This window comes from Eriocheir sinensis, chromosome 38 (assembly GCF_024679095.1).
Source record: "Eriocheir sinensis breed Jianghai 21 chromosome 38, ASM2467909v1, whole genome shotgun sequence".
Lineage (NCBI taxonomy): Eukaryota > Metazoa > Arthropoda > Malacostraca > Decapoda > Varunidae > Eriocheir > Eriocheir sinensis.
In genome coordinates, this window is record NC_066546.1 from 1,827,481 (window position 1) to 1,962,480 (window position 135,000).

General features: G+C 44.3%; 1 protein-coding gene across 3 annotated transcripts; it reads left to right on the forward strand.

Moving 5' to 3' along the window:
• The first annotated feature begins 10,023 nt into the window (after positions 1-10,023).
• On the forward strand, positions 10,024-91,575 carry LOC127008529 (aminopeptidase NAALADL1-like). 3 transcript variants are annotated; one of them, XM_050880695.1, is made up of 15 exons: positions 10,024-10,282; positions 20,321-20,580; positions 25,771-25,943; positions 29,967-30,083; positions 30,447-30,551; positions 35,387-35,528; positions 56,309-56,496; positions 58,947-59,207; positions 59,953-60,145; positions 60,869-61,082; positions 61,524-61,624; positions 63,768-63,864; positions 65,204-65,365; positions 80,855-80,978; positions 91,134-91,575. In XM_050880695.1, the coding sequence occupies exons 2-15, from the start codon at positions 20,398-20,400 to the stop codon at positions 91,423-91,425; spliced, it is 2,352 nt and encodes a 783-aa protein (XP_050736652.1). In that variant the 5' UTR covers positions 10,024-10,282; positions 20,321-20,397; the 3' UTR covers positions 91,426-91,575. The 3 variants fall into 3 exon arrangements, with proteins under 3 accessions (XP_050736652.1, XP_050736653.1, XP_050736654.1); XM_050880696.1 differs by having other exon boundaries at positions 10,027-10,282; positions 30,450-30,551; positions 91,134-91,571; XM_050880697.1 differs by having other exon boundaries at positions 10,027-10,282; positions 80,855-80,993; positions 91,134-91,258.
• Positions 91,576-135,000: the final 43,425 nt, after the last annotated feature.

Below are 135,000 nucleotides of genomic sequence, written 5' to 3' on the forward strand. Positions count from 1 at the left end.
CCCCGAACACTAGTCTCCAATAACAACTTAAGCCGGATCAGGGATACGAGACTGTGAGATCATTTATGGAGTAATTAATGAGTGATAAAAGAGTTGTTTTAATACAAGTTGATGCAGATAAAATAAAATATAAGGGTTAAATACAAGAAAAGCAGGGTCCAAAAATAGCACATTCAATATCATTCACTAATACTAACACAACATTCTTCCTTTTCACTTCCCTCTCCTTCAATAGCACATTCAATATCATATACTAATACTAACACAAAATTTATCCTTTTTACTTCTCTCTCCTTCCATAATCCATACACTTTCGCTCACTAATACTAAAACAGCATCCCTTCTCTTTACTCCTCTCTCCTTCCCCACTCCTTTCAATATCACTTACGCCCTGATCCTGCATAACTTCCCTATCCAAGAGTCTATCCGTATTTTTCCTTCTTTCGTCCCTTTCACTGCCACCGCTTTCTCTATGCCTTCTTCCTATGACTTGCACACTTTGCGGAGGCGAACACCAAAGTCAGTATTCTTAGACACATCCGGCTCTCACATCAGTTAACTCGAAAGGCCAAAAAAAGGGGTTTAACGCGTTCCTATGAGCGTCTTTTCACGTTCATGGTCTGGAGGCTTTGTCGAACTACCACCAAGGTCATAAAACTACCCATGGAAATTTAGAAAACATCATAAGAACATAAGAACATAAGAACACAGGAGTCTACAAGAGGCCGGTAGGCCTGTACTAGGCAGCTCCTTTGACCCTAAGCTCCCGTGTATCTAACCCCACCTAATATCGCTGTCCATGAATTTATCTAGTCTATTTTTGAATGTGACAATTGTATTGGCACTCACCACATGACTGCTAAGCCCATTCCACTCATCCACCACCCTGCCTTGTTAGATGTATGTGCTTGGGGCCCGAAATGCTTAAAATATTATGGGCGCAAGACGCTTCGCTGACCAGAATTCCTTATCATTTCGGCGTCATCCGTGTTCCCTTTATAGGACCAGCGCGTTGAGTACTATTTAATTTATTCTTATTCTTTGGCTAGGCCTGCCTGCTCCTTTTACCGTAACATGAAAACAAGCAACATTCTGCCCCAGCAAGCTAAAGCCAGATTATTTTTTACAGTAAAGGAAGCAGATCAAGGGCAAAAATCAACAAAAACAAAAAAAGGCACAACAACGAAAAAATTCCGCTAGCACACGTCGTATAAGTATTTATGAAGTCATGTGGCTAGTTTGGATTTCTCGTTCCATTTTCGGGGCGAAGTCAATTAGAAGTGTTGGATTTTCAGAGTGAAGTCGAAATATTACAAAAAAAAAAAAACTTCATCGTAATAAGTTATATAAATCAATCAACAGCGTTATATTAGTATTTATTAGGTCATGTGGCTTGTTTGAGTTTCTATTTAAATTTTGGGATGGAGTCTGTAAGAAGAGTTGAATTTTCAGTCAAGTCGACACATTACAAATTCAGTCGTAAAAGTTATATATAAAAAAATCAACAAAACCAACTAACCACGCCTTGAAAAACGGGTCAACAAATCAGCCACAGTACTGCTGATGAAGACTTATACGACGTAAAAAAGAAAAGGCGTCGTCACAAAGGATGATGAAGATTTGGGCTGTAACATGCAAGTACATATAGAAAGAAAAAGTCATTGCAGTCTAACGCTTGTAAAGAACGGTCATGTCGTATCCAAAAGTATCGGCGCCTCAGTTCGCCTGTTTGAAAAGCCTCTCGTAGAAGTTCCTGGGATTTTCATGAACGGTTTTGTGATCCCGAGTTCTGCGCCTTGAACGGGAAAACCACCCATGAGTACTCGGTTAACCTTCCCTGTGGCCTTGGGGAGAGTGGTAATGGGAGACCGAGACGTGTAAGAATATGGACCCAAGAGTCTTTAGTCGGCACTCTCAGATACTTCCACCTCTCACGTCAACTGTTTCCGAGAGCCCAAAAGGAGATCAATCGGGTTGAGGCGAGTGTTTTTTTTCAGGTTCATGGTACAGAAGAATGGTCAAAGTACCACCAGGGTCATAGAACTACCCACCATGGAAATGCCCCCTCCCAAGAAAGAAATGAAGAAAGAAAGGATTAATGAAAGAAAGAGAAAGAAAGAGAAATAAATAAGAAAGGAGGAAAAGGAGAGAGGCCGAAAAGAAGATCAATCAGGTCATGGCGATTTTTTTCAAGCTTCATGGCACAGAAGTCAGAATACCACCAGGGTCATAAAACTACCCACCATGGAACTACCTCCCGCCCTCCACAACTCCTACGAAAACCTTGCCAAATGTGTGTGTGCTGTCTCCGTGCACTCCCATCAAGTTTGTATAGGTCTTCATGTACCTCCACAGGCTGTCACGCCCTCACTAATATATTACACACACACACACACACACACACACACACACACACACACACACACACACACACACACACACAAGGACGATGTTCGTGTTTCAGACTCGCCGCAGACCCGATTAGAACGACAGGTTGCAGAAAAACAAAAATCTCCTTTCTTGTGGCAGAGTTTTATGCTGCAGAGAGAATGTTTGTGTTGTTTTGTTCTGGAGTGTTGAAGATGTGATTTTTTAGAGCGGGAAAATGACTGAGTAAGATTCGTTGAGATGAAGAGTAAGTGGGAATAAAGAAATAATAAAAGAAAGAAAAAATAAAAGAATAAGAAAAAAAGTATTATTACTATTATTATTATTATTATTATTATTATTATTATTATTATTATTATTATTACTATTATTATTATTATTATTATTATTATTATTATTATTATTATTATTATACTTATTATTATTATTATTACTATTATTATAGGCCAAGAATGTCAACCTCTCTGGAGAGTTTGTGGAACTATATACCCAGTAAGGGTCCCAGAGGGGGGAACATTGGCCTTAGGAAAGAGCAAGTTACCTTAGTAATAAACTGTAAACTCTGTTCTTAAATAATTGCAGGTTTTCAGCTTTAACAACATCATTTGGAAGCTGGTTCCTCAATTTAGTTATGCAGGGAAGTATTAAAACGTACAGCTGAAAATGCTAAATCATTGAGATTTGAAGCAAACCTTGTGAATCGAACCTGGAGAAAAGATGGAGGAAGTTCAGAAAGCAAAGAATGGTTATGATTGTTAAATATCTTATACAACAGAGTAAGAGAGCCAACAATGCGGCGATGTTCAAGATTAATATCTAGATTAGGCAGCAAAAACTCGATCTGGTTAAACGACCGGTCCAAGAGCTTCATATGGGAGTCTGCAGCATAGAGGTAAAAAGGGGAGCAGTACTCAAAATGTGGCAGTAAAAATGAATAAAAGGAATTTAATATAACGCTGTCGTCAGAATATATCTTTTTGCATTTGCGAAGAAGACCAATTTTCTGAGAGATTGACGAAGCAACAGACCGCGAGTGAGACTCAAATGTTAGTTTAGAGTTTAGAGAGAGAAGAAAGAAATGAAAAAAGAAAAAGAAAGAAAGAAATGAAGAAAGAGAAAGAAAGATATGAAGAGAAAATAAGAAAGAAGGAAAGAACCCCCCCCCCCGAATGTAATAGCTAAGAAAATAATGATGAATGGTTAAATGAATGAAAGAGAGCGAGAAAGAAAGAGATTGAACGAGTGAAGGAAGGAAAGAAAAAAGAAAGGAAGAAGAGAGGACATAAGGAAATAAATGAATAAATAAATAAATAAATAAATAAACAGGTGAATGAAAACCTTCCAAAAAAAGAAAAGAGGAAGGAAGGAAGGAAGGAAAGGGAGGGAGAAATGTAAGGAAGGAAGGAAGGAAGGAAGGAAGGAAGGAAAGAAAGAGGGAAAGAACTAAAAAGGAAAGTATGAAAGAAAGAAAAGAAAAGAAAAAAGGAAAGCAAAAAAAAAAGAATTGAATGAACGGAAAATTAATTAATGAAGGACAGCGATAAAGAGAGAATGAATGAATGAGGGAAGGAAAGAAAAAAGAAAAGAAAAAGAAAAGATTTGAATGAACGGAAAATTAATTAATGAAGGACAGCGATAAAAAGAGAATGAATGAATGAGGGAAGGAAAGAAAAAAGAAAAGAAAAAGAAAAGATTTGAATGAACGGAAAATTAATTAATGAAGGACAGCGATAAAGGAGAATGAATGAATGAGGGAAGGAAAGAAAAAAGGAAAGAAAAAGAAAAGAATTGAAAGAACGGAAAATCAATTAATGAAGGACAGCGATAAAGAGAGAATGAATGAATGAGGGAAGGAAAGAAAGAAGGAAAGAAAAAAAAAAGAATTGAATGAACGGAAAATTAATTAATGAAGGACAGCGATAAAGAGAGAATGAATGAATGAGGGAAGGAAAGAAAGAAGGAAAGAAAAAAAAAGAATTGAATGAACGGAAAATTAATTAATGAAGGACAGCGATAAAGAGAGAATGAATGAATGAGGGAAGGAAAGAAAAAAGGAAAGAAAGGCCACAAAAAATAAATAAGAAAATAAATAAATGATTAATGGAGGAATGAATGAAAACTTGCAAAAAAAGAAAAAGAAGAAGAAAGGAAGGAAGGAAGGAAGGAAGGAAGGGAAAGGAACAAGTAAAGAAAGGAAAATAAGAAGAAAGATATACCACTGATTTCTATATCAATTATCAACATTAACACATTTACTATTTTTCTTTACTCCTTCCCTGATCCATTTAACAAGCCTTACTAACACTAACACAACATTCTTTCGCTTTACTTCCTACTTCTTCCATAACTTCAATATCACTAACAGTACTAACACAACACATTCTCTTACTTTCACTGGGCTGGAGGCTGCAGAACGCTTAGCCTCAGCCCTTACTATTATTTCCGATTGGGGCAAGAAGAACCTGGTGTCCTTCAACGCCTCAAAACACAGTTTCTCCACCTATCCACTCGACACAATCTTCCAAACAACTATCCCTATTCTTTGACAACACCCAGCTATCACCTTCCTCAACACTAAACATCCTCGGTCTATCCTTAACTCAAAATCTCAACTGGAAACTTCATATCTCATCTCTTACTAAATCAGCTTCCTCGAGGCTGGGCGTTCTGTACCGTCTCCGCCAGTTCTTTTCCCCTGCACAGTTGCTGTCCATATACAGGGGCCTTGTCCGCCTCGTATGGAGTATGCATCTCATGTGGGGGCTCACACAGCTCCTTTCTGACAGAAGTGAGGGCTAGGCTCTTCGGTCTCACACAGCTCTTCTGGACAGAGTGAGGAGGCTAAGGCTCTTCGTCTCATCAGCTCTCCTCCTCATACTGATAGTCTTCACCTCTTAAATTCCGCCGCAATGTTGCCTCTTTCTATCTTCTATCGATATTTCCACGCTGACTGCTCTTCTGAACTTGCTAACAGCATGCCTCCTCCTGCGGCCCGCTGCACACGACTTTCTACTCAAGCTCATCTTTATACTGTCCAAACCCTTTATGCAAGAGTTAACCAGCATCTTCACTCTTTCATCCCTCACGCTGGCAAACTCTGGAACAATTTTCCTTCATCTTTATTTCCTCCTGCTTACGACTTGAACTCTTTCAAGAGGAGGGTATCAGGACACCTCTCCTCCCGTATTTGATCTTGCTTTCGGCCACCTCTTTTGTTTCTTTTTTAGGAGCAGCGAGTAGCGGGCTTTTTTTTTATTATTGTTTTCTTTTTTTGTGTGCCCTTGAGCTGTCTCCTTTGTTGTAAAAAAAAAAAAAAAAAAAAAAAACTCCTTCACCAGTCCTTTCAATATCACTAACAGTACTAACACAACATTCCTCTTTACTTTCACTCCTTCACCAGTCCCTTCAATATCACTAACAGTACTAACACAACATTCCTCTTTACTTTCACTCCTTCACCAGTCCCTTCAATATCACTAACAGTACTAACACAACATTGCTCTTTACTTTCACTCCTTCACCAGTCCCTTCAATATCACTAACAGTACTAACACAACATTCTTCTTTACTTTCACTCCTTCACCAGTCCCTTCAATATCACTAACAGTACTAACACAACATTCCTCTTTACTTTCACTCCTTCACCAGTCCCTTCAATATCACTAACAGTACTAACACAACATTCTTCTTTACTTTCACTCCTTCACCAGTCCCTTCAATATCACTAACAGTACTAACACAACATTCCTCTTTACTTTCCACTCCTTCACCAGTCCTTTCAATATCACTAACAGTACTAACACAACATTCCTTCACCAGTCCCTTCAATATCACTAACAGCACTAACACAACATTCCTCTTTACTTTCCACTCCTTCACCAGTCCTTTCAATATCACTAACAGCACTAACACAACATTCCTTCACCAGTCCCTTCAATATCACTAACAGTACTAACACAACATTCCTCTTTACTTTCCACTCCTTCACCAGTCCCTTCAATATCACTAACAGTACTAACACAACATTCTTCTTTACTTTCCACTCCTTCACCAGTCCCTTCAATATCACTAACAGTACTAACACAACATTCTTCTTTACTTTCACTCCTTCACCAGTCCCTTCAATATCACTAACAGTACTAACACAACATTCTTCTTTACTTTCCACTCCTTCACCAGTCCCTTCAATATCACTAACAGTACTAACACAACATTCCTCTTTACTTTCACTCCTTCACCAGTCCCTTCAATATCACTAACAGTACTAACACAACATTCTTCTTTACTTTCACTCCTTCACCAGTCCTTTCAATATCACTAACAGTACTAACACAACATTCCTCTTTACTTTCCACTCCTTCACCAGTCCTTTCAATATCACTAACAGTACTAACACAACATTCCTCTTTACTTTCCACTCCTTCATCAGTCCCTTCAATATCACTAACAGTACTAACACAACATTCCTTCACCAGTCCCTTCAATATCACTAACAGTACTAACACAACATTCCTTCACCAGTCCCTTCAATATCACTAACAGTACTAACACAACATTCCTTCACCAGTCCCTTCAATATCACTAACAGTACTAACACAGCATTCCTTCACCAGTCCCTTCAATATCACTAACAGTACTAACACAACATTCCTTCACCAGTCCCTTCAATATCACTAACAGTACTAACACAACATTCCTCTTTACTTTCACTCCTTCACCAGTCCCTTCAATATCACTAACAGTATTAACACAACATTCCTCTTTACTTTCACTCCTTCACCAGTCCCTTCAATATCACTAACAGTGCTAACACAACATTCCTCTTTACTTTCACTCCTTCACCAGTCCCTTCAATATCACTAACAGTACTAACACAACATTCCTCTTTACTGTCCACTCCTTCACCAGTCCCTTCAATATCACTAACAGTACTAACACAACATTCTTCTTTACTGTCCACTCCTTCACCAGTCCCTTCAATATCACTAACAGTACTAACACAACATTCTTCTTTACTTTCCACTCCTTCACCAGTCCCTTCAATATCACTAACAGGGTAACAGCACTAACAACATTCCTCTTTACTTTCACTCCTTCACCAGTCCCTTCAATATCACTAACAGTACTAACACAACATTCTTCTTTACTTTCACTCCTTCACCAGTCCCTTCAATATCACTAACAGTACTAACACAACATTCTTCTTTACTTTCACTCCTTCACCAGTCCCTTCAATATCACTAACAGTACTAACACAACATTCTTCTTTACTTTCACTCCTTCACCAGTCCCTTCAATATCACTAACAGTACTAACACATCATTCTTCTTTACTTTCACTCCTTCACCAGTCCCTTCAATATCACTAACAGTACTAACACAACATTCCTCTTTACTGTCCACTCCTTCACCAGTCCTTTCAATATCACTAACAGTACTAACACAACATTCCTCTTTACTGTCCACTCCTTCACCAGTCCTTTCAATATCACTAACAGTACTAACACAACATTCCTCTGTAGTGACCCATTAAACATACCATATTCTTTCTCGTTTCCTCCACCTTTATTTCTTCAGTCTGCCCTGAAATCACCTTGTCCTCTTTCACTTTTTCCACTCTCATCACACTGTAATATCTTGTCTTTATATTCATCAGACTGCAAGTCACTACATGTAAATATATGTATACAATCACTCCTATTATTACAAACATTAACATACTGAAACTGCATCACTATAAAGCCATTACTGCAAATATTAGCGCATACGAACTTCTGTAAATTACCAATCGCCGTTCGTAAAAACATGTATATTCTAGGAAATAAATTCGCTTGTCGATGGAGTCACCACTCGTTAATAGTTGTGTCTTTTAACCTACAAGGCGGCCTTAGCGGATCCAAACGGTGTTGTACGAGCTACAACGTATGCTGCCTCGAAAACATACAAACAGAAATGTTTGGTTTTCGCTGTAGCGGCCTAGGCTACACCTCTTTACTTTCCACTCCTTCACCAGTCCTTTCAGTATCACTAACAGTACTAATACAACATTCTTCTTTACTTTCACTCCTTCACCAGTCCCTTCAATATCACTAACAGCACTAACACAACATTCCTCTTTACTTTCCACTCCTTCACCAGTCCTTTCAATATCACTAACAGCACTAACACAACATTCCTCTTTACTTTCCACTCCTTCCTAAATCCCATCAATATCACTAATACAACATTCAGTCTCTTCATATAACCTACCCAACACATTTGCAAACAAGTACAAGTCATCAGCCCACAGTCTTTCCTCCCCAGTGCCTTGATCTTGGTGACTCATAACTCGTTTGGCCGCAAACAGACTCTCGCTGCTTTGAAACGCTCCCTCACGACCTGCTGACGGGGCCGACGAGAGGAGCGCCACATATGGCTGAAACGACTCGTGCTTGGCCTCAGGAAGTTGTTGTGAAGCTGTTTGTTTATTTGTGTGAGTGTGAGTGTGTGTGTGTGTGTTAGTAGTCTGAGTGGAATGAGAGTGACCTGAGTGGAAGTCTAGTTGAATATGTGTGTGTGTGTGTGTGTGTGTGTGTGTGTGTCATAATCACCCTTCTCTAGTACACTCCATCACGTTCCAAGTGTTCGACAAGGCTATTGACTCGATGAAGAAGTTGTGCGTCATTCCCCAAAGTCTGATCACGCGCTGGACTCGCGGTCGCCAGGCAGCAGCCTCACAGAATGGGCTTTGGAGCTCAGGTGACGGATCTTTGGGTAAGGCAGGAACCTCACACCCACACACACCACAACTGACACTCGGCACACGTTCACGCCACCTGGAAATCGAGCCCCGGGACCTCTTGGTTGTGAGGCGAGCGTGCTAACGTGTGTGGGTGAATGGAGGTGGGAGGAGGGGGGTCTATGCGCCCATTAAAACAATTATATAACATTAATAACGAATACGTGACTTGCGGAGCGTGCGTGAGGTCTGAGAACCACAAGGATAATCTACTGGGGGGAGGGGGGGGGGGCAGGGAGCGGCTAGGTGTGTGTGTGTGTGTGTGTGTGTGTGTGTGTGTGTGTGTGTGTGTGTGTGTGTGTGTGTGTGTGTGGGGGGGTACCTAACAAAATTCCTTTAGATGTCTCGCGTGTCCTACCCATTGATCTGTGTTTGGGTCTCGTGCCGTCGCCTCGTTCCCTCTCCTCATTATCACGTTGGCGAGGCGATGACGTCCCGAGGCGCTGCGAGAGGCCGGGCAAGACGCCACACTCACCGGGGAGGTAACGAAGGCTCAGGTGTCTTGGCGGTTTTGCGGCAGGCAGGTAAGATGTGCTGAGTGTTACCTTTGGGACGTTCCTCTGTTACCTGTTCATGTTCCTTTCATTTCGTTGTCAGGATGGATGCTACGGGGGGCGGCGGGTAGGATGGGGCGGGACGTGAGGCGTGTCAAGGCTGGTTATTCACTACATGTAGATAATCTTACGTTGTTCATCCTCGGCATGCAAGTTTGGGGGATGATCGTGAATCTAAACACTGCCACCACGACGACTATCGCCGCCGCCGCCATAGTCAGTCCATTCTCGGGCCGGCGTTTCAGTCACACACACACACACACACGACGCTCGCCACATTTCTTCGCTCACCGTGAGGAGGGGAAGGAAGAGTCCACAGGCCTTGGAGGATTGTGGAAAACTCTCGCAACAATCTGCATAGCTGGAGGGAGGTGGGCGGGGCCCGGGCGGGGAGGCCAGAGTGCGTGCCGCCAGCGCCAGGTGACTTGTGTTAGTAAAGCCCGCCACGGCGTTGGGCAGGGCGTGTGAGTCCCGCCGCTGTTTTGAACCTGAGCCTTGCCCGCACACACTGAGGCACGCATACAGCACGCAGGCAGACAGGCACGGCCCACTAGTGTCTTGAGGTAAGTTGAGTGGCCCGGGAGAGTGAAAACGAGATGTCAACGCCAGGAAATGAGCAGGACGTGTGGAAAACTGGAGATACCTAAAAGAATTTACATGAAAAAAAGGGAGAAATTAGCAGGTACGGCTCCTTGAAGTAAGCTTGAGTGGCCTGGGAGAGTGAGAACGACATGTCAACGCCAGGAAATGAGCAAGACGAGTGGAACTTTGGAGATACCTAAAAGAATATAAATGAAAAAAAGGGAGAAATCAGCAGGCACGGCTCACTAGTGTCTTGAGGTAAGCTTGAGTGGCCCGGGAGAGTGAAAACCAGTTGTCAGCACAAGGAAATGAGCAAGACGAGTGGAAAACTGAAGGTACCTAAAAGAATGTATATGAAAAAAAGGGAGAGATCAAACTAGGAAAACCTCGGTATAAGAAAATAAGATAGAAACAAATGCAAGACGGGAAAAAAAGTCCAGGACGTAGAAGACAAGGATAAAGGAAAATCGGAAGTGCCTGAAGGAATAAATCTGAGAAAAGAGGAAAAAATGTGACACTGAGGAAAGGTTGGAATAAAAAAATGAAAACAAATGCAACACGAAGAAAAAGATAGTACAGAACGTTGAAGACAAGCAATAAGAAAATAGGAAGTGTCTCAGGGAATGAATATGAGGGAAGGGAAAAAAAAAAAAAAAAAAATAAGGAAAGAAAATAAATCGATAATAATGAGAATGAAAATGAAAACAAATAAAACACGAAAAGAAAATGCACAGAACGTTGAAGACAAGCAATAAGGAAAATCAAACGTGCCTTACGGAGTGAATCTTAGAAAAGGGAAAAAAGAAAAAAAATAAGGAAAAAAATAAATCGATAAAAACAAATATATGAAAACGAAAATGAAAACAAATAAAACACGAAAAGAAAATGCACAGAACGTTGAAGACAAGCAATAAGGAAAATCAAAAGTGCCTTACGGAGTGAATCTTAGAAAAGGGAAAAAAGAAAAAAATAAGGAAAAAAATAAATCGATAAGAACAAATATATGAAAACGAAAATGAAAACAAATAAAACACGAAAAGAAAATGCACAGAACGTTGAAGACAAGCAACAAGGAAAATCGGAAGTGCCTCAATGAATAAATCTGAGAAAAGGGAAAAAAATAACGTAACTAGGAAAAAAAATAAAGAAATAAATAAAGAAAATAAATGAATAAAATAAATACAGGACAATAAAAAAAGAAAACAAAATAACATGAAAAAAGGAGCAGAAAGTTGAAGGGAAGTGAAAAATCGTTAATGACAAAGGAAAAAAAATAAAATCAATAAAAATAAAGGAAAATCAAAGAGGAAAATAAAAATAAGGAAGTAAACGTAACACAAAAAAGTGCAGAACGTTGAAGGCAAGTAAATAAAAAATCCTTAATGAGAGAAGAAGAAGTAAAATAAACCCAATCAAGAAAATAAAGGAAAATAAAATAAATATGTAGCACGAAAAGAAATACAGAACGTTGAGGGCAAGTAAATAAAAAATCCTTAACGAGAGAAGAAGAAATAAAATAAACCCAATCAAGAAAATAAAGGAAAATAAAATAAATATGTAGCACGTAAAGAAATACAGAACGTTGAAGGGAAGTGAAAAATCGTGAATGCCAAACTAGTGACTGAGAAAAATGAAGAATAAATAAAAATGGCGAATAAAGACGAATAAATAAAGATAGAGATGAATATAAATAAATAAATATCTAGATAAATAAAGATGAATAAATGAAACAGGAGAATAGAGATGAATAACTTAAAATAAAGATGAATAAAAATAAATAAATAAACAAAGATAAAAAATAAGAAATATAAATAAATAAAAATAAAGATAAACGAATACAATAAAAAATAAATAAATAAAAATAAAGATAAATGAATAAAGCATAAATAAATAAAAAATAAAGATAAGTGAATAAAAAAGATAAATAAATAAAAATAAAATAAATGAATAAAAAAGATAAATAAATAAAAATAAAGATAAATGAAGATGAATAAATAAAAATGGTGAACAAAGAAAAATGGAGATAAATATGAATAAATAAAAAGAAAAATGAATAAATATGAATAAATAAAAATAAAGATGACTAAATATGAATAAATAAAAATAAAGATGAATAAATATGAATAAATAAAAATAAAGATAAATAAATATGAATAAATAAAAAGAAAAATGAATAAATATGAATAAATATAAATAAAGATAAATAAATATGAATAAATAAAAAGAAAAATGAATAAATATGAATAAATAAAAATAAAGATGAATAAATATGAATAAATAAAAAGAAAGATGAATAAATATGAATAAATAAAAAGAAAAATGAATAAATATGAATAAATAAAAATAAAGATGAATAAATATGAATAAATAAAAATAAAGATGAATAAATATGAATAAATAAAAATAAAGATAAATAAATATGAATAAATAAAAATAAAGATAAATAAAAAAGAAAGAAAAATGGTGAAGAATAAAGAAGAATAAATAAAAATAAAGATGAATAAATAAAAATAAATAAGCAAAGATAAATAAAGATGATTAAACATAAATAAATAAAATAAAGATGAGTAGAGATGAATAAATAAAAATAAAGATGAAAAAAATGAGTATAGATGAATAAATTACAATGAAGAATAAAGAAAAATGGAGGATAAAGATGAATAAATAAAAATAAAGATGAATAAATAAAAATAAAGATGAATAAATAAAAATAAAGATGAATAAATAAAAATAAAGATAAATAAAAAATAAAGATGAATAAATAAAAAATAAAGATGGATAAAGATGAATAAATTAAAATAAAGATGAATAAATAAAAATAAAGATAAATGGAAAAAATAAAGATGAATAAATAAAAAATAAAGATGAATAAATAAATAAAAATAAAGAGGAATAAATAAAAATAAAGATGAATAAATAAAAATAAAGATGAATAAGTAAAAATAAAGATGAATAAATAAGTAAAAATAGAGATGAATAAATAATAATAAAGATGAATAAATAGAAATAAAGATGAACAAATAAAAATAAAGATGAATAAATATAAATAAAGATAAACAAATAAAAATAAAGATGAATAAATAGAAATAAAGATAAACAAATAAAAATAAAGATGAATAAATATAAATAAAGATGAACAAATAAAAATAAAGATGAATAAATATAAATAAAGATAAACAAATAAAAATAAAGGTGAATAAATATAAATAAAGATAAACAAATAAAAATAAAGATGAATAAATATAAATAAAGATAAACAAATAAAAATAAAGATGAATAAATATAAATAAAGATGAACAAATAAAAATAAAGATGAATAAATATAAATAAAGATAAACAAATAAAAATAAAGATGAATAAATATAAATAAAGATAAACAAATAAAAATAAAGATGAATAAATAGAAATAAAGATAAACAAATAAAAATAAAGATGAATAAATAGAAATAAAGATAAACAAATAAAAATAAAGATGAATAAATAGAAATAAAGATAAACAAATAAAAATAAAGATGAATAAATATAAATAAAGATAAACAAATAAAAATAAAGATGAATAAATATAAATAAAGATGAACAAATAAAAATAAAGGTGAATAAATATAAATGAATATGAATAAATAAAAATGGAGAATAAAGAAAAATGGAAAATAAAGATGAATAAATAAAAATAAAGATGAATGAATAAAAATAAAGATGAATAAACATTAATAAATAAACAAAGATAAATAGAAAAGAATAAAGAAAAATGTAGAATAAAGAAGGTGATGAAAACTGAAGGAAAAAAAAAGGAAAACAGGTGAAAAGTCAAAACAAGCTACAAGTCGGAAACCACGCAAGGAAGGAATTAGTGATGAGTAAAGGAAATGAAATAATATGAATGATAATAAAAAAAAGACGAGGGATTATGGGCCGTCTTACTAAACATTTCGTCGCCAAAGTTCACATATTTGACAAGGCTTTCGTAGGAGTTGTGTGCATTTCCAGGAGTAGTTTTATGACCCAGGTGGCAGTTTGACCCTTCTTCTGTACCGTGAACCTAAAGAAACACTCATTAGAACCCGATTGATCCTCTCTGTGACCTTTAGAAATAGCTGATGTAAGAAGTGGAAGTGTCTTACAGTACCGACCTATGACCTAAAAACAAATGAAAAACACAAGGAAGGAAATGAGCGAGAGGGACGTGAAGAATAATTGAAGTTTAAGGAATTTGTCTGAGAAAAGTGAAAAAAAAGAAACTACGGGCTAAGGATGATTTTTATTTAGAAAATCATTAATATATACAGAAATTTGTCTCAGAAAGTGAGCATATATGAGACTAGGATAATCTTCAAATAGAAACTCATTAATATCTCAAGAACTGAGAGAAGTAACGTAAATAAAACCAGGAAAACTTCTAAGTAAAAAATCATCGACGTCAAAAGGAATTAACTTCAGAAAGTAAAATAAATGAAACAAGGAGAATCTTTACTTAGAAACGCATTAATAGTAAAAAAAACCTCATCTCAGAAATAATAGAAAATAAAATGAAACTACTAAAATATTAAAGAAGAAACTCATTAATATCTAAAGGAATTAATTTTAGCAAGTAAAAAAATAAAACTACCAAAATCTTTATAAGTAGAAACTCATTAATATCTAAAGGAATTGATTAAAAATAAATGAAACTACCAAATTCTTTAAGAAGAAATTCATTAATGTTTAAAAGAATTAATTCATCTTAGAAAAAAATGAAGCTATTTAAATCTTAACATAGAAACTCATTAATATCTATAGGAACTAATCTCAGAAAGTAAAAAAATAAATAAACCACGAAAATCTGTAATTAAAAAATACTAAAGAGAGAAAATCGTCTAAGAAAAAGAGAGAAAAAATAGGAAAGTCATTAAGTAAAAACAAATGTCAATATCTAAACGAATTAATCTCAAAAAGTGGAAAAAAAAAACGAGAAAAAACATGAAGTGAAAAAAAGTCCATTAACGAACTAACCTCAGAAAAGTGTAAAAAAAGAAACTAGGAAAATGATGGTCAGAAAAATGTCAATATCTAAACAAATTAATCTCAGAGAAAGTGAAATAAAAGATACTAAGAAAATCTGTAAATAAAAAAAAAAATCTCAATATGTAAACGAATTAACCTCAGTGAAAAAAAAAGATACAAGGAAAATCTGTAAGTAAAAAAAAAAAAAGTTAATATCTAAACGAATTAATCTCAGAAAGTGAAATAAAATGAAACGAGGAAAAATCACGAAGTAAAAAAATATGTCATTGTCTAAACTCTAAACGAATTAATCTCAGGATGTGAAAAAAACAAGAAAATCTGTGAGTAGAAAAAAATAAATATGAATTGTGAAGTGCCGCCGGAAACGCCTCCAGCAACAACTGACTGCGGGAAGCAACGATTTATCCGCACGAGAACTGTCTGGGTGCACGAGAGGAGGAGCGAAGCCTGAGAACAAGGGAGGCGGCCGGCGGGGAAGGGGCGTGAGGGACGGAGCCTTTATTTTCTACAAGGGCCACATCCTCAACCCTTCGGCGCCCCAGCACACCTCTTTGGCACAGTTTTCGTAGGAGTTTTGGGCTTTTCCAGGGATGGTTTGATGGTGTGAATGTACAAATATAAGCTCAACAGGTAGAGAGAGAGAAAAAAAAACCCGGTCAAAAAACATAAAACTCCCACGATTGGCTGAATGACGCGAGTTCTTGAGCGAGAGACTTCCTTTGTTGTGTGTGTGCGTGTGTGTGTGTGTGTGTGTGTGTGTGTGTGTGTGTGTGTGTATGTGTGTGTGTGTGTGTGTGTGTGTGTGTGTGTGTGTGTTGGTCATGGATCATTGGGTACAGCTTGGGGATTATCTCTCTCTCTCTCTCGTGACCCAAGATAACCTAGTCAGTAATGTCACGGTAGGAGAACACCTCGGTTCCTGCGATCATAAATTAGTGCGCGTTGACATTAGAGCTCAAACATCGGTGACTGAAAATAAAGTAAAGGTGCTCAATTTCAAAAGAGCCAACTTCGTAGAAATCCGACGAAAACTAATAGATATGCAACTATCAGATGACGGCAATGTAGAGGACGCCTGGCTAAACTTTAAAAATCACTTACTCACTCAGCAGGACACATTTGTCCCCTTGTGCGAGAAGCGAATTAACACTAATAAAAGTCCACCTTGGTTTAATAGCGAAATTAAACACTCAGTCAAGGAGAGAAAATTGTCTTACAGGTTAAAGAAAGAGCAAAGCACGCCCGAAAACATTAGACTTTACAATGATGCCAGGCGACGAGTAAACAGATTAGTGTGTTAGGCAAAGCGTAGATATGAAGAAAATATTGCAGCCAACTGTAAAAATAATCTGAAATCCTTCTTCAGTTACATAAACAACAGAAAGGCGATCAGAAGTGGAACTGGACCTTTAACAAACAGCGACGGTGCACTAGTGACTGACAGCCAACACGTTGCAAACCTATTAAATAATTACTTTTCCTCGGTGTTTAATAATAACAGTCCTCCCACCACCACCACCAACACCAGTACTAATGTAAATCCCGAGCATGCATTGTCTTACTTTGAAATAAAACCCGATGAAGTCCTTAAAGCCCTCAAATCACTTAAAACAAATAAAAGTCCTGGACCTGATAAAGTATATCCAACTCTGCTGAAAGAAACAAAGAGCGAAATACTCTCCTCCCTCACAACCGTATTCAATATGTCCTTGCGACAAGGCATCGTCCCTTCAGATTGGAAAAATGCTAACGTAACACCGATTTTTAAGAAAGGAGACAAAAAAGTACCAGATAATTACAGGCCCATTAGTCTAACTTCGGTTGTAGGTAAGCTACTTGAGGGCATAATTAGAGACAAAATTGTGAGTTACCTTGAAAGCCACTCATTAATTGGGGACTCACAACATGGCTTCCGAAACAAAAGATCCTGCCTATCAAATCTATTAACCTTTTATAACGACCTCTTCACTGTTTATGACGTAACCAAATCACTGGACGTAGTCTATCTTGATTTCCAGAAAGCGTTTGATAAAGTCCCGCATCATAAATTACTTTACAAATTAAAGCAAATAGGTATTGACGGTCAAGTAAACCAATGGATCGCGAATTGGTTGAGCAACAGACAACAAAGAGTAGTGATTGACGGATTTAATTCAGAGTGGGCGCCGGTCACTAGTGGCGTCCCTCAGAGTTCGGTTCTTGGCCCAGTGCTCTTCATTATTTACATCAACGACGTGGATGTTGGACTCAATAACCGCATTAGTAAATTTGCAGACGACACAATCATTGGTAACTCGGTTCTGACTGACGAAGACAGGCAAAGCCTCCAAGAGGATTTGCACAAAATTTCAGCTTGGTCGGATAGATGGGAGATGCCCTTTAACGTAGACAAGTGCCAGGTCCTTCAAGTTGGAACGAGGAATAAGAAGTTCGATTATGAAATGCGCGGCGTTAAACTCAAAAGCGTTCAATGCGTCAAGGACTTGGGGGTCAAAATCGCGTCAAACCTCAAATTTTCACAGCAATGTATCGATGCAGCAAATAAAGCGAACAGAATGTTGGGGTTCATTAAAAGAAACTTTTTATTTAAAAATAAAGATGTAATACTCCCGCTCTACAACAGTTTAGTCAGACCCCACTTGGAATATGCGGTACAGTTTTGGTCTCCCCACTATGCAAAGGATATTGCTAAATTAGAAGGTGTTCAGCGTCGGGCAACCAAAATTATCCCTTCCTTGCGCAACAAATCCTACGAAGAAAGGCTTTCTACCCTTAACATGTTCTCTCTTGAGAAACGTCGCCTCCGAGGAAAACTGATCGAATGTTTTAAAATACTTAATGGTTTCACGAATGTAGACAGATCAACATTGTTTATGATCGATGACACTTTGCGCACGAGGAACAATGGCGTAAAACTCAGATGTAGACAAGTAAATTCAGACTGCACCAAATTTTTCTTCACCAACGTTGTAGTGCGAGAATGGAATAAGCTCCCATCATCAGTGGTCCAGTGTAACACGATTGACTCCTTCAAAAATAAGCTCGACCGTCACTTCCTTCAACTTAATATCAACTAGAGTAGAAATGCAACGTTTTGGAGTCTTCTGATTAATGTAAAATCACTTAGGTTTAAGGACAGACCACCAAGTCTGGACCATGGGGTCTGTGTGGTCTGATTTTCTATGTAAATCTATGTAAATCTCTCTCTCTCTCTCTCTCTCTCTCTCTCTCTCTCTCTCTCTCTCTCTCTCTCTCTCACACACACACACACACACACACACACACACACACACACACCTAAAGGCTGGATGAATGTAGATATGAAGACGTGACTATTATAATGATCTTAGCTCGGGCCCAGTAGACTACAAATAGGTAAATACAAATAGGTAAATACAAATAGGTAAATACACACTGACTGACAGGACAAGGTGACGGATGAAAGGGACTGCCCAGCTTGAGTGTGGGAGACGAAGAAGGAGGGAGGGGGGAGGTAAGGCCAACACGCCGGGGTATACAAATAAGGTGCCCGATAAACAACAAGTCCATCATAACAATTAGCGAACCCACTCCCTACAACTCAACACCCATCGGTCGGTGTTGGCAGACGCTTCCAAGCCTCACATCAACTATTTCCAAAGTCCGAAAAGAAGATTTATCGGGTTGAGTGTTTTTCTAGATTCACGGTACAGAAGAAGGGTTAACTGAAAGGGTCATAAAACTACCGCTGGAAATGCCCGAAACCTCCTACGAAAGCCTGGTCAACTATGTGTGCTTGGTATTGGCAGACGCTTCCACCCCTCACGTCAACAAGAAGATGAATTAGGTTTTCTTGAGTATGCTCCTAGGTTCACGGTACAGAAGAAGGGTTAAACTACCAAAAGGGTTATAAAACTACCGCTGGAAATGCCCAAAACCTCATACGAAAGCCTGGTCAACTATGTGTGCTTGGTATTGGCAGACGCTTCCACCCCTCACGTCAACAAGAAGATTAATTGGGTTTTCTTGAGTATGTTTCCAGGTTCATGGTACAGAAGAAGAGTTAAACTACCGAAAGGGTCATAAAACTATAGCTGGAAATGCCCAAAGCCTCCTACGAAAGCCCGGTCAACTATGTGTGCTTGGTATTCTTATATAAACGCTTCCACCCCTCACATCAGCTATTTCCAAAGGTCGAAAAGAAAATTCATCGGGTTTTCTTGAGTGTTCTTCCAGGTTCACGGTACAGAAGAAGGGTTAAACTACCAAAAGGGTCATAAAACTACAGCTGGAAATGCCCAAAACCTCCTACGAAAGCCTGGTCAACTGTGTGCCACTGCTTTGTAATTTTAGACGCATCCGCCTCCCACATCAACTATTTCCAAAGGTCGAAAGTGAGTGTTTTTCTAGGTTCATGGTACAGAAGAAGGGTTAAACTACCAAAAGGGTCATAAAACTACCCCAGGAAATGCCCCAAACTCTTACGAAACCCTTGTCAACTATGTGTGTGCTTGTACGCCGAAATGTTTGAGAATATGCCCCCACTGTCTTTCCTCTTCCCCCAACTGTACCTTCTCCCCTAACCCTTTTCCTCTTCTTGCTCTACACTTGATCAATAAAATGGCGTTAGAAGCAACACTCCTCTCAACAGCTAATTGTCCATATTCTTAAGCGTCTCGGCGCCTCAGTTCGTCTGTTTGAAAAGCCTCTCGTAGAAGTTGCTGGGATTTTCATGGACTGTTTTGTGATCCCAGTGATAGCTGTACACGACCTCTGCACCATCCACGGGAAAACACCTCTGTGGCCTTCGGAATAGTCGTAACATGGGCTCAGGTCATTCAGGTGGACGTGTATTTTCTGTCTTCGCTAACCTCCACTGGGCCAGCGACCAAGCGAGGGAGGGCCGACTGACGAAGCATGATAGCTTTTCCTGCCAGTGTAGAAAATAGTCATTAATTAAGTTTTACCCTTTTCTTTTACTCATATTTTATTTTCGTACAGTGCTGAGACACGTTTTTCCTCCTTCTTCCTCTCCTCAGCCTTTCCCTGGCACGGGGACGCGGGAGTAAGCGACATGGCGAGGTGGTGAGCGCCGGCCAGAGGCGGACGAGCGGGTATGTCCGGCGAGAGCTACACGCGGTGGCGATGCGCGGCCAGCGACGAGGAGGAAGACGAGGGCGGCGGGGCGGCGCGGGCTGACCTGGCTGGGCGCGGCGCCGTGACCATCGTGACCAAGCCGCGGTCCCCACAGCTCCTCGCCCTGGCCCCCGCGGCCCAGGCCAGGGTGGCGCTGGCCATGGTGAGTGCATGGGCTATGGAGGACCTACAAAACAGGTGCTTGACACTTACTTAGCAGTTACAAAGAGCTACTTGGATACTTAAGAGCTACTTACGTGATAAAAAGTCGCCTAGGTGTTAAATGTAATTCGTTAGGTGCTTAATTAAGAATCACTGAGAAGCTGATAAAGTTATTCAATTGCTAAAAGTTATGCAGCGGTGTCCACGTGCTGGGCGATAAACAGCAGTGGAGGCACCTGTGGACCGAAGAAAAGGTTGTGAGGGGCAAGAATAATAGTTTAGTGAATTGTGAATGAGTAGTGGTGTTTTTTTGATGTTGGGTGATGATAAAAGGTAAATGTGGTTATCTAGGATCTGAAAAGTCAAGTGGATGCTGTAAAGCGCTTGGATTACAAAAGAGGTTAAATAATAATAAATTTTGCTGTTGTAGTAAATTGTGTATGAGTGTAAGGTGACTTTCTTATGCTGGGTGATGACAAAAGGTAAATGTAGGTATATGTAGGCGCTGAGAAAGAGTTAACTGGCGGCTGTAAAGGGACTGAGTTATATAAGAGGCAACTGGGTCCTAAGCTAATGGTGAAATGTGAATGCATAATGGCAGTTTTTAGAGGCTAGGTAATTGAAGGTATCTACTAAGGATTTCAGAGGCTGTGCGGCCTCGTTTTTTGGGAATAATATCGTAACGAACAATCGTATCGGTACGAGATTTTGCGACAGTGTATTTCACACACTGCCTTAATTTTGAAGGGTATCGCCAACCGCCACAAGTAGAGAATAAAGGCACTTGTCCCTATACCAAGAGGGTAAAGTCATCAGTGTCAGGCAAAGATACGAACACAACTACCAGAGGCTCCGCCCACCTTGTTCCTCTTCCCTCCATCTCCCGCCTCCTCCCTTCTCCCTCAATCTCTCTCTCTCTCTCTCTCTCTCTCTCTCTCTCTCTCTCTCTCTCTCTCATGTAGCTTCGTAACTATAATGAATGAAAGGCATGCATTAATTGTAGTGGCGTTATATACTCTTTCTAATACTGATAGGCATCCTTTAAATAAAGTTGAGAGTAGGGTAACGTGTTACTTACATAGCCTAATTACCTCCGTAACTATTGGTAGCGTAGTGGTTTGGTGGTTTATGGTGTACGTTTTCGTAGGGCTATTGTATAGCATGTACCTACTGATAAAAGTAATGGTGCTCTTATCGCCAAATTATAGTGGTGCTATTAATTTTATTGTCAGGGAAGAGCTGAAAGTATGGTAACGGGAAGAATTGCGAAGGTATAAAATGTTTGAGGTAGTACTAAAAGTGAATCACTGAGTGTGGATGAGGGACACTGGGTTATGAGGCTTATATTAAGGAACTTTATACAATATAGTGATGGCAAGGACACTCTTGGTTTACTAAGGATACAAACAAGAATATTCAAGACTTTAATCTTCTTCACAACTTAACACTAAATCCCCATCATCACTGTCACAGTCAAGGTTAATAACGAGAGGATCGACACTTTCATGGATATTATCCGTTGTCCAGTAGTCGTCCTCAAAGCGTCGTGATCGCCGAACCGCACCTTCCCACACCTCGGCTGTGACAGAAAGTCTGGCAAATACAAGCGAGCAATCGTTCTACCATCAATCATGGTAGTCATCATTTACCACCTCACCCTACTCTCACATGTCATTACGTCCACGGCCCAGATGTGTATCACTATGCTCAAAATTAAAGTCCCAGTATCACATCAAGCATGCCTTAATTGAAAAAAAAAAAATCATTCTCGAGTATGTATGTATCTTCCAGAGAGAGAGAGAGAGAGAGAGAGAGAGATTGAGGGAGAAGGGAGGAGGCGGGAGATGGAGGGAAGAGGAACAAGGTGGGCGGAGCCTCTGGTAGTTGTGTTCGTATCTTTGCCTGACACTGATGACTTTACCCTCTTGGTATAGGGACAAGTGCCTTTATTCTCTACTTGTGGCGGTTGGCGATACCCTTCAAAATTAAGGCAGTGTGTGAAATACACTGTCGCAAAATCTCGTACCGATACGATTGTTCGTTACGATATTATTCCCAAAAAACGAGGCCGCACAGCCTCTGAAATCCTTAGTAGGCTCTATAAAAGGAGTTAACTGGCTGCTGAAAAAGGACTGAGTTATATAAAGGGAAACTTTGTGCTAAACTAATAGTGTTATGGCGAATTTTTAGATGCTTGATGATGAAAAGTAAATGTAGGTATCTTGGCGCTGAGAAAGAGTTAACTGGCTGCTGTAAATGGATGGAGTTATATAAGAGGTTAAATGCTAATCAATTTTGGTGTTGTAGTGATTATTGTGAATGCACGAATGGTGACTTTCTGCTGACAAAAGGTAAATGTAGGTATCTAGGCGCTGAGAAAGAGTTAAAAGGATGTTGTAAAGGGACTGACTTATATAAGAAGTAACTCGATAAAAGATAGCAAGGGAAGCAACATTGAAGCGAACGTATCCAGTTAATGAGGCGAGGAGCTGTTAAGACAAATAGCCTTGACTCTGCACTGTCTTTATTCCTCTTCGCAAATGTTGGTGTTTGCGAACAGTCAGAAGGAAAGCGTAGATGAAAGATAGCATGGGAATGAGAGAATGAAGATAACGGTACGTCGAACTATCTAGATTAGTTAAGAAAAACACCAGGATAGCAAAAAGGAACTATGAGATCAAAGTAGCAAATGAGGCGAAAAGTAATCCTAAGGGCTTCTTTCAGATGTATAGAACAAAAACACGGGAGAAAATTGGACCGCTGAAAACAAACACAGGGAACTAGCAGAAAATTACGAAAATATGAGCACATTGTTGAACGACTACTTCCTTTCAGTATTCACACAAGAGGATCGAACGACTATACCGGAAAGGGTTCAGGAGTACGAGGGCGGGGATGGCGATAAATTGAGGGATATAATCATTACCAGGCAAGTAGTTCAGGATGAGATAGATAAGCTTAAGAAGAACAAGTCGCCAGGTCCTGACGGGATATTTCCGAGGGTATTAAAGGAATTAGGTAATGTACTCAGTGACCCACTAACCGACATCTTTAAGATGTCGGTAAATACTGGCTATGTGCCGAGCCTATGGAAAGTAGCTAATGTGACGCCGATTTTTAAAAAGGGAGACAGGTCAGTTGCTTCAAACTATCGCCCAATTAGCTTAACATCGGTTATAGGCAAGATGCTGGAGTCCATAATAGCCAGGAACATTCGGGAGCATTTAGAGAAACATAGCTTAATTCACGACTCGCAGCATGGGTTCACAAAAGGTAGGTCATGCCTCACCAATCTCTTGTCCTTCTACAATAAAATATTTGAGGCGGTTGACAGAGATGAAAATTATGATGTAATCTATACTGATTTTAGTAAAGCGTTTGACCAAGTTCCTCACCAACGACTGTTGCTTAAATTACAGGCTCACGGAGTAGAGGGTAAAGTTTTGAACTGGGTCAAGGCGTGGCTTAGCAATAGGAAGCAAAGAGTGCAAATCAATGGTAAAAGATCTGACTGGGGATGTGTTACGAGTGGGGTCCCACAAGGTTCGGTATTAGGTCCACTTTTGTTTATTATTTATATCAATGACTTAGATACAGGAATTAGTAGTGATGTTAGTAAATTTGCAGATGATACCAAGATCGGTAGAGTAATTGAGTCGGATCAGGACGCTAGTATTCTCCAGGGTGAACTCAACAGATTGTATGACTGGGCGGATAAATGACAGATGGAGTTCAATGTAGGGAAGTGCAGTATTCTGAGTGTAGGTAGGAACAACCCCTCACATAACTATTGCTTAAATGACACTCTCATAAGCAGGTCTGGGTGCGAGAGGGATTTAGGGGTCTTAGTGAGCTCTGATCTCCGTCCAAGGGCACAATGCATTCAAGCTAGAATTCGAGCAAATAGGGTACTGGGATTTATTTCAAGGAGCGTAAGCAACAGAAGCCCCGAAGTCTTCCTCAAACTATATTTAGCATTAGTTAGACCTCATCTTGACTATGCGGTTCAGTTCTGGTCACCTTACTATAGAATGGATATCAAAATGTTAGAATCGGTGCAGAAGAGGATGACTAAGATGATTCAGAGGTTGAGAAACTTGCCATACGAGGAAAGACTCAAACAGTTAAACTTGCATTCTCTAGAAAGGCGAAGGGTGCGTGGAGACATGATCGAGGTTTATAAATGGATGAAGGGCTTTAATAAGGGAGACATTCATAAGGTTTTGTTGGTAAGAGAACCGGGTAGGACACGAAGTAATGGGTTTAAACTGGATAAATTCAGATTCGACAGGGACACAGGCAAAAATTGGTTTACAAACAGGGTGGTGGATGAGTGGAATAGGCTTAGCAGTCACGTGGTGAGTGCCAATACAGTGTCACATTCAAAATAGACTAGATAAATTCATGGACAGCGATATTAGGTGGGGTTAGATACACGGGAGCTTAGGGTCAAAGGAGCTGCCTCGTACAGGCCTACCGGCCTCTTGCAGACTCCTGCGTTCTTATGTTCTTATGTTAACTCTTGCATTAGGACGTTGGACAGCATAAAGATGAGCTTGAGTAGAAAGTTTAGTGTAGTGAAGCTACGAGAGGGGTGGAGGCATGCTGTTAGTGGATTTAAAAGAACAGTTACCAGGTAAACATGAATTAAAGACAGGAAAGGGATGAAACAGTTAAGATACCGGTTAACTCTTGCATTAGGACGTTGGACAGTATAGGGATGAGCTTGAGTCAAACGTCTTATGCAGTGAGGCCATGAGAGGATTTATAAGAGTAGTCAGCAGGAAAACATCGATAAAAGATATCAAAGGGATGAAAGAGTGAAGATGCCAGTTAACTCTTGCATTTGGATGTTGGATAGTTTACGGATGAGCTAGAGTGGAAAGTCTTGTGTAGTGAGGCCATGAGAGAGGTGGAGGCATGAAGTTAGCGGGTATAAAAGAGCAGTCACCAGGAAAACCGATAAAATATAGCAAGGGAAGCAACAACGAGGCGAACGTAGAGTTAATGATGCGAAGTACTGATAAGAGAAACAACCTTGACTCTGCCCTGCTCGTTGGAGTTAGCGGGTTTAAAAGTGAAGTTAAGAGGATAACACTGATAAAAGATAACAGAGAGAAGTAACATTGAAGCGAACGAGTTGATATTACACACAGCCTTGACTCTGCACTGTTTATATTCCTCTCCGCAGGTGTTGGTGTGCGCGGTGTGTGCTGCCGCGGGCGTGTGGGCGGGGTGGGCGTGGGGCGCGGCATCATCGCAGCGCCCCATCAACCTGATCGTGCCGGCGCCCAGGGGTAACTACAACCACTCCCGACGCCTGCTGAGACATCTGAAGCCGGACGTGATCAAGGCGTACATGAGGTGGGTTGACATGGTGAGGCAGGGACGTGGCGGGAGGGGTGGTCGAGGAGATGCAGGTAGAGGACGGCAGGCTATCACGGGGGCATATTTCTGAATTGTATCTGGGTTCAGCACGCGGCCCAGTTTAGGTTAGGTTAGCTTGGGTTAGGTTGGGTTAGGTTAGGTTAGGTTGGGTAAGCTAGGATAGGTTTTTGGCCGGGAAATACACTGATAATAATTGTAGGATGATTACGTGGATAGTTGGCTAGTTAGTTATGTTACATTAGGTTACATTAAGTTGGACACAAAAAGTATTCTTTTGTGTCAAACTTAATAACCTAATGTAAGCTAACCCAGCCTAACCGTAACCTATTCTATACTGGGTTCAGCACACCGCCTGTTTTAGGTTACTTACGGTTAGGTTAGCTACATAAAAGGGGCGGCTCATGATCTACTTAATGAGAAAAGGAATATAAGACAGAAAATACAGAGATGAAGGTGACGTAATGGAAAATCATGTGCTTTGCTACATAACGGCGTGTCTCATGATCTCCTGCAAGGGAAAGCAATATATCAAATAAGAAATACACATAGATTAAAATATAATAATGGAAGATCATGTGATGGTGAAGGAACAGAACACCTAAGCGGCCCCGCTGCACGCGACTTTTTACTCTTGTTCATCCCTATACTGTCCAAATACCTTATGCAAGAGTTAACCAGCATCTTCATTTTTTCATCCTTTTCGGTGGTTAACTCCAGAACAGCCTTCCTTCACCTGTATTTCCTCCTGCCTAGGACTTGACCCTTTTCAAGATAGGAGTATCAAGACAACCCTCCATCCGAAATTGACCTCTCTTTTGACCACTCTTCTCTACGTTCTTTTATAGGAGCAGTGCTAGCGGACTTTGTTTTTAATTAGTTTTTTCTTCGAGTTGCTTCCTTTACTGTAAAATAAAATAGATATCGAATAGCGAAAATCAACACATAAATACAAGCAATCTCAATGGCTGACACACGAAAAAAAAAAAAAAAAAAAAAAAAACAAGAAGGAACAAAACGTGGGTATATTGACAAGAACCTTTCCTTAACACGATAAACAGGTCACTCGCTTGATGCTCCTTCACCCTTCATTACATAACGCTGCTTTGTGAGGCTAGTGAGGTGTAGCAAGCCACTCTGGTATGCACGGACGGGGCTTGGAGGGAAGGGGAATGGAGTCTTTCTGTCTGCCCGGCATGAATGACAACACGAAGCAACAATAGGTAGTGCTGAGGGTGGTAGCAGTAGTAACAGAAGATGTAGTAGTAGTAGTAGTAGTAGTAGTAGTAGTAGTAGTAGTAGTAGTAGTTGAAGTAGTAGTAGTAGTAGTAGTAGTAGTAGTAGTAGTAGTAGAAGTAGTAGTAGTAGTAATAGTAGTAGTAGTAATAGTAGATAATAGTAGATAATAGTAGTAGTAGTAGTAGTAGTAGTAGTAGTAGTAGTAGTAGTATAAATATAAACAGCAAGAGCATTCCCTGTAGTAATAAAAGCAGCAAAATGTCATAAATTAAGTTAGTGATTAATGACCTGTTCCCATGTTCTCAAGCGTTTCGACACCTTAGTACATCTAGTTACAAGGGCTCTCTTAGAAGTTATAGGAATTTTCATGGGTGGTTTCAATTCCCTGGCGGTAAATTTCCAAGGCTTTTGTGCCATGAACGGGGAAACTCTTATGAGAACCTGTTTTTTTATCTTCACTAGGGCATTTAAAAATAGCAGTAACAAGAGCCCAAAGCGTTTGAGAATACGAGTCCTGTTCCCTCCCAGCTGGTTACCTGTACACGGGTGGTCAGGTGAGGTGATGAGAGGCAAACGCAGAGTGGGACAAAGAGTAGGAATGAGGGAAATACTGTATTGCCGTTATAAATTCGACGGCTTTCTTCTGGTGCATAAACAGCGAACAGGAGATGAAGAGTGGGATTGAACCTTTTACTGGCAGCACGGGAAGCTTGATAAACCCTGCCTGGTCAAACTCTTTCGTCTCTGCCTATCAACATTTATCTTTCCTTCCTGCTGGAAGTATGCCTTTGTACAGCCTGTGCCTAAGAAGGGTGACCGTTCCAATCCCTCAAACTACTGCCCTATAGCTTTACTTTCCTGTCTATCTAAAGCATTTGAATCAATCCTTAACCGGAAGATTCAAAAGCACCTTTCCACTTCTAACCTTCTATCTGATCGCCAATATGGATTCCGCAAGGGGCGTTCTACGGGCTATCTTCTTGCTCTCTTGACTGACTCGCGTCAAACCTCAAATTCTTACAGCAATGCATCGATGCAGCAAATAAAGCGAAGAGAATGTTGGGCTTCATTAAAAAGAAACTTTTTATTTAAGAATTAAGACGTAATACTTCCACTCTACAAGTGTTTAGTCAGACCCCACTTGGAATATGCGGTACAGTTTTGGTCTCCCCACCATGCAAAGGACATTGCTAAATTAGAAGGTGTTCAGCGTCGGGCAACAAAAATGATCCCTTCCTGGCGCAACAAATCCTACGAAGAAAGGCTTTCCACCCTGAACATGTTCTATCTTGAGAAACGTCGCCTCCGAGGAAAACTGATCGAATGTTTTAAAATACTTAATGATTTCACGAATGGAAATAGATCAACATTGTTTATGATCGATGACACTTTGCGTACGAGGAACAATGGCGTAAAACTCAAATGTAGACAAGTAAATTCAGACTGCACCAAATTTTTCTTCACCAACGTTGTAGTGCGAGAATGGAATAAGCTACCATCTTCAGTGGTCCAGTGTAACACGATTGACTCCTTTAAAAACAAGCTTGACCGTCACTTCCTTCAACTTAATATTAACTAGAGTTGAAATGCAACGTTTTGGAGCCTTCTGATTACTGTAGAATCACTTAGGTTTAAGGACAGACCACCTAGTCTGGACCATGGGGTCTGTGTGGTCTGATTTTCTATGTAAATCTCTCTCTCTCTCTCTCTCTCTCTCTCTCTCTCTCTCTCTCTCTCTCTCTCTCTCTCTCTCTCTCTCTCTCTCTCTCTCCGGAATTCTTCCAAACTAACATAATCACAATATAAGCATTTGGATTTTTTTTCTTCTTATTCTTGTTGTTGTTCTGCTTCTTTGTTCTTCTTCTTTCTCTTCTTGTTGTATTCGTATTCTTCTTGTGGTTCTTGTTCTTATCCCTGATCTTCTTTTTTCCTACTCTTCTGTTTCTTGCTCTTGCTCTTGTTGTTGTTCTCCATCCTTTTCTCTATCTTGTTCTTTCTCTTGTTCTTGTTCCCTTTTGTTCTCTTTCTTATTCTTTCTTTTCTTCCTCTTATCAAGACTCTCATTATCATCTTACTAATCGTCATTCAGCCCGCTCTTTCTTTAAGTTCTATTTTCTTCTTCTTCTTCTTCTCCTTCTTGTTCTGTTTTGTTGTTTTGTTGATTTTCTTCCTGCTCTTCTTCTTGTTATTATCATCATTATCATCATTGCTATTCGCCCTTCAACCCGTCTTTCCTTTCGTTCTTTTTTATTGTTCTTCTTCTCCTTCTTCTTCTTCTTCTTCTTCATATTCTTCCTTCTCTTATTATTATTATCATTATCATCATTACTATTCGCCCTTCAGCCCGTCTTTCCTTTCGTTCTTTTTTATTGTTCTTCTTCTCCTTCTTCTTCTTCTTCTTCTTCATATTCTTCCTTCTCTTATTATTATTATCATTATCATCATTACTACTCGCCCTTCAGCCCGTCTTTCCTTTCGTTCTTTTTTATTGTTCTTCTTCTCCTTCTTCTTCGTCTTCTTCTTCTTCTTCTTTTTCTTCATATTCTTCCTTCTCTTATTATTATTATCATCATTATCATCATTACTACTCGCCCTTCAGTCCGTCTTTCCGTTCGTTCTTTTATTTATTATTCTTCTTCTTCATATTCTTCCTTCTCTTATTATTATTATCATCATTATCATCATTACTATTCGCCCTCCAGGCCTTCTTTCCTCTCGTTCTTCTTTATTGTTCTCACCCTCCACACGGCGTCCCCCCCGCAGGAAGGTGTCGGAGGAGGCGGCGCCGCTCCTCGGGACCCTGGTGGAGGGCGTGTGGCGGGAGCAGGGCTACGAGACCACCACCTCCACCTTCACCGCCGACATCTCCAAGCCCGACCCGTCAGTAGCCGTGGCGGTAACAGTAGTAGTAGTAGTGGTAGTAGTAGTAGTAGTAGTGGTGATAGTAGTAGTAGTAGTAGTGGTAGTAGTAGTAGTAGTAGTAGTAGTGGTGGTGGTGGTGGTGGTGGTGGTAGTGACAGTTGTAGTAGTAGCTGATTGTGTTTATTCTTCCTGCTGTTGTAGCTATTGTTGTTATCATCGTAGAAGTGAAAGCAGCAACAAAACCATTACACAATACAATGCAATAAAATAAAATAATACTATAAAACAATACCACAACAATAAAAACACTAATCAAAACAGTAGCCTAAGATAACCTAACCTATGTAACTTCACCTCCCCTCCCCTCCCCTCACCACCCAGCAGCCAGCGCCCCAACACCGTGGAGGTCGTCTACGTGAACGGCAGCAGACAGCTCCTGAACCCCTCCCCGCCAGGCATCACGACGCTGCCCTTCAGTGCCTACAGGTGTGTGTGTGTGTTTTTACGTCTATGCCTATAGCGCCGGTAGGCTTGCTTGAGGGGCCTGGATAGTAGTCGGCCCCAGCCCGTCATGGCGCAGGCAAGTGTTTATGGTGGCGCCATCTTCTCTTGGCTCATGCTGCCCCCCGGAACTCGTTCTTGATTCACTTGGACGGTTTCCTCTAGAGTCCGGGTTGATGGGTGGTCTTCAGGACAGCATATGGGTAGTTTTAAGCCACTCGGCGGTGACTGAAAAATCCGAGGTGGTAGCGTGGGGATTCGAACCCGCGTCGTCCATCACGCGGTGAATGTGGGCCCAGTACGTTGCCACTCACACGTGTGTGTGTGTGTGTGTGTGTGTGAGAGAGAGAGAGAGAGAGAGAGAGAGAGATGCACTAATGCATGAACATAGGAAGGAGTGTTAGGGAGTGTTGGGCAGTGTTGAGGATTGTTAAGGAGCGTTCAGGAGTGTCAGGGAGTGTTGTGGATTGACAGGGAGTGTCAGGAAGTACTGGGGAGTGTCAGGGAGTGTTAGGGAGTATTGTGGATTGCCAGGGAGTGTCAGGAAGTGCTGGGAAGTGTCAGGGAGTGTTGTGGATTGCCAGGGAGTGTCAGGAAGTGCTGGGGAGTGTCAGGGAGTGTTGTGGATTGCCGGGGAGTGTCAGGAAGTGCTGGGGAGTGTCAGGGAGTGTTGTGGATTGCCAGGGAGTGTCAGGAAGTGCTGGGGAGTGTCAGGGAGTGTTGTGGATTGCCAGGGAGTGTCAGGAAGTGCTGGGGAGTGTCAGGGAGTGTACTGGATTGCCAGGGGTGTCAGGAAGTGCTGGGGAGTGTCAGGGAGTTTTGTGGATTGCCAGGGAGTGTCAGGAAGTGCTGGGGAGTGTCAGGGAGTGTCAGGGGTGTTGTGGATTGCCAGGAGTGTCAGGAAGTGCTGGGGAGTGTCAGGAGTGTTGTGGATTGCCAGGGAGTGTCAGGAAGTGCTGGGGAGTGTCAGGGAGTGTTGTGGATTGCCAGGGAGTGTCAGGAAGTGCTGGGGAGTGTCAGGGAGTGTTGTGGATTGCCAGGGAGTGTCAGGAAGTGCTGGGGAGTGTCAGGGGTGTTGTGGATTGCCAGGGAGTGTCAGGAAGTGCTGGGAGTGTCAGGGAGTGTTGTGGATTGCCAGGGAGTGTCAGGAAGTGCTGGGGAGTGTCAGGGGTGTTGTGGATTGCCAGGGAGTGTCAGGAAGTGCTGGGGAGTGTCAGGGGTGTCAGGAGTGTTGTGGATTGCCAGGAGTGTCAGGAAGTGCTGGGGAGTGCCAGGGAGTGTTGTGGATTGCCAGGGAGTGTCAGGAAGTGCTGGGGAGTGTCAGGGAGTGTTGTGGATTGCCAGGGAGTGTCAGGAAGTGCTGGGGAGTGTCAGGGAGTGTCAGGGAGTGTTGTGGATTGCCAGGGAGTGTCAGGAAGTGCTGGGGAGTGTCAGGGAGTGTTGTGGATTGCCAGGGAGTGTCAGGAAGTGCTTGGGAGTGTCAGGGAGTGTTGTGGATTGCCAGGGAGTGCCAGGAACTGCTGGGGAGTGTCAGGAGTGTTGTGGATTGCCAGGGAGTGTCAGGAAGTTCGGGTGAGTGTCAGGGAGTGTTGTGGATTGCCAGGGGTGTCAGGAAGTGCTGGGGAGTGTCAGGGAGTGTTGTGGATTGCCAGGGAGTGTCAGGAAGTGCTGGGGAGTGTCAGGGAGTGTTGTGGATTGCCAGGGAGTGTCAGGAAGTGCTGGGGAGTGTCAGGGAGTGTTGTGGATTGCCAGGGAGTGTCAGGGAGTGCTGGGGAGTGTCAGGGAGTGTCAGGGAGTGTTGTGGATTGTCAGGGAGTGTCAGGAAGTGCTGGGGAGTGTCAGGGAGTGTCAGGGAGTGTTGTGGATTGTCAGGGAGTGTCAGGAAGTGTTGGGGAGTGTCAGGGAGTGTCAGGGAGTGTCAGGAAGTATTGGGGAGTGTCAGGGAGTGTCAGGGAGTGTCCGGGTTCAGCTAATGGTCATTAACAGGTAATAAGTGTAATGGATATCGATTGCGAGGGTCATTACGTGCATTACTCTACATCATTCCATTCCTTCATACTCCCTCCTTTATTATCCTCCCTTCCCTCCCTCCTTCCTCGCTTCTTTTCCTCCTTCCTTCCTTCCTTCACTCATTTTTTTCAGTTTTCTGCTTTCCTTTTCTCTCTCTCCTTCTTGCATTCCTTTCCTTCTCCTTTCCTCTCTCGTTCCTTCATGTTCTTCCTCCCTTTGCCTTTCCTTTACCTCCTTAATTCCTTTCCTCCTCCTTTCCTCCCTCCTTCCTTCATTTTTCTCCTCCTCCTTTCCTTCCCTTCTCCCTTCCTTCCTATCCTCCTCCCTTCATTTTTCTCCTCCTTCTTTCCCTCCCTTATTCCTTCCTTCTTATCCTCCTTCCTTCATTTTTCTCCTCCTCCTTTCCTTCCCTTCTCCCTTCCTTCCTATCCTCCTCCCTTCATTTTTCTCCTCCTTCTTTCCCTCCCTTATTCCTTCCTTCTTATCCTCCTCCCTTCATTTTTCTCCTCCTCCTTTCCTTCCCTTCTCCCTTCCTTCCTATCCTCCTCCCTTCATTTTTCTCCTCCTTCTTTCCCTCCCTTATTCCTTCCTTCTTATCCTCCTCCCTTCATTTTTCTTCTCCTTCTTTCCCTCCCTTATTCCTTCCTTCTTATCCTCCTCCCTTCATTTTTCTCCTCCTCCTTTCCCTCCCTTCTCCCTTCCTTCTTATCCTCCTCCCTTCATTTTTCTCCTCCTTCTTTCCCTCCCTTCTCCCTTCCTTCCTATCCTCCTCCCTTCATTTTTCTCCTCCTCCTTTCCTTCCCTTCTCCCTTCCTTCCTATCCTCCTCCCTTCATTTTTCTCCTCCTTCTTTCTCTTCCTTCTCCCTTCATTTTTCTCCTCCTTCTTTCCCTCCCTTATTCCTTCCTTCTTATCCTCCTCCCTTCATTTTTCTCCTCCTTCTTTCCCTCCCTTCTCCCTTCCTTCTTATCCTCCTCCCTTCATTTTTCTCCTCCTTCTTTCCCTCCCTTCTCCCTTCCTTCCTATCCTCCTCCCTTCATTTTTCTCCTCCTCCTTTCCTTCCCTTCTCCCTTCCTTCCTATCCTCCTCCCTTCATTTTTCTCCTCCTCCTTTCCTTCCCTTCTCCCTTCCTTCCTATCCTCCTCCCTTCATTTTTCTCCTCCTTCTTTCTCTTCCTTCTCCCTTCCTTCTTATCCTCCTCCCTTCATTTTTCTCCTCCTCCTTTCCCTCCCTTCTTCCTTCCTTCTTATCCTCCTCCCTTCATTTTTCTCCTCCTTCTTTCCCTTCCTTATTCCTTCCTTCTTATCCTCCTCCCTTCATTTTTCTCCTCCTTTCCCTCCCTTCTCCCTTCCTTCTTATCCTCCTCCCTTCATTTTTCTCCTCCTTCTTTCTCTTCCTTCTTCCTTCCTTCTTATCCTCCTCCCTTCATTTTTCTCCTCCTTTCCCTCCCTTCTCCCTTCCTTCTTGTCCTCCTCCCTTCATTTTTCTCCTCCTCCTTTCCCTCCCTTCTGCCTTCCTTCTTTTCCTCCTCCCTTCATTTTTCTCCTCCTTTCCCTCCCTTCTCCCTTCCTTCTTGTCCTCCTCCCTTCATTTTTCTCCTCCTCCTTTCCCTCCCTTCTCCCTTCCTTCTTGTCCTCCTCCCTTCATTTTTCTCCTCCTTCTTTCCCTCCCTTCTTCCTTCCTTCCTATCCTCCTCCCTTAATTTTTCTCCTCCTTTCCCTCCCTTCTTCCTTCCTTCTTATCCTCCTCCTTCATTTTCTCCTCCTTTCCTCCCTTCTTCCTTCCTTCTTATCCTCCTCCCTTCATTTTTCTCCTCCTTTCCCTCCCTTCTTCCTTCCTTCTTATCCTCCTCCCTTCATTTTTCTCCTCCTCCTTTCCCTCCCTTCTTCCTTCCTTCTTATCCTCCTCCCTTCATTTTTCTCCTCCTTTCCTCCTTCTTCCTTACTTCATAGCCTCCTCCCTTCATTTTTCTCCTCCTCCTTTCCCTCCCTTCTTCCTTCCTTCTTATCCTCCTCCCTTCATTTTTCTCCTCCTCCTTTCCCTCCCTTCTTCCTTCCTTCTTATCCTCCTCCCTTCATTTTTCTCCTCCTTTCCCTCCCTTCTTCCTTCCTTCTTGTCCTCCTCCCTTCATTTTTCTCCTCCTCCTTTCCCTCCCTTCTCCCTTCCTTCTCTCCCTCCTTCCTATATTCTTTTCTTTCTCCCTTTCCTTCTTCTTTCTCCCTTCCTTCTCTCCTTCATTTACTCTTTTCCTCCTTCATTATTTTCCTCCTCCCTTCCTTCATTCGTCAGTTTTTCCCTTCCCTCGTTCCTTTATTCTCTTCCTTCCCTTCCTTCCTTCCTTTTTTTTTCCCCTTCTCTCCCTAATTTATTTTCTTCCTTCCTTCTCTCCTTCCCTCCTTCCTTCTTTTCCTCCTTCATACATTAATTTTCCCCTCTCTTCCCTTCCCTCCTTCCTTCGATCCTTCCTTCTTCTCCCCCTTCACTTCCCTCCTCCATTTATTTTTTCTTCCTCCCTTCCTTTCCTTCCTTCACTCATTCTGTCTTTATCTCCTCCCCTCTCTCCTTCCTTACTTATCTTTTCCTTCCCTCCTTCCTTCATTCCTTTCTTCATCATCATCATCGTCTTCTTTATATTACACTCCTCTCTTCTTCTTCTTCTTCTTCTTCTTCTTCTTCTATTCCTTTTTTTTCCCTTTATTTCATCATCACCATCTTCCTCCATATCTTTTTTTTCACCATCATATCACCATCCTCTTCTTATCAATACTAACACCACCATCACCATCAACCTTACTTACTCCCTCCCTTCAGCCCGGCAGGAGAGGCTTCGGGGTGTGTCGTGTACGGGTTCTTCGGGCGGCGGGAAGACCTCAGCATCCTACAGTCACGCAAGGTCACGCTGGGAGGATGCATCTTGCTCCTGAGACACGGCGAGATAACCACAGGCGCCAAGGTGTGTGTGTGTGTGTGTGTGTGTGTGTGTGTGTGTGTGTGTGTGTGTGTGTGTGTGTGTGTGTGTGTGTTTGTCTGTCTGTCTGTTTATATTTCTGGTAGTTGTCATGGATTCCTTCAATATCCGTCCCGACTCTTCTTCCAGTCTGACTGCTATCCTTTCTCTATCTTTTTTTCATTTTTTTTTAACAGAATTTCCTCCATTTTGACATTCATCTCTTGTATCACCTTCACTTTTGTCTTTACCCTTGACGTTAGTCCTCTCCTCTTTCCTTTTCTATCATTTCTCCACACACTGTCTTCACCACTACCTTCTTGCTTCATATCCTTGTCTCCACTCGATTAACTTTCAGTTTTAAACACAAACGTCTGTCTCCTCTCTACTGAAATGGTCCTTTAGTTCTAATTCGCAAGATATTGGCCAACCTGTGTTAGTGTGTGCTCTCTTTTCTCCTCCCTTCCCTCCCTTCCTTCTTTATTATTTTCCTCCTCTCTTCCCTTCCTTTCTTCCTTCACTCGTCAGTTTTTCCCTTCCCTCGTTCTTTTAATCTCCTCTTTCTCCTTCCCTTCCTTCCTTGTTGATTTTATTGCATCATTCCTTCTGTTCATGCGTGTCGTGAGATTATTGAGATCTTGGAAAATTTCACATATTTTGGTAGCATAGTTCACGACAACGGTGAGTCTCGCCAGGAAGTCCTTCGGCGGATTGGCTTGGCTTACGGAGTTTTGGACTCGCTCAGTACAAGTATATAGCGTTGCCGATACCTTTATAGAAGGACAAAGATCCGGAAATTCAAATCCCTTGTGCTCCCTGTCTTACTCAATGGTTGTGAGACATGGACATTAAATAGAGACATGGATAGGCGGATTGATGCCTTTGGTAATAAGTGTCTACGCAGAATCATGGGATATCGCTGGAATGACTTTGTGTCAAACTGGCGACTACTCCGTGAGACTGATTCGACATATATTACCTGCATAGTCCGTCAACGCCAGCTCCCGCTATACGGGCACGTGGCACGTTACCCAGAAACCGACGCTGCTCATCAGGTTGTTTCCTGAGTATTGGACGCGAAGGGGGCGCCCACAGAGTTCGTGGCTTTAGCAAGTCGATAGATCCTACCAGGACCTGCATCTAGACTTGCCAGGAGGGACCCCCGGACTTGGCGTCGTAGGGTGGACGAGGCGACGTGCCCCCGGAGTGTGCCCCCACTGATTGATTGATTGATTCTTTCCTGATCTCTCGTATGTCTTTTTATATTTCTTGCTCCTCCTCGTTCCTATTCCTCACGTACCATTTCCTCAGACTGATCTTTTTACTGATCCTGCTTCCCCGACCCTATTTTCCCCCTTGCTAGTTGATGCTCTCTTGTCGCGCCTTGTCCTCTTGGTTCCTGTCTCCTCGTATCCATGTGTCTATATTCATCCAGCCTGGCTGCCTCCCTGGTCTGGGGCCGTATTCTCAGACGCTTTGGACTGTCACAACAAATATTTTCAAAGGCCACAAAGGATGAGTCTGCTAATCATGGGCGTATTTCACGTTCATGTTGTAGACCCATTGTCAGACTGTCACTAGGCTCGGAAAACTATACCCATGGAAATACCCATTACCACTACAAAATAACTTATCAGATGTGAGTGTGTAAGCCCCTCTCATCCATCCTGCGTCCCCCTACACAGCCCCCCCAGCCTCCTAAAGACTTCCTCCACCCTCTTTCCATTCATCTTGTGTAAACTTATCAGATGTGAGTGTGTAAGATCCTTCTCATCCAGCCTGCTTCCCCCTGCACAGCCTCCCCAGCCTCCTAAAGACTTCCTCCATCCCCTCTCCATTCATCTTGTGTAAACGTATCAGATGTGAGTGTGTAATCCCCTCTCATCCAGCCTGCGTTACCCTGCACAGCCTCCTCAGCCTCCTAAAGACTCCCTCCATCCCCTCTCCATTCAACTTGTTTTCCTCCTCGTAGTTTAATGCGGCAATCATCTCCTTCGCCCTCTTCAATACTTCCTTTTCCCTTATGCCGCTTACAGGGAGTTCTTTTTTTTTCAAACGACACTATTAATACACCCTTCTTGTGTGTGTGTGTGTGTGTGTGTGTGTGTGTGTGTGTGTGTGTGTGTGTGTGTGTGTGTGTGTGTGTGTGTGTGTGTGTGTGTGTGTGGTCTGGCCAAGTTTGAGTCTAAAAGTGACAGGATAAGGAAAAGAGCACGAGGGACGCCTGCCAAAAATGTGTCTGTCTGTCTGTCTGTCTGGTTCCACTTGTATGTTTGTCTATATTTGTCTAGTAATCTTTGTATGTGGCTGTCTATTTGTCTGTCTGTCTGTCTGTCTGTCTGTCTGTCTGTCTGTCTGGTTGAATTTGTCTATCTTTTTATCTCCAAGTCTGCCTTCGTTTCTCTGTGGATGTCTTTCTGTCTGTCTGTTTATCTGTCTGTGCTTGTATACTTAACTGTGTCTGTCTGTCTATCTGTCTGTGCTTGTATACTTAACTGTGTCTGTCTGTCTATCTGTCTGTGCTTGTATACTTAACTGTGTCTGTCTGTCTATCTGTCTGTGCTTGTATACTTAACTGTGTCTGTCTGTCTATCTGTCTGTGCTTGTATACTTAACTGTGTCTGTCTGTTTATCTGTCTGTGCTTGTATACTTAAATGTGTCTATCTGTCTATCTGTCTGTGCTTGTATACTTAACTGTGTCTGTCTGTCTTTCTGTCTGTGCTTGTATACTTAACTGTGTGTGTCTGTCTATCTGTCTGTGCTTGTATACTTAACTGTGCCTGTCTGTCTATCTGTCTGTGCTTGTATACTTAACTGTGTCTGTCTGTCTGTCTGTCTGTGCTTGTATACTTAAATGTGTCTGTCTATCTACCTGTCTGTGCTTGTATACTTAACAGTGTCTGTCTGTCTATCTGTCTGTGCTTGTATACTTAACTGTGTCTGTCTGTCTATCTGTCTGTGCTTGTATACTTAACAGTGTCTATCTGTCTATCTGTCTGTGCTTATATACTTAACTGTGTCTGTCTATCTACCTGTCTGTGCTTGTATACTTAACAGTGTCTATCTGTCTATCTGTCTGTGCTTGTATACTTAACTGTGTCTTTCTGTCTATCTGTCTGTGCTTGTATACTTAACAGTGTCTGTCTGTCTATCTGTCTGTGCTTGTATACTTAAATGTGTCTGTCTATCTACCTGTCTGTGCTTGTATAATTAACTGTGTGTGTCTGTCTTTCTGTGCTTGTATACTTAACTGTGTCTGTCTGTCTATCTGTCTGTGCTTGTATACTTAACTGTGTGTGTCTGTCTGTCTGTGCTTGTATACTTAACTGTGTCTGTCTGTCTATCTGTCTGTGCTTGTATACTTAACTGTGTCTGTCTGTCTATCTGTCTGTGCTTGTTTACTTAACTGTGTCTGTAGGTCTATCTGTCTGTGCTTGTATACTTAACTGTGTGTGTCTGTGCTTGTATACTTAACTGTGTCTGTCTGTCTATCTGTCTGTGCTTGTATACTTAACTGTGTCTGTCTGTCTGTCTGTCTGTGCTTGTATGTATGTGCTTGTATACTTAACTGTGTCCGTCTGTCTATCTGTCTGTGCTTGTATACTTAACTGTGTCCGTCTGTCTATCTGTCTGTGGTTGTATACTTAACTGTGTTTGTCTGTCTATCTGTCTGTGGTTGTATACTTAACTGTGTGTGTCTGTCTGTCTATGCTTGTATGTATGTGCTTGTATATTTACCTGTGTCCGTCTGTCTATCTGTCTGTGCTTGTATACTTAACTGTGTCTGTCTGTCTATCTGTCTGTGCTTGTATACTTAACTGTGTCCGTCTGTCTATCCGTCTGTGCTTGTATACTTAACTGTGTCTGTCTGTCTATCTGTCTGTGCTTGTATACTTAACTGTGTCTGTCTGTCTATCTGTCTGTGCTTGTATACTTAACTGTGTCTGTCTGTCTATCTGTCTCTGCTTGTATACTTAACTGTGTCTGTCTGTCTATCTGTCTGTGCTTGTATATTTAACTGTGTCTGTCTATCTGTCTGTGCTTGTATACTTAACTGTGTCTGTCTGTCTGTCTATCTGTCTATGCTTATAAATTTAACTGTGTCTGTCTGGCTATCTGTCTGTGCTTGTATACTTAACTGTGTATGTCTGTCTATCTGTCTGTGCTTGTATACTTAACTGTGTCTGTCTATCTGTCTGTGCTTGTATACTTAACTGTGTATGTCTGTCTACCTGTCTGTACTTGTATACTTAACAGTGTCTGTCTATCTGTCTGTGCTTGTATACTTAGCTGTGTCTGTCTGTCTGTCTGTGCTTGTATACTTAACTGTGTCTGTCTGTCTGTCTGTGCTTGTATACTTAACTGTGTGTGTCTGTCTATCTGTCTGTGCTTGTATACTTAACTGTGTCTGTCTGTCTACCTGTCTGTGCTTGTATACTTAACTGTGTCTGTCTGTCTGACTATGCTTGTATACTTAACAGTGTCTGTCTCTCTGTCTGTGCTTGTATACTTAACTGTGTCTGTCTGTCTGTCTGTGCTTGTATACTTAACTGTGTCTGTCTGTCTGTCTGTCCTTGTATACTTAACTGTGTCTGTCTGTCTGTGCTTGTATGCTTAACTGTGTCTGTCTGTCTATCTGTCTGTGCTTGTATACTTAACTGTGTCTGTCTGTCTGTCTGTGCTTGTATACTTAACTGTGTCTGTCTGTCTGTGCTTGTATGCTTAACTGTGTTTGTCTGTCTATCTGTCTGTGCTTGTATACTCAATTGTGTCTGTCTGTGTACCTGTCTGTGCTTGTATGCTTAACTGTGTCTGTCTGTCTGTCTCTCTGTGCTTGTATACAAAACTGTGTCTGTCTGTCTGTCTGTGCTTGTATACTTCACTGTGTCTGTCTGTCTGTCTGTCTGTGCTTGTATGTATGTGCTTGTATACTTAACTGTGTCCGTCTGTCTATCTGTCTGTGCTTGTATACTTAACTGTGTCCGTCTGTCTATCTGTCTGTGGTTGTATACTTAACTGTGTTTGTCTGTCTATCTGTCTGTGGTTGTATACTTAACTGTGTGTGTCTGTCTGTCTATGCTTGTATGTATGTGCTTGTATATTTACCTGTGTCCGTCTGTCTATCTGTCTGTGCTTGTATACTTAACTGTGTCTGTCTGTCTATCTGTCTGTGCTTGTATACTTAACTGTGTCCGTCTGTCTATCCGTCTGTGCTTGTATACTTAACTGTGTCTGTCTGTCTATCTGTCTGTGCTTGTATACTTAACTGTGTCTGTCTGTCTATCTGTCTGTGCTTGTATACTTAACTGTGTCTGTCTGTCTATCTGTCTCTGCTTGTATACTTAACTGTGTCTGTCTGTCTATCTGTCTGTGCTTGTATACTTAACTGTGTCTGTCTATCTGTCTGTGCGTGTAACTGTGTCTGTCTGTATGTCTATCTGTATTTTCTTTTATATTTAACTGTGTCTGTCTGGCTATCTGTCTGTGCTTGTATACTTAACTGTGTATGTCTGTCTATCTGTCTGTGCTTGTATACTTAACTGTGTCTGTCTATCTGTCTGTGTATACTTAACTGTATGTCTGTCTACCTGTCTGTACTTGTATACTTAACAGTGTCTGTCTATCTGTCTGTGCTTGTATACTTAACTGTGTCTGTCTGTCTGTCTGTGCTTGTATACTTAACTGTGTCTGTCTGTCTGTCTGTGCTTGTATACTTAACTGTGTGTGTCTGTCTATCTGTCTGTGCTTGTATACTTAACTGTGTCTGTCTGTCTACCTGTCTGTGCTTGTATACTTAACTGTGTCTGTCTGTCTGACTATGCTTGTATACTTAACAGTGTCTGTCTCTCTGTCTGTGCTTGTATACTTAACTGTGTCTGTCTGTCTGTCTGTGCTTGTATACTTAACTGTGTCTGTCTGTCTGTCTGTCCTTGTATACTTAACTGTGTCTGTCTGTCTGTGCTTGTATGCTTAACTGTGTCTGTCTGTCTATCTGTCTGTGCTTGTATACTTAACTGTGTCTGTCTGTCTGTCTGTGCTTGTATACTTAACTGTGTCTGTCTGTCTGTGCTTGTATGCTTAACTGTGTTTGTCTGTCTATCTGTCTGTGCTTGTATACTCAATTGTGTCTGTCTGTGTACCTGTCTGTGCTTGTATGCTTAACTGTGTCTGTCTGTCTGTCTCTCTGTGCTTGTATACAAAACTGTGTCTGTCTGTCTGTCTGTGCTTGTATACTTCACTGTGTCTGTCTGTCTATCTGTCTGTGCTTGTATATCTAAAAGTGTCTGTCTGTCTGTCTGTCTGTGCTTGTATACTAAACTGTGTCTGTCTGTCTATCTGTGCTTCTATACTTAACTGTGTCTGTCTGTCTATCTGTCTGTGCTTGTATACTTGACTGTGTCTGTTTGTCTGTCTGTCTGTGCTTGTATATTTAACTGTGTCTGTCTGTCTATCTGTCTGTGGTTGTATATTTAACTGTGTCTTTATGTCTATCTGTCTGTGCTTGTATACCTAACTGTGTCTGTCTGTCTGTCTGTCTGTGCTTGTATACTTAACTGTGTCTGTCTGTCTATCTGTGCTTGTATACTTAACTGTGTCTGTCTATCTGTCTGTGCTTGTATACTTAACTGTGTCTGTTTGTCTGTCTGTCTGTGCTTGTATACTTGCCTGTGTCTGTCTGTCTATCTGTCTGTGCTTGTATACTTAACTGTGTTTGTCTGTCTATCTGTCTCTGCTTGTATACTTAACTGTGTTTGTCTGTCTATCTGTCTGTGCTTGTATACTTAACTGTGTCTGTCTGTCTATCTGTCTGTGCTTGTATACTTAACTGTGTGTGTCTGTCTATCTGTCTGTGCTTGTATACTTAACTGTGTCCGTCTGTCTATCTGTCTCTGCTTGAATACTTAACTGCGTCTGTCTGTCTATCTGTCTGTGCTTGTATACTTAACTGTGTCTGTCTGTCTATCTGTCTGTGCTTGTATACTTAACTGTGTCTGTCTGTCTATCTGTCTGTGCTTGTTTACTTAACTGTGTCTGTCTGTCTATCTGTCTGTGCTTGTATACTTAACTGTGTGTGTCTGTCTGTCTGTGCTTGTAAACTTAACTGTGTCTGTCTGTCTATCTGTCTCTGCTTGTATACTTAACTGTGTCTGTCTGTCTATCTGTCTGTGCTTGTAAACTTAACTGTGTCTGTCTGTCTACCTGTCTGTTCTTGTATGCTTAACTGTGTCTGTCTGTCTGTCTGTCTGTGCTTGTATACAAAACTGTGTCTGTCTGTCTGTCTGTGCTTGTATACTTAACTGTGTGTGTCTGTCTGTCTGTGCTTGTATGTATGTGCTTGTATACTTAACTGTGTCCGTCTGTCTATCTGTCTGTGCTTGTATACTTAAATGTGTCCGTCTGTCTATCTGTCTCTGCTTGAATACTTAACTGCGTCTGTCCGTCTATCTGTCTATGCTTGTATACTTAACTGTGTGTGTCTGTCTGTCTGTGCTTGTATACTTAACTGTGTCTGTCTGTCTATCTGTCTGTGCTTGTATACTTAACTGTGTCTGTCTGTCTATCTGTCTGTGCTTGTTTACTTAACTGTGTCTGTCTGTCTATCTGTCTGTGCTTGTATACTTAACTGTGTGTGTCTGTCTGTCTGTGCTTGTATACTTAACTGTGTCTGTCTGTCTATCTGTCTATGTTTGTATACTTAACTGTGTGTGTCTGTCTGTCTGTGCTTGTATGTATGTGCTTGTATACTTAACTGTGTCCGTCTGTCTATCTGTCTGTGCTTGTATACTTAACTGTGTCTGTCTGTCTATCTGTCTGTGCTTGTATACTTGACTGTGTCTGTTTGTCTGTCTGTCTGTGCTTGTATATTTAACTGTGTCTGTCTGTCTATCTGTCTGTGGTTGTATACTTAACTGTGTCTGTATGTCTATCTGTCTGTGCTTGTATACCTAACTGTGTCTGTCTGTCTGTCTGTCTGTGCTTGTATACTTAACTGTGTCTGTCTATCTGTCTGTGTTTGTATACTTAACAGTGTCTGTCTGTCTATCTGTCTGTGCTTGTATACTTAAATGTGTCTGTCTGTCTGTCTGTGCTTGTATACTTAACTGTGTCCGTCTGTCTATCTGTCTGTGCTTCTATACTTAACTGTGTCCGTCTGTCTATCTATCTGTGCTTGTATACTTAACTGTGTCTGTCTGTCTATCTGTCTGTGCTTGTATACTTAACTGTGTCCGTCTGTCTATCTGTCTGTGCTTGTATACTTAACTGTGTCTGTCTATCTATCTGTCTCTGCTTGTATACTTAACTGTGTCTGTCTGTCTATCTGTCTGTGCTTGTATACTTAACTGTGTCTGTCTATCTGTCTGTGCTTGTATACTTAACTGTGTCTGTCTGTCTGTCTATCTGTCTGTGCTTATATACTTAAATGTGTCTGTCTGTCTATCTGTCTGTGCTTGTATACTTAACTGTGTATGTCTGTCTATCTGTCTGTGCTTGTATACTTAACTGTGTCTGTCTATCTGTCTGTGCTTGTATACTTAACTGTGTATGTCTGTCTACCTGTCTGTGCTTGTATACTTAACTGTGTCTGTCTATCTGTCTGTGCTTGTATACTTAACTGAGTCTGTCTGTCTGTCTGTGCTTGTATACTTAACTGTGTCTGTCTGTCTGTCTGTGCTTGTATACTTAACTGTGTCTGTCTGTCTATCTGTCTGTGCTTGTATACTTAACTGTGTCTGTCTGTCTATATGTCTGTGCTTGTATACTTAACTGTGTCTGTCTGTCTGTCTGTGCTTGTATACTTAACTGTGTCTGTCTGTCTGTCTGTGCTTGTATAGTTAACCGTGTCTGTCTGTCTGTGCTTGTATGCTTAACTGTGTCTGTCTGTCTATCTGTCTTTGCTTGTATACTTAACTGTGTCTGTCTGTATACCTGTCTGTGCTTGTATGCTTAACTGTGTCTGTCTGTCTGTCTGTCAGTGCTTGTATACAAAACTGTGTCTGTGTGTCTGTCTGTGCTTGTATACTTAACTGTGTCTGTCTGTCTATTTGTCAGTGCTTGTATATCTAACTGTGTCTGTCTGTCTGTCTGTCTGTGCTTGTATACTAAACTGTGTCTGTCTGTCTATCTGTGCTTGTATACTCAACTGTGTCTGTCTGTCTATCTGTCTGTGCTTGTATACTTGACTGTGTCTGTTTGTCTGTCTGTCTGTGCTTGTATATTTAACTGTGTCTGTCTGTCTATCTGTCTGTGCTTGTATACTTAACTGTGTCTGTATGTCTATCTGTCTGTGCTTGTATACCTAACTGTGTCTGTCTGTCTGTCTGTCTGTCTGTGCTTGTATACTTAACTGTGTCTGTCTGTCTGTCTGTCTGTCTATGCTTGTATACCTAACTGTGTCTGTCTGTCTGTCTGTGCTTGTATACTTAACTGTGTCTGTCTGTCTGTCTATCTGTCTGTGCTTATATATTTAACTGTGTCTGTCTGTCTATCTGTCTGTGCTTGTATACTAAACTGTGTCTGTCTATCTTAACTGTGTGTGTCTGTCTGTCTGTGCTTGTATGTATGTGCTTGTATACTTAACTGTGTCCATCTGTCTATCTGTCTGTGCTTGTATACTTAACTGTGCCTATCTGTCTATCTGTCTGTGCTTGTATACTTGACTATGTCTGTTTGTCTGTCTGTCTGTGCTTGTATACTTAACTGTGTCTGTCTGTCTGTCTGTGCTTGTATACTTAACCGTGTCTGTCTGTCTGTCTGTGCTTGTATGCTTAACTGTGTCTGTCTGTCTATCTGTCTGTGCTTGTATACTTAACTGTGTCTGTCTATCTGTCTGTGCTTGTATACTAAACTGTGTCTGTCTGTCTATCTGTGCTTCTATACTTAACTGTGTCTGTCTGTCTATCTGTCTGTGCTTGTATACTTGACTGTGTCTGTTTGTCTGTCTGTCTGTGCTTGTATATTTAACTGTGTCTGTCTGTCTATCTGTCTGTGGTTGTATACTTAACTGTGTCTTTATGTCTATCTGTCTGTGCTTGTATACTTAACTGTGTCTGTCTGTCTGTCTGTCTGTGCTTGTATACTTAACTGTGTCTGTCTGTCTATCTGTGCTTGTATACTTAACTGTGTCTGTCTATCTGTCTGTGCTTGTATACTTAACTGTGTCTGTTTGTCTGTCTGTCTGTGCTTGTATACTTGCCTGTGTCTGTCTGTCTATCTGTCTGTGCTTGTATACTTAACTGTGTTTGTCTGTCTATCTGTCTCTGCTTGTATACTTAACTGTGTCTGTCTGTCTATCTGTCTGTGCTTGTATACTTAACTGTGTCTGTCTGTCTATCTGTCTGTGCTTGTATACTTAACTGTGTGTGTCTGTCTATCTGTCTGTGCTTGTATACTTAACTGTGTCCGTCTGTCTATCTGTCTCTGCTTGAATACTTAACTGCGTCTGTCTGTCTATCTGTCTGTGCTTGTATACTTAACTGTGTCTGTCTGTCTATCTGTCTGTGCTTGTATACTTAACTGTGTCTGTCTGTCTATCTGTCTGTGCTTGTTTACTTAACTGTGTCTGTCTGTCTATCTGTCTGTGCTTGTATACTTAACTGTGTGTGTCTGTCTGTCTGTGCTTGTAAACTTAACTGTGTCTGTCTGTCTATCTGTCTCTGCTTGTATACTTAACTGTGTCTGTCTGTCTATCTGTCTGTGTGTACTTAACTGTGTCTGTCTGTCTACCTGTCTGTTCTTGTATGCTTAACTGTGTCTGTCTGTCTGTCTGTCTGTCTGTGCTTGTATACTTAACTGTGTCTGTCTGTCTATCTGTCTGTGCTTGTATACTTAACTGTGTGTGTCTGTCTGTCTGTGCTTGTATGTATGTGCTTGTATACTTAACTGTGTCCGTCTGTCTATCTGTCTGTGCTTGTATACTTAAATGTGTCCGTCTGTCTATCTGTCTCTGCTTGAATACTTAACTGCGTCTGTCCGTCTATCTGTCTCTGCTTGTATACTTAACTGTGTGTGTCTGTCTGTCTGTGCTTGTATACTTAACTGTGTCTGTCTGTCTATCTGTCTGTGCTTGTATACTTAACTGTGTCTGTCTGTCTATCTGTCTGTGCTTGTTTACTTAACTGTGTCTGTCTGTCTATCTGTCTGTGCTTGTATACTTAACTGTGTGTGTCTGTCTGTCTGTGCTTGTATACTTAACTGTGTCTGTCTGTCTATCTGTCTATGTTTGTATACTTAACTGTGTGTGTCTGTCTGTCTGTGCTTGTATGTATGTGCTTGTATACTTAACTGTGTCCGTCTGTCTATCTGTCTGTGCTTGTATACTTAACTGTGTCTGTCTGTCTATCTGTCTGTGCTTGTATACTTGGCTGTGTCTGTTTGTCTGTCTGTCTGTGCTTGTATACTTAACTGTTGTCTGTCTATCTGTCTGTGGTTGTATACTTAACTGTGTCTGTCTGTCTATCTGTCTGTGTATACTTAACTGTGTCTGTCTGTTCATCTGTCTGTGCTTGTATACTTAACTGTGTCTGTCTGTCTGTCTGTGCTTGTATACTTAACTGTGTCTGTCTGTCTATCTGTCTGTGCTTGTACTGTGTCTGTCTGTCTATCTGTCTGTGCTTGTATACTTAACTGTGTCTGACTGTCTATCTGTCTGTGCTTGTATACTTAACTGTGTCCGTCTGTCTATCTGTCTGTGCTTGTATACTTAACTATGTCAGTCTGTCTATCTGTCTCTGCTTGTATACTTAACTGTGTCTGTCTCTCTGTCTGTGTTTGTATACTTAACTGTGTCTGTCTGTCTATCTGTCTGTGCTTGTATACTTAAATGTGTCTGTCTGTCTGTCTGTGCTTGTATACTTAACTGTGTCTGTCCGTCTATCTGTCTGTGCTTGTATACTTAACTGTGTCTGTCTGTTCATCTGTCTGTGTATACTTAACTGTGTCTGTATGTCTATCTGTCTGTGATTGTATACTTAAATGTGTCTGTCTGTCTATCTGTCTGTGCTTGTATACTTAACTGTGTCTGTCTATCTATCTGTCTCTGCTTGTATACTTAACTGTGTCTGTCCGTCTATCTGTCTGTGCTTGTATACTTAACTGTGTCTGTCTATCTGTCTGTGCTTGTATACTTAACTGTGTCTGTCTGTCTATCTGTCTTTGCTTGTATACTTAACTGTGTCTGTCTGTCTGTCTGTGCTTGTATACTTAACTGTGTCTGTCTGTCTATCTGTCTGTGCTTGTATACTTAACTGTGTCTGTCTGTCTATATGTCTGTGGTTGTATACTTAACTGTGTCTGTCTCTCTGTCTGTGCTTGTATACTTAACTGTGTCTGTCTGTCTGTCTGTGCTTGTATACTTAACTGTGTCTGTCTGTCTGTCTGTGCTTGTATAGTTAACCGTGTCTGTCTGTCTGTGCTTGTATGCTTAACTGTGTCTGTCTGTCTATCTGTCTTTGCTTGTATACTTAACTGTGTCTGTCTGTCTACCTGTCTGTGCTTGTATGATTAACTGTGTCTGTCTGTCTGTCTGTCAGTGCTTGTATACAAAACTGTGTCTGTGTGTCTGTCTGTGCTTGTATACTTAACTGTGTCTGTCTGTCTATTTGTCAGTGCTTGTATATCTAACTGTGTCTGTCTGTCTGTCTGTCTGTGCTTGTATACTAAACTGTGTCTGTCTGTCTATCTGTGCTTGTATACTCAACTGTGTCTGTCTGTCTATCTGTCTGTGCTTGTATACTTGACTGCTTGTATACTCGTACAGGCCTACCGGCCTCTTGCAGACTCCTGCGTTCTTATGTTCTTATGTTCTTATGTCTGTCTATCTGTCTGTGCTTGTATACTTAACTGTGTCTGTATGTCTATCTGTCTGTGCTTGTATACCTAACTGTGTCTGTCTGTCTGTCTGTCTGTCTGTGCTTGTATACTTAACTGTGTCTGTCTGTCTGTGCTTGTATACTTAACTGTGTCTGTCTGTCTGTCTGTCTGTCTATGCTTGTATACCTAACTGTGTCTGTCTGTCTGTCTGTCTGTGCTTGTATACTTAACTGTGTCTGTCTGTCTGTCTTTCTGTCTGTGCTTATATATTTAACTGTGTCTGTCTGTCTATCTGTCTGTGCTTGTATACTAAACTGTGTCTGTCTATCTTAACTGTGTGTGTCTGTCTGTCTGTGCTTGTATGTATGTGCTTGTATACTTAACTGTGTCCATCTGTCTATCTGTCTGTGCTTGTATACTTAACTGTGCCTATCTGTCTATCTGTCTGTGCTTGTATACTTGACTATATCTGTTTGTCTGTCTGTCTGTGCTTGTATACTTAACTGTGTCTGTCTGTCTGTCTGTGCTTGTATACTTAACCGTGTCTGTCTGTCTGTCTGTGCTTGTATGCTTAACTGTGTCTGTCTGTCTATCTGTCTGTGCTTGTATACTTAACTGTGTCTGTCTATCTGTCTGTGCTTGTATACTAAACTGTGTCTGTCTGTCTATCTGTGCTTGTATACTTAACTGTGTCTGTCTGTCTATCTGTCTGTGCTTGTATACTTGACTGTGTCTGTTTGTCTGTCTGTCTGTGCTTGTATACTTAACTGTGTCTGTCTGTCTGTCTGTGCTTGTATACTTAACCGTGTCTGTCTGTCTGTGCTTGTATGCTTAACTGTGTCTGTCTGTCTATCTGTCTGTGCTTGTATACTTAACTGTGTATGTCTGTCTACCTGTCTGTGCTTGTATACTTAACTGTGTCTGTCTATCTGTCTGTGCTTGTATACTTAACTGTGTCTGTCTGTCTGTCTGTGCTTGTATACTTTACTGTGTCTGTCTGTCTGTCTGTGCTTGTATACTTAACTGTGTCTGTCTGTCTATCTGTCTGTGCTTGTATACTTAACTGTGTCTTTCTGTCTATCTGTCTATCTGTCTGTGCTTGTATACTTAACTGTGTCTGTCTGTCTGTCTGTGCTTGTATACTTAACTGTGTCTGTCTGTCTGTCTGTGCTTGTATACTTAACTGTGTCTGTCTGTCTGTCTGTGCTTGTATACTTAACCGTGTCTGTCTGTCTGTGCTTGTATGCTTAACTGTGTCTGTCTGTCTATCTGTCTGTGTTTGTATACTTAACTGTGTCTGTCTGTCTAACTGTCTGTGCTTGTATGATTAACTGTGTCTGTCTGTCTGTCTGTCAGTGCTTGTATACAAAACTGTGTCTGTCTATCTGTCTGTGCTTGTATACTTAACTGTGTCTGCCTGTTTATTTGTCAGTGCTTGTTTATCTAACTGTGTCTGTCTGTCTATCTGTCTGTGCTTCTATACTAAACTGTGTCTGTCTGTCTATCTGTACTTGTATACTTAACTGTGTCTGTCTGTCTATCTGTCTGTGCTTGTATACTTGACTGTGTCTGTTTGTCTGTCTGTCTGTCTGTGCTTGTATATTTAACTGTGTCTGTCTGTCTATCTGTCTGTGCTTGTATACTTAACTGTGTCTGTATGTATATCTGTCTGTGCTTGTATACCTAGCTGTGTCTGTCTGTCTGTCTGTCTGTGCTTGTATACTTAACTGTGTCTGTCTGTCTATCTGTGCTTGTATACCTAACTGTGTCTGTCTGTCTGTCTGTCTGTGCTTGTATACTTAACTGTGTCTGTCTGTCTGTCTATCTGTCTGTGCTTATATACTTAACTGTGTCTGTCTGTCTATCTGTCTGTGCTTGTATACTTAACTGTGTATGTCTGTCTATCTGTCTGTGCTTGTATACTAAACTGTGTCTGTCTATCTGTCTGTGCTTGTATACTTAACTGTGTATGTGTGCCTACCTGTCTGTGCTCGTATACTTAACTGTGTCTGTCTATCTGTCTGTGCTTGTATACTTAACTGTGTCTGTCTGTCTGTCTGTGCTTGTATACTTAACTGTGTCTGTCTGTCTGTCTGTGCTTGTATACTTAACTGTGTCTGTCTGTCTGTCTGTGCTTGTATACTTAACTATGTATGTCTGTCTATCTGTCTGTGCTTGTATACTTAACTGTGTCCGTCTGTCTATCTGTCTGTGCTTGTATACTTAACTGTGTCTGTCTGTCTGTCTGTATGTGCTTGTATACTTAACTGTGTCTGTCTGTCTGTCTGTGCTTGTATACTTAACTGTGTCTGTCTGTCTGTCTGTGCTTGTATACTTAACCGTGTCTGTTTGTCTGTGCTTGTATGCTTAACTGTGTCTGTCTGTCTATCTGTCTGTGCTTGTATACTTAACTGTGTCTGTCTGTCTACCTGTCTGTGCTTGTATGCTTAACTGTGCCTGTCTGTCTGTCTGTCAGTGCTTGTATACAAAACTGTGTCTGTCTGTCGGTCTGTGCTTGTATACTTAACTGTGTCTGTCTGTCTATTTGTCAGTGCTTGTATATCTAACTGTGTCTGTCTGTCTCTCTCTCTCTGTGCTTGTATACTAAACTGTGTCTGCCTGTCTATCTGTGCTTGTAAACTTAACTGTGTCTGTCTGTCTATCTGTCTGTGCTTGTATACTTGACTGTGTCTGTTTGTCTGTCTGTCTGTGCTTGTATATTTAACTGTGTCTGTCTGTCTATCTGACTGTGCTTGTATACTTAACTGTGTCTGTATGTCTATCTGTCTGTGCTTGTATATCTAACTGTGTCTGTCTGTCTGTCTGTCTGTGCTTGTATACTTAACTGTGTCTGTCTGTCTATCTGTGCTTGCATACTTAACTGTGTCTGTCTGTCTTATCTGTCTGTGCTTGTATACTTAACTGTGTGTGTCTGTCTATCTGTCTGTGCTTGTATACTTAGCTGTGTCTGTCTGTCTATCTGTCTGTGCTTGTATACTTAACTGTGTGTGTCTGTCTATCTGTCTCTGCTTGTATACTTAACTGTGTCTGTCTGTCTATCTGTCTGTGCTTGTATACTTAACTGTGTCTGTCTGTCTATCTGTCTGTGTTTGTATACCTAACTGTGTGTGTCTGTCTATCTGTCTCTGCTTGTATACTTAACTGTGTGTGTCTGTCTATCTGTCTGTGCTTGTATACTTAACTGTGTCTGTCTGTCTATCTGTCTCTGCTTGTATACTTAACTGTGTGTGTCTGTCTATCTGTCTGTGCTTGTAGACTTAACTGTGTCTGTCTGTCTATCTGTCTCTGCTTGAATACTTAACTGCGTCTGTCTGTCTATCTGTCTGTGCTTGTATGCTTAACTGTGTGTGTCTGTCTATCTGTCTATGCTTGTATGCTTAACTGCGTCTGTCTATATGTCTGTGCTTGTATACTTAACTGTGCCTGTCTGTCTATCTGTCTGTGCTTGTATACTTAACTGTGTCTGTCTGTCTATCTGTCTGTGCTTGTATACTTAACTGTGTCTGTCTGTCTATCTGTCTTTGCTTGTATACTTAACTGTGTCTGTCTGTCTATCTGTCTGTGCTTGTATACTTAACTGTGTGTGTCTGTCTGTCTGTGCTTGTATACTTAACTGTGTCTGTCTGTCTATCTGTCTGTGCTTGTATACTTAACTGTGTCTGTCTGTCTATCTGTCTGTGCTTGTATACTTAACTGTGTGTGTCTGTCTGTCTGTGTTTGTATACTTAACTGTGTCTGTCTGTCTATCTGTCTGTGCTTGTATACTTAACTGTGTCTGTCTGTCTATCTGTCTGTGCTTGTATACTAAAATGTGTCTGTCTGTCTATCTGTCTGTGCTTGTATAATTAACTGTGTGTGTCTGTCTGTCTGTGCTTGTATACTTAACTGTGTCTGTCTGTCTATCTGTCTGTGCTTGTATACTTAACTGTGCCTGTCTGTCTGTCTGTGCTTGTATACTTAACTGTGTCTGTCTATCTGTCTGTGCTTGTATACTTAAATGTGTCTGTCTGTCTATCTGTCTGTGCTTGTATACTTAACTGTGTGTGTCTGTCTCTCTCTGCTTGTATACTTAACTGTGTCTGTCTGTCTATCTCTCTGTGCTTGTATACTTAACTGTGTGTGTCTGTCTGTCTGTGCTTGTATGTATGTGCTTGTATACTTAACTGTGTCCGTCTGTCTATCTGTCTGTGCTTGTATACTTAACTGTGTCTGTCTGTTTATCTGTCTATGGTTGTATACTTAACTGTGTGTGTCTGTCTGTCTGTGCTTGTATGTATGTGCTTGTATACTTAACTGTGTCCGTCTGTCTATCTGTCTGTGCTTGTATACTTAACTGTGTCTGTCTGTCTATCTGTCTGTGCTTGTATACTTAACTGTGTCTGTCTGTCTATCTGTCTGTGCTTGTATACTTAACTGTGTCCGTCTGTCTATCTGTCTGTGCTTGTATACTTAACTGTGTCTGTCTGTCTATCTGTCTCTTCTTGTATACTTAACTGTGTCTGTCTGTCTATCTGTCTGTGCTTGTATACTTAACTGTGTCTGTCTATCTGTCTGTGCTTGTATACTTAAATGTGTCTGGCTATCTGTCTATCTGTCTGTGCTTATATATTTAACTGTGTCTGTCTGTCTATCTGTCTGTGCTTGTATACTTAACTGTGTATGTCTGTCTATCTGTCTGTACTTGTATACTTAACTGTGTCTGTCTATTTGTCTGTGCTTGTATACTTAACTGTGTATGTCTGTCTACCTGTCTGTGATTGTATACTTAACTGTGTCTGTCTATCTGTCTGTGCTTGTATACTTAACTGTGTCTGTCTGTCTGTCTGTGCTTGTATACTTAACTGTGTCTGTCTGTCTGTCTGTGCTTGTATACTTAACTGTGTCTGTCTGTCTATCTGTCTGTGCTTGTATACTTAACTGTGTCTGTCTGTCTATCTGTCTGTGCTTGTATACTTAACTGTGTCTGTCTGTCTGTCTGTGCTTGTATACTTAACTGAGTCTGTCTGTCTGTCTGTGCTTGTATACTTAACTGTGTCTGTCTGTCTGTCTGTGCTTGTATACTTAACTGTGTCTGTCTGTCTGTGCTTGTATGCTTAACTGTGTCTGTCTGTCTATCTGTCTGTGCTTATATACTTAACTGTGTTTGTCTGTCTACCTGTCTGTGCTTGTATGCTTAACTGTGTCTGTCTGTCTGTCTGTGTTTATATACAAAACTGTGTCTGTCTGTCTGTCTGTGCTTGTATACTTAACTGTGTCTGTCTTTCTGTCTGCCTGTGCTTGTATATCTAACTGTGTCTGTTTGTTTATCTGTCTGTGCTTGTATACTAAACTGCGTCTGTCAGTCAATCTGTGCTTGTATACTTAACTGTGTCTGTCTGTCTATCTGTCTGTGCTTGTATACTTGAGTGTGTCTGTTTGTCTGTCTGTCTGTGCTTGTATATTTAACTGTGTCTGTCTGTCTATCTGTCTGTGCTTGTATACTTAACTGTGTCTGTCTGTCTATCTGTCTGTGCTTGTATACTTAACTGTGTCTGTTTGTCTGTCTGTCTGTGCTTGTATACTTAACTGTGTGTGTCTGTCTATCTGTCTGTGCTTGTATACTTAACTGTGTGTGTCTGTCTATCTGTCTGTGTTTGTATACTTAACTGTGTGTGTCTGTCTATCTGTCTGTGCTTGTATACTTAACTGTGTGTGTCTGTCTATCTGTCTCTGCTTGTATACTTAACTGTGTCTGTCTGTCTATCTGTCTGTGCATGTATACTTAACTGTGTCTGTCTGTTTATCTGTCTGTGCTTGTATACTTAACTGTGTGTGTCTGTCTATCTGTCTGTGCTTGTATACTTAACTGTGTGTGTCTGTCTATCTGTCTGTGCTTGTATACATAACTGTGTGTGTCTGTCTATCTGTCTGTGCTTGTAGACTTAACTGTGTGCGTCTGACTATCTGTCTGTGCTTGTAGACTTAACTGTGTCTGTCTGTCTATCTGTCTCTGCTTGAATACTTAACTGCGTCTGTCTGTCTATCTGTCTGTGGTTGTATGCTTAACTGTGTGTGTTTGTCTATCTGTCTGTGCTTGTATGCTTAACTGCGTCTGTCTATATGTGTGTGCTTGTATACTTAACTGCGTCTGTCTGTCTATCTGTCTGTGCTTGTATGCTTAACTGCGTCTGTCTATATGTCTGTGCTTGTATACTTAACTGTGTCTGTCTGCCTATCTGTCTGTGCTTGTATACTTAACTGTGTCTGCGTGTCTGTCTGTCTGCCTGCTTGTTTGTCCTTCTATGCTTGCCTCTGTTTGTCTATTTGTCTGTCTGTCTTTGCGTTTGCCTGTCTGTCTGTCTGTCTGTCTCTGTGTTTCTGTCTATTTATCTGTGTTTGTATTTTATTTATTTAACTGACTGTCTTTCTGTCTGTTACTGTATTTTCGATTGTATCTGTCTGTTTGTCTCAGCTTCTCTTTGTATGTCTGCGTGTAAATCTATGTCTGTTTATGTTGGTATGTATTTTTGTGTGTATGTAAGCATGTATGTATGTATATATGTATGTATGTATGTATGTATGTATGTATGTATGTATGTAAGTGTTGGTATGATCTTGAAAACGGTATAACCAGGTGATGATACAACACAGGAAGAATGATCAACTCGGACAACGATGCTGAGACTCTCCAGGAGGTAAGGGTCGTATTATAAGACATTTCGGCGCCCAAGAACACATATTTGACAAGGCTTTCGTAGGAGTTGTGGGCATTTCCAGGAGTAGTTTTATGACCCTGGTGTTAGTTTGACCCTTCTTCTGTACCATGAACCTAAGGAAACATTCATTAGAACCCGACTGACCCTCTCTTTAACCTTTAGAATTGTTAATGTGAGAAGCGATAGTGTCTTATAATACCAACCTAAATGTCCTGTATGCGTGAGCCGACAAATGGATGATGCAGTGCAATATCAACAAATGCAACGCCCCTAGTGTGGGAAGAAATAACCCCCGAAGTAATTACACACTAAATAACACACCCCTTGAACACACCAGCTGCAGGAGGGATCGGGGTGTGCGCGAGAGATATGACCTTCGACCCAAAAATCAATGTATTATCGCAAGAAACTGCGCAAAAAGTCTCGGGTTCTATTTCGAGAAGTGTAAGCAACAGGGGCTCATAAGTTAGCCTCTGTATTTGGCACTAGTTATGCCTCACCTAGACTACGCTGTTCAGTTTGGCGTCCCTATTACAGGAAGGATATAGATTCCCTTGAAGCGACACAGAGAGAAACGACTAAAATGATCCAGGCACTAAGGAACTTACCGTAACGGGGATAGACTATTAGGCAACTTTTAAAATGCATCCCTTTGAAATTTGTGCGTGGGGATTTAATCGAGGTTTAAATGGATCAAAGGGATTAAGAAGGGCGATTTAACTTAAGTGTGTATATTAAAGACTGCATATATTAAAGACTGATGTGTGATGTTGGAAAAATTTAAGTCCAGAAAAAAAAATCGGTAGAAAGTCACTAAAAACTGGTTCACGAACAGAGTGGCGAACGAGTGGAACAAACTGAGTAGGTATATAGTTGAGGCAAACACAACTGAAACATTTAAATGGAGATTAGATGCATTTATGGACGGGAAGGGAATTTGGTGAGCAAACTATCTCCAGGAGCTGCCCTGTGTAGGCCGTCTGTCTGGCCCCTTGTATAGTCTCTCTCTCTCTCTCTCTCTCTCTCTCTCTCTCTCTCTCTTTTTACATCGCGGCCTATTGCGCCGTTAGGCCTTTCCCTGGTGGTGCCTGATGATCGGCCAAGCCCGTTCTGGCGCAGGCGAGTGTTTATAGTGGCGCCATCTTGTTGTGTCCCTGTGTATTCTTGTATAATGTATGTATGTTCTGTCTGCCTCTGTATGTTCGTTTATGTCTGCCTGTCTGACCTGACCTGAGCTGACTTGGCCTGCCCCTACACAGGTCCGTAACGCCGCCCAGGCTGGAGCGTCGGCTGTGCTGGTGTACCCCGACCCAGCTGACGGGCTGGACGCGGAGGCCTACCCCGAGGGGCCGGGCCTGCCTGGGGACGGGGTATTGTGGGAGAGCCTCGCCACCACCCCGGGGGACCCCACCACGCCCTTCACCCCCAGCCTGCCACACGTCTACAGGTTAGGCTCAGGTCACGTTCAGGGCTATGGAGTCGGAGGCGGAGTCGCCGGAGTCTCCTACTTTTGGTCAGAGTCGGAGTCGGTAATAATATCTCCGACTCTGATACCTTTACGATGAGTGTGATGTTTCGAGGCTGGGTGTGGTGTGGTGTGGCGTGGCGGGGTTTGATTTGCCTACCACTATACTGCAGAAGAGGGAAGGGGGTTGGGGGATGGAGTCGGAGTCGGAGTCGGAGTCGGAGTCGGAGTCGCAACCTTATATTTATCTGGAGTCGGAGTAGAAAATTTTTATATCCGCCTCCACACCCCTGGTCACGTTTCCAAGCCGTCCAGACTCAAGTGGGCGTACCGTTCTTCCATCAATATTCTGAAACGTATGGAGCTCCCATTACAATTACTTCCCAAGGCCGCAGAGATTGATTGAGTCTTTAGGGATATTTTTCCCGTTCAAGATGCAGAAACCGCGTAAAACTAATGCTACTTTTTTTTTTTTACAGCAAAGGAGTCTGTTTAAGGGCATAAAAAAGGAAACAAATATGAAAAAAAAGGGTCCGCTACTCACTGCTCCTAAAAAGAGTTAAGGTCAATTTCGGGAGGAGAGGTGTCCTGATACCCTCCTCTTGAAAGAGTTCAAGTCATAGGCAGGAGGAAATACATATGAAGGAAGATTGTTCCAGAGTTTACCAGCGTGAGGGATGAAAGAGTGAAGATGCTGGTTAACTCTTGCGTAAGGGATTTGGACAGTAAATGGATGAACTTGAGTAGAAAGTCGTGTGCAGCGGGACTACGGGAGTGGGGGAGGCATGCAGTTAGCAAGTTCAGAAGAGCAGTAAGCATGAAAATATCGGTAGAAGATAGAAAGAGAGGCAACATAGCGGCGGAATTTAAGAGGTAGAAGACTATCAGTAACAGGAGGAGAGCTGATGAGACGAATAGCCTCAGACTCCACTCTGTCCAAGAGAGCTGTGTCAGTGGAGTCCCCCCACACGTGAGATGCATACTCCATAAGAGGGCGGACAAGGCCCCTGTAAATGGATAGCAGCTGTGCAGAGAAGAACTGGCGGAGACGGTACAGAACGCCCAGCCTCGAGGAAGCTGATTTAGTAAGAGATGAGATATGAAGTTTCCAGTTGAGATTTTGAGTTAAGGATAGACCGAGGATGTTTAGTGTTGAAGACGGTGATAGCTGAGTGTTGTCAAAGAATAGGGGATAGTTGTTTGGAAGATTGTATCGAGTGGATAGGTGAAGAAACTGTGTTTTTGAGGCGTTTAAGAACACCAGGTTCTTCTTGCCCCAATCGGAAATAATAGTAAGGTCTGAGGCTAAGCGTTCTGCTGCCTCCAGCCTGGAATCGTTTAGTTCCTGTTGGGTGGGTCTTCTATTAAAAGAAGTTGAGTAATGCAAAGTAGAGTCATCGGCGTAAGAATGGATAGGACAGCTCGCTTTGGAAAGAAGATCATCAGTGAACAACAGAAAGAGAGTGGGAGATAGGACAGAACCCTGCGGAACACCACTAATAATAGGTTTAAGGGAAGAACAGTGACCGTCTACCACAGCAGAAATAGAACGGTCAGAGAGGAAACTTGAGATAAAGGTACAGAGAGAAGGATAGAAACCGTAGGAAGGTAGTTTGGAAAGCAAAGATTTGTGCCAGACCCTATCAAAGGCTTTTGATATGTCCAGCGCAATAGCAAAGGTTTCACCGAAACGGCTAAGAGAGGATGACGAAGAGTCAGTTAGGAAGGCAATGAGATCACCAGTAGAATGCCCCTTGCAGAACCCATACTGGCGATCAGATAGAAGATCAGAAGTGGAAAGGTGCTTTTGAATCTTCCGGTTAATGATTGATTCAAAAGCTTTACATAGATAAAAAAAAAAAAAGTAAAGCTATAGGACGGTAGTTTGAGGGATTGGAACGGTCACCCTTCTTAGGCACAGGCTGTATGAAGGCATACTTCTAGCAGGAAGGAAAGGTAGATGCTGACAGGCAGAGGAGAAAGAGTTTGACCAAGCAGGGTGTCAGCACGGAAGCACAGTTTTTAAGGACAATAGGAGACACTCCATCAGGTCCATATGCCCAGAATCGTCCAGAGTGGATTTTAGAGAAAGTTTGAGAGAAGAGTTCAGCCTTAAAGAGTATCACAAAACAGTGCATGGTAAGCCCAACAACTTCACCAGAGGCTTTTTAAACAGGCAAACTGAGTCGCCGATACGTTTTAGAACACGGTTTTTGGCCTTTCAATTACACGACAAATGTTGTGAGTACTCTAATTGTATTCTTGTTAACATTGGCATTCATTACCATTACTACTACTACTACTACTACTACTACTACTACTACTACTACTACTACTACTACTATTACTACTACTACTACTACTATTATTACTGCTACCACCACTATTACCACTACCGCTGCTACCACCACCGCTTAAAACTCATTCCTCAGGCGGGACCGGGCGCACCAGCCGCTGCCTCGCATACCCGCTCAAGCCATCAGCGCAGAGGTGGCGCAAACGATCTTCAAGCTCTTGGCGGGCCCCGAGGTGCCTGCCGGCTGGGCGGGGGGAGTGGCGGCGCCCTACACGCTGGGCGGCTCATGGGGCACCGACGCTGGCATCAGGGCCGTTACCATGACCGTCAACAACGTGGTGGAGCGGCAGGAGATCAAGAACATCCACGCGACCATGCCGGCCTCGGACGAATCCAGGTGGGTGCTTGTTATTTTATATCTATTTATTTATTATTTATTTATTTATCTTTTATATATTATTTTTTTATCTTATTTAATTTAATTTTATGTGTCTCTTTTCACTAGGATACTAAGACAGTCTAAGGTCCGTATTCTTAGACGCTTTTGGCTCTCACAATAACTATCTCCAGAGGCCATGAAGGATATTAATCTGCTCCTCATGAGTGTTTTTCACGTCCATGGTGCAGAGGGCTTGTCCGATTGTCATTAACCTCAGAACACTGTCGATGGAAATACCCACAACCTCTACAAAAGACTTACCAAATATGGATGTGTGGGCCCCGCAAAGTTTGAGAATACGGAGCCACCTTCCTAATGCACGAGTTAGCCATTACTTCCCCTCTTTCATCCTTTTCACCGGTAAGCTACAAGACAGCCTTCGTTTTCACGAGGAGGGTGTGAAGACGGCTCAGGAAACTTGGTCTTTTTTTTTTTAACTTTCGCCTTTCATTTTGTAGCAATTCCTGTGGTCAGTGGACAGCCTGTGTGTATGTGTGTGTCAGGGTGGTGATTGTGGGCTGTGTGTGTGTGTGTGTGTGTGTGTGTGTGTGTGTGTGTGTGTGTGTGTGTGTGTGTGTCAGGGTGGTAATGGTGTGCTGTGTGTGTGTGTGTGTGTGTGTGTGTGTGTGTGTGTGTGTGTGTGTGTGTGTGTGTGTCTGTGTGTGTCAGGGTGGTAATAGTGGGCTATGTCTGTGTGTGTCAGGGTGGTGATGGTGGGCTGCCACTACGGGTCGCTCCAAGGCCGCGGCCACACCGCGGCGGGTCTGGGCGCCCTGCTGGCCCTCAGCGACGCCTTGGCCAAGAGCCACCTGCCGCGGGGGACGCAGAGGAAGGTGATCTTCAGTGCCTGGGCCAAAGGGGAGGACGGCAGCCTCGGCTCAACGGAATTCACGCAGGTATGATCACTACTCCAGTTTGTGCACTCAGGCGGATCCGGACGCATATTCCCAGTCTCTCTACGGTATGTGGTCCCCAAGTGAAGACGCTCAGCTGTAGCTCCGAAACTAACTATAAGACATTTTGGAAAATATTCTCACTGTGATTCCCACACAAATTTACTTGTTGAGTGCCAATGTAGCCTTACTTAATCGAACTTAACCTTACGCAACCTGACCTATTCAAGAGTGGGCGTCACATAGCCGCACAGAGAAGGAAATAGTAGTACGCATCCCGGACACTGGCACTGCTGACGGGCTGGCGGCGGGCGGGTGTCCAGCGTCTCCGCCGCCCTCACCAAGACTTGAACAGTACTAAACATCTCGACTAAGCTGCCCCGTTACACAAGACATGCGTACTTTGTTCAAACCGTTGGATTAAACAGTGATCGTAAAACTCTTACACGATTTTCAAAACTGGACAGCGTGCCGAGAAATACTTAAGAGTATGACTCTAATATTGTCAAACGCTTCGTGTTCTTGTTACGACTATTTTTTACGGCCGCAGAGAAGAAACGTCGGTCTGTTCATAGCCTTACAGAGCTATCGCCAGGGTCATGAAACCACCAATGGAAAGCCCGGCAACTTTTGCGAGTCTTTTTAAATAGATGTACTAAGGCTTCGAAAAGTTTAATAATACGACCCTAAGCCTCCATTACATCACCCCCTTTCTTGTGTTGGCAGCTGCACGCGTGGTGGGTGGAGTCCTCGGTGCTGGCCTACCTCGACCTGGACTCCCTGGTGCGGGGGACGGGCGCCTTGCGGGTGGGCGCATCCCCGGCGCTGCGCGAGACCATCCGGGAGGCGGCCAGGCAGGTACCGTGGCCCGGGGCAGAAGGGCGCCGCGGAATGACGGTGCGTGACGGATGGCGGAGGGCGGACCCGGAACACAGGGACGGTGAGGCGGGGCGGGCTGTTGTTATTGTTATTATTGTTACCATTGTTGCTATTCCTATTTTTGTTATTATCATTGTTTTCTTCTTGCTGTTGTTGTTGCTATTGTTGTTGTTGTTGTTGTTGATGATGTTGTTGTTGTTGTAGTTAGTGGTGGTGGTGGTAGTGAACGTTGCTGTCCTTTTCGCTTTGTACCTCTTTTACTCTTCCTTTTTTACCTCTTTCTCTTTGTTTTCTTCTTCTTTTACTTCTTCTTCATCTTTTTTCTTTTTTTTTCTTCTTCTTCTTCTTCTTCTCCTCCAACTCCTCTTCTTCCTCTTCCTCCTACTCCTCCTCCTCCTTCACCATCACCACTTGTTCCTAATCCTCTCTCTCCTTTCCCTCTCATCCATCACGTCGATCAGTAACACCTCCTCCTTCTCCTCCTCCTCCTCCCCCCCCTCAGACGTGCACTTCCATAACCTTGGCTCCGGCAGCGACACCGTCAGCTTCACGGCGCAGCACGGGGTGCCCTCTGCTCGCTTCGCCGTCGTGGGCTCTGAGACGGTGAGTATAGCGGAGTGTGTGTGTGTGTGTGTGTGTGTGTGTGTGTCCTTCACCATGGTCTGATCGCGTGCTGGCCTCGTGATCTCCAGCCAGTAGCATGTAGAACCTCTCCCTCACTCCCTCTCCGAATGTGCGTGTGTGTGTGTGTGTAGCGCTGCTTCTATACTGCATTACTACTACTACTACTACTACTACTACGAATGAATAGAACGAGGAAGAAATGAAGAGAGAGAGAGAGAGAGAGAGAGAGAGAGAGAGAGAGAGAGAGAGAGAGAGAGAGAGAGAGAGAGAGAGAGAGAGAGAGAGAGAGAGAGAGAGAGAGAGAGAGAGAGAGAGAGGAGGGGGGAGGGGGGGAGGGGAGCGAACAAGCTTATCGACAGTCTGACAGCCAAGTCAATACGGGGATAAATATAGCAGCTTCCTCTGACCTTCCAGCCTCTGACCTTGCTTGACCTCGCCTGACCCCTCGCTTTGTTTCCCCTCATGCAGCCTCAGCCATGCGCCTCCGTGATGCAATGGTTAGCGTGCCTAGCTACGAATTCACGGGCCCGGCTTCGAAACCCAGCCCGGGCAGTCGGCGTGCAGCCCACCCAGCTGTTCATCCTTCTTCTCGGGCTGGTCGATAAATAGGTACCTGGGGAAACCTGGGGAAGGTAAACTGTAGTAACCCAGATGCCACGCTGGCCCTGTGTCCCGGGCATCCTACCTCCGTGGTCCCAGATGATGGGTTCTTACCCACCACACGCTCAAAGGCCATCTGTCCGTAACGCGCATCGTGCATGGCGTTAATTAAGCGTCCCACCGCCAAGTAAGGTCACTGTCCTGCCTGAGAGTCCGCTGGCCATGCACTCCGAAGCACTGTAATAGTGCGTGCATGACCCGGCGACTTCCTCAGCACTCACGGCAATGGAAAAAATAGTGTTTGATGCGGTAAATCATACAAGATCAGTTATGCCGCCATAATAGTGTTAATAGTAATCGTTATTTTATTTCGCTTTGAGGCATAAAAAAATACAGAAGAAAAAGTGCAGAAATATAATGCCGCACTCAACAGACGTATTGTGATACTAAATCTACAGGGTTATTAGCAGCCTTAGTTGTAGTGCTCTGTGCCCAGCCGATACCAACAGAAGGCCGGCCCCTCACGCCGCGCAGGGCCACACACGCGGGCAGAACTCTGTCTGGCGGCGGTGGTGCTGTATCGCAACACAGCCCGGCGGTCCATCCCGTGCCCGGTGAAGGTCAGAGAACAGCTGGGCCACCTGGGCAGCCCCTGAAACCGCTTATATTAAGGAATTCGTTATTACAAACCCTAAGACGGCTGAGGGAGGCAGCCCTGACTCCGCCACAGCGAGGAGCAAAACAGGGAGCAGCGGTGGCTCCTGAATAACCCCCACCTTCACCTCCCGGCCGCGGAGGCGGAACCTCCTCAGCAGCGTGTTGCCAAGACCTGTGAGCTCGGTGATCTGCTTCTTGGCGTCATCGTCGTCATCATCAGTCATTTCCTGGATGACGACACGACCACGTAGGCGAGTCTAGCCACACGTGTGAACCCTCGCCCATTGAGTCACATGCAGCTGACTGGCCGCTGGATGAGGAAGTCCTTACGTCAGCAGGTCCATTAAAGGTTCACGCCCCCCCTCCCCCCGGCAGGAGTGTCACCACCCTCGCGACAGCAGAGTCGCCAACACAGAACACGACCGTGCACGTGCTGACCTCCTCGTCCCTCTGCCTGTTCCTTCTTCCTATCTTTATCCATTCTTGATTCCCTATTTGGCGCAGAGATAGATAGATAGATAGATAGATAGATAGATAGATACATAGATAGATAGATAGATAGATAGATAGACAATAGACAGATAGATAGATAAACAGATAGACAGTGAGAGAGAGAGAGAGAGAGAGAGAGAGAGAGAGAGAGAGAGAGAGAGAAACCCATCCACTTTGTCTCTTCCCTTCCCCACGCGTCGCGGCAGCCATAACACAATATCATTCCTCTCGCAGCCTTTCCGCGACTACGAGATAGAAGCAGTAAAGCGATGCGTACACGTCAAGGAAGCACCACACACACACACACACACACACACACACACACACACACACACACACACGTACTAACCCACTCTCTCCTCGGCCCCCTCAGGAGAGCAACACGTACCCGCTCCAACACTCCCAGTACGATGGCCTGGACGCCCACACCCGCCTGCTGGACCCCACCCTGGCCTGGACCCACATGATTAGTGAGTGTGTGTGTGTGTGTGTGTGTGTGTGTGTGTCTTGGGGGAAGTGTGATTAGACATTTTGATATAATTGACAGATTCAGTAATTAACAGACTGACTCGTTGTCTGACAGACTGAGTACTTGACTGACTGGCTGAGCGACTGACTTTATGACTGACAAACTGACTGACTCGCACCTACGTGGTATAGTGGTTAGCACGTCCAGCTACGAATCTACGGGTACGGGTTCGATCCCGGTCTGGGCAATCGGCGGCAGCTCACCCAGCTGTTCATCCTCACATCCGGGACGAACGATAAGTGGTTACCTGGGGACAACCGGGAAAGGTGCACTGTGGCAATCCGGAGGTCACCCCTGCCTTGCGTCCAGGGGCATTTTTCCCAAGCACCGCGAGGCTCAGCCCTCGGAGGGGCGGCGGGCTGGCGGACAGGCTGGGGAGCAACAGATCCTGGCGACGAGGCTCCCCGACAGCTGTGGGGGTCGACGGGGAGCCAACCCCCCTTGTAGGAGGTTAGGTTAGGTGAGATCTGCAACAAGCTAACATGACCTGGCTTCCCAAAGGAGGGGCCTCACCTCACTCGATCTTCCACATCCTGACTGGGAGCTTGCCCCCTTGACCCCTCCGCTGAGTTATACCCCGAGCGGCCGTCAGCAGCGGCTGGCATGGCTGGGACAGCTTCCGGCAGGAAAGGTTCGCTCACTCCCACCCCCCTGCTGCCACTCTGCCAGCCGGCCACGCCTCTGAACACTGAGATCCGCGCCGTACACCGGCCGCCAAGTGTCCGCCGCTCGGCCCAGACCACTTGGGGAGGTGTCCCGATGAGATAGGCTCTTCCCACCACAGACTCAAGGCCAAAAGTGACCCCGACGCAACGCTCAGCTGTAGCATATGGGCCTCACCTTTACGTTACCTTTAGCTGTTTGACTGGCTGACTGACTATTTGACTGAGAGGTTGATTGTCACTTCTTAAATCCTCATACTGTAGGAGAACAGTATCATGAGAGAGAGAGAGAGAGAGAGAGAGAGAGAGAGAGAGAGAGAGAGAGAGAGAGAGAGAGAGGGAGAGAGAGAGAGAGAGAGAGAGCATAGATTACTTATGGTTTCTCCATGTTAGAGAGAGAGAGAGAGAGAGAGAGAGAGAGAGAGAGAGAGAGAGAGAGAGAGAGAGAGAGAGAGAGAGCATAGATTACTTGTGGTTTCTCCATGTTATCTAAGCTTTCCTTGTGTTATAATTATGCTACGTGTGTTCCTTGTGTCACGTCTTCTGTGCCTGAGTTTCGTGCCATATGCTACGTGTCCCCCTCGTGTCCCCTTACGCCACGCCCCTCCGTCGCCGCAGCCTCCCTGGTGGGCGCCACGACGCTGGTGCTGAGCGAGAGCGAGGTGCCGCCACTGCTGCTGAGCGAGCTGGGCGGCGACCTCTACAACGGCTGGGAGGAGTTCGTCGGCCGCCACGAGGAAACGCTGGCACACTCCGGGTACAACTTCACCGCGATCCTGGGTAGGCGATGGCTCTTGTTGTTGTTGTTGCTGTAGTGGTAGTGGTAGTAGTAGTAGTAGTAGTAGTAGTAGAAATAGTTGCTGCAGAAGTAGTAGTAGTACTAGTTGTAGTAGGAGCAGTAGTAGTAGTAGCAGCAGCAGCAGCAGTAATAGTAATAGTAGTAGTAGTAGTAGTAGTAGTAGTAGTAGTAGTAGTAGTAGTAGTAGTAGTAGTAGTAGTAGTAGGAGGAGGAGGAGGAGGAGGAGGAGGAGGAGGAGTCAAAGGCTCTTCGTCTCATCATCTCCCTTCCTCCTATCAGAAGACTCTAAATTCCGCCGCCATGTTGCATCTCTTTCTATCTTCTATCGATATTTTCACGCTGACTGCTCTTCTGAACTTGCTAACTGCATGCATCTGCCCCCTCCTGCGGCCTCGCTGCACGCGACTTTCTACTCTTGCTCATTCCCATACTATCCAAATCACTTATGCAAGAGTTAACCAGCATCTTCATTCTTTTATCTCCTCCGCCGATAAACTCTGGAACAGCCTTCCTTCGTCTGTATTGCCTCCTGCCTACGACTTGACCTCTTTCAAGAGGAGAGTATCGCGACGACACCACCTGAAATTGACTTCTCTTCTGGCCTCTCGTTCTTTCTTTTTCGTCGGAGCACCCTCTAGCGTCTTTATATTTTTTTGGTCACTGTTTTTGTTTTTCGGCCTTGGTGTAAATAAAAGTGAGTCATTAGTATAGTCCTTCTTGGGACGCCTTCCATGAACCAGTCGGGTGAGACTCGCCAGGACCCCCACGCAAGCAACTAGCGTTCTTGTGTCTTGGCAGGAAGGTTGTTAGTCTCCGGACAAAGTTTCTGCCGCTCACCCTTTACATGCCCCGCCTGGCCTTCTGAGCCACGCAGCCTTCCTCCTCCAGGAGGAGGAAAGCTGCTTGGCTCCGGAAGCCTGAGGGAAGGAGGAGTCCTCCTTCCCTCAGGCTCCTCCCCTACTTTCCTCGCGGCCGTTCACTCCTTTCCCGTCGCCTTCACTTCATAGCCTTAGCTTCTCAGAATAATGGAATAAAAAGATTGCGATCAGTAGAAAGTAATACAAACAAAAAAGACTGAGTTTATTTTTTCCCGTTATTTAGAAAGACTCCCTGGGTCACGGCCAACTCAGTACAAAGATGCGCTTTTCTTTTTTTCTCCATCACACTAGCGATATGTAAATATAGACAAAATGATGATGCAACACACACACACACACACATTAATGAGCCTTGCTCTAATCGGGAGGGTACCTGCTGGTGATTGCGAGTCCAACTCAAGATCAGGCCGTGGTGGTGAAATACACCGCACCGGTAGCTCGGTTCTGCGCTGTTAGGATTCGGCCTGGGGCAGGCGGAGGTTCGAGCCCCGCTCAGGCCGATATTTTCCGCTAACAGTGAGTGGTTACTGTCCTCCCTTGAACAAGGAGGATGGAGTGTGTGGTGTGTGAAGGTTCCGGCAGCATATTCCCAATCTCTCTATAAGTATGTAGTCCCCGAGTGAAGACGCTCGACTGTAGCTTCGAAACTAACTACACGGTGTTCTGGAAAATACTCTCATTGTGATTCCAACTCAAATTTACTCTGTGTTAATCCATTTAACTAACCCTAACCTAACCTAATCTAACGTAATCTGTACTGCTCAAGAGCTGGCGCCACATACCTGTACAGAGAAGGGAAATACATCTTCCCCCGGCAGTGCCCAGAGATCGACAATGAGGCTTGCTCTGACGGGAGGGTACTGGCTGACGATGACGAGTCCAGCTCGTGGTCAGGCCGTGGTGAATTACACACACACACACACACACACACACACACACACACACATGGCTCCGGTAGCTCAGTTCTGCGCGGGCAGGCTCCGGGCTGGCAGGCGGAGGTTCGAGCCCCGCTCAGGCAGAGTTCTTTCCACAAACAAGGAGCGGATTCTGTCCCCCTTGAGCAAGGGGGATGGGGTGTGTGGTGCATGGAGGTCCCGGCAGTACCCAAAGATACATTATAACGAGCCATGCTCTACCAGGAGGGTACTGGCTGACGAAGACGAGCCCAGCTCGTGATCAAGCAGTGGTGATTTACACACACACACACACACACACACACACACACACACACACACACACACATGAAGTCATCTTGATAGCGTCTGGGCCCAACATGACAAGACTTTCACCACTTTCTGTCTGCCTGTCTGCCTGTCTGCCTCCGCTCCTCCAGACTAGTGGCTCCCCGTCCTGCGAGGCGAGCCGCGGCGGGAGGCAACACAAGCTCGTTAGATCAATTTTCTCGACGGCCTCGCTGCCTGCCTGCCTGTCTGCCTGCCTGCTTGCCTGCCTGCCTGCCTGCCTGTGTCTCTGTCTGTCTGTCTATCTATCTCTCTCTGTCTGCCTGTCTGCCTGTCTACCTGCCTGCCTGCCTGTCTGTCTGTCTGTCTGTCTGTCTGCTTGGGACACAATGGTATGAGTGCTTGATGGATGGAAGAAAACCAACCGAAAATGAAGTTAACGTGATTTCCCAAAGAATTCATCCTCTTCCTCCTCCTCCTCCGTCTCCTCCTCCTCCTCCTCCTCCTCGTTCTCCTTCTCCTCCTTTCGTCATCTTCTTCCTTCCTTTCTGTCTTTCATTTGTTTCCTCCCTCCTCCTCCTTCCTTCAGGCTCAGGCTCCTCCTCCTTCTCCTCCTCATTCTTCTGTAATCTTTTCCCCTCCTCTCTGACCTTCATTCCTTCCTCTACTCTTCCTCCTCCTCCTCCTCCTCCTCCTCCTTTCCCCGCCGCCTTAGCTTTCCAGAATGAAGAAAAAAGACAAAAAAAAGAAGATATTGCGATCGATAAGAAAGAGTACACAAAAGGAGACCGAGTTCGAAAGTTTTGTTGGTTGATTTTGTTGTTTAGGAAGGCGCGGAACTTATCATGAGAAGGAGTTAGTTATGAGTTACTGAGTTAGTTAGTTAGTTGATATTCTAGTTTGCTAATATCCCTGTGTTTTGTGTGTTAGGATATGTTAGGTCGTAGGATCATAGAGGTTAAGAGAAGGACCTTGTTAGTTAGTGTCCTGAAGTCCTCGTGTGTTGTCCTTGTGTGTTGAGTTTCTGTCGTCTTTGTGTTGTCTTGTGTTGTGTTCTGTGTGTTGTTCAGGAAAAGGAAGGCCGCAGGAGTTATCGTATAGGTTAAGAGAAGGACCTCGTTAGCTAGTGTCCTGAAGTCCTCGTGTGTTGTCCTTGTGTTCCTTGTGTGTTGAGTTTCTGTTGCCTTTGTGTTGCTTTGTGTTCCATGTGTTAGTTAAAGCATGAAAGACCACAGGAGTTATCGTGCAGGCTAAGAGAAGGACCTCGTTACTAGTGTCCTGAAGTCCTTGTGTGTTGTCCTTGTGTTCCTTGTTTGTTGGGTTCCTGTAGTGCTTGTGTTGCCTTTGTGTTGTATAGGAAAAGAAAGGCCACAGGAGTTATCGTACGGGTTAAGAGAAGGATTTCGTTGGCTAGTTTTCCGTGTTATCCTTCAGTGTTATCCTTGTACAGAAAAGCAGGAGGTAGTGTAGAGGTTCGTGGATGGTCTTTGCTGGCTTGTTTCCCGGTTATCCTGGCGTGTTATCCTTGTGAATCATCCTGCTGTGTTATCCCTGTGTGTCATCCCTGCTGTGTTATCCCTGTGTGTCATCCCTGCTGTGTTATCCCTGTGTGTCATCCCTGCTGTGTTATCCCTGTGTGTCATCCCTGCTGTGTTATCCCTGTGTGTCATCCCTGCTGTGTTATCCCTGTGTGTCATCCCTGTTGTGTTATCCCTGTGTGTCATCCCTGTTGTGTTATCCCTGTGTGTCATCCCTACTGTGTTATCCCTGTGTGTCATCCCTACTGTGTTATCCCTGTGTTGGTCGGTACGCAGGGCAGCACGGCGTGGGCGAGAGGCGGCGGTGATACGCAGTTGTCCACCAGCTTAAAGGGAACAGCGGAGTCCACTTCCTCTCGCTCCTCTTTACTCCCTCCCTACCCCTCTCCCCCTCCTTCTCTTCCCTTCCTCTCCCTCCCTCCCTTCCTCCCTCCCTTACGTTCCCCGCGACCCAAGCAAGCACTGCACGTCACCACAATATTCTCTCTCTCTCTCTCTCCTTTTCTCACGTTCTTCTCGTCTCCCTCACTCCCTTCCCATTCCTTTTCCACTCTCTCTCTCTCTCTCTCTCTCTCTCTCTCTCTCTCTCTCTCTCTCTCTCTCACCAAAGGCACAGAGACAAGCGAGGCGAACTTTGTAAATTTTGTTCCGAGTTTCTGTGTGAAATTACCAAAGAAAATATTGTTCGGAAAAAAGAAAGTAAGAAAGTTGAACACGTGAGGCAAAAACCGAGACTTGACTGTGTGTGTGTGTGTGTGTGTGTGTGTGTGTGTGTGTGTGTGTGTGTGTGTGTGTGTGTGTGTTGCTTTGTTTTCTACTTGTGTTTGTGTTGAGTAAGTGTTTTTCTTCTCTTCATCTTGTTCTCTTCTCTCGTTTTCTTCCTATTCTAATCCTTCTTTATATGATTCTTCTTCTTCTTCTTCTTCTTCTTCTACTACTTCTTCCTTCTCCTCCTGCTCCTTCCGTTCCTTTTCATTCTAATTTTCCATTTTATCATGTTTATTTTTCATTTTTCTTCTATTCCTCCTTCTACATGCAATACATATGTAAACTCATCACACACACACACACACACACACACACACACACACACACGCACGGCCATGAGCATCAGGTGTAGATTAGAAGGGTTGCCTCAGAGCTCGGCGGGAGGAGGAGGAGGAGGAGGAGGAGGAGGAGGAAGTGCCTGATCAATAAGTCGACCCCCGCCCTCCAAGTCCATCCCTCCTCCTCCTCTTCCTCCTCCTCCTCCCCCTCTCCCTCCTCATTTTATCCCTTCCCCTCTCGCCTGTCCACTCTTTTTTTTTTCCCTTTCCCTCGTCTGGTCTCGTTTGCCTCCTTCCTCCTCTTCCTCTTCCCTTCTTCTTTTCTTTCTTTTTCTTCTATTTATTTTTCTCCTTCTTCTTCGTCTTCTTCTTCCTTTTCCTCATCCTTTTCTCCCTCTTTTTCTTCTCCCTCTCCTCCTTCTCTTTTTCCTCCTCCATCAATTATTTCTATTGGTCTTACGTAATTCATTTGCTCATCTCTCATTGCGTCTTTCTTTTTCCTTTACCCCTCCTTCTCCTCCGCCTCCTCCTCCTTCTTTTCTCCTCTGCCTCCTCCATGGGCCAAGACGCACGGCAGAGGAGCGTGAATGACACCCACACGGCCTCAGCTTGTCTAACCCACCTCCGTAGCAGTCCACGTGACCCTGGAGGACAAGCGCGCGGGGCCAAGGCCAACCCGAAATAGTTTTCCGCACATGCCACACCACAAAGAAGAAAGAACGCAACATTGGTCCCCGACAGACGAGATCAGCGCGGTGACACGGGCCAGCACACACACGGCAGCTCCTGAATACTAGGCTACCTTAACCACAGTGTTCGCGGCGGAGACCACTGAGCCTGTCCCGGGGCACTGCTCCGCCCGGGGGTCACGCCACCCCGAGACACTGACTCAAGTGGAAGCAGGTTGCAAACACGTGCCTCGACATCCTCCACACGAACAAGTGGACAGAACCCGTAGACTTATTTCCGGGGTTATTGAAAGAACTTGAGCAGCAAATACTTGAGCCACTCACCAGCGTACTTGACAGGTCGTTACAAATGAACAAGGCTTCCGGAGACTGGACACTAACGAACGTAACACCTCTTCCCTTCCCGATGCTGAGCGTTGCCGTGAACGACAGGCCCAGCAGCTTGACACCAGTGGCAGACAAACTCCACGAAAGAATTACCTGATACAGTTTCTAGAAGACAGCAACATGACTTCCGACACTCACCACGCTTTCGGGAAGAAGCGCTCCTGATTTTAAGCAATGTAAATGGCTGCTTCCAAAAAGGTATATATGGAAACTAGGATAACCACATCCCTAGCCATGTCATATATCTGGACTTCCAGAACGCTTTAGACAATGTACCTCATGAGTGACTTAAGAAACGTAGGTCAGCGGCTGTAGGAATTGCCTGACTGCGTGGATAAGAGATTCGCTCAACAGTAGAACACAACGATTGTTACTCAACGGGCAGGCTTCTGAGTGGCTCCCTGTCAATAGCGAAGTACCCCGAGGGGCTGTGCTGGGACTAGTACTATTTAGTACATGTATCATATTCTCCCTTTCAAAAATCGCTGACGAAACATAAGCGTATGCAAAGGCCATCACGACAGTCGAATCCAAAATAATTAAAAAGGACCTTGACCGAATTATTCAGAGGTCTGAAAAGTAGCACACGTCCCTTAATCTTGACAACTGTAAAGGTTTCTTCTTGCAGTAAAGGAAGCAGTTCATGGGCACAGAAACAGAAGAAAGAAAAACCGCTGAGCGGTGCTTCCGTGCAGATGAAAGAGTCCGAATGGAGTGTCAGTTCGGCTGGAGAGAAGCCTTGATACTCCTCTCTGGAAAGAGTTCTAGTCAGAGGAAGGTGGTAATGCAGACACAGGAAGGCTCTTCCAGAGCTTACCAGCGAAAAGTCTGAAAAAAAATGCTGCTTAAATATTGCAAGGGATGTGGATGACACAGGGATATGAACTAGAGTAGAAAGTTGTTCATCGGGACCGCCGGATGGGTGGAGGCATGCACTAATCAAGTAATGCATTTTGGTTCCAGAAATAGTAGCCATACATAAAACACGCGTGGGAGGCCTCTGTGGCTTGTACATAAGGACTCAGCTCTCGGGGTCACCATCAGCAGTGACCTGAAATAGGCAAAGCTCTGCACCTCTGCCTGTAACAAAAACTAATACTATGTTCGGGCCACCAGCCGATGGAACAACTTTCCTGCAGTAGTCAACGCGAAAACAATCGCATAACTCCGTCCAAAATCCCACTGAGCGTTGCTTCATTGCGAGCGGAGTGAACAGGTCAGTCCCGCACGCAGCCCGGCAAGGGTCGCACCACTCATGGCAGGCCGTGGCTGTGCCCCCCCGCAGGTGACCGGCGCGCCTCGTGTGTAGAAGGAAAATTTAATCCCGGAAGCCAACGAGATTGCTGTTGCCTGTTCTTCCATGTTTCCAAGTTTCATCCTACTTCCTATTCTTTTGTTGAAATGCCGCCTCTCTCTCTCTCTCTCTCTCTCTCTCTCTCTCTCTCTCTCTCTCTCTCTCTCTCTCTCTCTCTCTCTCTCTCTCTCTCTCTCTCTCTTCCCCTTTACTCTTCTTCATCCTTCCCTTTCCTCTCATTCGCTCCCTATTTTCCATGCTCCTCCTCCTCCTCTTCTTCTTCCTCTTCCTCCTCCTCCTCTTTCCCCTTCTCCTCTTTCCCTCTCCATCTTCCCGTAATCTCTCTCCCTCTCTCCCTTGATAGCCTTTCCCTTCTCTCCTTTCTTCGTTATTCCTCCATTTCTCATCCTCATCTTTCTCCTCCTCCTCCTCCTCCTCCTCCTCCTCCGTCTACTTCTTCCCTCTTCCTCCTCCTTCTCCTCCTCCTCTTCCTGCTTGCTGATGACACCAAGGTGGGTGGAAAGGCCCTCACAAAGACCGACTGTGAAATCATTCAGAAAGACCTCAATCACATTATCGAATGGTCGGAAAAATGGCAAATGTCCTTTAAAGTTGACAAATGCAAAGTCATGCACATTGGGTCCCAAAATAGTAACCACACATACATCATGAATGGGAAACCTCTGCAGGCGATGCAGGAGAGAAAGGATCTTGGAGTCACTATCAGCAGTGACCTGAAACACGCGAATCACTCTAAAAAAGCATACAACAAAACCAACACTATGCTCGGGTTCATAGCGAGGAGCTTCGAGTGTAAAACACCAGACGTGATGCTATCCTTGTATAATTCCATGGTAAGACCTCACCTCGAGTATGCAGTACAGTTCTGGTCTCCAAATTACAGAAAGGACATTGATTTACTGGAAAGGATTCAACGACGCGCCACGAAGATGATTCCAACCTTAAGGGTTCAACCGTACGAGGAACGACTCTAGCGACTCAATTTCTTTACATTGGAGAAAAGACGCCTACGAGGGGATATGATTCAAGTCTTCAAGTAACTGAAAAAGTTCAATAACGTCGATTATTCCAAATTCTTTGAACTGCAAACCAACTCAAGAACTAGAAATAACGGTTTGCCCATTCAGTCGAGTCGATGTAACACAGACATTGGAAGGAGTTTCTTTTCAAACCGAGTCATCCGCCAGTGGAACAATCTTCTCTCAGAAGTAGTAAATGCGAATACCATCAACTCCTTCAAATATAGAATCGACCGTCATTTCGCTGCGTCGGGAGTAAACTGAATAACGAGGTGCTTTCATCTGCTCCTCAAGCCCCAAGTGGCGGTCAAGCAGATTAAATCACCAAAGCGGGCGACCTCGTAATGAGCCAATAGGCTCTCTGTTGCCTGCATTTCCATGTTTCCATGTTTCCATGTTTCTATGTTTCTCCGTCTCCTTCTCTTCCTCATCTTTCTCTTTGTCCTTCCTCCTTCCTCCTTTCTCCCCTCCTTCCACCTCCACCACCACCTCCTCCTCCTCCTCCTCCGTCACCTCATCGACTACGTTTTTTTTTTAATAATTCTAAAAAAAAAAAAAAATCATACAAGTGATAATAAAAAAAAAAGAATAAAGGAAGGAGACACAACTACGACGCCACGGGAGGAGGAAGAGGAGGAGGAGGAGGAGGAGGGAGGGCGCGGATTGCAACGTGACCGAGCAAGGGGAGGGAAGGAAGGGCTGGTAGGAAGGGGAGTGAGGAGAGCCGAGGGGAGAAGATGGATGGGAGGGAGGGGAGGGAGGCGAGGGAGGAGGAGGCGAGGGAAGGAAGGAGAGGCGAGGGAAAGGAAGGGTAGGGGAGGAGGAGGAGGAGGAGAGGAGGAGGGAATAGCAAGGGAAGGAGCGGAGAAAGGGAGGAGAAGGGAAGAAGGAGGGAGAGCGGGGAGGTGGGAGGGACGGAGATGAAGGGGAAAGTGAGGGGAGGGTAGGAAAGGGAAGGAAGAAGAGGCAAGGAAAGCAAGGGGAGGGAAGGGGAGGGTGGGGAGGAAGGGCAGGTGAGGGGAGGGAAGGGAAGGGAAGGGGAAGGGGAAAGCGAAGGGAGACGAGAGGAGGAAAGGGAGGGCGGGGAGGTGAGGGGAGGGCGGGGAGGGGAGGGGAGGACGGTGAGGTGAGCGGAGGGCGTCGCTGTTTGCCTTCGGGCCGACCTTGCTGTGTTGCCTCGGCGCGATCTGGCTTTATGCTGCTCAAAGGTCCACGAGGTGTCCCCTTTTATTAATTAGGTTGAGTTGGGTCAGGATTGGGTTGGGCTAGGTTAGGTCAGGATAGGGTTGGGTTAGGACTAGGTTGAGTTACGATTTGGCTGGGTTAGGATTGGGTAGGTTAGTGTTGGGTTGGGTTAGGATTGGGTTAGGATTGGGTTGGGTTAGTACTGGGTTGGGTTACGATTGGGTTGGGTTAGGATTGGGTTAGGATTGGGTTGGGTTAGGATTGGGTTGGGTTAGGATTGGGTAAGGATTGGGTTGGGTTAGGATTGGGTTGGGTTAGTATTAAATTGGGTTAGGATTGGGTTGGGTTGGTATTAGATTGGGTTAGGATTGGGTTGGGTTAGTATTAGATTGGGTTAGGATTGGGTTGGGTTAGTATTGGGTTGGGTTAGTATTGGGTTGGGTTAGGATTGGGTTGGGTTAGGATTGGGTTGGGTTAGGACTTGGTTAGGATTGGGTTGGGTTAGGATTGGGCTGGGTTAGTAATGGGATGGGTTAGGATTGGGTTGGGTTATGATTGGGTTTTATTAGGATTGGGATAGGATTCGGCTGGGTTAGTATTGGGTTGAGTTAGGTCAGGATTGGGTTGGGTCAGGATTGGGTAGGATTAGGATGGGTTAGGATTGGGTTGGACTGGTTAGGTCAGGATTGGGTTAGGATTGGTTTGGGTCAGAGCTGGGTTAGGTCAGGATTGAGTTGGGGTAGGATTGGGTTGGATTAGGTTGGATTGAGTTGGGTTGGGTTGGGTCCTTCTTCGTTTGTTTGGTTTGGTTCGGTCAGCTTAGTTAGCCACCCATGTACTAACGGGAAAGGATGCAAAACAATCGGCGGGCAAATACATGTTCTCAAAAAGGCTCCTCCTGCCAAGAAAATAAGGAAAACGCTAGATGCGGCGGGGGAGTGGTCGTGCCCCTCAAGGATTCTATTGAAGGCGGTATCGAACCCTCCTTGCCACGGATTCTCCCGACTGGTTGGCTTGCCTCACGCGATAACCTTTCACGTTCTGGTTTAGATCTGTCAATATTTTCTTCCTTGTTTACAACTCAGCTTCCCCCCACATATTACGACACCAGGATCCGCCCTTCGGAGATTATCAACATAAGGATGAGCTTAAGTAGAAAGTCGCGCGCAGCCAGGCCGCGGGAGGGGTGGAGGCGTGCAGTCGGCAGGTTCAGAAAAGCTCAGAAAAGGTTAGAAAAGCAGTGAAGATAAAATCGCGAAAAAAAAAAGCAACACTGCAGCTATTGTATTTCCTCCTTTAGTTTTCGTACGTAACACACTCTGGCTCAAGCATTAATCATCAACTCTCCTCCTCTGACTGACAGTCTTCTACCTCTCAAATTCCGCAGCAATGTTGCCTCTTTATCTTTTATCGATTTGTTCACGCTGATTGCTCTTCTGAACTTGCTAACTGAATGCCCCCCCCCCCCCCCCCGCCCTTCCGCGGCCCCTCTGAACACGACTTTCTACTCTAGATCATTCCTATACTGTCCAAATCCCTTATGCAAGAGTTAACCAGACTCTTCACTCTTTCATCCCTCATGCTTATAAACTCTGGAACAACCTTCCTTCATCAGTATTTCCTCCTGCCTACGACTTGAACTCTTTCAAGAGGAGAGTATCAGGACACCTCTCCTCCCGAAATTGACCTCTTTTTCGGCCGCTCGTCTTAACTCTTTTTGTAGCAGTGATTTGCGGGCTTTTTTTTCATAATACTTTTTTCCCCCTTCAGCTATTTCTTTTACACCTTGGCAGCGCAGGAGTGAACGGTCCCTGGAGTGTTCTTGTCCTGGGCCGTGTTCTGAAACGTTTTCAGTCCTCAACAATTATTTCCAAAGTTCACAAAGGAGATTAGTCGGGTTCTCGTGGGTGTTTTTTTTCATGTTTATGGTACATAACCCTTGTCAAACTATTACTAGGTCCATAAAACTACCCATGGAAATACCCACAACCTATACGAAAGCCTTACGAAACGTGGGTGTAAGTCCCCAAATGTATGAGAATACGAGGCCAGCTTTCAGGGTCCGCGCTCGCCGTGTCATGGTGTGGACGGTGGTTACGACAGAACGCGCTGTGTTCGCTGTGTGTGCTTCAGGGAAGCGAGTTGAGTCCTTGTCTGGTAATGGACTCATGGTATACACAAAAGACGTGTTCGAGGTAATGGAGAATAATTTGATTGGCTCTGCAGATGATGCCGCTCTCCTGTCCATCATTCCTTCTGGTTTGCGCCAGTCCGTCTCTAAATTATTGAACAGAGATTTATCTAATATTTCTAGTTGACGACAAAAGTTGGATATGAAGTTTAAGCCAATGAAGACGAAAACACGCCCACCATTCGGCCTCGCTCCCCCACATCAGGTCACGGCACGCTGTTTCTCCGGACAGACAGTTCACGGAGACGACGGTTCTCGGCGCATCTGCCGCTCAGAAACTTGGAAGAACCGTAAATACACTCCAAGTGTTTGCTGACAACTTCACGCCCGGCGGGTGTTTTGTTTCCTACTTCCCGCCCTTCTGGCTTCCTGCCGCAGGACGTCACTCGGCAATAAGCGACACGGATTTCCTGACAGCTAATTTTGTGCCCCGGAAATGTGACATCTGGTCCTGAACATCGACGTGCATGTATTAAAAGAATCCGGTTAATGCACCTGATCCTCTGCCGGCCAGCGTCCCACGGGAACTTGTCCTGCGGCCAGCCAGGAGTTCCTCAGCACAACACCGTCACCGCTGCGGCCTGGTAGGTGCTGCTCATCCTCCTTAGGAGTTTTTTTTCCCCAAGAGTGGTTCGGCTCTGCAGCTCTCTGCCTCTTGATATATGCAAGGCAGAGAGTGTTAGCACACACAGGTCGAAAGTGCATGACTTCGTCTATACCGCAGCAGTAACATTTTAACATATAATAATTAAACCTCACTTTGCATTACTCTCATATATATATATATATATATATATATATATATATATATATATATATATATATATATATATATATATATATATATATATATATATATATATATATATATATATATATATATATATATATATATATATATATTAAATTTAAGTTGTTGTTACTTAAATTTTCGGCAGATAGTTCTCTTGCTTCATCAGATCAGTTAAACAGATTCAATCTGTTAATCACCATTTTTATACCTCGGACCCGTTATTCTTAAATCTCTCTCTCGGGTGTGTCGAGGTGGCCGCCTTCAGGACATGTAGTACTGATACTCTTCGGCTCTTCCTGGTGTACTGTGTTCAGCAACGGTAACAATGATGATGTTCCCGGGAAAAAAAACTAAACGAAACTGTTCAGGAATGTACTCACCGCCGCACGCCAGGACCCCTTGCGCCTCCTTCACCAACCTGTCGAGAGTGTACCAAAAATTAATGACATTGATTAATAATTATAATAATAATAATAATAATAATAATAATAATAATAATAATAATAATAATAATAATAATAATAATAATAATAATAATAATAATAATGAGTGCAGGAGGAGGATTGAAGCAAGGGTGTTTGAGATGAGTTTATTCTCGACTACATAGTTTCGCTTTCGCTTCTTTTGGCGAACTGAGGTGACTCAGGTGTCATCCCCCTATACGTATACAGGACACATGTGATGTCTTAAAGCCTTTGTTTTCTTTATTGGGTTATATAATTTCAGTTTATCTGTGATCGCTGTTTTTGTCGGCCCAGTACAACGAAGTCGCCAGGTCGATGCAATCAAACCGGCCGCGCGTTGTTGATTGTCCCGACCTGCCCACCGCCTCCCCTGTGTCCCGCCCCGCCCAGGCCACGGTCCGCCCCGCTACACACACACACACACACACACACACACACACACACACACACACACACACACACACACAAACACAAACATACACATATATGCATGATTTTTTTTCTCCTTTTTCTTCTTCCAAAAATCTACACACCCCAATCTCAAAACAATACCATCTCACTTACCGCAGCTGGAAACAAATATTCAGCCATCCTATTCAGTATTAACACCTCACACGTCCCCCGTGACGGAGTGGAGAGTGACGGGCGGTCTGGTCCGTGCACGCCCTTGTCTCTGTCGGCCAGCAGTCCTCAGGTCTCGGCGCCTCAGTTCGCCTGTTGGAAATGTCTCTCGTAGAAATTGTTGGGATTTTCATAGACTGCTTTGTGATGCTGCTGATAGTTTTACACGGCTTCTGCATCTCAAACGGAAAAATTACCCAGGCAACCCGGTTTATCTTCTCTGTGGCCTTGGAAAATAGTTGCATTGGGAACCCGATACGTTTAATAATACTGACCTAGGCATCGTCCTGTGGCCTGTGTATATCCTACTTTTGAGAGTAACATCCAAACCTCCTCAACACACTGACTGGCTGACCCACACGTGACACCCTCACCCCTCCACACACTGACTGGCTGACCCTACACGTAACACCCTCACCCCCTCCACACACTGACTGGCTGACCCGCTACACGTAACACCCTCACCCCCTCCACACACTGACTGGCTGACCCGCTACACGTAACACCCTCACCCCCTCCACACACTGACTGGCTGTACCGCTCCACGGAACACCTCACCCCCTCCACACACTGACTGGCTGACCCGCTACACGTAACACCCTCACCCCCTCCACACACTGACTGGCTGACCCACAACACGTAACACCCTCACCCCCTCCACACACTGACTGGCTGACCACACACGTAACACCCTCACCCCCTCCACACACTGACTGGCTGACCCGCTACACGTAACACCCTCACCCCCTCCACACACTGACTGGCTGACCCACAACACGTAACACCCTCACCCCTCCACACACTGACTGGCTGACCCGCTACACGTAACACCCTCACCCCCTCCACACACTGACTGGCTGACCCGCTACACGTAACACCCTCACCCCCTTCACACACTGACTGGCTGACCCGCTACACGTAACACCCTCACCCCCTCCACACACTGACTGGCTGACCCTCTACACGTAACACCCTCACCCCCTTCACACACTGACTGGCTGACCTGCCACACGTAACACCTCACCCCTCCACACATGACTGGCTGACCCTACACGTAACACCCTCACCCCTCCACACACTGACTGGCTGACCCCACACGTAACACCTCACCCCTCCACACATGTGACTGGCTGACCCCACACGTAACACCCTCACCCCTTCACACACTGACTGGCTGACCCACACGTAACACCCTCACCCCTCCACATGTGACTGGCTGACCTGCTACACGTAACACCTCACCCCTCCACACACTGACTGGCTGACCTGCTACACGTAACACCTCACCCCTTCACACACTGACTGGCTGACCCACACGTAACACCCTCACCCCCTTCACACACTGACTGGCTGACCCGCTACACGTAACACCCTCACCCCCTCCACACATGTGACTGGCTGACCCGCTACACGTAACACCCTCACCCCCTCCACACACTGACTGGCTGACCCGCTACACGTAACACCCTCACCCCCTCCACACATGTGACTGGCTGACCCGCTACACGTAACACCCTCACCCCCTCCACACAAGTGACTGGCTGACCCGCTACACGTAACACCCTCACCCCCTCCACACATGTGACTGGCTGACCCGCTACACGTAACACCCTCACCCCCTTCACACACTGACTGGCTGACCCGCTACACGTAACACCCTCACCCCCTTCACACACTGACTGGCTGACCCGCTACACGTAACACCCTCACCCCCTCCACACACTGACTGGCTGACCCGCTACACGTAACACCCTCACCCCCTCCACACACTGACTGGCTGACCCACAACACAAGTAACACCCCTCCACACTACACAACACCCTCACCCCTCCACACACTGACTGTCTGGCTCACTACACACGCTCCCAGTAAGGACCAGTTCACACTGTACCGACTCTGGGCCACGACAACCCAGCGACTCAGGGTACACGAGGCCTTGGGTGTGAAATGTTGATGTTAATTAAAAGGTCGCACATGGTCGGAAAGAGGTCTAGAAACGATCGCCGGATGCTGAGTCGGCACAGTGTAAAGGGGGCCTAAAAGTCGCTGGGTTGTCGTGGCCCAGAGTCGGCACAGTGTAAAGGGGGCCTAAAAGTCGCTGGGTTGACGTGGCCCTGAATCGGGACAGTGTGAAGGAGACCTAACAGATATCCTCCTTTCCAGACGCCATCGAGCAGGAGATCCTGACGTTGGTGGACACGCTCACCGTCCTGGACACGTGGTACAAAGCGAGGCCCTTCTACGTGAGGCCCTACCCGCAGCACTACCCCGGCGAGGACCACAGGAGGTATAGCTAGTGAAGGTATCGGGGGGGTAAGAACAGGACGCCTATTCCCTATCTACTGGTATGTGGCGCTCTCTCATAAACAGGGTAGGATCAGTATTCTCAAACGTCTCGGTGCCTCTGTACGCCGGTTTGAAGACTCTAGTATACATGTAAGTTGTTTGGATTTCCATGGACTGTTTTGTGATGCTTCTGATAGTTTTATATGGTTTCTGCACCTTAAACGGCAAAAACACACATAAAGACCCGGTTGATCTTCTTGTAATGGGAGCCCGATATATACGTTTAGGAATATGGACCCAGGTTACGTTCGGTTAGGTTAGCTCAAGTTAGGTTAGGTTAACCTAACCGACCTCTTTACAGGTATGTGATCACCCTAACCGTTAGGGCGATCACATACCTGTAAAGAGGTCGGGAATATGCCTCCGGGACTCCCTCAGACTTCTTGCACTATTACTTCTCTTTCCACGTTAGCCTCGAAGATAAGCTTCTTAACTTGGCCCATATTATCCAACATTTCAGGACTCACACACGCACATTTGATGAGGCTTTCGTAGATGTTGTGTTAGCGTTTCTATGGGTAGTTTAATGGGCCTAGTGATAGTTTGACAAGGCTTCTGCAGCTTCATCCAACCTCTGCGAAGATAAACTCCCTAGCATGGCCCATTTCCTCAAACATTTCGGGCTCACACACGCACATTTGACAAGGCTTTCGTAGAGGTCGTGATAGCGTTTTCATGGGTAGTTTTATGGGCCTGGTGATAGATTAACAAGGCTTCTACAACTTCATACAACCTTTACGAAGATAAGCTCCCTAACCTGGCTCCCATTCTAAAACATTTCGGACTCACATACCCACATTTGACAAGGCCTTGGTAGAGGTTATGGTAGCATTTCCATGGAAGGTGTTTTGAGCCTTGTCAAGCCCGAAGCACACCCGCCCCTCTTGTCAAATGTGTGTGTTTCGCCGCTAAAACATTTAGCTTCCTCCTTTCCCTTTCCTTCCTCCTCTCCTGTGTTGAAGCCTTGTCATATATGTGTGCTTGGGCTCTGAAACGTTTTAGAATATGACCCCAAGCCTCCTCCCCCTCCTCCTTCCCCTCTTGTGCTGAAGCCTTGTGCCTTGTCAAATATGTGTGCTTAGGCGCCGAAACGTTCAAGAAAATGACCCTTAGCTTCATATTATCAAACTCTTCGAAGCCTTAGTCCATCTATTTCAAAAGGCTCTCGCAGAAGTTGTTGTCGGGGTTTCCGTTGGTGGTGTCCTGAGCATGGCGGTAGGTTTGTAAGGCTTCTACGCCGTAAAGCTGAAAATCACTCATGACAACTCGACGTAGCTCTTCTCTGGCCTTGAAAAACGTTCGTAACAAGATGCACAAACGTTTGGTAATACGAGTGTTAGTCTAAAGAGGCTTTCGCCATTCCGAGGTCACTACGTTTGCCAGGGTCGCCGGGCGGAGTGTAGCACAGCCCGGCGTCCTTGTGTATCCCTGGAAGCCCTTATTGACCTGACATGATTACCGGCCTCAGGTAGGGGCAGGTGCGTGCTGTCTTATTGGTGTATTGATCACGCGCTGCCATAAGGTTACTCCGGTGCTGCGCCGTGATGTAATGTGGACGCGGTGCCTCGTGTGCTGGTGGCCACGTGCTGACGCCGTGCTCGCCGCCAGTGTGTGGAGAATGTTCTACGGGCCTCCACAGCCACGGATTATAGTGTGTGGCCAGCTTCATCACAGGCGCCATGTTATCAAAAAAGTCACGCGAAATTGAAATTTATGTTGCTGCAATAGTGTTTTTTGTGCTTCAGGTATTCAAGTGCCTTCGCAGGATCCCGGGGTATTGCTGGGAGGACTTCGTGTCGAGCGAGCGACTACATACGTGATGAAACTGAATTGAGCCTGTTACAAGCTTAGGTCGTGAACGCCAACTCCGGCTATATGGGCTGTCTACGTCAGAGCCGCCACTTAAGATTTGCCGGACTATAGTGGCACGCTTACCGGACGTCGATCCTGCTCACAGGATAGTTTTTGTACGAGACAACCCTGAGTGTTGGAGACCAAGGGGACGCCCACGTAACTCGTGGCTGGGTCAAGCCGGTCGATCCTGCCCGGAGGGACTTGGGATGGACAGGACAGCTGCGTGGGGGCTTGCTCCGGGAGACCGTCGGAAGTGGAGGCGGCGATTGAGTGAAGCGACACGCCTCCTGGCGTATGCTCCCCGGTATATACTTCTTCGAGCTCCTGACCAAACCTAGAGCACAATAAACACTATCATTTCAGCATTACTATGAATTTCGAGACTTTTTTGGCATCAACACGGCGCCTGTGATGAAGCCGGCCAAACTCTCCTATTCCATGGCTCTGGGTAAAACTCTTGCCCTTGTACTGCTCCGTCTTTTTCTCAGGGCGACGCGAGGGAAATCACGAGATAGAAAAAAGGCTGTACGATCCCCTTATTCTACCCCGCCTTTTTCTAAAGGCGTGGAGTCTGTCAGGGGCAGCACAAGACAAATATAAGGCTGTATGATCCTTATGGTAGAACTTTTGCCCTTGTACTGCCCAGTCATTTTCTTAATTAAAGCGAGGAGGCAGCCAGGGGCATGTATTTACAAGCTAGAAAAAAAGACTGTCCGATCCTCGTGTAACGTTTCCTTTGTGCGAGGAGGCAGTCAGGAGGATCACAAGAGAGAAAATAAAAGTCCACACCATGAACCTAAGATAACACTCAAGAAAACCTAATTAATCTCCTTTTCGACCTTTGGAAAGAGTTGATATGAGATGTGGAAGCGTCTGAGAATACCGACTTAAGCCACTAGTAAACTCTTGGATTGGGAAGTTTGGCAGCATAGGGATGAGGTTTGATAGAATGTGCGGTGCAGTAAGGCGTGGGAGGGGTGGAGGCAGGCAGTTATTGAGTTCAAAGGAGCGGATACCGTGAAAACAGCAATAAAAGATGGCAGGCGATAACACAGCAGCGGAATTTAAGGGGATAGAAGACAGTCTTTAACACGAAGCAAGCAGTTAGTAAGATAGTTGTGCGCCATGAGGCCGTGGGAGGGGTGGAGGCAGGCAGGTAGTGAGTTCAAAGGAGCGGATACCGTGAAAACAGTAACAAAAGATGGCAGGCGATAACACAGCAGCGGAAAATAAAGGGATAGATGACACTTATTAAGACGAGGGGAGCTTATAAGCTGATGAAGGGGTGCGCTCAATAATGCAACATCGCTCTCTCTACAAGCTCTGGTGTGGGTTGATGCGTGGCCGACAACTGCGTGCTCTATAATAACGTAACGCCACTCTTTCCTTAAGCTCTGGTGTGGGTTGACGTGTGGTTGACAACTGCGCGCTCTATAATAACGTAACGCCACTCTCTCTACAAGTTCAGTGGTGTGGGTTGACGTGTGACTGACAACTGCGCGCTCTATAATAACGTAACGCCACTCTCTCTACAAGTTCAGTGGTGTGGGTTGACGTGTGGTTGACAACTGCGCGCTCTATAATAACGTAACGCCACTCTCTCTACAAGTTCTGTGGTGTGGGTTGACGTGTGGCTGACAACTGCGCGCTCTAAAATAACGTAACGCCACTCTCTAAAAGTTCTGTGGTGTGGGTTGACGTGTGGTTGACAACTTCGTGCTCTGTTATATCAAGTGCGAAAAATATGAACTTGAGGAAACAAAAGGAGAGCCGTTGTAACCTCTTTGGGGGATATCATGTGGAGTTTGAAGCTTCATAAATCGTGTCTTAACATACAACGTTGTTACGCTCCTTTCTCCATTAGCTTTCTGGTGTGAGTTGACGTGGGTGACAACTTTGTGGTCTGTAATGTGCAGTACGAAAAATGTATACTTCAGGAAACAAAGGAGAGCCGTTGTAATCTTTCGAGGGAGATCATGTGGAATTAGAAACTTGATATGTGGGGTCGTATTAAGAGACATATCGCACCCCAAGAACACATATTTGACAAGGCTTTCGTGGGAGTTGTGGGCATTTCCAGGGGTAGTTTTATGACCCTGGTGGTAGTTTGACCCTTCCTCTGAACCGTGAGCCTGAAGAAACACTCATTAGAACCCGACTGACCCCTTCTTTGACCTTTAGAAATAGCTGATGTAAGGAGCGGAAGTGTCTTATAATACCACCCCACATAGGCCGGTATTATAAGACACACTCGCTTCTTACATCAGCTATTTCTAAAGGTCAAAGAGGGGATCAATCGGGTTCTAATGAGTGTTTCTTTAGATTCACGGTACAGAAGAAGGGTCAGACTACCACTAGGGTCATAAAACTACTCCTGGAAATGTCCCAAACTCCTATGAAAGCCTTGTCAAATATGTGTTCTTGGGAGGCGAAATGTTTAGTAATACGGCCCGTGGTGTCTTAACTTACTGCTGGCTGATTTTTGAACGTCGCATTAGGGCTAATTTTACAGTCCAGTACAGCAAGTTTGTAAGCTCCCCATTTTAAACGTCGCATTAGGGCCAGTTTTACAGTCCAGTACAGCAAGTTTGTAAGCTCCCCATTTTAAACGTCGCATTAGGGCTAATTTTACAGTCCAGTACAGCAAGTTTGTAAGCTCCCCATTTTAAACGTCGCATTAGGGCTAATTTTACAGTCCAGTACAGCAAGTTTGTAAGCTCCCCATTTTAAACGTCGCATTAGGGCCAGTTTTACAGTCCAGTACAGCAAGTTTGTAAGCTCCCCATTTTAAACGTCGCATTAGGGCCAGTTTTACAGTCCAGTACAGCAAGTTTGTAAGCTCCCCATTTTAAACATCGCATTAGGGCCAGTTTTACAGTCCGGTACAGCAAGTTTGTAAGCTCCCCATTTTGAACGTCGCATTAGGGCCAGTTTTACAGTCCAGTACAGCAAGTTTGTAAGCTCCCCATTTTAAACATCGCATTAGGGCCAGTTTTACAGTCCGGTACAGCAAGTTTGTAAGCTCCCCAACCAAACACAAACTACGACGAAAATTCCTTGTAAAGTGTTTGGCGTTGATATAAATAGCAGGACATTTTAGGAGATTACAAGCACCAATCTCTTTAGTGTCTGGAATTGGGTGGAAATAACGGACCATCGTGGGGAATACAGTTTGGTCTGGGCGCTTAAAATGCCTCTGAGCCAATTTCACAGTCCAACACAGAGGCTTAGTAATGGCCTGAACCACACTATTCAATCTTCTACACTCCACAATGGTTCAGTTTTCCATGCAACAATTGAGTGGAAATAACGGACCATCGTGGGGAATACAGTTTGGTTTGGGCGCCTACAATGACTCTGAGCCAATTTCACAGTCCAAGACATTGACTTAGTAATGGCCTGAACCACACTATTCAATCTTCTACACTCCACAATGGTTCAGTTTTCGATGCAACACCAGATACACAAAAGATTTCCCGTATGTAAAGATTTCCCGTTTGGTCTGGGCGCCTAAAATGACTCTGAGCTAATTTCACAGTCCAACTCAGTGGCTTAGTAATGGCCTGAACCACGCTATTCAATCTTCTACACTCCACAATAGTTCAGTTTTCGATGCAACACCAGATACACAACAGACTTCCCGTAATGTGTCCTCAAATTTCTCAACTTAGATATGAACAGCAAACACTATACAAAGGAATTATCGAAGTCTTTGGTATGGGTTGGGAGGCTTGCTAACCCACCATGGCGAACTGTGAAAGTGTCCCTCTGTGTTGGACCATCGAGCTGTCCCTCAGTCTTTAGGAACATTTGTGTGTGGGTGATTTGCCTTTTTTGGCCCGTTCTCTTCCCTACTTGCCTCTCTCTCTCTCTCTCTCTCTCTCTCTCTCTCTCTCTCTCTCTCTCTCTCTCTCTCTCTCTCTCTCTCTCTTCCTGTCTGACATTGGCCCTTTTGGAAGCACTGAAATCCGTCCTATCCTTTCTCTCTCTGTGTCCTATTTTTTTTCTCTTTATTCTCTATTTTTTTTTCTTTTTTCTTTTTTTCTTTTTTTATCTCTGTTTCCTGTGTGTCCTCTGTGTCCTATCCTTTTCTCTCTCTTCTTTTTATCTCTGTCGTATCCTTTTTTCTCTTGTTTCTCTTTTTTTCTCTTTTTCTCTCTTTTTTTCTCTTTTTCTCTCTTTTTTTTCTCTTTTTTCCCCCTCTGTATTCTGTGTGTCCTCTGTGTCCTACCTTTTTTTTCTCTCTGTCCTATCCTTTTTTTCTCTTAGTGTCCTATTATATATATTTTTTCTCTCTGTCCTATCCTTTTCTTCCCTCTGTGTCCTATCCTTTTTTCTCTCAGTGTCCTATCCTTTCTCTTTCTGTGTCTACTCTTCCTGTTTGACACTGGGCCTTTGGGAAGCACTGAAGTCCGTCCTAGCAGTCAGTCCAAAACAAGACCATTCTTTTACTTCTAACTTGCTTCTCGTAACTGTGTTTAGTTGGTTCTGTTGATTGTTTCTATACCACCTTTTCCGGCTGAGATTGTAATATGTCGCCTTACCTTTGAAAATCCAACACTTCTACCAAACTCCGTAACAAAAATGGAAGTAAAATGCCAAATAATAACATAACTTAATAAATACTGATACGACGTTTAAAATGTCTGGTTTAACTCTTTCTGTTATTCATGAGTACACAGCAGGCATCGGCAGCAGATCGCAGGAACAACACGTGGCAGAGCAGGGACCATATTCTCAAACCTTTCGGGACCCAACCTCATATATTTGACAAGGCTTTCGTGGGAGTTGTGGGCATTTGTGAATATGTAGACAAAAAACAAAGGCGAAATCCTCAACATACCATTACTACACAATAAACAATAGGTGACCATTCATCACTGTAATTCGCTATCAACTATCAAAGAGAACAAGTAGGACCGCCCGGTAACTTTATTTTTCTTCTCGTATTTTTCAGTATTTCCGCCCTTCCGCAGTATTCCCCCATTCTTTGTAACCCCCGACCTCTGCTGTCAATACAATCTGAAACTGAAAATCTGCATGAGAAACGATGACCAAGCAAGCCATTTAACGAGAATAATGTTAATTGAGGGTGGAAAGGATATCACGGTATGGTTTGGTAAGGAAGGATGTCACGGTATAGCTTGGGAAGGATGTCACGGTATAGCTTGGGAAGGATGTCACGGTATAGCTTGGGGAGGATGTCACGATATGATTTGGGAAGGAAGGATGTCACGGTATAGCTTGGGAAGGATGTCACGGAATGGTTTGGTAAGGAGGGATGTCACGGTATAGCTTGGGAAGGATGTCACGGAATGGTTTGGTAAGGAAGGATGTCACGGTATAGCTTGGGAAGGATGTCACGGAATGGTTTGGTAAGGAAGGATGTCACGGTATAGCTTGGGAAGGATATCACGGTATAGCTTGGGAAGGATGTCACGGTATGGTTTGGTAAGGAGGGATGTCACGGTATAGCTTGGGAAGGATGTCACGGAATGGTTTGGTAAGGAAGGATGTCACGGAATGGTTTGGGAAGGAAGGATGTCACAGTGTAGCTTGGGAAGGATGTCACGGTATGGTTTGGTAAGGAGGGATGTCACGGTATAGCTTGGGAAGGATGTCACGGTATAGCTTGAAAAGGATGTCACGGTATAGCTTGGGAAGGATGTCATGGTATAGCTTGGGAAGGATGTCACGGTATGGTTTGGGAAGGATGTCACGGAATGGTTTGGTAAGGAAGGATGTCACGGTATGGTTTGGGAAGGAGGGATGTCACAGTATAGCTTGGGAAGGATGTCACGGAATGGTTTGGTAAGGAGGGATGTCACCGTATAGCTTGGGAAGGATGTCACGGTATGGTTTGGTAAGGAGGGATGTCACCGTATAGCTTGGGAAGGATGTCACGGAATGGTTTGGTAAGGAGGGATGTCACGGTATAGTTTGGGAAGGATGTCACGGAATGGTTTGGTAAGGAGGGATGTCACGGAATGGTTTGGAAAGGAAGGATGTCACGGTATAGCTTGGGAAGGATGTCACGGTATGGTTTGGTAAGGAAGGATGTCACGGTATAGCTTGGGAAGGATGTCACGGAATGGTATGGTAAGGAGGGATGTCACGGTATAGCTTGGGAAGGATGTCACGGAATGGTTTGGTAAGGAGGGATGTCACGGTATAGCTTGGGAAGGATGTCACGGTATAGCTTGGGAAGGATGTCACGGTAAGGTTTTGGAAGGAAGGATATCACGGTATAGCTTGGAAAGGATGTCACGGTATGGTTTTGGAAGGAAGGATATCACGGTATAGCTTGGGAAGGATGTCACGGTATGGTTTTGGAAGGAAGGATATCACGGTATAGCTTGGGAAGGATGTCACGGTATAGCTTGGGAAGGATGTCACGGTATAGCTTGGGAAGGATGTCACGGTATGGTTTTGGAAGGAAGGATATCACGGTATAGCTTGGGAAGGATGTCACGGTATAGCTTGGGAAGGATGTCACGGTATAGCTTGGAAAGGATGTCACGGTATAGCTTGGGAAGGATGTCACGGTATAGCTTGGGAAGGATGTCACGGTATAGCTTGGGAAGGATGTCACGGTATAGCTTGGAAAGGATGTCACGGTATAGCTTGGGAAGGATGTCACGGTATAGCTTGGAAAGGATGTCACGGTATGGTTTTGGAAGGAAGGATGTTACGGTATAGCTTGGGAAGGATGTCACGTTATAGCTTGGGAAGGATGTCACGGTATAGCTTGGGAAGGATGTCACGGTATAGCTTGGGAAGGATGTCACGGAATGGTTTGGTAAGGAAGAATGTCACAGTATATTCTTAGGAAGGATGTCACGGAATGGTTTGGTAAGGAGGGATGTCATGGTATAGCTTGGGAAGGATGTCACGGTATAGTTTGGAAGAGACATCATGGTAGTTGCGTAAGAAGGATCTCTCTGGGTATAGTTTGTTCCCTCTCCTCCTGGATACACCCTGACGCTAAATAACCAGCCTCTCCATCACACCGGTGCCAGATTATCGTACTCTGAGCCTCGTATTTACCTGTTTCTGAGCCATAGCTATTGCCGAAAAACACCAATAATTAACCATCTTAACGATAACTATATATGAAAGCAGTCATTGGGGTCGAGGAGGCAGTTTTTAGGTCGGAAATTGGCAAACATACGAGGCTCAGTACGACAATCTGGCAACGTTGCTCCATCATGGTAACTGTGTGGCGAAGTAACAGGAGCGTTCCCCGCGAGACACGAAAGTTGACTGAGACACTTCCTCACTATTCTGGCTCTCCAAGTCCGTCGCAATGCTGCTTCCCTTGCCATCCCTGCTCTTTACGTTCATGCTAACTCCTCTTCCGAACTCGCAACTGCATGCCTCCACTTTCCCCATGGCCGCCCCGCACAAGGATCTTTACTCTAAATCATCCCTGTGTTGTCCTACTTTCTAATGCAAGATTTAGCCAGTGTCTTCATTCTTCCACTCCTTCCGCTGGTAAACTCTGGAACAGCCTTCTTTCGTTTATATTTCTTCTTGCCTATGACTCGGACGCTTTCAAGCGTGCAATATCAAGACGCCACTCCAGCATATATCAATTATTTTTCTGGCTTTTTCCTGTATCCTGCATCATCACTTTGCAGCAGCAGGGATTTGTGGTCATTTTTTTGTTATAGCTATTTTGCCTTTGTTTCCTTTGGCGCTGAGATAAGACATTCCACGCCTTTCATTCCTCTCCTTGGTATACTCTGCAGCCGCCATCCTTCCTTTGCATGCCTTCCTTCTCATGACCTCAACTCCTTCACGAGGGGAGTAGTAAGACATATTGTTGAACGTCGCGGTGCCCCATCTCGCCCATTTGAAAAGCCTCTTGTAGAAGTTGCTGGGATTTCCATGGACTGTTCAGTGATCCCAGTGCTGGTTTTACACGGTTTGTGCATTATGAACGGGAAAAATAATGTATGAAAACCAAGTTATCCTTCGTGATGGAGCTCGAGACGTTTACGGATATGGACCTAGGACGCCTCCTTGTAAACCCTACAGCAGCCAATCCCTCCTTCGAATGACCTCAACTCCTTCACGAGGGAGTATTAAGACGCGTCCTCAACCAATATTGATTATCTTATCGGCCTCCTGTGTGTTGTTTATGCGGGGGAAACGTGTTATGGGCTTGTTGTTGTTGTTGTTGCTGTTGTTATGATGTGTGCACGCGGCTGACAGTGTCCTTCCCCTTCCCCCGCCGCAGACAGGTGGAGCAGCGGCTGTGGTGGCTGGCCAACCTGGAGCGTGGACTGCTGGGGCCCCGCGGAGTCGGCCGGACCTTCACAACGCACCTCACGCTGGGACCCGACCCTGAGAACCCCGATCATCCGCTGCACTTCCCGCACGCCGCCGCCGCCATCACAAGCGCCCTGCTCCACAACACATCCTGGGGCGCCGTGCACCAAGAGCTCTCCTACGTCCTCGCCGCCCTCGCCTCCTACAGACAGCTCTTCCCCAGCGACCTCTCCGGGGAGGCGGCAGGGTACAATATATAGTGCTCACCAAAACACAAAAAAACGTATTATTTGATATCCCATATGACTATTGACTATCATTCTCCTCTTCCTCTTTCTCTTCCTCCTCCTCCTCGGCTCCTACAGACAGCTCCCCAGTGACCTGTCCCGGGAGGCGGCAGGTTACGATGTATAGTGCTCACCAATACAAAAAAACTATTAGTCGATATCACTCATGACTATTGACTATCCTCCTCCTCCTCCTCCTCCACCTGGAAATGTTCCGTTGGATTGAAAACTAGCAAATGTCACACCAATTTTCAAAAAGGGGGACAAGTCTCATCCAGGAAACTATCGACCAATTAGCCTGACATCGATTGTTTGTAAGTTAATGGAGACTATCATTCGCGATGATATGGTGAAATTCTTCGAAGAAAATAATAAAGTAAATAATTCGCAACATGGCTTCAGTAGTAAACGTTCGTGTTTAACTAACTTACTTGATAATATTTTTGAGGTGTTCGATGAAAGTAGATCAGTAGATATTATATATCTGGATTTTCAAAAGTCATTTGATAAGGTCCCCCACCAACGAACGGTATCTCAGGTAATATTCACAACTGGCATGTGAACTGGCTCTAAGTGGAAACAGAGAGTAGCTATAAACGGTGTTACATCTAACTGGCTCGATGTCAGAAGCGGCGTACCACAAGGATCAGTGCTTGGTCCCATGCTCTTCTTAATTTATGTTAATGATATCGATGATGGGCTCACTTGCAAAATATCAAAATTTGCTGATGACACAAAAATCGCTAGTAAGGTAACTACGACACTCGTCGAAGAAGCATTAGGTTACCCTACAGTTACCCTACAATCAGATCTAAATCTACTACCACGTTGGGCCAATCAATGGCAAATGAAATTTGACGCTGACAAATGTAGTGTTACACATCGGAAACAATAACAATCGCATTCAGTAAGTAATGAATGGCCAACAACTTTCTGCAGTAAGTAAAGAAAAGGATCTTGGAATCACTATATCAAGCGATTTAAAGCCCGGTCAGCATTGTTCAGAGGTAGTTAAAACCGCAAACAAATTGGTTGGCTTCATCGGACGAGTCTTAATAATAAATCGGAAAAAGTATTATTAAAACTGTATAATTCGCTGGTTCGACCCCATCTAGAGTACTGTGTACAGTTTTGGTTTCCCTATTACAGAAAAGACGTAGAAAAGTTAGAACGGGTTGAACGGAGAGTAACAAAAAAGATTCCTAGGTTCAAGAAATTTATCTCCTCCTCCTCCTCCTCCTTCTGCTACTCCTCCTCCTCCTGAATACATACATGGAGGAAAAGCTATACAAAGGACTGTCCTCCACCCTCCCCGCCCCTTCTCCTGGCCCAGCGTCTCTTAACTTTTCCCGAACTCAACACCCTTGTAAGCAGTCTAGGCGGTCCGGTGTCGGTATCCTCAGACGCTTTGGACTCTTACATGGACTTATTCCAAAGGCCGAAAAGGAGATCAATCGCGTTCTGATGAGTGTTTCTTCAGGTTCATGGGGCAGTAGACTGGTCAAACTACCACCAGGGTCATAAAACTACCCATGGAAATGCCCCAAACTTCTACGAAAGCCTTGTCAAATAACTGTGCTTGAGCGCCGAAATGTTTGAGAATATGACCCTGGCTGCCTCTAACTCTGGCGCGTTCTCACCGTCCCACACACGGGGTCTCACGCCGGATATCAACACTCGAGCGTAAGGACATGTACCATGAAACTTTGTGACGCAGATTTCCTACCAAAGTGTGTGTGTGTGTGTGTGTGTGTGTGTGTGTGTGTGTGTGTGTGTGTGTGTGTGTTTGCCACAAGAGAAGAAGCTCATGGGCAAAAAACAAAAACATGAACAAAACGGCCCGCCAGACGCTGCTCCAACAAAGACAGAACGAGAGCCCGAAAGAGAGGTCAAGCTCTGGTGGAGAGGTGTCCCGATACCCGCCTCTTGAATGTACACACTGACCCCTTTTCATCAGCACGCTAAAATATACTAAAGCAGTTGAAGTGCCGGCCCCCCAGGTGGAGAAACACTTGTTTTCCACTGGCCAGTCAGGAGACCCGGGATACGCCGCTTAAACCATTACACTGAAATGTTACTCTCCTCCCGACCGTCTTGGAGACCGGCCCAACATTCTAGACCTCTTCCTTACCTCTAATCCTTCTGCTTACTCTGTCAAAATGTTCTCTCCGTTGGGCTCCTCCGATCATAACCTTATTTCTGTATCCTGTCCTATCGCTCCTGTTCATCCTCTGGACCCACCGAAGAGGCGATGCTTCTGGCATTTTGCTTCAGCTCGGTGGGACGACCTGAGGATGTACTTTTCCGATTTCCCGTGGAATGATTACTGCTTCCAGGAGAGAGACCCCTCTGTGCGTGCCCAGCGCATCACAGAGGTGATTGTCTCTGGAATGGAGGCATACATTCCACGTTCTTTCTCTACTCCTCATGCTAAAAAGCCTTGGTTTAAGCATGCTTGTTCTCGTGCTAGAGAGGCAGCTCACAAAAGGTACCAGAGCCTTTGCACTCCTACCAACCATGAACTTTACATTTCAGTCCAGAATCGTACCAAATCTATTCTCCGACTTACCAAAACCTCTTTCATCAATAGAAAATGTCAACACCTTGCTTTTTCTAACTCTTCCCGTGACTTCTGGCACCTAGTCAAAAATATCTCCACCAGTTTCACTTCTTCCTCTTTCCTTCCTCTCCTTAACCCTGACGGGAGCACTGCCGTCTCATCTATCTCTAAGGGTGAACTATTCTCTCAAACTTTCTGTAAGAACTCCACTCTGGACGATTCTGGGCATATTCCTCCTACTCATACCCCCTCTGACTCCTTTATGCCTGTTATTAAGATTCTTCATAATGATGTTTTCTATGCCCTCTCTGGCATCAACTCTTAGAAGGCTTATGGACTGTGCTTAAAAACTGTGCTTAGAAGGCTTAAAAACTGTGCTTCCGTGCTGACACCCTGCCTGGCCAAACTCTTTCGTCTCTGCCTATCAACATCTACCTTTCCTTCCTGCTGGAAGTATGCCTTTGTACAGCCTGTGCCTAAGAAGGGTGACCGTTCCAATCCCTCAAACTACCGCCCTATAGCTTTACTTTCCTGTCTATCTAAGGGTTTTGAATCAATCCTTAACCTGAAGATTCAAAAGCATCTTTCCACTTCTAACCTTCTATCTGATCGCCAGTATGGGTTCCGCAAGGGGCGTTCTACTGGCGATCTTCTTGCTCTCTTAACTGACTCTTGGTCATCCTCTCTTAGCCGTTTCGGTGAAACTTTCTAAGTTGCGCTAGATATATAGAAAGCCTTCGATAGAGTCTGGCATAAGTCTTTGCTTTCTAAACTGTCCTCTTTCGGATTCTATCCCTCTCTCTGTTCTTTTATCTCCAGTTTCCTTTCCAGCCGTTCTATCTCTGCGGTGGTAGACGGGCACTGTTCTTCCCCTAAACCTATCAACAGTGGTGTTCCACAGGGCTCTGTCCTATCACCCACTCTCTTCTTGTTATTCATCAATGTTCTTCTTTCCATAACAAACTGTCCTGTCCACTCATACGCCGACGACTCCAATCTGCATTATTCAACTTCTTTCAATAGAAGGCCATCCCAACAGGAAGTACACGACTCCAGACTGGAGGCTGCAGAACGCTTAACCTCAGACCTTGCTATCATTTCCGATTGGGGTAGAAGGAACTTTGTCTCCTTCAATGCCTCAAAAACTCAATTTCTCCACTTATCAACTCAACACAATCTTCCAAACACCTATCCCCTATTCTTCGACAACACTCAGCTGTCACCTTCTTTAACACTAAACATCCTCAGTCTCAAAATCTTAACTGGAAACTTCACATCTCCTCTCTCGCTAAATCAGCTTCCTCGAGGAAGGGCGTTCCGTATCGTTTCCCCCAGTTCTTCTCCCCCGCACAGTTGCTATCCATATACAAGGGCCTTGTCCGCCCTCGTGTGGAGTATGCATCTCACGTGTGGGGGGCTCCACTCACACAGCTCTTCTGGACAGAGTGGAGTCTAAGGCTCTTCGTCTCATCAGCTCTCCTCCTCCTACTGATAGTCTTCTACCTCTTAAATTCCGTCGCGATGTTGCCTCTCTTTCTATCTTATATCGCTATTTTCACGCTGACTGCTCTTCTGAACTTGCTAACTGCATGCCTCCCCCCCTCCCGCGGCCCCGCTGCACACGACTTTCTACTCATGCTCATCCCTATACTGTCCAAACCCTTTATGCAAGAGTTAACCAGCATCATCGCTGGTAAACTCTGGAACAATCTTCCTTCATCTGCATTTCCTCCTGCCTACGACTTGAATTCTTTCAAGAGGAGGGTATCAGGACACCTCTCCTCCCGAAATTGACCTCTCTTTCGGCCACCTCTTTTGATTTTTTTTTTTTTTTAGGAGCAACGAGTAGTGCTTTTTTTTTCATTATTATTTCCTTTTTTTGTGCCCTTGAGCTGTCTCCTTTGTTGTAAAAAAAAAAAAAAAAAAAAAAACTACAAAGTTATCCACCTTCTCCTGCTCCTCCTCCTCCTCCTGTCAGGCAGATGATGATTTTACTTAGAACAGGCAACCTCGTAATGAATCAATAGACTTTCTGTTGCCTGTCTTTCTATGTTTCCTCCTCCTCCTCCTCCTCCTCCTCAGTCTCAGTCTCGCCTGACCTCCTCAAAGGGACAGACGTTGACCTTGCTGCTGCTGCGGCATCAAACCTTAACCTTGCTTTTCACCTCGTCTGGTGAAACGACACTTGTTATTTTGTGTGTGAATCGACTCCGTGTGTTACATTTTAACGTCACAACTTTTGAAATCCGTTCATCCACGTTTTTAATTAACCGTTACTTAAATAGGCCCGTACGCCTTCTCAGAAATCGAACGACTAACTGTGTGCTTGTTTACTTTTCTGATTTAGCACCACTCAACTTAATTAATTAACGTCTAACTCAGTGCTGTGACGCGTCTAACTAGTGTTTGAAGTGTTGCGAGGATTACCTTACAGTGAGAGGACTTCCCTGCTGAGCTGAGCGGTTAAGTTATATATCGACTTTTTTTGTGTTTCCTGTCTTTCCTCAGTAGGATTACAACTACACGACCTAACACAGCACCCAGTGAAAGACAGTGAGCTTCTTGTGTCTAACTAACGTAGAAAATCTGTCACTAACGTAGAAGTACAAAGCTTGACCCGTATAACAGCACACCTGTTTTGAAAAGGAGGAAAAGTTTAATCCCCCAGAGAATTTTAATCCCGGAGGGAAAACACGTGTGGGCCCTCATAGACGCCACACCTCAAACTCTCCCGCGTGACTCGACCGATTTAAAGCCGCCTCCCTCCAGGTGTTGACCTTAGTCCACGCGGATACAAAATTCATCTTAACTGTAAAGCACACAATTATATCGTCTTGCAACAGTAAATAAAAATTAAAAAAAGAAGTAATCATGCCGTCCAACTATTTCAATTGCTGTAATTGTTCAAAGAAATATGCTGCGATTCATTACCAAACCAGCGACTCGATGTGTAGGTACTGTGTCTTAGACTTACGTATTCAGGCACTACAAACAACCAACGAGGATCTACAACGCTCCAATGCGTTGATCTGGGACACCATGATGGCCTTCCCTCAACTCCCTACTCCTCATTCTTCTTCTTCTTCTTCTTCTTTCCCCGCCCTTCCTACTCCAGCTTCCTCCTCCTCAAACTCATATTCTGACGTTCTGACCCAACTACATACCTCCTCCTCCTCCTCTGCCTCGCCTGAACCCGCCTCCATCCTTACTATTCCTTCCGCCCCATCCACCTCCCTTGCTACCTCATCCACTCCCACTCCCTCTTCTCCCTCCACCACCCTTGACTCCTCCCCTATCCTCATCACCACTCCATCTTCCCCTTCCACCTCCAACACGATCTCCTCTGCCCCGCCTCAACCACCCCACTCCTCTGCAACGCCTGATCCCGCCGCCACCCTTACCATTCCTTCTACTCCATCCACCTCCCTTCCTACCCCATCCACCTCCATCCACAGTACCACTCCCCTTTCTCCCGCTCTCCCTTCCTCTCCCTCCAACACCCTTGACTCCTCCCCTATCCTCATCACCACTCCATCCTCCACTTCCACCTCCAACACGAACTCAACCTCCGCCTCCTCCTCCACTTCTGATACCACATCTCCCTCCATCCACACCTCACCCTCCACCCTTTCCCAACCACCCACTATCACCACCACCACTTCCAAACCCACCTTAGCCCGCGCTCCCGCTTGTACCTCGCGCCCTTCCAGAAGAAATCACAAGACCATTCTACCAGCTGTCACTTGTACGAACCAGACGCTGTTTCCTGGTATGGGCAAACTAACTACTAGAGTCAATTTAGTTGGAGACAGTGTGGTGAGAGGCCAACTTACGGAGTTTTGTGGTCGGAATACGTTGACACGGCAGCGTTTCTGTATCCCCGGAGCCAAACTGGACGATATTGAATCAGCTGTCGATGCAGTTTCAGTAAATGCGAAGGACGACACAGTGTATCTGATCCATGCGGGAACCAACGACCTTCAGTCAACTCAAATTCAGGACCTGTTAGCAAAATACCGTCAAGTCATTCGGAAATACAAGACCAAGTCCCCTCACATCATCGTCTCTGGAATTCTACCGAGAGTCAATACGTTCGCCGGATACAACAACAGTAAAGCGTACGGCGTCAACACTAGTCTAAAGCAGTTATGTAACGATGAAGGCGTAGGGTTCACGAACGCATGGCATCACTTCAACCAGCGCCCAGATTTGTTTTGGGAGGACGGACTCCACTTGAACGAGGTTGGTTCGGCGCGGCTAGGAAGGCTCCTGAACGATGCAGTTGAAAGCTTCTCGAAAAGCTATTCAAAAAACTGGAGGCGAGGGCAAGGCAAAGGCAACCCTTGATCAACCGAACCGTAGCGTCGATGCGGCTTGCAAGAAACTGTGTAACCAACGACGCCTCCGACAAGCGAACTCATTCAACACGACGCGGCCAAACCAGTAGTCACATTTCCATTTTGTACACAAATGCACGCAGTCTCTTACCCAAAAAGGACGAAATTAGGGCGTATATTGCAACTGAGAAACCAGATGTGGTAGCCATCACAGAGACTTGGGCCAACTCTGCACATCTAGTATCTGAACTGTCATTTCGGGTACGAAAGCTTCCAAAAAATCGAATGCACAAGAAAGGAGGAGGAGTAATTTGCTACGTAAAAAGTACGCTCCCTGCCATAAAAATAGACAAACAGGATGCAGAGAATTACGACTCCGTCTATGTGGAAATAACTGCGAATAATAAGAAACTAACACTTGCGACCGTATACAGGCCTCCAAAACAACAAGCAGCCGATGACACTGCCCTGTACGAAGAGCTTCACTCTTTAACACAAAGTAAACAAGCAATAATAATTGGGGACTTTAATTGCCCTAACATTGACTGGGGACAATTGACTGGAGATCAAGAGGGTAACAGGCTTATAGAAATGGTGGAGGATTCGTTCCTCACTCAAGTTGTAACTCAACCAACAAGAGAAAACAATCTGCTGGATCTGGTATTAGTAAGCGACCCCGACTTCATTCGCGACTGTGAAGTTGGTGAAAAAATTAACGGTTGCGATCACCACTTAATCCGTTTCAATGTCAACATAAGTCACAAACTCGTAGACAATCCGTCAGTGATACCAGACTACAAAAAAGCAAATTTCAACCTAGCCCGTGAGCTGCTTCCTCCGCGACCTGGGACCAACTTCACCTAACCGACAATACAATCGACAACGTGTGGAACAACTTCAAAGATAAGCTTTTGGGAGTAGAAAAGGCTACAGTGCCGACGAAACCCAGGCGAGTAAATGGTGCCGTAGATCCACCGTGGATGACCAGAGAAATAAAAAGGGCGGTAAACTTTAAAAAAAGGAATTATAACCTAATGAAAGAGAATGACACGGCCGAAGCCCGTACTCAGTACCACAACAGCCTCAGAGCTTGTCGCACCCTTATTCGGAGTAGTAAACGCAACTACGAAAATCAAATAGCGCGTGACATCAAGACAAACTCAAACAAATTCTTCACATACATCAGATCGAAAAAGAAAGTAAAATCCAATATTGGTCCCCTGACAGACGAGACTGGAGCTGCAACTCAGGACAGTAAACAGATGGCCAGAATCCTCAACAGTAACTTCGCATCCGTATTCACAGTCGAGAACATCGAAACCATGCCCGAGAACCCTGACCCGCCGAGGGGAATCACGCCCTGAAAATTGACTCAATATGCGACCAAGAAGTGAAAGAGTATTTGGATAAACTCGACACGAACAAGTCAACAGGACCTGACGGTTTGTCACCGCGGTTATTAAAAGAGCTTAAACAACAAATACTTCAGCCACTCACTAACATATTCAACCAGTCTGTTCAATTGAAAAAGGTCCCGGAAGACTGGAAGATGGCGAACGTAACACCAATTTTCAAAAAAGGAGACAAAAGCGTTGCATTAAACTACAGGCCCATAAGTTTGACATCAGTGGCAGGAAAAATACTCGAAAAGATTATTAGAGACAAACTTGTTAAGTTTCTAGAAGACAATAATGTAATCTCCGACACCCAGCATGGCTTCAGAAACAAGCGCTCCTGCCTAACGAATTTATTAGACTTCTTCCAAGGTATATATAAGAACTGGGATGCCCACATCCCCAGTGATGTTATATACCTGGACTTTCAGAAAGCCTTCGACAAGGTACCGCACGAGCGACTCCTTAAGAAACTGCACTCGGCGGCATTGGAGCCAATCTGATCGCGTGGATAAGAGATTGGCTCACCGACAGAAAACAACGAGTACTACTCAACGGACAGCCTTCCGATTGGCTTCCAGTCACTAGTGGAGTGCCTCAAGGGTCAGTGCTGGGACCCATTCTCTTCATCATATATATCAACGACCTCGAATCAGGACTGAAATCCACAATATCGAAATTTGCTGATGACACTAAGGTGGGGGGAAAGGCCCTCACAAAGACCGACTGCGAAATCATTCAGAAAGACCTCAATCACATTATCGAAAGGTCGGAAAAATGGCAAATGTCCTTTAATGTTGACAAATGCAAAGTCATGCACATTTGGTCCAGAAATAATAACCACACATACATTATGAATGGGAGACCTCTGCAAGCGATGCAGGAGGAAAAGGATCTTGGAGTCACTATCAGCAGTGACCTGAAACACGCGAATCACTGTAAAAAAAGCATACAACAAAGCCAACACTATGCTCGGGTTCATAGCGAGGAACTTCGAGTGTAAAACGCCAGACGTGATGCTATCCTTGTATAATTCCATGGTAAGACCGCACCTCGAGTATGCAGTACAGTTCTGGTCTCCTAATTACAGAAAGGACATTGATTTACTGGAAAGGATTCAACGACGCGCCACGAAAATGATACCAACCTTAAGGGCTCAACCGTACGAGGAACGACTCAAGCGACTCAATCTCTTTACATTAGAGAAAAGACGCCTACGAGGAGATATGATTCAAGTCTTCAAGTATCTAAAAAAATTCAATAACGTCGATTACTCCAATTTCTTTGCATTGCAAACCAACCTAAGAACTAGAAATAACGGTTTACCCATTCAGTCTAGTCGATGTAACACAGACATCGGAAGGAGTTTCTTTTCAAACCGAGTCATCCGTCACTGGAACAATCTTCCTTCAGAAGTAGTAAATGCGAATACTATCAACTCCTTCAAATATAGAATCGACCGTCACTTCGCTGCGTCGGGAGTAAACTGAATATTGAGTTGCTTTCATCTGCTCCTCAATATCGAGGCGCTTTCATCTGCTCCTCAATGTCGAGGTGCTTTCATCTGCTCCCCAGGCCCCAGGCTGTCGAGCAGATTAAATCACCAAAGCGGGCAACCTCGTAATGAGCCAATAGGCTTTCTGTTGCCTGCGTTTCCATGTTTCCATGTTTCCTCCTCCCCATGAAAACGTTCAATGGAAGAAAGGTTTACAGGGAGCTCCAATACGTCTGCCTTGCCTCCGTGTCCTCCTCCTATACAAAAAATAAAATAAAATAAATTCCACCCCTGGCCTCCAGTCCACCGAGCCCACACACTATGATTACACATTATGTTTATCCGAGGAATACCAATGCATGCAACTACGCAGTGACCCGCCACACGAGGAGGGCGACCAAACCACGCTACCATGGAACGCCTTATGGCAGGGTGGCTAGTGCGCTGCCTTCCCGTCGTGCTAGTAGTGGTTCGATTCCCGGCACGGCAGAGTTTACCGCTCCCCAACGTTGCCAGATTGTCGTACTCAGCCGCTTATATTTCCCGACTTCCTACCCCCAAACTGTCTTCTGGGCCCCAATAACGAAACTCATCTATAGTTATCGTTAAAAGGGTTAGATCCTGATGTCTCTTGGCAATAGTTAGGCGTCAGAAGCCGGTAAATACTATGCTCTGAGTACGACAACCTGGCAAGGGCGCCCTCCCCCCTACCCCGCCTCTGGACCTGATGATGAGTGTGTCGCGTCTCGGAATGGACAGAGGATCGCGTGAGAGGGAATTCCGCATTGAACTGTCATATGGAACTTTCCAATATCCTCCTCCTCCTCCTCCTTTTCCTCCGCCTCCTCCTCCTCCACCTCCTGCTCACTTCCTCCTCCTCCTCCTCCTTCTTCCATCCTGTTAGCTTTATGACCTCGCCGTCAGATCTACAAGGAGCTGTCTTGAATATTTTATCTTCCTCTTTTTCTCGCCTCGTCCAACTCCTCACCATTCTCGTCCTCGTCCTCCTCTTTCTCCTCTTCCTTCTCGCATATAATTCTTCTCCTCTTCTTCCTCCTCCTCCTTCTTATTCTTCTTTCTCTCTCTCTTTTTTCTCTCTCCTTTTTCTCCTCTTACTCCTGCTCTACTACTACTACTACTACTACTACTACTACTACTACTACTACTACTACTACTACTATTACTACTACTACTACTACTACTACTACTACTACTACTACTACTACTACCCTTCGTCGTCCATCAATAGTCCATTCCACAGTAACCGCAGTCAACCTTTAGCCAAGCAAAGCACAACCATGTCTCGGGCTCCCATTATGTTTCCCAAGGCCACAGAGAAGATTAACCGGTATTTCATGGATGATTCCCACGTTCATGGTGCAAAGGTCGTGTAAAACTATCACTATAGGATTACAAAGCAGTCCGTGAAAGTCCCAGCAACTTCTACAGGAGACTTTTCAAACAGGCGAACGAAGGTGTCCAGACCGTTTGGAATACGGACTCAAGGTTGGCAAATGCTCAGACGCTCCCGGCTCTCACATCAACTATTCATAAAGGCCAAAAGGGAGGTTAATCGGGTTCTATTGAGGGTTCTTTTAGGTTCATGGTACAGAAGCACCGTCAGATTGCCACCAGGGTCAAGCTGGCGTCACACTGGACCCAAATCTGGCGAGCATGGGCTCTTGCTGGCAGCTTTTGCTCTCAAGCAAGTCACTGTTGTCGTCACACTGACGAGGGGTGAACGACGAGCAACATTGAATACAAAGCCTCAACCATGGCGCCTACTACACCTACGCTTCGCATTACGGCTAAGTGTGCAGCTGTGACGGCATTACTTGCTGTTATTCAACGAGCTCAGAAGAAGAAAAGACGAGTCTGGGTTCGGTCATGGCTGAAGAGAAGGGAGGGAGACCCATGATGTGTACATCATAACATCATAACATCAAAACTTTCTTCAGCGTAGACTTACAGAAATCTGGATGGCTGTGGTCCCATAACTCGGGATGGTCCCTGACTCTTGCTATCAAAGAGTGTACAATGAAGGAGGACAAGTGAACTTTTGAACGAGGAGAGGTGGCCATGGCGAGTGTTTATATCAGCTGGCCTGGGCGGTCTTGGTCTTGGTCTTGGAAATCAAAATAAAATCCAACACTACTTTTCTCAACATTATAAAATATTACAAACACCGTCAACCATAAAAGGAGTATGTGAATAAGTTTTCTAATATCATGGGTGTACGGATTCAATACACTAGGTAATATATATTATTCACATATCGGTGCACCAAAGAGCTCATTTGACTGCCTGCTTGCGGCTCGCCGAGCTGTTCCCCGTCCAAGCGGCGAGCTAAACGCAGGAGCAAAAGCTCGGGAGCAAGCCATCCCTCCAGCAAAAGCTGCCAGCAAAAGCTCGTGCTCGCCAGATTTGGTCCAGTGTGACGCCACCTTCATAAAAGTACCCCTGGAAATGCCCAAAACTCCGACGAAAACCGTGTGAAATATGTGTGTGCTTGGGCGCCGAAATGTTGAAGAGGACGATGACGAGGATGAGGACAAGAATGAACACACAAACAAAGACGACGAGAAAGGAGGTAAGGATGAAGACGAGGAGGAAAAGAAGGAGGAATAGGAATACATAGGAATACATAGGAAGAACAGACACCAGAAGACCTATCGGTCTATGGCGAGGGTGTCTGTTTACTACCGGTACTACTAGTAATCTACGTGTGGTAGGACAGGACAGAAAAGATGAAGGCTCCTCCCCACCCACCTCTCCCTTCGGCAACGTGCCGGCAGGAAATAGTTAGAAGAGAACACCATGTACCTTTAAGGAAGAAAGGGACATGGAAATTTTACAGTAAAGAGAGAAATAAGAGGAAATTACTACCCTTAACTTACACTACTGGTAACCTAAGCTGTGGGGGAAAATGACTTCATTACATAAGAACATAAGAACACAGATACACAAGGAGAATGGAAGAGGACGAGTGGCCTACACAGGGCAGCCTCAGGATCCCCCCCAAAAAACTCACGATGGGTGAGGTGTAGTTTCAGGGGCACAGGTGGAGGCTTGATCCTTGTTTTACCGGCGGTACTAGGCACGGCACCAGTAACCTGTCACCTTACTGCACCCACGCCCACAGGAGGACGAGAAAGAGAGAGGATAAAGAAGAGGAGGAGGAAGAGAAAGAGGACGATGAGGATATGGACAAGAATGGGCACAAAAAGATGACGTGAAATGAGACAAGGAAGACGAGGAGGAAGACAGGGAAGAACAGGAAGACGAAAGAGAGGATAAAGAGGAGGAGGAACAGGAAGAGGACGATGATGAGGATAAGAAAAAAAAAAGAGCACAAAAATATAACGTGAGATGTGACAAAGAAAAGGAGGAAGACAGGGATGAACAGGAAGACGAAAGAGAGGATAAAGAGGAGGAGGAGGAAGACGAGTTAGCGCCCCCCAGCCTCGGTATGCCTCTATATGACTGCAGAGGACCAAGGCGGGCGCTGCGACGCTCTAATCTCGACATAAAGAACTTGCTGAACAAAGGCACGGACGCTACGCTATAGAGGTGACGCTGTATGTGTGTGTGTGTGTGTGTGTGTGTGTGTGTGTGTGTGTGTGTGTGTGTGTGTGTGTGTGTGTGCTGGACGGAATCAACCTACGCAGTGCTGCTCCGTCTCTAGTGTTGTTGTTGTTGCTGTTGTTGTTGTTGTTGTTGTCATTTTTATTGTTATCATTATCATCATTAGTATTAATAGCAACATTATTATTACTACTATCATTATTGCAGTGTGTGTGTGTGTGTGTGTGTGTGTGTGTGTGTGTGTGTGTGTGTGTGTGTGCAATTTTCGTGCCTGCATACAGCAAGCCTTCCCTCCGTCCCTCCCCTGCTGATTGCCTCCCTTCCTGCTTGCCTCTAAAACCCTACTCGCCCCTCCCCCCCCTGCTGCTCCACCCCTCACCCGTTGTATTTTTTGTGCCCATTCTAATCCTTATCCTCATCATCGTCCTCTCCCTCGTTCTACTCCTCCTCTTCTTCCTTCTCCTTCTCTTCTCTCTCGTCCTCCTATTCTTCCATGTCTTCATTCTCGTTTTCTTCCTTGTTTCTTCCTTCCTTCTTTCTCGTCGTCTTTTCCGTGCACATTCTTGTCCTCAACCTCGTGATCGTCCTCTTAAACATTTCGTTGCCTAAGTACACCCATATTTGACACGGTTTTCGTAGGAGCTTGGGGCACTTCCAGGGGTAGTTTTATGACCCTAGTGGTAGTCTGACGCTCTTTCTGTATCATGAAGCTAAACAAAGGCTCATTACAACCCGATTAACCTCCTTTTTGGCCTTTGGAAATAGTTGATGTGAGAGCCGGGAGCGTCTGAGAAAACCTATAACATCAACTGCCTCACTACCGACCACTCAACACAACATGCTCTCGTCAGCCACACAGCAACCACGCAGCAGCAGGGGATCCCAGGGTACCAGGAGCTCTACATCACTGCTGCTACCACTGCTACGTCAGGCCCATATTCTCAAACATTTCGGGGCTTTCACACCCACAGTTGGTAAGGCTTTGGCAGAGGTTGTGCTAGAATTTCCATGGGCAGTGTTATAAGCCTTGTGATAGTGACGGGGCTTTGGTAGAGGCTGTTAGTAATTTCATGGGCAGTGTTAAGAGCCTTGTGATAGTGACGGCTTTGGTAGAGGCTGTGCTAGAATTTCCATGGGCAGTGTTATGAGCCTTATGATAGTGACGGGGCTTTGGTAAAGGTTGTGCTAGAATTTCCATGGGCAGTGTTATAAGCCTTGTGATAGTGACGGGGCTTTGGTAGAGGCTGTTAGTAATTTCATGGGCAGTGTTAAGAGCCTTGTGATAGTGACGGCTTTGGTAGAGGCTGTGCTAGAATTTCCATGGGCAGTGTTATGAGCCTTGTGATAGTGACGGTGCTTTGGTAGAGGCTGTGCTAGTAATTTCATGGGCAGTGTTATGAGCCTTGTGATAGTGACGGGGCTTTGGTAGAGGCTGTGTTAGTAATTTCATGGGCAGTGTTATGAGCCTTGTGATAGTGACGGGGCTTTGGTAGAGGTTGTGTTAGTAATTTCATGGGCAGTGTTATGAGCCTTGTGATAGTGACGGGGCTTTGGTAGAGGTTGTGTTAGTAATTTCATGGGCAGTGTTATAAGCCTTGTGATAGTGACGGGGCTTTGGTAGAGGCTGTGTTAGTAATTTCATGGGCAGTGTTATAAGCCTTGTGATAGTGACGCCTTTGGTAGAGGTTGTGTTAGTAATTTCATGGGCAGTGTTATGAGCCTTGTGATAGTGACGGGGCTTAGGTAGAGGCTATGTTAGTAATTTCATGAACAGTGTTATGAGCCTTGTGATAGTGACGGCTTTGGTAGAGGCTGTGTTAGTAATTTCATGGGCAGTGTTATGAGCCTTGTGATAGTGACGGGGCTTTGGTAGAGGTTGTGTTAGTAATTTCATGGGCAGTGTTATGAGCCTTGTGAGAGTGACGGGGCTTTGGTAGAGGCTGTGTTAGTAATTTCATGGGCAGTGTTATGAGCCTTGTGAGAGTGACGGGGCTTTGGTAGAGGCTGTGTTAGTAATTTCATGGGCAGTGTTATAAGCCTTGTGATAGTGACGGGGCTTTGGTAGAGGCTATGTTAGTAATTTCATGGGCAGTGTTATGAGCCTTGTGATAGTGACGGCTTTGGTAGAGGCTGTGTTAGTAATTTCATGGGCAGTGTTATGAGCCTTGTGATAGTGACGGGGCTTTGGTAGAGGCTGTGTTAGTAATTTCATGGGCAATGTTATGAGCCTTGTGATAGTGACGGCTTTGGTAGAGGCTGTGTTAGTAATTTCATGGGCAGTGTTATGAGCCTTGTGATAGTGACGGGGCTTTGGTAGAGGCTGTGTTAGTAATTTCATGGGCAGTGTTATGAGCCTTGTGATAGTGACGGGGCTTTGGTAGAGGCTATGTTAGTAATTTCATGGGCAGTGTTATAAGCCTTGTGATAGTGACGGGGCTTTGGTAGAGGCTGTGTTAGTAATTTCATGGGCAGTGTTATGAGCCTTGTGATAGAGACGGGGCTTTGGTAGAGGCTGTGTTAGTAATTTCATGGGCAGTGTTATGAGCCTTGTGATAGTGACGGGGCTTTGGTAGAGGCTGTGTTAGTAATTTCATGGGCAGTGTTATGAGCCTTGTGATAGTGACGGGGCTTTGGTAGAGGCTGTGTTAGTAATTTCATGGGCAGTGTTATAAGCCTTGTGATAGTGACGGGGCTTTGGTAGAGGCTGTGTTAGTAATTTCATGGGCAGTGTTATGAGCCTTGTGATAGTGACGGCTTTGGTAGAGGCTATGTTAGTAATTTCATGGGCAGTGTTATGAGCCTTGTGATAGTGACGGGGCTTTGGTAGAGGCTATGTTAGTAATTTCATGGGCAGTGTTATGAGCCTTGTGATAGTGACGGCTTTGGTAGAGGCTGTGTTAGTAATTTCATGGGCAGTGTTATGAGCCTTGTGATAGTGACGGGGCTTTGGTAGAGGCTGTGTTAGTAATTTCATGGGCAGTGTTATGAGCCTTGTGATAGTGACGGGGGGCTTTGGTAGAGGATGTGCTAGTAATTTCATGGGCAGTGTTATGAGCCTTGTGATAGTTTGATAATGGCTTATTAGAGATTGCGTTAGTATTTCCATGGTTAGTTTTGTGAGCCTAATGATACCATGAGAAGGCTTTGGGCTAGTATTTCCATAGACAGTTTTATGAGCCTAGTGGTAGTCTGACAAGGCTCCTGCACCATGAACGCTAAAACACTCATGAAAACCCAACTACTCTCCTTTGTGGCCTTTGTAAATAGTTATCGTGAGAGCCGAAAGCGTCTGAGAATACGAGTTTTACGCACCCACATTGGATAAGGCACTACTAGGGGTTGCATTAGTATGTCCATGGACAATTTGTTGAGCCTAGTGGTAGTTAGCAAGAATTCTTCACCGTGAACGTGAAGAACACTCAAGAGAACCCGACTACTCTCCTTTGTGGCCTTTGTAAATATATGCTGTGAGAGCAGAAAGCGTATGAGGAATCAGGCATGATTAAGACTCGTGTGAAGTGAACTTGAATCTACATCAACATGAAAAGGACGGGAGGCTGAGTCAAGCCCTCTGCAGCACGTCGGACAGTGTGAACGTCAAGGTAAAGAGAATTATCTTTACCTTGGGCATTAACATTGCAATCCGGCCCGCGAAACCCCAGGAAAAAAAAATGCCAAACATCTGCTGGCAAATAAGTACTGTTTGGCAAGTCTGCGCTCATCACAGCACCCTGCGAGAGTTGCCAGGTCTGTCCTTTTAACGATAGCCTCTCCTTTTTTTGAGATCTGGTTGTACTATTTAATTTAAACAAACAGAACAGGCTGAAACCGTCTTTTTGTGGGGCCGTGCTGTCCCGTATATGCGACCTGCAGTAGAAGATCGCCACTTTCCTCCGTCAGAAAAATCTTCCCCACGCTCATCACTTGACCCGCCATGGCTCGCTCGCCATGGCTCACGGACAGCGCTGCGCATCTGAACGCCCTTAATGTGAAGCTGCAAGTTAAGGACATTCTCCTGACAGGCATGCACGGGCACATCAGTGCCTTTAAGGTTGAGGTTTAGGTGTGATCAGTTGTCTGATGTTAAGTTTGAATATTTTCCTTGCCTTGCTGCATCTACTCTTTTGAGCTGCTCTTCTCCAAAATGAAGGACACGAAGTTTCGACTTAGCTCCCAACTCTCAGGCCTCCACCTCAATGACATTATTCTGCTGTCTACCTCATCCACCGAGTCAGGTATTGAAACACTTCATGGCAAGTAGCACCAATTGTCTCACTGATCTGTGTGTGTGTTTGTCTTTTAACTTTTTTTTATTTTGGTGTTCTCGTTTTGCACTCCGGCCCGCGGCCTGCTCCAGAAAGTTTCATCTGGCCCTCCCTTCGAAAAGTTGCCCACCCTTGCTATAACTGATAAGAAATATTGATAATTGATAAGATAATAGATTAAAGTAGATGCCATATAAAAGACAAATAAAAATCAAGACATAACAATGGTCAGGACACATGAGCAGGAGAGAACAACAGACGGACAAAGAGCGACAGACTTGGAAATGGCTGACGTGAAAAGGTCGAGGCTGTGTTTTTTTATTCCTCGCTAAATTGTGTTATTTTCCGTTTTTAAGTTTCCTTGTTTATTTTAGTTTTGGTTTGGCATTATAATTCCTCTTCCTTAGCCTGCTGAGAGCATTTCTTCGTCTGATTATAAAGAAAACGACAAACCGTTCACTTGCGATCATCTGTTTTAACATTTGGTTTATTTTCAAGATTTTTTCGTGAACTTACATTGAAGTGAAGGTGTCCTCCGTCTGTATGCTCTCAAATTATTGTGGCCATTTGTCCTTCTCGTGACGCATCACACGTTGTACTTAATCACTTCTCTACGGTGTTTAAAAATTCACCTTTTGAAATAAAACATTTGCTCAAATAAATGTTTACATACATAATACAATTCTAATATTCCGCTGGTCAGGAGTTATTTGTTACTCTGAATGGCTCTCTTGACACCAGCAAACGGCTAAATTATCATTCATTTACGACATCTCTCCCTTGCTGGATATACCATTTTTTCCGTATGACAGGAACTGAAGGAATGTCGCGAAGAGCTTTGTCTCGTACGTTGCCGAGGAAATAGTTGCCTTACGCTTCACAGCCGCTTCCAGGCTCCAGTAAGCTCTTTGGTCGCAGTGCTCGAGGACCCTCAGCACCACCGCCAGAAAGAGGAGGGTCCCCAGCACCGCGACGGGGGGTCCATTGGTGGTGGAGGTGGTGGTGGCGGTGGTGGGTGTTGCGTGACCCGTGCGGCGGCGGTGTTCTTTCCTGCGCCGGGGTGGAGGGTGGAGGCGCCGGGAGGGGCGTGGACGCGTGGTGGTGCTTATTGTGCCCGGCGTGTGTGCAGGGCGGGACTGTTTGGCGGGCCCTGACTGGTGACGGCGGGAACTGTGTGTGAGGGAGGGGGGGCTGGAGGACCTCCTGAAGGGGTGTGTTGCTGTGAGGGTGGTTCGCCGCCCAGCGTGCTGAGCAGCCTGAGGTCCTCTTCGTCCAGCTCGTCGTCCCTTCTGATCCAGGGGCCGGGGGCCGGCCACCTGTCGTCGTTGTGGACGGTGTAGCGGCCGATGGTGTTCAAGGGCACCACCCAGCCCAGTCTCGCCCCGGCGAAGCAGACGGCCATCAGCAGAGTCAGGCGGGGCAAGGCCGGCAGGTGGTTCAGGAAGGCCCCGAGCCTCCGGGACAAGCGGGAATGGTCCGCCCGGTGATGCGACCAAACCGTCACCGTCACCACCAAGTCCTCCTCCAGGTGCCGGAACTTGCCGAGGTTCACGGCCACACAGTCCGAGTACTGCTCGAACCAGTCGTCCCTGGGGTGCCTGCTCCAGGCGCTGTTCCTCGGGAACCTGAGGGTGACGATGGTCCTCCGCCGGGAGAAGCAAGCTAGGGAAGTAGGTGAGGGGCTCCATCACGGAGAGGTACAGCTTGGACAAGTGCTCGAGCATGCCCGTGGCGGGCACGCGTGCCAAGCACTGCATGAAAACTACGTCTTGGGGAGCGGCCATTTCCGTATGGCAGATACAGTTACAGGGTGCGGCTCTGGCACGTGACCTCGTATTAAGTCGACGAAGCTAGATGCAGCTTGGAGTTGACAATGCAACCTTCGGAGTCTAGAGCTGATGTGTTCCCGACCAAAGACAAAAATATAACAGAAGTAATGGATGAAGCAAGGAAAAAGAGAAGGAAGGAGAGAAAGAAAAGATTATGAATGGAAGAAAACAAGTAAAGAATGAAGTAATGAAATAGGAAAGAAAGGAAGAGAGGAATAATAAAAGGAGGGACGAACGGAAAGATTAAATGAAGGAAGAAACAGAGAGTGAACTACTTGAATGGAGCAAGAAGGAAAGGCAGGAAGAGAAAGAAAGAAAGAAAGAGAAGAAAAGAAAAAGGAAAAGAAAGAAAGGGAAGGAAAGAAATGAAAAATAAAGGAAAAAGTGAAGAAAAAATCAAAACAGCCAGAAAGGAAAGAAGGAAAACAAGGAAGACAAATGTTCTTAAAAAAAATAGTAATAATTGAACGAGTAAGTGAATGAGTGTAAAATATAAATAAATAAATAGACCGATAAATAAATGAATAAACAATAAACAAACAAAACAACTGACTGAATAACCTTAACTTGCGTCCGTCCCAACCTTCGAACACACACACACACACACACACACACACACACACACACAGGGACCAGGACAGGAGGACAAGAGAGAAGAAGAAGTAGAAATGATATGATTGATGGAGGAAGAGGAGGAGGAGGAGGAGGAGGAGGAGGAGGAGGAGGAGGAAGAAAAAGAGGGTGAGAGGAAGAGGAAAAGGAGAATGTTTGGAACACTTCATTGTATGTGATGTGTGTGTGTGTGTGTGTGCGTCTGTGTGTGTGTGTGTGTGTGTGCAGGTCACGTGCCACATACTTGCATATTGACGTCAGTTATGCAGTGGGTTACGTGACTATACTTTTTTTGCCTGTCACGAGAGAGAGAGAGAGAGAGAGATTAGCTGATTGACTGAGATAAAGGTGTTTTGTGTGTGTGTGTGTGTGTCTGTGTGTGTGTGTCTGTGTGATGCGGTAGTTCAGTGTAACGCTTTCCGTAGCTAGATTTCAATTCAATAGTAGTAGTAGAAGTAGTAGTAGTAGTAATAATAGTAGTAGAAGTAAAAGTAGTAGTAGTAGTAGTAGTAGTAGTAGTAGTAGTAGTAGTAGTAGAAGTAGAAGTAGTAGTAGTAGTAGTAGTAGAAGTAGTAGTAGTAGTAGTAGTAGTAGTAGTAGTAGTAGTAGTAGAAGAAGTAGTAGTAGTAGTAGTAGTAGTAGTAGTACAGGTAGCGCGGACAGCGGGCGTTCATGGACATCCGCATATTTGACCCGATGGCTGCCTGTCACCGTGAGCTGCCCCTGCAAGCCGCCCAACACAGGAACGAGCAGGAGAAGACAAGGGCATACGGTGAAAGAATCCAACATGTGGATCAGGGCAGCTTCAACCCCCTCGTCTTCACCACATCCGGCGGGATGGGTCCCAGGGCCCAATGCTTCTACGCACGCCTCGCGGAACTAATCTCAGAAAAGAAGCATCAGCCAAGGAGCCACGTTGTCGCCTGGATGAGGTGTCGCCTCTCGTTCTCCCTGCTCAGGTCGGCCATCCTATGTCTCAGGGGCACCAGACACTCTTGCCCAAAAGCCACCAACATCTCCAATATGGACTATGAAGCCACAGTAGTGGAGAGTGACATTAGGGTGGGTCGGGAGTGACTTGAGTAGGGAAGGAAAGGGGGATCTGGACGTAATAGGTGATAGGTGAGTTAGTGCTAGGTAGTATTAGTGATATGGTTGGATGCCACAGTCATTAGCGAAAAGAGTTGGGGCTAATGACCTCCAAGCTATGGAGCCCTCCATGATTATGTGTCGAGAAAATAAACATGGGTGGAGGTATCATGTAGTAGAAAAAAAAAGTAGTAGTAGTAGTAGTAGTAGTAGTAGTAGTAGTAGTAGTAAAAGTAGTAGTAGTAATAATAATAATAATAATAATAATAATAATAATAATAATAATAATAATAATAATAATAATAATAATAATAATAATAATAATAACGAAAATAATAAGAATGATAACACACACACACACACACACACACACACACACACACACACACACACACACACACACACACACACATACACTTCCTGGAAGCAGCGTCCCCCCGGCTGGTCATCTCTTCCGGCGAAGACTTGAGGCGTAGAAGGGTAAGAAAAGGAGAAAGAAAAAAGATGCAACATAACAATAAAAAGTATGAGGCAAAAATTACAGGACACACACACACACATACACACACACGTGACCGTTCGAAATGTGTGTGTGTGTGTGTGTGTGTGTGTGTGTAATTCACCACCATGGCCTGATCACGTATTGGACTCGTAATCGCCAGCAGATACCCTCCTGACATGAGCAAGTGCTCTTTATCGTCGATCTCTGGGTACTGCCAGGACCTCACACACATCCCATCCCCTTGCTCAAGGGGACAGTAACCACCCTAGTCAACGGAAAGAATCCGGCCTGAGCGGGCTCGAACCGCTGCCTTATCAGGCCGTGAAGACTGGCATCGCAGCGCTCTAACCAGTTGCGGCACGGAGTATGTGTGTGTGTGTGTGTGTGTGTGCTATGTGGAGGTCGCTCCCACTCTCAGCACGGCCGCGCACTCTGAGTACACTCCAAGCCGCAGTAAATCCTCTCATGCCTCGCTCCAAGATTTCTCTTCGTTCCTACATACGTGGAGGTTTGCCTCTCACGCCACGCCTCAGCAACATTTATCCGCTGGACACTGTTGGTCACATTCCTAAACATTTCGCCGTCCAAGCACACATATTTGGCAAGGCTTTCGTAAGGGTTTCGGGCATTTCTAGGGATAGTTTTAGGACTCTGGCAGTAGTTTAACCCTTCGTCTGTATATTGATCGCGAAAAAAAAATATAGAACCTCGATTAATCTCCATTTTGACCTTTGGAAATAGTTGGTGTGAGAGGTGGAGGCGCTGAGAATGCCCGACCTCTACCCCTCTCTTCTGGGCCCAAATCGTACACTCAAGCAGTTTAATAAAGACGAAGAAACTAGGAAACGTAAGTGTGTGAGAGGCAATGATGCTCCGACAATAAAAGAAGAAATAGAATAAGGTTGATCACAGAAAAGGAAGGTTGGGGAAGGTAATGGTGGTGGTGATCGTGATGGTGGAGGTTGTTAGGGTCATATTGTAAAACAGTTCGGCGCCCAAGCTCATCTATTTGACAAGGCTTTCGTAGGAGTCTTGAGCATTTCCAGGGGTGGCTTTATGACTCTGGTGGTGGTCTTATCCTTCTTCTGTACTATGAACCTAAAAAAATATAATTAAAATCCTATTGAACTCATATTTTTGGCTTTTGGAAATAGTTTGATGTGCGAGGCAGAAGCGACTGACAAAAGCGCCCTAATTTGTGACATATTTCCAAACAATTCGTCGCCCCAGCTCACATATTTGACAAGGCTTTCGTAGGAGTCTTGGCCATTTCCAGAGGTAGTTTTATGACAGGTGGTGGTCTGATCCTTCTTCTGTACCATGAACCTAAAAATAACGTTAAAATCCTACTGGTCTCCTTTTTTTGGTCTTTGAAAATAGTTTGATGTCTGACAATACCGCGCTAAGTTGTGTCATATTTCCAAACAATTCGTCGCCCCAGCTCACATATTTGACAAGGCTTTCGTAGGAGTCTTGGCCATTTCCAGAGTTAGTTTTATGACTGGTGGTGGTCTGATCCTTCTTCTGTACCATGAACCTAAAAATAACGTTAAAATCCTACTGGTCTCCTTTTTTTGGCCTTTGAAAATAGTTTGATGTGCGAGCTAAAGAAGCGTCTGACAATACCGCCCTTAGTTGTGTCATATTCTTTAAAAAAAAAAAAAAAAAAAGAAACCAAAAACAATACCCCCCCCCCAAAAAAAAAAGACAAGAAAAAAAACGGGAGACAAAAAAAAAAAAAAATACTACTGCTAAACAATTCGGCACCCTAGCTCACAAGGCCTTCGTAAGAGTCTTGGGAATTTCCACGAGCAGTTTATGACCCTGGTGGTAGTTTGACCCTTCCTCTGTGCCATCAGCTTAAAATTATACCCATTGGACCTTGACTGATCTCCTTTTCGCCCTTGGAAAATACTTGATGCTTGAGGCGGAGGCGACTGAGAATATCTATACTTAGTCACTTCCTCTGTCCCTCGCTGTCCGCCTCTCCGTTGTGAAAGCCGCCTCTAGACACCCTACCCAGTGCCTTGATAACGATGGCAAAATAAGGGTGATAAATGTGCTTCTTTGGCCAGTCACTTCCTTTCTGTCCTCCATATCCGCTTCTCTGTTGTGTAAAGGGGCTATTACACTGGGCAAAATTTCCGTGGACCTTCAGTCAAACCACGATTTCCGCTGGCGTGGTTCTCATTTCTATGGTTTTCTGACGTGTCCACGGTCTTCCGTAGCTACGGTAGATTTCATCGAAGGACGACGGTATTCATAATCATCATCATCAGCAATAACAAGAAAAGAGAAGAAGAGGATGCTACACCCTACTGTCCCTATACATTCGCTCAGCTATGAGTGTTGTTGCCTGGACCAAGGCCTCCGAGGCCACTTTAATTGAGAAAATACGGGACATGCCTTCCTCGTCTTCTAGACGTAATTTTTGCAGAAGCTGCAAAAGCTGCCCTCCTCTCTTCTTGCAACCCATTGCCGCCTCCACATTCTTTTCTATTTCCGTTGCTTGTATGAATTGAGTGTCACTTTGAGTGAAAACGGGGGTGCAAACAGGGACGTCAGGCATCACCCATATTTGTTGTTGTGAGAATGTGTTGGTCAAGTGAAGACCACGGAACGCCGAGAGCGCGGGCAAGTCTAGTTGGAAGACGACGGTAGTGTGTCCACGTAGGCAAAAATCGAAGATTTATGACTGAAGATCCACGGAAAATTTGCCCAGTGTATTAGCCCCTTTAAGCGCCTCTGGACTCCATGTCTAATGCCTTGATAACGCCAGCAAAACAAGGGTGATAAATATGCTTCTTTGGCCAGTCATTTTCCTTCTGTCCTTGGCTGTCCGCTTCTCTATTGTGTAAGGCCCCTGTGGACTCCCTGCCTAATGCCTTGATAACGATGGCAAAACAAGGGTGATAAATATGCTTTTTTGGCTAGTCACTTCCTTTCTGCAAGCCCATATTCTCAAACCTTTCGGCGCCCAAGCACACATGTTTGACAAGGCTTTCGTAGGCATTTTGGGCATTTCCATGGGTAGTTTAATGACTCTGGTGGTAGTGTGACCCTTCTTCTGTACCATGAATGTGAAAAAACCCTCAAGAAAACCCAATTAATCTCCTTTTCGGCCTTTGGAAATAGTTGATGTGGGAAGTGGAAGCGTGAGAATACCGCCCCTGTCCTCGCCGTCCGCTACTCCGTTGTGTAAGTCCTGGACTCCCTACCGCATTATTTTATACACGGATCCTCGACGTTTTATGGAGAGGGAAAAAAAATATAGATACGTAAAAGAAACACAGCGAGGTCATTTTTTTTTTCTCTCGCACAAGGTTAGATTTTTTTTATATACTTTTTCTTTCCGACTCCGAATGGCATTGGCGGTGCGCGTACACACACACACACACACACACACACACGACATAATATAAGTTCTTTTCTCTCTCTCTCTCTCTCTCTCTCTCTCTCTCTCTCTCTCTCTCTCTCTCTCTCTCTCTCTCTCTCTCTCTCTCTCCTCATTTTTTATCGATATATTTTTTTCTTTCAATTTTTTCTCGGTTATTGCAACACACGTCCAGAAATCATTACCTGTTTTCTTTATTACGGCTGAGGGCAAGTTTTTTCTTTCTTTTTCTTTTCACGCTCGAGTGCAAAAAGAGGGTATAAGAAAATATTAATCTTGCATCACGCCGCTCCACATAAAAGAAGACAGAGGAGAAGCCGAAAAAACACCTTTAGATGCCCTTCTTAAGATGCCTAGGTTTGGTTCTCCCCTCTTGAAAGCGTTTAAGTCCTAGGAAGGTGAACATATCATAGGACTGAACCCTTTGCCCGAGTCTGCCAGGGAAAGGGATGAGAGGAGGCGAATGGGAACAGAGTGAAGAGAAAAAGTAAAGGAGACCAAACAGAAGGGAAGGAAAAGGGAGGCAGAGAAAAAGAAAGTAAGGGAGTAAGCAGAATAAAAAGGATAAATGAAGTAAATGCCGAGAAGAAGGGAGTGAAAGGAAGCTGCAAAGTAGAAGAAAAAGAGAAGGAAGAGAAAAAAAAGGAAGAGAAAAAGAAAATGAGGGACGAATGGAGTAAACAGAAGAAAAAAAATGATAAAGATATGATGTGCAGAGAAGAATAGAGTGAAGGGAATGAATGACAAAAAGAGAAGGGAAGGAAAAAGAAGGGAGAGGAAAAGAAACTAAGGGACGAAGGGAGTAAGCAGAATAAAGAGGATGGGGAAAGGAAGGTGCAAAGAAGAAGAAAAAGAGAAGACAAAAAAAAGGAGGGAAAGAAAAAGAAAATGAGGGAGTAAAGAATAAAAAAAGATAAAAGAAGGAAGTGCAGAGAGGGAAAGCAAAGAGTAAGGCAGGAAAGAGAGAGGAGAGGAGCATAAACTGAAGGAGCGAAGGAAGCAAACAAAAATAAAAATGATCAAGGAATGAGGTGCGGAAAGGGAAGAAAGATACCTGTTGACTCTTCCATTAGGGTAGACCGGCAGAGGGATGAGTCTGAGAGGAAAGTCTTGTGCAGGGGGCCGCGGGAGAGGAGCCATACACTTCCTTCGTTATAAGAGACATAAGAGCTGAAAATAGCGAATAAAAGACACTTTTTTATTTTTTTATCAAGGGTATAGTACGAAGAGGAAGTGGGTTAGTGGTGAGGTACAGGTGGGGAATAGGAAAGACGGTAGGAGTGTACAGCTGTATGGTGTAGGTTCTCAAAAGTTGGGGAGGCGGTGGCTGAATGGATAGCGTGACGGCGCCGCGTTCAGGACGACGCGAGTTCAATCCCCGCCCGGTGCCACCAAGCTGGGATTTTTCAGCCGCCGCCGAGTGGTTTAAAACTACCCACATGCTGTCCAGAAGACCACCTATCAACCCGGACTCTTGATTCTAGGATTAAAGATGAGCTCCGGGAGGGTAGCATGAGCCAATGCAAGATGGCGCCACTATAAACACTCACCTGCGCCAGAACGGGCTGGGGCTTGGGCCGACCGTTAGGATCCACCGGGAAGAAGCCTACCGGCGCAATAGGCCACGACGTAGAAAGAAAAAAAAAAAGAGGACTGAAGGGGCTGAAAATTGGCTGTAAGAGGAGTTAAGACTATTGGCATTTGACCCTTGTGAAGTTTGTACCCATGGCAAGATTGTACCCATGGTAAGATTGTACCCATGGCAAGATTGTACATATGGCAAGATTGTACATATAGCAAGATTGTACCCGTGACAAGATTGTACCCATGGCAAGATTGTACCCATGGCAAGATTATGCATATGGCAAAATTGTACTCATGGCAAGTTTGTATCCATGCCAAGATTGTGCATAGGGCAAGATTGTACCCGTGGCAAGATTGTACATATGGCAAGATTGTACCCATGGTAAGATTGTACATATGGCAAGATTGTACCCATGGTAAGATTGTACATATGGCAAGAATGTAGGCTACCCATGGCAAGTTTGTATTCATGGCAAGATTGTACATAGGGCATGATTGTACATATGGCAAAATTGTATCCATGGCAAGTTTGTATCCATGGCAAGATTGTATATGGGGCAAATTTGCACCCATGGCAAGTTTGCATCCATGGCAAGATTGTACGTAGGGCAAGATTGTATTCGTGGCAAGATTGTACATGTTGCAAGACTGTACATATGGCAAGATTGTACCCATGGCAAGATTGTACATATGGCAAGTTTGTATCCGTGGCAAGTTTGTACATATGGCAAGATTGTACATATGGCAAGATTGTACCCATGGCAAGATTGTACACATGGCAATATTGTACACATGGCAATATTATACCCATGGCAAGATTGTACATATGGCAAGATTGTACCCATGGCAAGATTGTACACATGGCAATATTATACCCATGGCAAGATTGTACATATGGCAAGTTTATACATATGGCAATATTGTGCATATGGTAAGTTTGTACATATGACAAGTTTGTACATATGACAAGTTTTTACGTATGGTAAGAATGTACATATGACAAGTTTGTACATATGACAAGTTTTTACGTATGGTAAGAATGTACATATGACAAGTTTGTACATATGGCAATACTGTACATATGGCAAGATTGTACATGACAAGATTGTACATATGGCAATATTGTACATAGGGCAAGATTGTACACATGGCAAGTTTGTACTTATGGCAAGATTGTACATATAGCAATAATGTAGGTATGGAAAAATCGTACATATGGCAAAATTGTACAAATGGGATGATTGTACCCATGGCAAGTTTGTACCCATGCCAAATGTATGTGTGTCAACCTTGAATGGCAAGTTTCAGGGAGAAGAAGGGTGGCCGAATCAAAGGTCGAGGGAGTGCTGGCCTGTGCTCGAGATATCAAAGCTCTGCACCAACTGAGAACAAAGAATGAAAAAAAAGAACGAAGGCAGAGGAGGAAGAGTCTCTGTTTTGCTTTTCAAGTGAAAACATTCCTTTGTTTACTGGAACACACACACACACACACACACACACACACACACACACACACACACACACACACACACTCCGGTAGCTCAATCGGCTAGAGCGCCGCGCTGCAAGGCTTCACGGCCAAACGGGCGGCGGTTCGAGCCCCGCTCAGGCCGGATTCTTTCCGTTGACTAAGAATGGTTACTGTCCCCCCTTAAGCAGGGGGGGGGGGTTGGGACGTGTTGTATGTGAGGTCCTGGCAGTACCCAGAGATCGACGATAATGAGCGTGCACTTGCTCGTGTCGGGAGGGATCCTGCTGGCGAAAGCGAGTCCAACTCGTCATCAGGCCATGGTGAATTACACACACACATATACACACACACACGGACGCACGCTCCCACGCACACGCAAATGACGATAATAATAATAACAATAATAATAATAATAATAATAATAATAATAATAATAATAATAATAATAATAATAATTATAATAATAATAATAATAATAATAATAATAATAATAATAATAATAATAATAATAATAATAATAATAATAATAATAATAATAATAATAATAATAATAATAATAATAATAATAATAATAATAATAATAATAATAATAATAATAATAATAACAATAATAATAATAATAATAATAATAATAATAATAATAATAATAATAATAATAATAATAATAACAATATGGCTACATGTAACAAGGAAAAACTAAACGTCATGGAAGGGGAATATACAAAGGAGGAATATATTTTAGCAACCACTGGGAGCACGAAATGGACTTTGCCAGGTTATACCACGCCTAGAAATAGTAACTGATGAACACCCACAGTAACAGAGTGACCATTAGGGAACTCTTGAAGTCAGACGGAACACCGATAGAGAGTTGAAATAAGAGCCTTTGCCGGAGGATGAGGGAGTACGTAAACACCAATGGAGAGATGAAATTAATACCTTAGCCGGGATATAATAGAGTACACCAACAACAGACAGAGAACCAGGCGGAGAAATTAAATTAGAACCTTAGACGGGATAAAATGGAGTACACTAACACCAGACAAAGAACCAGGTGGAGAGATGAAATAAGAACCTTTGGAGGGGTAGGATGGAGCACACTAACACCAGACAGAGAACAAGGTGGAAAGATGAAGTTAGAACCTTTGCCGGGGTAGGATGGAGTACACTAACACCAGACAGAGGGAGGCGGAGGGCGAATGGGAAAGCCTTAGTTCTGTAACACTAATAATGGTAGATGATGGTCGTGACTAATAACTGGGGTACGAACTTAACTCTTTTTTTTTTTATTCTCATGATGTAAAGAAAGAGAGAAAAAAGTCATTGCAAGGAAAATTGAGATCACTGAAGAAAAAGCTAAATTGCCGGATAAAGAAAAACATATTTTGAAGGGTTATTTTCTGGTCACAGTGAATTGGAAAAAAGTGAAAACAAGAAAATAATGAAAATTGAAAAAGAAAAAACTCGTCTTTCTGGCGCCGCAAGAACAAGCAAAAAAATAGAAAATATATATAAAACCGCCAGTACCAAGAGATGAAGAAAATGACAAAGAAGAAAAAGAAAGTAAAGAGCAAACAACAACAACAACAACAACAACAACAACAACAACAACAACAATATTGGAGGAACGAGGAGGAGGAGGAGGAGGAGGAACCATGGAGAGTATGGAAATGCAGGCAACAGAAAGCCTATTGGCTCATTACGAGGTTGCCCGCTCTGGTGATTTAATCTGCTCGACAGGCACTTGGTGCCCGCAGAGCAGATGAAAACATCTCGGTATTTAATTTACTCCTGTCACAATTGAATGATGGTCGATTTGATTTTTAAAGGAGTTGATGGTATTCGCATTTACTCCTTCTGAGGGAAGGTTGTTCTAATAGCGGATGACTCGGTCTGAGAAGAAACTCCTAATGTCTGTATTACATCGTCTCGCTAGAATACGTATGTAGACCGTTATTTCTAGTTCTTAAGTTAGTTTGAAGCCCAAAAAACTTGGAGTGGTCGACGTTACTAAAGTTCTTCAGGGAGTAGCCACCTACCGAAACGGGCGCAAGCCACTCCCGGTGAGGTATATACGGGAAGCGAGGAGGGTGCTGCAAGCCCTCCAAAGACCCTTTCCATGTCCTCACTTTCCGTTTCCCTATTGTCTCATCTACAACAAAGAGTAGTTCAACATGCTCTCTAAAGCCAAACCCTCTTACTTTCCACACGACACTGCATACACGCAACACACACACTACTTCCCAAAAATTTAAAAAAAAATTAAAAATAGCTATCCAAAAACTTGCCTCGCAGTCCCCGTCTGGGAGGGGGACCACAAATGCCCCCAGAACAGACTCCACTTTCGGCCTTCGAACTAGGAGGTGTCTTGATACCTCCTTCAACTTTCTTTTTATTAACTTCTGCAACATTCGCGGTCTTCGCTCTAATTTTCATTCTGTGGAACACCATCTCTCCTCCTCTTAACCTCACCTTCTCTTCCTCACCGAAACACCGGTTTCTGAGGCTACTTACAGCAATCTCTACTCTGTTCCCTCCTACTATTTATATCCTAAATTCTAATCCAAAGCTGGATGTTGCGCCTAAGTGCGCAACGACATCACTTGCTCTCGTGCCCACGACTTTGACTCTTCAGAGTTTTGCACTATCTGGCTAAGACTTCATTGTCATTCTTTTACTAAATACAGCTGTGCTGTGTATCTCTCATCTAACTCTACTAACTATGTAAAATTCTTTGACTACTTGAACTCTAAAGCGGAGCACATCTTGACCCACTCTCCTTTCGCTGAAATCTCCATCTTAGGAGATTTCAATGTTCACCACCAGGTTTGGCTTTCATCCTCTTTCACTGACCAGCCTGGTGAACAAGCCTACAACTTTGCTATCCTCAATGATCTTGAGCAGTTGGTTCAGCACCCTACACGTATTCCCGACCGTCTTGGAGACAGGCCCAACATACAAGAAATGTATAACCGTTTCACTGCACAAATCAAAGTGAGCGTAAATAAATTTATCCCACTTAAGCCACGAAGGACAGAGAACCACAAGCCGTTGTGGATGACTAATTCCCTACAGAAAATCATCGTTGAACAAAGAAAACTGTATAAGGAATATAAACTAGCACACAATTCACAAGATCATACTAATTATATCAACATCAAGAGAGGGTGCGAAAGGAAAATCAGAAAACAGAAACGCGAATATGAGATGAAAATATCACTTGAGGTTAAGAAAAATCCCAGGTTATATTTCAGTTACACAAGAAACAAAAAATAAATGTTAAGAATAATATCGGCCCACTATTAGAAAATGGCAAAACGGTTACCTATGATAAATGTATGGCGTCGGTCCTAAATTCAACCTTTAGTAGCGTATTAACAAAAGAAAACATGACATCGATCCCCACCCCGAGGAATATTTTTCAAGGCCCAGAAGAAGATAAACTTGGATTGACCGAAATTGATATCCGTGAAGTGCGTGCATACCTGCAAAAAATATATCCAAATAAATCTCCGGGTCCCAACAATTTATATCCTCGCGTGTTAAGAGAATGCGATCAACAGCTAAAATTACCCATAACGCTAATGTTCAACAAGTCATTAGCACAAAAAAGCGTACCCCTTGCGTGGAAAAGAGCCAATGTTACCCCGATCTTTAAAAAAAAGTAGATAAAAAACAAGCCAGTAATTATTGTCCTATCAGCCTTACGTCTCTCATAAAGTTATCACGTTCCTCGAAACAAATGATTTGATAACTGATAATCAGCACGGATTTCGTAGTAATCGATCTTGCCTTACCAACTTATTAACTTTTTCAACGACGTTTATTCAAGTTGGGACGCCCGAGCTCCATATGACGTAATCTACCTAGACTTTCAGAAAGCGTTTGATAAAGTTCCCTACGTTAGGCTTATTTCAAAACTGCGTTCCCACGGTATAAATGACAATCTGTGCGCGTGGATTCATGACTGGCTCACAGACAGAGAACAGCGTGTAGTTTTTAATGGTGAAGCATCCGATTGGAAACCCGTAACCAGTGGCGTGCCCCAAGGATCGGTCCTGGGGCCAACACTATTCATAATTTACGTGAACGATTTAGAGACTGATATCCTATCAAAAGTAGCCAAATTCGCCGACAACACCAAATTAGGAGATTTAATAAGACTTGCCGACTGGAGCGAAAAATGGCAAATGTGTTTCAACGTAGATAAATGTAAAGTAATGCACATAGGTGAAAAGAACCCTAACTTTAAATATCAGATTCAAGGACATGAGCTCAGCGAAGTAAAACAAGAAAAATATCTTGGTTTCATTATCAGTAACACTCATAAAATGAGCGATCAATGTACTGCGGCGAGTAAAAAAAGACAATATGATGTTAGAATTAATCTATAGAAACTTTGATTATAAATCACCCGAACTTATGAAGAGATTATATTCAGCATTTGTAAGACCACACCTAGAATACGCTGTTCAGTTCTGGTCACCGAATTATATCAAAGATCAAGTTTTGCTAGAAAATATACAGCGACGAGCAACCAAACAAATTCCAGCGCTCCGTAACTTGCCGTATGACGAGCGTTTAAAGCGATTAGATATGTTTTCCTTAAAAAAGCGAAGGGTAAGAGGGGACTTAAATCGAAGTGTTCAAAATCCTTAACAGATTCGAAAACATTAACCCAGATAGTCTATTTCAGAGACACCCCAACACAATAACACGCAGCAACGGTATGAAGTTAAAGGGAAACAGATGTAGCACATTGGTGCGCAGAAGTTATTTCAATAATAGAGTCGTCGATCACTGGAATAGACTCCCACCGTCAGTAGTTAGCGCACAGAGTTTCAATAGCTTTAAGTCTTCATTGGATAAGTACTTCAGGGATAAAAGATTTTACTGACCCTTTTTCGTATGTTTCAGGCACACTGCAGCCAGGCTACAACCTGAGGACTTTGTTAATAATTTCCCCCACAGCTTAAGTCACCAGTAGCGTAAGTTAAGGGTAGTAATTTCCTTTTATTTCTCTCTGTACGGTAAAATTTCCATGTCCCTTTCTTCCTTAAATTAGTACCTTTGTTATCCTATGGAAATTTCGAGCTGATCAGATGAAATGAAAAATTAAGAATTATTTTTTGTTGTTTTTATGAAAAATTTGAATTAATTTTTCTCAGGCATTTTTTAACTGACTTTCTTGTGACATGCACATCTGATAATTCATTGTTATTCTAACAATTTGTCAAGATGATTTTTTGAAAACTGTTTTTGTCAATCTGTAATAATTTTTTTTTTATTTGTTTTGGGAACATTTTCCCATATATTGAAACTATGCCGTTTTTCAAAAAAACATCTTGACAAATTTTACTACGATATATGATCTTGTATGTCCTAAAGTTCCATGAAAATTGTGCAGAAAGTAAAACCAAAAAATAATTTTATGTTCATTTTTTACTAGTTTTGAGAAAAACGCGATTATAGTTTTGCTAAAGTTCTTCGGCCCAGTGAAAGTACTACACTTTCAATGCTACTTTCATATGAGTTTTATGGGATCAGTAATCACATATCGGTGAGTGCAAAAAAGGATCAGGCACCTTGTCCCCCCCTTATAAAGATATTAATCACTGAAAGGCAAGGGTGTCAGGGCGCGCCACGCCCCTCAGTGTTGCAAGGTTCGATCAGTACTCTCCAGGTGCATAGTTATTGGTTGGAATTCCTTTGTCTGTCTTCCTCTTCTTCTTTATTGTCTTCTTCGGTATAATTCTTCTCTTTTCTTTCATTTCAAATCTTTTTTCTATGTATTCACTTGTTCCAAACATTTTTGTGAGCAGGTTGCACTTTTCATATCCATATTGTTTTTCCGTGCCAGCCTATAGCACCGGTAGGCTTTCTTGAGGGGCCTAGATGGTATTCGGCCCCAGCCCGTCATGGCGCAGGCAAGTGTTTTATAGTGGCGCCATCTTTCCTTGACTCATGCTCTCCCAGAGTTCGTTCTTGATTTACTTGGACGATTTCCTCTAGAGTCCGGGTTGATGGGTGGTCTTCAGGGCAGCATGTGAGTAGTTTCAAGCCTCTCGGCATGGGTTACAAACTTCACCCTGAAGATTGCTGCATGTTTGGTTTTTCAACATTTATTCCATACTTTGGCATACTGCGGCTAATGCGCCGCAGTCAGCGTGCCACGCCCACGCAGTAGCCATTTAAATCTCCTCGCTATTGGCATTTAAATCTATGTCTGACTTTTTAAAAATCTCCCATTCGAAAGCCAAAGGATAGGATGTTGCCATAGACCATATAACTCAATTTCGTATTTCTTGAAAATTATTTTTATAATATTTTCACGGAGGACTCTTCCCTTAAAGGCACATGGTGTTCTCTTCTAACTATTTCCTGCCGGCACGTTACCGGAGGGAGAAGTGGGTGGGGAGGAGCCTTCATCTATCTTATCCTGTCCTACCACACGTAGATTACTAGTAGTAACGGTAGTAGACAGACACCCTCGCCGTAGACCACCAGGTCTTTTGGTGTCTGTTCTTCCTATGTATTCCTATGTATTCCTGCTCCTCCTCCTCCTCCTCCTCCTCCTCCTCCTCCTCCTCCTCCTCCTCCTCCTCCTCCTCCTCCTCCCCCTCCTCCTCCTCCTCCTTCTCTTAATTGTGTCTGCACCTGTTTTAATCATCTTTTTTGTCCTCGTCCTCCTCCACCCTCCTCCTCCTCCTCCTCCTCTCCATCACCACCACTATCGCCTCCTCATGCTCCACCACCACCACCATAACCACATCCTCCTCCTCCTCCTCCTCCTCCTCCTCCTGTTCTCTCCCCTTTAAAACAAAACTGGCTCGGTCTGGTAATGTATCAGACGCGCACACACTCACACACACACACACACACACACACACACACACACACACACACACACACACACACACACACACACGCCTATATCCTTGAAGGTAATGTAGAATGCTGGAAAAACCAACAACAGACGAGGATGCAGCCTTCCGTCAAACCAGACAGCCAAAGTGACGTCCAACCCCTGGTTTGTTTCGGATGTAGTAGTAGTAGTAGTGGCAGCAGTAGTAGTAGTAGTAGTAGTAGTAGTAGTAGTAGTAGAGTGTCCAGCGCATCACAGAGGTGATTGTCTCTGGAATGGAGGCACACATTCCACGTACTTTCTCTACTCCTCATGCTAAAAAGCCTTGGTTTAATCACGCTTGTTCTCGTGCCATCAAAGAAAGAGAGGCAGCTCACAAAAAGTACCAGAACCTTTGCACTCCTGCTAACCAAGATCTTTATATTTCTGCCCGGAATCGTGCCAAATCTATTCTTTGACTTACCAAAAGCTCTTTCATTAATAAGAAATATCAAAACCTTGCTTTTTCTAATTCTTCCCGGGACTTCCGGCATCTAGCCAAAAATTTCTCTAATTTCATTTCTTCATCTTTCCCTCCTCTCCTTACCCCGGCGGCAGCACCGCCGTCTCATCTATCTCTAAGGCTGAACTCTTCTCTCAGACTTTCTGTAAAAACTCCACTCTGGACGATTCTGAGCTTATTCCTCCTACTCATCCCCCCTCTGACTCCTTTATGCCTGTTATTAAAATTCTTAAGAACGATGTTTTCTATGCCCTCTCTGGCCTCAACTCTCAGAAGGCTTATGGACCTGATGGAGTGCCTCCGATTGTTCTTAAAAACAGTGCTTCCGTGCTGACACCCTGCCTGGTCAAACTTTTTCCTCTCTGCCTATCAACATCTACCTTCCCTTCCTACTTTTCCTTCCTGCCTTCATACAGCCTGTGCCTAAGAAGGGTGACCATTCCAATCCCTCAAACTACCGCCCTATAGCTTTACTTTCCTGTCTATCTAAATCTTTTGAATCAATCCTTAACCTCCTCGTGACGTAACACAGGGTATAAAAGCAGCAGAGCGAGGCAGCGAGTTGGCAACTTCATCAGTCACACTCACACGGGATGTTATCCTCTCGCTGTCTTTTAACTGCTCTCGTTCCCCCACATTCTCTCTCTCTCTCTCTCTCTCTCTCTCTCTCTCTCTCTCTCTCTCTCTCTCTCTCTCTCTCTCTCTCTCTCTCTCTCTGTGTGTGTGTGTGTGTGTGTGTGTGGAGAGAGAGAGAGAGAGAAGCCCCTCTGAGGAGAGTGATGGAGTGATGTGGCAGAAAGGCGATCTCCCTGAGCCGCGCCTAAAGGCTCAAGTTAAGAGTCGATAGAGTATAGCAGTTGTCGGTTTGGGGATAAGGCTTTGCAGCGAGCAATCAATAAAATCTATGGCTCTTTAGGTAACAGCATGGCACCTGTGATGAAGCTGGCCAAACTCTTCTATTTTGCTCGTGACGTCACTGCCGCGTCAAAACTTTTGGACGTGAACTAGACTCCTAAAGGCTTTATAACATTTTTTCTACATTACACAGGATCCAGTGAAACTCTAGGAAGCCATCCAACACTAGCTCAATCGTACCAGGACAACAAGGTGGACATTACAGAAGAACTATCCAGCCGCCACAGGTGGGATTTTTCAGGCACCGAAGAGTTTTTCTGTAATGTCCACCTTGTTGTCCTGGTGTGGTTCAGCTAGTGTTGGGTGACTTTCTCTAGTTTTACTGGATCCTGTGTAATGTAACAAAAATGTTATAAGGCCTCTAGTTCATGTCCAAGAGTTTTGACGCGGCAGTGAAGTCACGAGCAAAATAGAAGAGTTTGTGCTTCATCACAGGCGCCATGCTGTTACCTAAAGAGCCATAGATTATTGACTGTTCGATTACTGTGTCTGTGAGGGTCTAGGACAGGGCCACTCAACTATTAGGAGCAAAGGTCAAGTTAGACCAGTGGCTCCCAAACTTTTTTACATGATGCCCCCTATTAATTTCTAAGAAAACCTCACGCCCCCCATCCTTTGTTTATATATATATATATATATATATATATATATATATATATATATATATATATATATATATATATATATATATATAGTTATATATATTTACATAGATTTACATAGAAAATCAGACCACACAGACCCCATGGTCCAGACTTGGTGGTCTGTCCTTAAACCTAAGTGATTTTACATTAATCAGAAGACTCCAAAACGTTGCATTTCTACTCTAGTTGATATTAAGTTGAAGGAAGTGACGGTCGAGCTTATTTTGAAGGAGTCAATCGTGTTACACTGGACCACTGATGGTGGAAGCTTATTCCATTCTCGCACTACAACGTTGGTGAAGAAAAATTTGGTGCAATCTGAATTTACTTGTCTACATCTGAGTTTTACGCCATTGTTCCTCGTGCGCAGACTGTCATCGATCATAAACAATGTTGATCTGTCTACATTCGTGAAACCATTAAGTATTTTAAAACATTCGATCAATTTTCCTCAGGCGACGTTTCTCAAGAGAACATGTTAAGGATAGAAAGCCTTTCTTCGTAGGATTAGTTGCGCAAGGAAGGGATCATTTTCGTTGCCCGACGCTGAACACCTTCTAATATAACAATATCCTTTGCATGGGGGGGGACCAAAACTGTACCGCATATTCCAAGTGGGGTCTGACTAAACTGTTGTAGAGCGGGAGTATTACATCTTTATTCTTGAATACAAAGTTTCTTTTAATGAAGCCCAACATTCTGTTCGCTTTATTTGCTGCATCGATGCATTGCTGTGAGAATTTGAGGTTTGACGCGATTTTGACCCCCAAGTCTTTGACGCATTGAACGCTTTTGAGTTTAACGCCGCGCATTTCGTATTCGAACTTCTTATTCCTCGTTCCAACTTGAAGGACCTGGCACTTGTCTACGTTAAAGGGCATCTCCCATCTATCCGACCAAGCTGAAATTTTGTGCAAATCCTCTTGGGGGCTTTGCCTGTCTTCGTCAGTGAGAACCGAGTTACCAATCTTTGTGTCGTCTGCAAATTTACTAATGCGGTTATTGAGTCCAACATCCACGTCGTTGATGTAAATAATGAAGAGCACTGGGCCAAGGACCGAGCCCTGAGGGACGCCACTAGTGACAGGCGCCCACTCTGAGTTAAATCCGTCAATCACTACTCTTTGTTGTCTGTTGCTCAACCAATTCGCGATCCATTGGTTTACTTGACCGTCAATACCTATTTGCTTTAATTTGTAAAGTAATTTATGATGCGGGACTTTATCAAACGCTTTCTGGAAATCAAGATAGACTACGTCCAGTGATTTGGTTACGTCATAAACAGTGAAGAGGTCGTTATAAAAGGTTAATAGGTTTGATAGGCAGGATCTTTTGTTTCGGAAGCCATGTTGTGAGTCCCCAATCAATGAGTGGCTTTCAAGGTAACTCACAATTTTGTCTCTAATTATGCCCTCAAGTAGCTTACCTACAACCGAAGTTAGACTAATGGGCCTGTAATTACCTGGTACTTTTTTGTCTCCTTTCTTGAAAATCGGTGTCACGTTTGCCTTTTTCCAATCTGAAGGGACGATGCCTTGTCGCAAGGACATATTGAATACGGTTGTGAGGGAGGAGAGTATTTCGCTCTTCGTTTCTTTCAGCAGAGTTGGATATACTTTGTCAGGTCCAGGACTTTTATTTGTTTTAAGTGAATGGAGAGCTTTAAGGACTTCATCGGTTGTTATTTCAAAATTAGGCAATGCATGCTCGAGATTTACAATAGTACTGGTGTTGGTGGTAGCGAGAGGAAGACTGTTAGTATTAAACACCGAGGAAAAGTAATTGTTTAAGAGGTTTGCAATGTGTTGGCTGTCAGTCACTAGTGCACCGTCGCTGTTTGTTAAAGGTCCAATACCACTTTTGATCGCCTTTCTGTTGTTTATGAAACTGAAGAAAGATTTCGGGTTATTTTTACAGTTGGCTGCAATATTTTCTTCATATCTACGCTTTGCCTGACCTACTAGTCTTTTTACTCGTCGCCTGGCATCATTATAGAGTCTAATGTTCTCGGGCGTGCTTTGTTCTTTCTTTGACCTGTAAAACAATTTTCTCTCATTGACTGATTGTTTAATTTCGCTATTAAACCACGGTGGGCTTTTGTTAGTGTTAATTCGCTTCTCGTACAAGGGGACGAATGTGTTCTGCTGAGTGAGTAAGTGATTTTTAAGGCTTAGCCAGGCTTCCTCTACGTTGCCGTCATCTGATAGTTGTATTTCTGTTAGTTTTTGTCGGATTTCTACGAAGTTAGCTCTTTTGAAATTGGGCACCTTTACTTTATTTTCAGTCACTGATGATTGAGCTTTAATGTCGACGCGCACTAATTTATGATCGCAAGAACCGAGGTGTTCTCCTACCGTGACATTACTGACAAGGTTATCTTGGGTCGTTATAACAAGGTCGAGTATATTATTTTGTCGAGTTGGCTCAGAAACCATTTGGCTTAGATAATTTTCTTCTAGAAATTCGATCATTCTATGTGACTCGCCTTCTGTACCTGACAGTGTCGCCCAGTCGATATGGGGGAGGTTAAAGTCTCCTAATATCAGTGAGTCGTTGTTATTAAGTGACTGCCTTAAGACGCTGTACATTTCAAGGTCGTCATCGAGTGATTGCCCGGGAGGTCTGTAGGTGACAGATATATTTAAATTGACTTTTGCAATGTTTACTCGCACGCACAAATGTTCAACGTTACTGTTTCCCGGTGTTTTGTCGGTGGGTTGCAAATAGCTTTTGACATAAAGGGCGACGCCACCGCCTCTACGGTTTACACGATCTTTGTTGAAGAGTCTGTAGCCATCTATGTTGTATTCGGAACTTAAATCAATATTTGTGGTGTCGATAAATGTTTCGGTTATAGCAATTATGTCAAAATTTTCTGTTAAAGCAAGACATCTCAGTTCATCAAATTTGTTTCTTAGGCTACGCGCATTGAAACTAAGGATTTTTAATTTATCTAGAGGCTTGGTAATACAGGTGGTGGTACTTGCTGGATCACGGTTACGGGTTTGTTGCGATGCACGGCGTCTATTTACACGGGCGGGGTGGAGGGACGTGGCCGTGACTCGTTTTTTGCTCGGATGACACGCACTGCTTCGTTGAGGAGCCTTCCGAGTCTGGCTGCCCCGATGGGAGAAAGGTGCAATCCGTCCCTGTGGAAAAGTTCATTTTGTCCATAGAAATTGTCCCATGCGTTTAGGAACTCCACGTCAAGCTCCCTGCAAAGAGTCTGTAAGCGGTTGTTTAGGCTGAAGGCCTTACTGAAAAAGTCGCTCTCCGCCCAAGTCCGTGGTAGAACTCCTGAAATCAAAATGTTAGGTGATTTAGTCTTATACTGTTGGATGAGCCTACGGTACTTCTCCAGGAGTTCCTCAGACCGGGTCGTGGTGACGTCGTTCGTACCTGTGTGGATAACAAACAGTGAATCATTAGTAGCCTGGGGGGAGATCTCCTCAAGAGCAGCAGTTATGTCGTCGATCCCAGCACCAGGATAGCAATAGTTCCGTCTTCGACGAGGAACTCTGCCGCAGAACTCAACGACCTGCTGGCGAATCATGGAGTCACCCACCAGGAAGGTGCTCTCCTGCTCGTCCTCCTCCTCCAGAATGGCAAACCTGTTGAAGCAATGAACAGGATAAATCGCTTGTCTGGCTGGTTTGGCTCCTCCATTCACGACGGTGAAGCCATCATGGTCAGTGCCACTAGCATCCTTCCGTTGCGTGGTGTTGTCCGCTGGTGTCGACGGTACCGCTGAGGGCAAGGGGGCGGTTGGAGAAGGGTTTGGCACCACAGCAACGTTAGCCTGGATGAATTCCTGCAAGGAGGCAACAGTGCGAGAAAGCTCTATTATTTTATTCTGACCTGCTTCCATCTTCTCTTCTTGCTCCTGCAGTCTGGTCTCGAGATGCTGCCTGGTGAGAGAAAGCTCCATTATTTTATTCTGGCCTTCTTCCATCTTCTCTTCCTGCTCCTGCAGTCTTGTCTCGAGATGCTGCCTGGACAGACACAGTCGACAGACAGCAGAACGCCCTGTAAAAAAGTGAGCTGAGAAGCTACCGTTACAAGTACTGCACTTCTTAGGTGCCATCTTAGCTGAAATGAAAGAGATAAAAACACAAAGTGAAGGGGATTAGGAAAGGGGGTGAGGTGTGTGAGAGGTAGTTTAGTAATGGAGGAAAAGTGAGAGAGGAGGAGTAGGAAGGGATGTGAGGTGAGTAAAGAGGGGGAAAGGGAGGTGTGTGAGATCAAGGAGGGTTAGGAAATAGGTGAGGTGGGAGAGAGGAGGAGTAGGAAGGGATGTGAGGTGAGTAAAGAGGGGGGAGAGAGGCGTGAGTGAGGTGTGTGAGATCAAGGAGGGTTAGGAAATAGGTGAGGTGGGAGAGAGGAGGAGTAGGAAGGGATGTGAGGTGAGTATAGAGGGGGACAGAGAGGCGGTGAGTGAGGTGTGTGAGATCAAGGAGGGTTAGGAAATAGGTGAGGTGGGAGAGAGGAGGAGTAGGAAGGGATGTGAGGTGAGTAAAGAGGGGGAAAGGGAGGCGGTGAGTGAGGTGTGTGAGATCAAGGAGGATTAGGAAATAGGTGAGATGAGTGAGAGGGAGTTTGGGAAAGGAGGTAAGTGGGAGAGAGGAGGAGTAGGAAGGGATGTGAGGTGAGTGGGGTGTGTGAGAACAATAAAGGTTAAGAAAGAGGCGAGGTAAGGTGGGTGAAGGGATGGGTATATAGGATGTGAGGTAAGGTGAGTGAGGGGGGGAGGGCTTAGAAATATGTGGAGGTGAGGGAGGAGTAGGAAGGGCTAATCCTCTAGGGGATGAGGAGGAGCAAAAGGGATGTGAGGTGAGCAAGGGTGGGGGGGCTTAGGTGAGGTGAGGGAAAGGGGTGTAGGAAGTGTTAATCCTCTAGGGGATTTAAAGAGGATGTAGTGAGGAGGAGCAGATTGAATCCTCAGGGAATTCAAAGGGTGGGTTGTCGACACACCCAAATCACGCGTGAGACACTCGGGAACACAAAGTCACCTCAGGACACACAGAAACACACAGAAACCCAAGCACAAGCACGACTAAACACCCTCAAGTCACTCATAAAAACACCTGAAATACAACAGCACACTCAAAACACTCTGAAACCCACGCAGAGCACTATAAACAGCCAAATCACGCAAAAGCACTGGAAACACAACACACTCGAAACGCAGAACACTCGAAAAACAGCCAAATCACACGCAGAAACACCGGACACAAACAGCACACTCAAAACACTGAAACACACAGTACACTTAGAAGCAGCCAAATCACACGCAAAAACACCGGAAACACAACACACTTGAATCACTCTGAAACCCACGCAGAACACCCGGAAACAGCCAGATCACACGCAAAAACACCGGAAACACAACACACTTGAATCACTCTGAAACCCACGCAGAACACCCGGAAACAGCCAGGTCACACGCAAAAACACCGGAAACACAAATCACAGAGGCAACCACAGGCAGCACTATAAACAGCCAAATCACACGCAAAAGCACTGGAGACACATCACTCTCGAAACGCAGAACACTCGAAAAACAGCCAAATCACACGCAAAAACACCGGAAACAAAACAGCACACTCAAAACACTGAAACACTGAAACACACGCAGTACACTTAGAAGCAGCCAAAACACACGCAAAAACACCGGAAACACAACACACTTGAATCACTCTGAAACCCACGCAGAACACCCGGAAACAGCCAGATCACACGCAAAAACACCGGAAACACAAATCACAGAGGCAACCACAGGCAGAAACCACAAGCGACACACACCAAACACGTGTCGGGAAATCACAGGCAACACACAAGGTCCACTAGCGAGAACACACAAACGCAATCCCAAGAGCACAACGAAAACACAGGGCAAGCGATGTTGTGGAGCGCAGCGGGGTGAGGTCACGACCTTCTCTCAGCAGAGGTCGGGAGTGTTACTCCTTCACGTGTGTGTGTGTGTGTGTGTGTGTGTGTGTGTAATTCACCTCTTGGTCTGCTGCGGGTCTCTCTCGAGACAGCCAGCCGTTCCCCTACGGAAGAGCACAGAGCTCGTAGTACCGATCTTTGGGTAGGACTGAGACCACTCACACAACACACCGCGACAAAGAGGTCACAACTCCTTGCCTGACGTCGCGTACCTAATCACTGCTAGGTGAACAGGGGCTACACGTGAAAGAAGATAAACCCAACTTATCTTCACCCGGCCGGGGAATTGAACCCTGGTCCTTCTGGTTGTGAGCCAGACGCTCAACCCCTGAGCTACTGGGCGTGGTGTGTGCGTGTGTGTGTTTATTTCTTGCAAAACTGCAATTTTTGGCAGACGGGATGACGCCCCCCCAGTTTGGGAACCACTGACTTAGACAAATGTATGCAGCGGTCCGGATATCCTAGCTGGACCCCAAGCTCCAGTAGTAGAAAAAAATTCATACACAACATGAAGGTCCTGGCAATGTATTCTTGCAAGTGTTTCCTCAACTGACTG

What these genes read in the sequence shown, in the direction of transcription:
- LOC127008529 (XM_050880695.1), top strand. Translation starts at nt 20,398, where the DNA reads ATGTCCGGCGAGAGCTACACGCGGTGGCGATGCGCGGCCAGCGACGAG. An exon ending in CCAGGGTGGCGCTGGCCATG is followed by an intron (nt 20,581 to 25,770) that starts GTGAGTGCATGG and finishes TCCTCTCCGCAG; the next exon opens with GTGTTGGTGTGCGCGGTGTG. An exon ending in GACATCTCCAAGCCCGACCC is followed by an intron (nt 30,084 to 30,446) that starts GTCAGTAGCCGT and finishes CTCACCACCCAG; the next exon opens with CAGCCAGCGCCCCAACACCG.